Source organism: Squalius cephalus (genome assembly GCF_949319135.1).
Source record: "Squalius cephalus genome assembly, chromosome: 11".
Taxonomy (NCBI): Eukaryota; Metazoa; Chordata; class Actinopteri; order Cypriniformes; family Leuciscidae; genus Squalius; species Squalius cephalus.
The window spans coordinates 783,902-888,571 of record NC_137132.1 but is presented as its reverse complement, the minus strand read 5'-3'; the positions used below and the strand labels follow the sequence as shown (position 1 = coordinate 888,571).

General features: G+C 39.7%; 1 protein-coding gene across 1 annotated transcript; it reads left to right on the top strand.

Moving 5' to 3' along the window:
* The first annotated feature begins 17,526 nt into the window (after positions 1 to 17,526).
* LOC307167424 (NACHT, LRR and PYD domains-containing protein 3-like) lies at positions 17,527 to 86,898 on the top strand. The gene is made up of 11 exons (XM_079886523.1): positions 17,527 to 17,654; positions 24,853 to 24,949; positions 25,208 to 25,318; positions 25,839 to 25,952; positions 26,263 to 26,358; positions 28,855 to 30,579; positions 56,327 to 56,398; positions 61,662 to 61,835; positions 81,562 to 81,735; positions 84,680 to 84,853; positions 85,800 to 86,898. The coding sequence occupies exons 2-11, from the start codon at positions 24,900 to 24,902 to the stop codon at positions 85,804 to 85,806; spliced, it is 2,697 nt and encodes an 898-aa protein (XP_079742649.1). The 5' UTR covers positions 17,527 to 17,654; positions 24,853 to 24,899; the 3' UTR covers positions 85,807 to 86,898.
* The last annotated feature ends 17,772 nt before the right edge of the window (positions 86,899 to 104,670 follow it).

The following is a 104,670-nucleotide window of genomic DNA, read 5'->3' as shown; positions in this document are numbered from 1 at the left end:
AATTTGGTCACATTTCACTGACAGTGTAAACGAGGGACGCCCTCTAATTTTTCTGTCACCTTCCTCAGGGATGATTTAAGTTGTGTTCAGTTCTATATTTGAAGTTTCCAGGTCTAGTAATCTTACTGTTACCTTTCTCAGACCAAGGGAGATTATAAGTGCTGCTGCTGCTAATGTTTCAAGTTTTTCATTCAAGTAGTTTACCAGATAGATTATTATATGTAGGCTTAATATTGTAGGCTAAGCCTACCCATGTAGATTTTTATTTAAAATTTATTTTATGTTGCTTAATGTTTCACATGCAACAGGTGAGCCAGTGCACAATTATTTTTTTATGTATTTTAATTTTCTGTGCATAATTTATTTTGTTAAACTACATAAATGCCATTATCTGTACCGTATCCCAACTGTTATAATAAAACATCAATTGAGCAATATAACATGCATTTTTATTCAGTAGCCTATAAGCAATATTTTGCTTTTTATGTTAAAGACACTATTGATACAGTGAGAAATTTACATTCTCAGGAAAATAGCCGCTTATTAGTTAATCGTTAATCGATCGATAAGGTCAATCAATTAATGATTAATGAATTAATCGATTATTTACATCCCTAGTTCCTAATAAACATTTAGACCCAAAACTTGAATGCCTCAGAATGCCTTTATTAACCCACTAGAGTCGTATGGATAACTTTTATGAAGGATAGATGCGCTTTTTGGAGCTTCAAAAGCTCGGACACTATTCAATGCTATTACAAAGCTGGGAAGAGTCAGGATATTTTTAATAACTCAGATTGTGTTCGGCTGAAAGAAACTCAGCCCTCATTTCAGGTGTTGTGACGAGAAAGTTGATGGAGGTGATGTTGTAATTTTGCACCACTGCTGCCTGGTGTTTGCTGGTGCCCCACTATGGCCAACTGGACATGTGCAGAGATCCAACAACATGTCCACGGTATAGGTGTGTCCTGATGTGGAGGATTTCACCTCAAACTTCTTCTCTCCAACCTAACTCTGACATGAAGACACATTTGCAAAAAGATCTGACAATTTTATAATCATTCATATTTAAAATGATTCTTCACCTGAGAAATATCAGACGCTTTAATATTACTTTCTGTAGCAGGGAACCTTGAGCGCTGGAATGCCTCCCAATGGCCAAGAGCAACGTCTGTCACACGTGCCTCATAGTACATCTCTAGTCGGCTGATGAAAAGCTGGAATAATTGAGGGAGGTTGAATGCTTTTGTCCTTTGAAGTATTTTGTCTTTCAAAACACGCATTGCAGCCTCCACATAGTTGTTTGTTTGGTCGCCACGTGTTGGCAAGTCTCTCCTATAGCTAAGAGCCCAACTCTCACGTCGATTGTAAAGAACCCGTAGATAGGTCAGGAACTTCTTGTATCTGTAGCGAGATGAGACAAATAATCATTTCAAAACAATAAATCCCTCAAAACAGGCTTCTGGAGAGTGAACATATCAGAAGTACTAATAAAATATGTATGCTACTTCTACCAGTCTACTATTCTCTCTACCTGTTGGTCAAAGGGTTGTCCAGGGCTTGCTGGTACATCAGTTCAACTGTACTCGTCTCCCTGGCATAAAGCATGTCTTTTACTATGCTGAACAGTGTCTGCCTGTCCTTCATCTCAATGTTGTGTTCTTTGTTCCACAACCACCTCCACACAGCTTGCAGAAGATGAACTATGCAGAGCAGCCGTGTGGCTTCAGGAAAGACCTGGGATAGAGCTCCCGTTTCTGCGTTTGAGTCTTCTGTAAGAAACACACAAGGCCTGCCTCACCTCGCCCTCCAAAGGCATCCTTCGTCAATAAGGTCTTCAGCAGCTTCAGTCCCTCACTAACTGTCCTCTCATCCTCTGACTGGGTTATCACTCTCCCAAGAGGAAGACCACCAGCACAAGTGTGTGTGAGAAGCAGAAACACCCTGCAGTTCTCCCGGTCCATGTTACCAGATGAATCAAGAAAACACATTTCTCCACTATTGGAAAGGCTGTGTGTTGGTTTCATTAATGGTGAACAAATGGCTACTAGTGGTGTTAGCTGAGGCATATTCATATGTGTTTTTCAGAAGTGCCAGAGCTGATGTAGGGCTGAGCCCAATCTCAAACAACTGAGTAAGGGTTTCAGTCGCCTTGACCCCCACATCTCTGTGCCTCAGTGCCTCCGCAACAAAGATGTAGCGAACATTATGCATTTTAAAACAAAGATGCACTAGTGTTAACGTAGGTATTCCCCAGTCTGCTCGGGAACCGATGCTCTCGAGCCAAATATGGTTCTTTCAGTGAGTATATGGCTCGACGGCAGGAGAAAATAAACCATTTTAAAACTTTTTTTTTTCAATAATCAAAGGAAGTGTGTCGATTCAATTAAAAAGTCACATATTACATATTGTAAAATATTACATAATTCATTGATGCCTGTTTGTCATACAATTCACTGACCAATAATCATCTGGCACAACACGTTCAAATTTCATTGGACAATGTGAAGTGAAGCGGTAATTTTCGATTTATGAAGCGATCTAAATCTGCTTCGTTGAAACAATGGATGTTAATTGTCTATAAAGCACTGCACAAAACCAGCACCAAAAGTAGCATTAATGGTAAGTAGTATTCAAGTCACTTGAATTTATTTAGTCTATGTATATTGATACACCATTTACCATTTGATCAAACTATTATAGTTGGTTAAATGAAGGCCAGCTAGCCTATTATGTGAAGTGTAGGCTGACAACAACACGCGAAATGGTGACGTGAAAGGACTTTATTATTTTAACATTTTTGATAATTATGCAGCAATAGTATGTACAGTACCGGTCAAAAAATTTGACACATTATTTGTGTTTTTTTAATTTGATCATAAAATTAAAAAGAAAAAAAAAAACAATTTAAAATAATGGTTTTCTATTTTAATATAATTTAAATTATAAATTTAATGCTGTGATCAAAACGTCTCGGTTACGTATGGTAACCCTCGTTCCCTGAGTCCAGGGAACGGAGACGCCTCGTCGGGGGAGTTCCCCTGATGAATTGGGATCCCTTTCGTCAGCAGGGAACTCCGACGCCTCGTCGGGGGAGTTCCCCTGACGAATTGGGATCACGCTAGGGAGACCAATTGCCTTCGAGTGAATTAAAACGAGCCAATGAACATTGGCATGCAAAGTTTGCATTCCGCGGCCCGCCTACCAGTGCGGGTATAAGGCGGAATCAAGCGCATACACAAACGCTTTTCGCTGAGGAGCCGAACGGTGTCCAGTCCTCCGCGAAGGTACAGCAGCATGGCGACGGGACGAGGCGTCTCCGTTCCCTGGACTCAGGGAACGAGGGTTACCATACGTAACCGAGACGTTCCCTTTCGTCAGCAGGGAACTCCGACGCCTCGTCGGGGGAGTTCCCCTGACGAATTGGGATCCCTACCAAAACGCCATGGTGCTGGCCCCTTCCAGCGCCCAGCTAAGCTACAGCCCTGCAGCAGTTTCCAGAAATTTTGCGGGAGCTAGCTAGGGAATCACACTGCTGTTCCGCAAGACCCAATCAGTGGATATTGGATAACACTGGGAAAGCGTGCCCGACCTCAAGGATATAATAGGGGAGGGAACGCTGCGGAAGCTGAGGCAGCCTAGAGGAAGGCCCTCAAATACACACATGTACTAACCACGTAGGGTAGTGAAACATATGGCAGTCCTTGAAGGTAGTCCCAGTCCAGAGGAGTGAGGAGCGTACTCAACAGGGACGACAGAATGAGTCTGTCAAGGGGAAGACACGGCTGAACTGCACGTGGCAATCATGGGTCGCCGCAGGGACCACTGGAAAGGCACCCAGTCTACTAACAACTCCTTACTGAAGGTAGCAGACCTGGTGCCAGGCGGTCCGCAACGCCTGACACCGGAGGGGGTGATGGAGGAACTCACGAGGTTAGCCGTTTGTTGGGTAACCAACGGAGCGAAAGACGCACGTATCCGCTCACGGAATGGCGTCGCAAGCCGACACACCTATTCCCTCTAATTACTGGCCATAGCAAGTACTCGGGAGGAAACAGGTTCCACACGTAGGCTATAAAACCTAGCGAACGTGTTCGGTGTCGCCCAGCCCGCAGCTCTACAATGTCTGTTAGCGAGGTGCCTTGTGCCAGAGCCCAGGAAGCGGCAACACTCCTAGTGGAGTGAGCCCGCAACCTGGGTGGGCAGGGCTCACCCTGGGACTCATAAGCCCTGGTGATAGCATCCACTAGCCAGTGGGCTAACCTCTGCTTGGAGACAGCCTTCCCCTTCTGCTGGCCTCCGTAACAAACAAAGAGCTGATCTGAGGTCCTACAGCTTTGCGTTCTGTCTATATAAACCCGGAGGGCCCGGACGGGACAGAGAAAAGCTAGGGCTGGGTCTGCCTCCTCCTGGGGCAGCGCTTGCAGGTTCACTACCTGGTCCGCGAAGGGAGTGGTAGGAACCTTGGGCACATATCCGAGCCGGGGTCTCAATGTAACATGAGAAAGGCCAGGCCCGAACTCTAGGCACGATACGTCGACCGAAAAAGCCTGCAGATCCCCTACCCTCTTGAAGGAAGCCAATGCTAACAGGAGCGCTGTCTTAATGGACAGGATATTAAGCTCAACTGTCGTCAAAGGCTCAAAAGGAGGACTTTGGAGCGCTCTAGCACTAAAGTTAAGTCCCAAGAGGGTACAGGGTGCAAATCGCGAGGTGGATTTAGCCTCCTAGCACCCTTGAGGAATCTGATGACCAGGTCGTGCTTCCCCACGGACTTACCGCCAACTACATCGTGATGTGCAGCTATTGCGGCAACATACACTTTGAGAGTGGAGGGAGACAGCCTTCGCTCCAACCCCTCTTGTAGGAAGGAGAGCACGACTCTGACCGGGCAAGTTCGTGGGTTCTCCCCGTGGGAAGAACACCAGCCGACGAACAGGTTCCACTTCAGAGCATAGAGGCGCCTCGTAGAGGGGGCTCTAGCTGAAGAGATGGTATCTACCACTGCCTGTGGCAGGCCATCTAGAACCTCCGCGTCCCGTCCAGGGACCAGACATGGAGTTTCCAGAGGTCTGGACGCGGGTGCCATAGAGTGCCCCGTCTCTGAGAAAGAAGGTCGTTCCTCAGAGGAATCGGCCAAGGAGGGGCTGTCGCGAGGAGCATGAGTTCTGGGAACCAAGTCCGGGTTGGCCAATACGGGGCTACCAAAAGGACCTGCTCCTCGTCCTTCCTGACCTTGCACAGTGTCTGTGCAAGAAGGCTCACTGGGGGGAACGCATATTTGCATAAGTCCCGGGGCCAGCTGTGTGCCAGGGCATCTGTGCCGAGAGTTCCTTCGGTCAGGGAGTAATACCACTGGCAATGGGTCGTGTCCGGAGAGGCAAACAGGTCTACCTGTGCGGCTCCGAAGATTCGCCAAATCAGCTGGACCACCTGGGGATGGAGTCGCCATTCTCCCGGAAGGGGAGGCTGACGTGAAAGCTCGTCGGCCACACAATTGAATTCCCCTGGGACATGAACGGCATGAAGCGACCTCAGATGCTTCTGACTCCATAGGAGGAGGTGGGAGGCGAGTCGCGACATACGACGGGAGCGCAGACCACCTTGTCGGTTGATGTACGCAACGGTCGCAGTGCTGTCCGTACGGACCAGTACGTTCTTGTGTCTGAGAAACCCCTTGAGGCGACACAAGGCCAAGCGTACTGCTTGCAACTCTAGGCAGTTGATGTGCCAATGCAGCTGGGGCCCCGTCCACAGACCCGAGACTACATGCCCTTTGTACATGGCCCCCCAACCCTTGGCAGAAGCATCTGTGAATACCACAGCATGCCTGGAAACCTGGACTAGGGGCACACCGGCCCGTAGAAACACAGGATCCGACCAAGGGGTGAAGGTTTGGCGACAGTGCGGGGTGACTTTGACCCGGAACGTGCCGCTCTGCCACGCCCACCTCGGGACTCGATCGTGAAGCCAGTGCTGGAGCGGTCTCATATGCAACAGACCGAGCGGCATTACTGCGGCTGCGGCTGCCATATGCCCCAGGAGCCTCTGAAATTGTTTCAGTGGAACCGCTGACTTGCCCCGAAAAGACTTGAGGCAGTTGAGCACTGACTGGACGCGTTCCTCCGTGAGGCGCGCAGTCTGGGCGACCGAGTCCAGCTCCATACCGAGATAAGAGATCCTCTGCACAGGGGAGAGTTTGCTCTTGTCCCAGTTGACCTGAAGCCCCAACTGACTGAGGTGCCGAAGCACCATGTCCCTGTGATCGCACAACACATCTCGCGAGTGTGCCAGAATGAGCCAGTCGTCGAGGTAGTTGAGAATGCGAACGCCTTGTTCTCTCATGGGAACAATGGCCGCCTCCGCGACTTTCGTGAAGACACGGGGCGACAGGGCCAGCCCGAAGGGTAGGACCTTGTACTGATATGCTCGACCCTCGAAAGCAAACCGAAGAAATGGTCTGTGTCGGGGAAGAATCGAGACATGAAAGTACGCGTCCTTCAGGTCGATCGCTGCAAACCAATCCTGGGGACGGATGCACTCGAAAATGCGTTTCTGCGTGAGCATCTTGAACGGGAGCTTGTGCAGGGCCCGATTCAATACTCGCAGGTCCAGGATTGGCCGTAACCCACCGCCTTTCTTGGGTACAATGAAGTAAGGGCTGTAAAACTGAATGTGCAGGGGTAGTGAGAGAGGAAAAACTTCTGCAGATTTAGGCATGTTTGGCTTGCCATATTGGCACCAAAATACTTCCATACTGCCAAACTTTTTCACACACATCTAGGCACTTTAGACCCAGGAAGTGTGGCTGTCAAGTCTGAACCTTCAGCATGAGAACACACCATTACAGTAGGAACTCAGCATCATTTTCAGAGTATAACAGCCCTCTCTCCGATGTAGCAATCGACATCTGTCCTCCCCTGGGGCCCCGAATGAAATGCTTGGTCCCTCATGATAAGGACCAAAAACCCATTCAAAGCCTCGACGGCACACAGCACGCTGAGCGGCTCAAGCCTTTACGAGAAAGGGGAGGCGAACAACGTGCCGACGTGGTCATGCACTCATGAGAGAACATGAACCACCCATGAACGCCGTCTCAACACACTGATTAGGCATGTGAAACAGCGATCATGGCCGTCAACCAGGCATGCAAGACAGTGAACGTGGCCATCGCTGGCACACGGCACGCTGAGCGTTCAAGCCCTCAGGCAAGACGAACAACGTGCCGACGTGGTCATGCTCTCATGTAGAGAGCACAAACCACCCACGAACACAGTCTCAGCATGTTTGTGACGCGCTAGAGGAGTGGGAAGCTCGTGAGGGTCTTTCACCTGGCGAGACATTCCGCACTGTAACCCTCAGATCACCAATGTTATTTGCCAAATTAGCCCTCTCCTGGTGCACCAGAAGAGAACTAGATCGGGAAACAAGCAAAGGGACTCACCTCATAGAGGTACGCGAGTCTTGATCTTGACCACGCATCTTGAGTGCCGAATGATGCCGAGCGTGCCTGAATTTAAGTCACAAAAAATAGTGATATGATCTGAACAATATATATTTTCAAGGTGGTTCTTGTGAATGCAGTTTGCATGAATTATTGATGTTATAATATTAAGTATATTATTGAGAATTGTTTTATGTAAAGAGATATGATAAAGATCATATTTCAATTTGCACACAGCTTTTTTATTATATATTTTAAGTCATAAAAGTAAAATGACAATACGGAAAAGACGTGTGCAATTAAGCACTGGTGAAAACAGAAAATAAATATGCTGTCTATCCATAGGTGAAAATATAAAATAAATATATGTCAATCCAGAGGTGAAAATATAAAATAAATATATGTCTATCCAGAGGTGAAAATATAAAATAAATATACTGTCCATCCAGAGGTGAGAACTAAATATGCTGTCTATCCAGAGGTGAAAATATAAAATAAATATATGTCAATCCAGAGGTGAAAATAGGAAATAAAATTGCTGTCCATCCAGCGGTGAAACCGGAAATTAGCGGCGAAACGGAAATGACGGAGAAAATGGAAATGACGTAGGCTGTCTATCCACTGGTGTCCAGCCAGTGGTGTCTAGCCGGAGGTGAGTCTGCGGGGCTGCAGCTGGATGCTATTGAAAACGCTCGGTTTTTATGGGCGTGTTGCATTGAAGACTTGGAAGTAAACGCCCACTGCTGTGAGTGGTTAACAGTTGGACTCTTCTGTGACTGATTAGACACGTACACATAATTATTAGATATCAAACGATCTGTAACAATGCAATACTAGCCTATCAGATTATTATTATTTTTTAAATAAAAATTTTACTCACATAAGTGTGTTGCACCATTCCTGTCAGATCCAATATAGAAGGCACAGCACCGTTTTTTAATCTTAATCGGTCTGCAAATCCAGTCTCGACCTGTGTCTTGTTTACAAAACAATCCTCAGTGAAATGAAGCGAACAAACGGACAATGTTTTACCCACATCAGCTGGAACGTCATTAAAAATAAAGTTTAACCATGCATTCCTATTGGAATCCAGAGGAAGCTTATGCAGCGACTGTCTTATTCCACAACCAGGCACTACACAATATTTTGTAAACGGCATGTTTTATTGCTCGATAGCTAGATCCGGTTTGTCATCACGAGGTAGGCCTATCATCCTTCTGCAGTTTGTGCCAATCCACTCAATCTGAACGGCACACACACACATGGACACAGTATGAATGACCACGGGACTTCACTTCCACAGCAAAATGGACATGCGGTTGACATATCACACAAGGACAATGATAGCACCACTCCGCCACAACAACCTCTGCTCACGGACACAATCTCAGCTGAGCTCTGCCCACAGAGAAACACATCAGAACTGCTTGAAGATTCAACACCCAAGGACGACTTCCTGGAAAACAGCCAGGGAAGCCAGGACAGCATATCACAACCTCATATAACACCAGAGCAACAACACCTTTCACCAGACACGCTATCCCTCTCTCCAGCATCGCCACTACTGTGTTTCTCACAGAAAATGGAAGAACTGGTGCATGCTGGAACCAGACTATCCCACTCTTTTGCAAGCCCCCAGATACCAACCAAAAAACGACAGGCACCATTACCACCCGCACCAAAGCCTGCGGGCCCAGCTCGCCCTCCCCCTCCTGTGAGAGCTCTTCGGCCTCTACCACAACGCCAGGGCCCACACCCTCCTCCATCTGCTCGAGGTGAACCAAAAACAACTGATACCAGCTCTCAGTGATGTGTTTTGGGTCCCCGCTCTGATAACAGTAACTTTCTCAAATGTTTACAGAACAAGCGGGAACCCAGTGTGCCTGTATCTTTCTCTATTGCTGTTCTATTACAAGATAGAAAATCTAAGGCCTTAAATAGCCGTGCAGCAAACCTAACTAATCTGGTGCCTATTACACGTCAAAGTAAGATTGATGTGGGGACAAAAAGTAAGACTGTTAAGTTAGCACTTTTAAACATTCGTTCACTTAAAAATAAATCACTTCTAGTCAACGATTTAATAACCACAAACAACCTGGATTTTATGCTTCTAAATGAAACCTGGCTAGAAGACAGCTACAGTGCAACAATCCTCAATGAAGCAGCCCCCCCTAACTTTACTTTTATGAGTGTCTGCAGAGCTGTTAAGAGAGGTGGGGGTCTAGCTGCTCTTTTTAAAGATATCTATCAATGTAAGCAAATATCATTTGGGAATTACCCTTCTTTCGAATATCTGGGTATTGTGTTGAAAGGTGCTCCACGCATTTTACTTATCATTATTTACAGGCCTCCAAAATACTCTCCAGCCTTTGCTGAGGACTTTACAGAACTGTTATCAACAATTACCTCAGAGTTTGACTGTTTTGCCATTGCAGGAGATTGTAACATTCACATAGATAATGCAGAAAACAATATGGTAAAAGAAATCAAAACTGTTTTAAAAACTTTTGATCTGACTCAGCATGTACATGGACCCACACACAATCGTGGACACACTCTAGATTTACTTATCAGTAAGGGTCTAAACATTTCATCGATTGTTATTAAGGATGTAGCACTGTCTGATCATTTCTGTATTTTCTTTGATATATTGATCTCTCCTGCCACTGAAGCTAGATCTGTGTCTGTCAAGAAGAGATGCTTAAATGAGAACACTAGTGTACTATTTATGAAGGCTATATCCTTAACACCAAGCATATCTGCAGACTCTGTTGATTTTCTCCTTGATTCTTTTAACTCAAAAGTTAAAAGTGTAATTGATGATATTGCTCCTGTTAAAGTCAGGAAGAAGAGTGGCAGACAAAAAGCACCTTGGAGAAACTCAACAGCAGTGCAAAATATGAAAAGACAATGCAGAAAAGCAGAGCGCATGTGGCGGAAGACAAAACTTGTAGTCCATTATAACATCTACAAAGACAGCCTTCATGCTTTCAATATGGAACTAGGCAAAGCTAGACAGACTTTCTTCTCAAATATTATAAACAGCAATTTAAACAACACACGCACTCTTTTTGCTACTGTAGAGAGACTGACAAACCCTCCAAGCCAGATTCCCAGTGAAATGCTCTCAGAGAACAAGTGCAGTGAGTTTGCTTCTTTCTTCTCTGAGAAAATCAATAATATCAGAAAGGTGATCAGCACATCCTTGAGTTGCACTGAGGTCAGACCAGGGTTATTATAGTTTTGCATTTTTCATTAGTTTTTCTTTTTATTTCGTTTTGACTTTTTGTTTTCAAATTCAGTTTAGTTTTAATTAGTTTTTAAAGTGGGTTTGCTAGTTTAGTTTAGTTTTTATTTTTTGAAAATGCTTAGTTTTAGTTTAGTTTTTATTAGTTTTAGTGTTAGTTTTAGTCTTTTTTTGTAATTTGGGTTATTTGTCAGGGGCAAGATTCAAAAAGGTCGGAAAAAGTATTGTGTAATAATAACTCAACAAAAACATCATACAATTTTAGAAAAAAATTCACACCCCATTGAAATTCTTTTAGCTCTTACAAAATCCACACGCCATACCAAAAATCTACACATCTTCTATACAGAATTCACACCCTATACAAATACCACAGCTGTACAATTTTCACACCCTATACTAAATTGACCCTATACAGCCAATAGCCTAGTCATCTGGATTGAAGCAGCAAACATTCAGTGTAAAAGTAAAAAAGTGACATAACATTATTTAATATTTGAATCACAGCTTATAGTGTTTTGACATCGACAACCACAACCAAAAAGTGCATTTTACCTCAAACTTGTGACTAGTTAACTTTCTAAAGAAGGCGCAATCGCTTCTCGGGTCGACATTAACACACTGACAAAATTATATTCAGAATTTAAAATATTTTTATACCACTTTTTAATGTGTGATTGTGTAAAGGTGTTCACGAGATAGACATACCAACCTTTCGCGAACTTGCTTTCAACGTCGAACGAACACTCGTTCTCATGGAGACGCGGTGTGCACGGAGGGGAGGGGCTGTGTGTGTGTGTGTGTGTGTGTGTGTGTGTGTGTGTGTGTGTGCGGATGTGAGAGACGCATGGGGAAAGGAAATGCAGCTGAATGAATAAGTTGCGTGTTTTAAATAGCGTTAAAAAATGAAAGACCTTGACAAAGACGAAAACTAAGGACATTTACTCTATAATTTTATTTTATTTTAGTTAGTTTTGCCAAACACACATTACAGTTTTAGTTAGTTATCGTTTTTTTGCAATGCCTCGTTTTTATTTTTATTTCAGTTAACGACAATGTTTTCGTTTTTTCGTTCGTTTTCGTTAACGATTATAACCTTGGGTCAGACAGATCAAACCACCCGAGAAAGTAGTTACTATGTCTGATTTCAAAGAAATTGATGGCAAAATTTTGGAAGAAACTGTACAGCACCTTAAAACATCAACATGCGCTCTTGACACACTCCCCACATCATTTTTCAAAAGTGTGTTAAACAGTTTAGAAGCAGATCTCCTAGAAGTGGTAAATGTCTCACTTCGCTCTGGGAGTTTTCCATACTCCCTGAAAACTGCAGTTGTCAAGCCCCTCCTGAAAAAGAGCAATCTGGATAAGACCATATTAAGCAACTATAGACCGATCTCAAATCTTCCTTTCATAGGCAAGATCATTGAAAAAGTTGTCTTCAATCAGCTGAACAAATTCTTGAGCTTGAATGGATCCTTTGACAATTTTCAATCTGGTTTCCGACCGCACCACAGCACAGAGACAGCGCTCATAAAGATAATAAACGATATTCGCTTAAATACTGATTCAGGCAAATTATCAGTGCTGGTACTGCTTGACCTTAGTGCTGCATTTGACACTGTCGATCATAACATACTTCTTGACAGGCTGGAAAACTGGGTGGGGCTTACTGGGATAGTCCTAAAATGGTTCAGGTCATACTTAGATGGGAGAGGTTATTATGTGAGTATAGGTGACCATAAGTCTGAGTGGACATCCATGACATGCGGAGTCCCTCAAGGCTCAATTCTTGCGCCACTCCTGTTCAACCTGTATATGCTCCCAATGAGCCAAATAATGAGAAAGAACCAAATTGCTTACCACAGCTATGCAGACGACACACAGCTCTACTTAGCCCTATCGCCTAACGATTACAGCCCCATTGACTCCCTGTGCCAATGCATCGATGAAGTCAACAGTTGGATGTGTCAAAACTTTCTTCAGTTAAACAAAGACAAAACTGAAGTCATTGCGTTTGGAAACAAAGATGAAGTTCTCAAGGTGAACGCATACCTTCACTCTAGGGGTCAAACAACTAAACATCAAGTCAGGAATCTCGGTGTGTCCCTAGAGTCAGACCTTAGTTTCAGTAGTCATGTCAAAGCAATAACTAAATCAGCATACTATCATCTGAAAAATATTGCAAGAATTAGATGCTCTGTTTCCAGACAAGACTTAGAGAAACTTGTGCATGCTTTCATCACCAGCAGGGTGGATTATTGTAATGGACTCCTCACTGGCCTTCCCAAAAAGACCATAAGACAGTTGCAGCTCATACAGAACGCTGCCGCCAGGATTCTGAGCAGAACCAGAAAATATGAACACATCACACCAGTCCTCAGGTCTTTACACTGGCTCCCAGTTAAATTTAGGATTGATTTTAAAGTATTATTACTGGTATATAAATCATTCAATGGCCTAGGACCTCAATACATTGCAGATATGCTCACTGAATATAAACCCAACAGATCACTCAGATCACTAGGATCATATCAGCTAGAAATACCAAGGGTTCACTCTAAGCATGGCGAGTCCGCTTTTAGCTATTATGCCAGCCGCAGCTGGAACCAGCTTCCAGAGGAGATCAGATGTGCTCCTACAGTACTCACATTCAAATCCAGACTCAAAACACTTCTGTTTAGCTATGCATTTACTGAATGAGCACTGTGCCGCTGTTCGTCCGACTGTTTGTACTGTATTTTATTTTATTTTTCTAAACTGTTTTAATTATTCTTATTTCTTTTATTATTTTAATTTCTTCTATGTAAAGCACTTTGAATTGCCATTGTGTATGAAATGTGCTATATAAATAAACTTGCCTTGCCTATGTTATTCAGCTATGCGTGTAATGCGCGAATCGGTGGGCGGGCTAAACCGTCCGTGTTGAAGTAGGCGTTGATCTTCTTCTGCGGGGGTGGTGTTTTATCCTCTTTGTCGTCATAAATCCCCACTTTGAAAAACGAGGCGTTTGCTGAGCCTGGTGTCAATAAAAGCTTTTATTGGACTAACAAGGACGTTTTCAGTTCTGAAACTTAGCCTACAGGATATTATAATAATATGATGACGTCTTATATCCGGTTCAAAAGCGCAAGGAAAATTTTATTTCTCAGTTCATCACCCCTTTAAATGGTAATGTATATTGGTACACAAGATTTCAATTTTAAATAAATGCTGTTCTTTTTTTTTAACTGTTTAAACTCAGAATCCTGAGAAAGTATCAAAGGTCATAAGTATATTAAAATAGAGAACCATTATTTTAAATTGTAGTAATATTTCACAATTTTACAGTTTTTTTTCTGTATTTTTGATCAAATAAATGCAACCTTGATTAGCATATATGCCCCTTTTTTACATTTGAGCCCCTGAGGAACTCTCTGCACGTCCCTGATGATAAACGTCCTAAACGTCGTACAGTGAGAGCGGTTCACAGACGCCGTTGTCACAGTGTTTTAATCAAAGATAGCCTGTGATCATTTACTGACAGTGTCATGATCCCTGATGAGACGTGCACGCAGGTGGAGGAGACGTGTTGAAAAAGCAGACATTTTTTATTTCTATCATATTTTTCACATACTGGGTGTATTTAATATCTTAAACACACAAATACTGACAATTTGTATGTATGATTTATGTATGTATTTACTTATTTATTTAATGAGTGTGGCTCATAAACTGTGGTCTGGCTCATGGGGGGGGCGGCGCCCTAGCGCCCTCTATTGGCCAGCCGCCCCTGGATCTCACAGTGTGTTGCTGCTACGACATACATCATTTATCTATTGAATGTTTAAATGATATTCTATAATATTCTATTACACCAAGTACACAAAATAATGATGTTTGAAAATATCATAATATGATTGGTGTAAAACAGCATGATAGGGCAGTTTAAGACACTAGAGCTTGTGTTCATTCAGTTGTTCACAAGTGTCTGATCGTCTGTCAGTTCCAGTGAAGGAGCAGCAGTCTCGACTCTCTCAGCTGATCTCAGATCAGATTCTTTGTTAGGAGTTTTGGGCTCTGTCACACACACATTCTCTCTCTCTCACACAGACACACACACTCGCACAAACACACATTAACTCTCTTCAGCTGATCTCAGGTTAGATCAATTCTGTGTTAGGAGCTTTGGGTTCATGACCCACAAACAGGCCCCGTCCACTCTGACCACACCACACACACACACTCACTCACTCACTCACTCACTCATTCTCACACACACTCTCAGTTCACTGACCCACAAACAGGCCCCGGGTACTCTGACCCCACCTCTCTCACACACACACACACACACACACACACACACACACACACACACACATGTCTGGTTCACTATCTTTGTGGGGACTCTCCACAGACGTAATGGTTTTTATACCGTACAAACTGTACATTCTATCCCCTTACACTGCCCCTGCCCCTAAACCTGCCCATCACACACACACACACACACACACACACACACACACACACACACTGCCCCTGCCCCTAAACCTGCCCATCACAGGAAACATTCTGCATTTTTACTTTCTCAAAACAACTCATCCTGTGTGATTTATAAGCCTTTTGAAAAGTGGGGACCGCTGGCTGGTCCCCACAATGTAGGTGATCTCAGGTTTTACTATTCTTATGGGGACATTTGGTCCCCACAATGTAATATAAACAAGGGCACTCATATACACAATCTCTCTCTCTCTCTCACACACACACACACACACACACACACACACACACACACACACACACACACACACACACACACACACACACACACACACACAGTCTCTCTCTCTCTCTCTCTCTCTCTCTCTCACACACACACATATTTAGAATTAAATATGAAAGCGCTATATAAATAAAGTTCAGAATTAACTACTGTACAATAAAATAAAGAATATAACATTTGACAGATATATGAGCTCTTCAACTCCTCGTTCAGCTCTGAAATCAGCATGAAAATGAATATAAATGTGTAAATGTGATGTATGTGGTCCCGCACATAAAGCACAGCTGCCATCGAATAACAACATGCCTGATGTTCAGTCAGCATATGTGTGAGTGTGTGGTGTGTGGAGCACAAGCACTGAGAGAACACACTCCTGATAGACGTCTGAAGCACAGATGAAGGTCTGTGATGTCCAGCTGCTGTTTCCCTCCGTCAGAACTGATTGTGCCGTTCACACTGTCCCAGGGTTTAGTGTGGCATCAGTAGCAGCTGAGAGTTCAGTGCAGGTGTGATGGAGAGATGCTCTTCTCATCTGTGTTCTGCTTCATCAATCCTCACATACAAACAGAAAGAGACCAGCACATCATTCATGTCTGGAGACCTTCTTCATGTTTAACAGCAACTCTTTCAGAATGTGTGATTCTTCAAACTCTGAGGCTTTACCTGCACGACTGCACTGAAGAAACGCGTGTTGCCCAGATTACTGAGAGCCCTGACAGACACGACACCAGCGCTTCATGTGGAGCTGATTTCAGGCTTTTGGGATGTTGTCCTGTTTTTATGTCTTTCTTTCAACCTTTCCACTTCTCTTTCGCTTTGTCCACCGTCTCTTCAGGATTCTCCATGATTCTCTCTTTCTTCCTCGCTTCTTATTCTCTGATAGTTATCATTGCAATATGTTACAAGACAATGCTTTTATTTTCAAACATTAGGTCATAGATCCTAAATAATGTGCCTTAATATTGTTATGATAAAGTCACTAACAAAAACCTTTAAATTCAGACACTCTCAGACTCTCCCGACTGTCATCTGAAGTTTATAGAGTGTACGGTATAATATAAAGCGACAATAATGTCTAATAACTACATTTTGGTTCATTATTTAACAAAAGAGGCATTTTAAAAATAATATTAATAAGCTACTAATATTACTTAAATCAAGTTAATGATTAAATAATTCTATTAATTCATTAATTCACAGAATTATTACTATTGTGAATTATGTTTAGTTGATGAAGGAACACAGCACACACTAGATCATCATTCAGTTTTCAAAGCGAATCAACAGAGACCAAATCTGGACACTGTTAAAGGGATCCACCGTGTTCAAGGAGGCAGGCGTTCATTTCACAAGGACTTAAACCAACAGGACAGAGAGGCTAGGGGAATACTGTGGCCACGCACTAAACAAGTGCGAGCTGGAGGGAAAGTGGCGTACTTTCATGATCCCTTTATTTTCATTGAAGGGAAGCAAAGATTTGCGATGATGATGAAGACTTGGAAAATGGGGAATGTGTTTTTTGAGAGGCTTTTTTTTTGTAAGTGTTGCACTTTTCTTCTTCTGGTCTCATTGTCGACTGTTTAGTGACACTCTCGGCCGTTCACTGGGAGTTCCAGTGGTGTATGTTCTCATTGAAATCTCGTCTATCTTTTTTTTTCGTTAAATGCAAGGGGACTAAAGGACAAAGTAAAATGCAAAGGGATATTTTTGTTTTGCAAGTGGCAGAATTCATATTTTGTTTTTCTACAAGAGACTCGCTCTACTGAAGAAGATGCTGCTTTCTGGAAGATGCATTCAGGAGAGACAATTGTGTTCAGTCATGGCTCTAATCGATCAGCAGGTGTCGCCATAAGCCTTAACAATTGCCCTGGGAAGGTTGTGACTCTTCAGTCTCATGTTCAGGGTCATTGGCTTGTTGCTGTGGTTAATATTGAAGGTAATTTTCTTATTTTACTTCATGTTTATGGTTATAATAATAGTAGCCTACAAATAATTCCGCAGGATTCATGTGATTTTCAGGGACTGATGCTGTTCTGTGGTTTATTTTCTCTCTCCAGTCAGAGGAGATCATGTGCCGAATCCAGAAAAACCTGTTAGACTACACACTCTTTTCTGAACACAAAGTTCAGTTCAACTGAAGGGGTTTTTCAGGCTGTGCCGTGAAGGAGAACACATATTAACGGAGAACAAACGTCAAGACAGTAAGTAGCCTACTTTAATTAAATATTTCAGTGCATATTTGCTTTCAAGGTGAAGTGAATGAGTGAAATTAAATATGAATTGGCTTATAAATTATTACATTATATTTAACATAGACTTAACATCATTCTCTGTGAGTGTCTATCATTTGTTAACTGCCTGTTTAATGTTGGGATTTTGAGAAAACGAAATATCCGTGATAAAATATGAATAAAAAATAATAATGGACATAAATTTAGTAATACGGATATTATAAATCCATTTAGTGGATCTAAACAAAACTGAAGAATAAACAAAAGAACAAAACTATATGGTAAAAAGATGATCACAAAAAAAAAACTTTAGCTTGCAAGGTTCTCTCAATAGAAAGTTCTTTCAAAGTTATCAGGTCTTTAATAATGTTAGCATTAGCATTACAAAGCATTAGTAGCCTACACAAACAGCTTCTGACCTTTGAATCTGTGGAGAAAGTGAGAAACGAGATTCGTTTATCTTCGGAACACAAATTAAGATGTTTTTAAAGGTATTAAACTACTTTTGGCGCTCTAGAGGTTAATAAACAAACTGCTGCGTCTTGCGGAAGAACATTGTAGCCGGATCTACTTCTCTCTGTTTATGTCTATGGCGAGTCACGCAGGTACTGTGCTACTCCGCAGCGGTTTAAAATAGTCTGAATATAAACACGTATTATAGGCGTACCGTAGTGATTCAAGAAAAGACAAAAACATCGGTTGGAAGATGGATTCATGGTTTACTCGCTCATTGTATATATTTTATGAATTTTTAACAAATAAAGTTACATGTTAGGTAAGTTTACCTCCATTGACAATCTACGCAACTATAGTGAAAGTAAGTTAGAGTTCACTGTCGACATTTTAAGCAGGTAAAATACCAAAACGATACAGAAAAACAGAGCATCAAAGTGTTTAATAGAAACGTTTACGCAGGAATTTTCCATGTTCATGAAGTTAAAGCTGGAGGATTTGAGATCCTGTATCTTGTAAAAGTTTGATCAAGGTGAGTGTTCATGTGTGACTTCCTCATATTAATATGAATCTCTGGAGGACATTTTAAGTGATTGTTTTGAATGAAATCTTTAATAAAGGGTTTCTTTCACTTCAATGTTTCTTTTGTGTTTCATGATGTCTAATTCTTCAGGAGTTTAACAGCATGTAATGAGCTTGAGTTAAAGGAGACATATCATGCTTTTAAATCGTTCCTTTTTACATATAAATCATACATTTGTGGTCTATATAAAGCGGAACTGCAATGCTTGGGTCCTCATTATTATAGCTCCACAGGCCCCTTTTCTACCCCTTTTCTGATGTGCGTCTGAGAGCAACTCGTTTTGGTGCGGTCTCTTTAAATACAATTGAGACACTTCATGCCCCGCCCCCTCTCCAGGTTGTAGAGGTGACACTCGGTTCAACTCCACCCCGTTCAGCCATTTTTGTAGTTTGATAGCAGAGATAGATTATCTAGCGGCACAGAAACTTTTTATTCACACGTTATTAACAAAATGTCAACAACGGAAGACTTGTCCAGCCAGCCTTACATGTTCGAGCCAGAGTCGGAGCCGGAGCGAGATGAAAATGAAGAAGACGAACCTGCAGAACAACGTCTTCATATGGATGTATCGCAATGGTGTGTTACTGTATTTACACATGAAACTTTGGTCTTCCGACCTTTTACCACCGTGTCGATTTATTTGGATTAATATGTGCGAGGGAGAGAAAGCAAGACAGCGTCTAGTTTGGAGATGGTGAAGTCTTGTTTACACTTTCGCCTGGCTCTGAAGAGAGAGAGTGAGCGCGCGACCGGGTCTCTCTCTCTGCTCGTTCTTTCAGTTAAACATACGCTCTGTCACAAGTGCGGCAGTTCATCTACATTAGACGGTGTAATGAAGCGTGTGGGTTCCACCATCAAACAGCGTATATTTTGTGCTGTTTTATGCGTTTGTGACAAGTTTTTTTTCCCCTCAGTGCAAAACTTACATTTTACAGTTATATTCTCCATCTGTAAATGTTAGAAAGTCGTGCAAATGTATCTATCCATTTTGCTGCTAATCTTCATATTGAACGAGCGCTGCTGCGCGCATGCGCGCCAAATAGGAGCACAATATTTCTGACTAAAATATAAATTTTGCTTGGAAAATTAATATGCGATATTTTATAACACCAGAAATATCTTCTAATTATAATAATTTATCTTTAGGATGTTGGATAAGTTGCAGTGAAGTTCTAGCTCATTACACTCATATATTTTATACTTCTAATAAAAAAAAATTGAACAGAAGTAGCCTAATTCAGGGAAGATTTTTTTAAAGAAACTAAATATATAAAGATACAAAATATAGTTTTGGGTATAGGACTTATGCTACTTAATAAATATGATGTATACTTATTTAGAATGCTGAGAATTACAGCTTTTAATGCAATATTTTTTTGGAGAAAGCAAGAATCCCCAGTTGTAAATGAGTGGTTAGATTTAGTTTCTAAAGAACACTATAGAGAGGATAACATGAAATTAAGAGCAAATGTATACATTTTGAAAAGATATGTGCAACTCTAAAATCAAAGAATATTACATAAAATAAAGAAATATATATTAGCCTACATTAACTACATTTTTATATAACCCTCCCTTTTATTTCTAGTTATTTGTTATTTTATTTATGTACTTATTTAATATTGAATATTTGATATTTAAATAATATTACTTGAATAACTATTAGGAATTATGTGTCATTATAAGAGTTTGATATAAATATGTGAATGCTACATTTTTATTAATATTTATTTATTGTTTTTAGTCTTTTTCCCCTTAAATCATATGTATGTGTTGGTGGGTATTATCACAAAAGAAAAAAGTAGAGGGAAAAATAAGGAATATTTATTGGGGGAAAATATGATGTCTTTAAAGGAACTGTCCATTTGTATAATTGTGTTAAATGTGTTTGAATTGAAGACATAATAAAGTACATAATATATGCTAAAATATTTGTTAGTTGGACATTAGATGTCCCTTATTTAGAATTTTAAACCTACAAGTGTATTTTTATGATAGCAATAACTGTAAAGGGAGTATTGTAATGGGGTAAATCAAATGTAGGTTAATATACTGTCAATTACTAAGATCAGATTCATCTTACCAGTTAAAATTTATACTGTGCTTTTGTAATTATTTATTTTTAATTTTGTGATTTTAACTTCTGCTTTAAAAAGCTTTTTTTTTTTTAGATTGTGTTATAGTGTTCTTCTAATAATCATAAACATGTACTACAGCTGCCAAACAAAACCAGAGAGAAATGTATTCATAAATCTTTAAAACAATCTAATTAAATCTTGGGCACAAAACATTCAGCCATAAAAAAAGAAAACCTGTAGTATATATATTGTATTTATCTATCTATATCTATATCTATAAATACAGTGTATATATATATATATATATATATATATATATATATATATATATATATATATATATATATATTAGGGTGCATCAAATTTGAATGGGAAATTTTAATTTCAAAAAATCAATTTGGCTGGCATTGCATTTTGTTCCAATTAACAGAAAAATGACTTTTGCAAAGTTTTGAGGAATTCCATTGAGATTTAGGGGTGCCACCTAACACATGAACTTTGGCGAAATTTCGAAAAATGTGCAATTTTTAGTCTAATTGCCAAAAGGTTGACCTGGAAATGTTGAGTACAGTGAACTTTTATACAGTAACATGTTCTATAGGGTTATCAAAGTAAAAGTTGTTTGTTTGAACCCTTTGGGCAACTTGGGCATTTCTCAGAATTCAACTTTCAAGATTCTCCATTCATTTGTCCTATAGACAAAATGAATGGAGGTCAATGGGACATGTTCACGTGGCCTTACCCTGTTAATTTACTGTAACAATTGCAATGCTACTCTCAATACACATGAGACATCTACAGTGGGGAGAACAAGTATTTGATACACTTCAGATTTATCAGGTTTTCCCACTTACAAAGCATGTAGAAGTCTGTAATTTTGATCATAGGTACTCTTCAACTGTGAGTGACAGAATCTAAAACAAAAATCCAGAAAATCACATTGTATGATTTTTAAGTCATTAATTTGCATTTTATTGCATGACATAAGTATTTGATACATCAGAAAAGCAGAATTTTTGGTACAGAAACCTTTGTTTGCAATTACAGAGATCATAAGTTTCCTGTAGTTCTTGACCAGGTTTGCACACACTGCTGCAGGGATTTTGGCCCACTCCTCCATACAGACCTTAAGTGATAAAAATTACAATAATAAAGTCCAATAATGGTATGAGAGAGTGTCAGTGGTAATATCATTGTGTTCTTGTCGGTCAGTGTTAGAGGATCTGTGTAACAGCTGAGGCTTAGCCTGACAGTTAGCCTGCCCTGGACCAGGCTAGTTTCCCAGCATGAGTTGCCAGGGTAACTGAGTTTGAACTATTTTAAGTTTGCTTTATGAAACAAAATCCACCGACAATAAGTCTGAGTAACCAAAATAAGCCTGGCTTGTATTCTAATCTTGTTTTATGGAACAACCCTCTGCTCGGGAGCAGGCTTATTTCATGTTAACAGGATTAGACTGCGGATTCATAAGCGGAGCTGATACGGCAAGTCCAGCGCAGTGCGATAGTGTACTTTCTGAGATATATATTTTTTTCTCGTGACTCGTGAGATTGTCGTTTACATTATTAATTTGTTGGAAACGCACATTATTTTCGACTTGTCGGAGTCGGGCTTTAACTACAGCACAAACCGTTTGCATTGCCCTAAGATGCGAGTGGCTCTTTCCTTTACACTATTGGAGATGTGGAGAACTTGATGGAAAGTGCTGTCTGTCGTGTCATTCGGAGTTTACCTGGCGCTTTTAGGTTTAAAAAACAGATTTAGGTTTTTTTTTTTTGTGGCATTTCCAAGCCACTTAAGACCCAATGTTGTAAAGCAGTTTTTTTTAAAGCAGTTTTTTTTTTTTTTAGGCTATCATAATTTTTTATGAAGATCATGCAATCATGACCATGCCGATTACAGCATATGTCACTCAGGCTTCACTAACGTGATTGGTACCATAGACTATAGGCTACCATAGACTGCCATCAAGGCCTCAATGAAGGGGATAATGTGAACAGAAAGGGGGTTCACAATGTAAATGTGCAGCCCAGTTACTATTGTGATTCGTAATATTCCAGCTTAGTAATATTATATCAAATAAAAAAAGGCAGTTGATTAAAATCTTCCATTTCACAAATGTGAAAGCAAAATGGCCAGGATCTGTGCATGACTTAAGAATTTTCAGAGATTCACATTTATGCACATTATTTGAAAGTGGTAAGGAAAGTTCCACAATTAAATATCAAGCTCACTGTATTACATACACTTATGCTGATCCTAACAGAACTGCATTTTTTCATAGGTGATTATGACATGTTCCTGCAGACAGGTGTTTTATGACCCCATTCCCTGACCCAAACCAGTTACAATGCAGCTCTAGCCAGGACAAGGGCACACAATGAAATGAACTTTGGCTAACTAAAGGGAAGATTTCAGTGTCTGAAAAGTCTGAGGGTTGCACACCTGACAGGGCCTGTGACATTGTTGCATGTGCCATATTACACAACATACAAAACACTTTTCATTAAATGTTTAATAAAAGACACATATGCTTAGTTCCTTGAGTTTTATTTCAATTGTTGAGCCAGTGGTCAAAAGCCAGTGGTCAAGTGCCTGCAACAAGAGATATTAGACACATGCCTCATGCAACAAATAAAAAGGAAAAGTTGGCTATCCACTGCCCAGCTGTAGGCCTATGTCTCCTCTGTCTGTGCAGACTCTTCTGTAGGCCTTTCTGTAGATGTGGAATCCTGCAACTTATATTGCAGCCATAAAGCATACAAGTATAAATGAAGTAAAGTTCTTTATGCACTTGCAAGTAGGCTAGTTCCTCCATATGACAGTTATCTGAGAGGGTTTATTCACTGTCCAGTGCAATGGAAACAAATGGACATTACAAAGTCTTATACTTTCTTTCCTTCGGAAAGTTAGAAAATGTCCACTTACTGCACATATTTCAGCCACCACTTTCTTGGGAACAGATACAAGTGTTGGTGTATTATGTAAAAGTGCACAAAAGAGGAAAACATAATGTCATTACAATGAACTACACTGGGGGAAAATGTGATCAATAACTCATGGCAAAATATTTTTACATTAACATAAGTTTATCAGTTTTCACTTTCACAAGTCAAAGCAATTCATCATTACTCAAGATTTAACAGTTGAAATGACTATACGGCCTTAATTTAATGCAGAAAAAAATTATTTTACAGTGTAGGCTACTAAGATATTTTCTTTTTTCTCAGCCTTTTTCTTGGTTGCTTTTATAATCAGACAACCATTTATTTAACAGTGCCTTTTATAAAAGAGACTATAATATAACTAAAAATTACCATTATGTAGAATATTTTTGTACTTCACTTTTATTTGTTCCCATGTTCTAGTGTGGTGACTCTGACATTACAAAGAACAACGTAATTGTGCAATTATTAAAATACAAAAATATAGACTATTAAGTGATAAAAACATCTAACATGGCCACTTAAACTGATTTAAATTGTCTGCTACTTTTTGCCAGCCCTCTCTCCTGGCTTTTGCAGACTTTGAGGTGTTCCCTGGCGTTTTTATTAAACATTAAAATTCCGAATAAACTTCGACTATATTAGTTCTTGCTCTGCTGAGGAGAAAAACTGAGCGCGCTCTTTGGCCACGCTGAGCAGCCAATAGCAGCGTTGCTGATCAATGTTTCTACTATCGATACATATCCCCTTTTAACCAGCGCATGAACGCGCAATTATCTCAGATAACTCAATCCAGAGATACTAATCATATCCGGCAAGTGTGTTCGAAGAACCTAATTAGCCAGATCATGATTAGCACGATGATATCATCTTGGATGTGTAATTTGATCTTGGATGTTTTAAGCAACGTACGAAGAGCGGTCCCCAGATCTCAGAGCCTAGGCTGCCTACAGAGATGCGTTTTTTTGACGGCCTGCTTATGGGGCGGGCAGCTAGGGGATCGTTAGGAAAGATTAGATGAATGTGAACATTTATGTTTGGGCCTGAAATCGCTGATACAATCTTTAATTTAATCATATAATTTAGTGTGTGTATGTTTCTTCATTCAGAGTCAGTGGAAGAGATCAAACTCATCAGATTCTCCTGTATCTTCATCATGGCTGATTCACAAGGATCCAGAGATGGAGATTTTCCTCCAGGATGCAGGTACTTTCAACAAACACTGTTAAATAATGTGTAACATCACAACCCCCCCCCCCCCCCCCCCCCACACACACACACACACACACACACACAGATCAAATAAACATTTACAGATTTTTTTTTGTTGCCTGTTTTTGTTTTAAAACTAACATGAATTTATTTTTAATGAACTATGAATGTTTATATTAATATGGTTCCACACATAAAGAATGATATCACAGTAATTTAAGGATTAAACTGAATCTGTTCTGCATGTTCCAGTTCAGTCCAGAAGAGCTCAAACCCAGAGTCCAGCTGTGTGTCTGTGAAGAGTAACCGCTCTATGGAATCGCCAATAGAATTGAAGAGTGGAGACAAACAGCCTAATCTCAGGTATATCATTTCTATGTTGTGCTTATAGTATTTGATATTTTATGAAATTATTATTAATATACAGCAACCATTATTTTATATGAAAAAGTTAATAATTGTATTTTACTGACAAAATATTTTAGTTTGTCTTGTATACTTTTTTGATTAGATCAGATAACATTTTAATCTGTCATATGGTCATGTTAAGATGTGCCTCGCCTATGGGGCATGTTGTCACATTTCACTTCCATTCTTTCAGGGGAAATAAAGAAAAAAAGTATACACTGAATTAATGAAATGAAACCACATAATTGTACTGGACGTGTATGAAATTATTGGATTAAATTATTAATAAATTAATTTAAACAAACTGAAAAAATGAAAAAGTGTTAGGTTGTGCCCCACTCTCCTCTATCATTTCTATAAAAGTTATAGTTAAAGTCCCCGTGAACAGTCCCTGTTGTTTACTAAGACAGAAGATTACAGTAAAAGTGCACAACATTTATAAGTCTGTCTGCTTTTTACTTGGTTTTGAAACCAGTTCAGTCCAGCAGAAGAGATCAAACCCAGAGTCCAGCTGTGTGTCTATGAAGAGTAACTGCTCTATGGAGAAACCAATACATTCTAAGAGTGGAAACACACAGTCTGATCTCAGGTATATCATTTCTATTAAAGTTATACTTATAATATTTGATTTATTATTAAAAATATATATATAATTTTTTTAATGAAATTATTATTAATATACAGCAGTTTAATGATCTGGATTTGAATAGAATAATTTTAAGTTCAAATCCAGTAAGTTTCAGTCTATTAATGATTATTATTATGCTGTTGTGTAAAGCTCTATTGTATTGTTAATACATTCACACACTGTAAAAGTTGTTGGTCTGTTACTCAGTTAATGACACAATTACATCAATATCAGTGTGTCTGATTCTTTACCCTCTTCTTTCTGATTTAAGGTCAAATCTTCAATCCAGACCAGTTAAAAACAAAACTGTGTACAAGCCTGTGATTCAACCACAAGACTTTAATGAAAGCATGTGTCCTGGTTTCAGGTAAAATGCAGGGGCCTCATTTATAAAACTGTGCGTAGGAACCTTACTAAAAGTGTACGTGCGCCCGAAAGCCAAAAATGGCGTACGCAAAAAAATATTCAGACTTATAAAACCGTGCGTACGCCAGAACCTGCGCAGAATTCACTTTATAAATCCCAGTCAGCGGAAGATTGTGCGCACATGCGTCTCCACCCGAAATAACCATATATGGAGCTTACAACGCCTAGTTTTACTATGCAGATCCTCATCTACATATCATTTGCATATGATTATTCATCCACGTGATAACTTAAACGTTATCACGGGGATGAATAATCATATGCAAATGATATAAACGGTACAAGAAACATTACATTAATACAAATCAAGTAGTTGTCTATCCTTGCCTTGTTTTTGAATAGCCTACATAAATCAAATAGTGTAAAATACATTTCAGAGAAAGTTTTTCTCAATCTTTTCCACTTGCCGAATTGTATTTTTAATTGATTTATATTTTTAATGGAAACAGATAGGCCTTGGGCATTATTTGCACGAAACTATTTTCTCAGACAATCTGGTATTATCATGATAAGCAATTATCTCTGTGGTTAAAACATTAAAGCACGCCACAGGAAAAGTGTTCAAAAACAATCGCATCCACAACAAATATTTCTAATGATTGAATTTAAAAAAATGTTGTAACTTCAGTAATGATTTCATGTTAAGTGTTTAACTCCATTAATTTGAATGGCATATTTAAAGGTAGGGTAGGTAATCCTGTTCAGAAACATTTTTTTTTATACTGGGTGAAATGTTCCTTCCATTCTGATAGTAGTCAATACATTATGTGTTCAGAAAAAGGAATGAAAAAAATCAGACCTCTGTAGCAGCTGTAGGACAGTAAAAACTCTGACCAATCACTGCCATTCGGTGCGAATGTAAAGAACCAATCAGATGCCTTCATGTCTCGTGCCCGAGCACCACTGCGTGCACAGCCCTGCGTGCACTCATCACATGTCACCGTTCCCGGAAATATTCAGCTCACTACACCGAGTAAGCAGGAGTTTGCGGCACAATGGCTGAGAAAATGCAGCAAAAAGTACCAATAGCAGCTTTGCTACTTTGCTAAACTACTTCCTCGGACCCTGCCCGCACTCTTGAACGACCTCCTCTGCTTCGCCCTCGACCCCGGAGTGGACCTGTCCTCGAACCGACGATGCGGTACTTGTCACCGGTATAACCGGTGTAACGTTAGTCCTCATCAGAGTCAACAATGTTTTCATCATGGAAACTCTTACATGCAAAACACCGTATATGTTATGACTCTTACACGAAATTCACCTTCATCACAGTTTAACTGATGGTAATGGAAAAACGTGTATCAATGCAACCTAGCTTTGCCTTATAAATATAGCTCGTTACCTATAGCCTAAATATAGCTTGTTACCGAATCAAACAAAATATATTTTAAACTTTACCAGTATCGATATGCTAGCTTGATAGTGAGTACTAAAAGCCATCATATTTGTTTATATTCATAGTGATAAAGTTAGGTATTTTATTACATGTGATTCTGACATGATGTCACTGCATGCACTGCGCTCCTTCCTCTCCGCTCGTCTCAGGTAAATAATAAATGCGTCTTCAGCTGAGCCTGAGCGTTTGGCGTCGCGCGTTCATGTGTTTTGGGGGCGTGGCTTTGGAAGGAGCCCAGAAGGGAGGGGGTGGAGTGAATGGAAATAATGAGCTGTGTTTACAACAGTCGTGAGAGGTCTACAGACACTCGATTTTTATACTTTCTTTTTCAGAGTACTTACATTTTAATTATGTATTGGTATATAAAGACAGTTTAAACAAATTTGGAATGTTTTTTTTTTTAGAAAAATCCTACCTACCCTAGCTTTAATATAAATGTTTATATCAGAAGTATTTTATTTATTTAAACTGTTATTTGCGTCAGTTTCACTAAATGGCTCAACACGCTCGCTGCCGCGGACATTTAAGAAGGAATGGATATTTGCTTCAAGTGACAGGCTTGGTGATTGAAATTGTATTTGTATAATCTTTCTGTATATGTTTAATTTTCTTTAGATTTTCTGTATAAAAGTGACCAAAAATACATTTAACTCCAGCTCACCATCGGTGTCGCCAAAGTGCTCCATCTCCAAAACGTTCGTACGCATGGGTCAGAGTTTGCGTGCAGGTGCGCAAATTTTCCCGTCAAGTTTTTCTTTATAAATCCCACCTTTTGCGCAGGAACTGGCGTACGCATGTTTTCAGCCCCGTTTTGTGCGTACGCAAGCTTTATAAATGAGGCCCCTGGTTTTTTTCTTGTTGTTGTTGTTGTTTAATTTTAGGTGCTGCAATTCACATCACACATCACTCAAACACATGATTAATGATTGAAACATTTCAGAAACCTAATGATGCTCTGTGTCCCATAATACAGCACGTGTTTTAATTTATGGTTACTTATTTCTCTAACTTGTGTAATAATGTGGTATTTTAATCTTACAGCCATGACTCTAAACCTGCTGAAGTCCTCAACACATTGAGATCAAATCTGAGACAGAAGTTTGAGTGTTTGAATGAGGGAATATCAAAGCAGGGAAACCCAACACTCCTGAATGAGATCTACACAGAGCTCTACATCACAGAGAGTGAAAGTGGAGAGATCAATAATGAGCATGAGGTGAGACAGATTGAGACACAGTCCAGGAGAGCAGAAACAGAGGACACACCGATCAAATGCAGTGACATCTTTAGACCTTTACCTGGACAAGACAAACCCATCAGAACTGTGCTGACAAAGGGAGTCGCTGGCATTGGGAAAACAGTCTCTGTGCAGAAGCTCATCCTGGACTGGGCTGAAGGGAAAGAGAATCAGGACGTCCAGCTCATATTTCCACTCGCTTTCAGAGAGCTCAACTTGATGAAGGACAAAACACTCAGTCTTTCAGATCTTCTTCATCGCTTTTTCCCTGAAACCAAAGAAATGGACATATCCAGTGATGAGTATAAAGTGTTGTTCATCTTTGATGGTCTGGATGAGTGTCGTCTGTCTCTTGATTTTCAGAGCGATGTGAGGTTGTGTGATGTGACTGAATCAGCCTCAGTGGACGAGCTGCTGACGAACCTTATTGTGGGGAATCTGCTTCCCTCTGCTCTCATCTGGATCACCTCCAGACCAGCAGCAGCGGATCTCGTCCCCTCTGAGTGTGTCCATCGAGTGACAGAGGTACGAGGCTTCAGTGACACACAGAAGGAGGAATACTTCAGGAAGAGAATCAGTGATCGGCGTCTGGCCCACAGGATCATCTCACACCTGAAGTCTTCAAGGAGCCTCTATATTATGTGCCACATCCCAGTGTTCTGCTGGATCTCAGCCACTGTTCTAGAGAAGATGTTGAGTGAAGCAGAGAGAGGAGAGATTCCCAAGACGCTCACTCAAATGTACACACACTTCCTGCTCATTCAGACCAACATCAAACATGAGAAGGACTATGAGAAGAAAGTGAAAGATGAAGACATGATTGTCAAACTGGGGAAACTGGCTTATCGGCAGCTTGTGAAAGGCAACCTGATCTTCTATGAGGAAGACCTGAGTGAGTGTGGCATTGATGAGACAGAAGCATCAGTTTACTCAGGATTGTGCACTCAGATCTTCAGAGAGGAGTTGGGCTTGTATCAGGGGAAAGTCTTCTGCTTTGTTCATCTGAGCATTCAGGAACATCTAGCAGCTCTATATGTGCATCTCTCCTTTATCAACAATAACATCAATGTGTTTGACCAGATTACCAAACCAACTAATGGAGACACAGTTTCCCTATCTGATCTCCATCAGAGAGCTGTGGATGAGGCTTTAGACAGTAAAAATGGGCATCTGGACCTTTTCCTTCGTTTCCTTCTGGGTTTGTCAGTGAAGTCTAATCAGAGTCTCTTACAAGAACTGAAGACACCGACAGCAAACAGCTCTCACAACACTGAGAAAACAGTTGACTATATTAAAGAAAAGATCAGTGAGAATCCCTCTCCAGAGAAATACATCAATCTGTTTCACTGTCTGAATGAACTGGGTGATCTTTCTCTAGTGAACGAAGCTCAACCTCATATGAGCAGAGGATTACGTGATGTGAAACTCTCCTCGTCTCAGTGGTCAGCTTTAGTGTTTGTGTTGTTGTCCTCAAAGGATACACTGCAGGAGTTTCACCTGAACAGATTAATTGGATGCGGAAATGATCGGTAAGTAACACTGAGTGCAATCATTACAGTCTAAAACATTATGAACAAAGAGAAACTCAGAGATCAGAGGTGTTTAAATCACAGGACACAGATTGATTTCTGGGATGTTGTACATAATTTGCGGGTGTTTCTCAAACTGTGGCTGTGTCCTAGTAAGGCTGAATATCTCGACTGTCACGTCATCAAGCGCCTCAGAAGGCCGTCTCAGTTTCATTTCATTTTGTGTCTTTAATTCAGCTCATTTTGAAGGATGCATGAAGTGTATCCTTCACGTTCTTCAATCTCCCACAATCCCCTTTGCACACATTCCAATTCATGTAAAGGAACTGATGGAAATGGAGTCGGCACTGAGTTTATCTGAGTTCATTATGAAATGTAAGACACAAATAATGTATTCGGAGATGAAGGCATACATGTTGTCTTTTGTTTCTGTGTAAATGAATCACTGAACACTAAACTGACAATAATGTAAGACACTGGGAGACACAGACGGCTGTCATTCACTGTATTGCATTAATAAAAAAGCCAGTTCATTTAAAGATATTTAATAGAAAATATTTTTCCAAAATTAAGTTTTAATAGTAATAACAAGTGGACGTCTGCGGATCCTCCTGATGATGAAAATTACGTCACGCTGACGGCCAATGTAATCTTGATAAAACAGTTAATGACCTTGATGGCGTTCCTGGTGGCGTTTAGCTCTTCACAGTGGCGTAGCGGACGGGCACGCAGGGCATATTCATATTCATATATTTTCAAAGCGCATCACCACATAACTGATGCGCTGTGAGGATAAAAGATTAGATTATATGATGAAGACGAGCAGCTCACCCTCGAGGACAAATGTGAGTCTGTAAAGGGATGTAAAAATGATGGTGCGCTCGCAGAAGCACTTCGTGCAAGGTGGAATTTATTTTCAGTCAGAGAGGTTCATCCACAGTGTAGAATATATACAAGTACCCACATTAATGACAAAACAAAACAAATCCAAAGTACCAAAGAAACAACAAAAGGGAAAAATAAACCAGAAAAATACTCAATATATATATATATATATATATATATATATATATATTAGTGGTGGGCCGTTATCGGCGTTAACGCGCTGCGTTAACGCGAGACTCTTATCGCGCGATAAAAAAAATATCGCCGTTAATCTATTCTCCAAGTTGGGTTGGGAGCGTTGGGAGCTGGCTCAAGCTACACAAGCTATGATGACGCAATCTACCCGCGGCCGCGAGGTACACCCGGCTGCAACGCATCATATTCGTCGTCATCTTAAGTAAACACGGCTGAAAGTGAAAGCTGGTGAAAAAGATCGGTGCAACCCTTATTTGGACTTGGTTCGGATTTAAGCCGTCCGACGTAGACTGTGTGGGGTAACAGTTCGGTAAGTTAACACACGACTAATCCGTTCTACCACCTCAAATTCAAAACGAAACATATCACTGAATACCAGCGCGCGCGTATTATTCCCAATATATCTTAGTGAGTGGTGTAGCACATAATCTCTTTTTATTAAAAGCGCCCAATTTTAAGAATCGTTGTTGTGTTTCTTTTTAACTGAAAAGACATCAGTTAGACAATATTCTAATTTTAAATTTGGGGTTTCATAAGCTCCAAGCCATAATAAACATTAGACCTACTTAAGTCTCTGCAGCTAGTGTACTTAAATTTTATTTATCTGCAAAATTATGTTGTATACTTACAGTTTTGCACAATATATGTTCTCAAAACTACATACACCCTTTCAAAAAAAAAAAAAAAAAAAAAAAAAAAAAAAACCTTTTAGTAGTTGTTTAGCAGGGTCTGTGTAACCTGTTCTGAAATGGTTTTATTTTAATATCGTTATCGCAAGAGGCTGCAATGTATATCACAATATGGATTTTAGGCCATATCGCCCATCCCTAATTGATAGCCTATAGTAGTTGATAATAACATAGGCCTACCTAATGTTGCCTACGTACGGTAACAGTACAGTAGTAACCTTTTACAGTCTATGAGTAGAACAGCTTTCTCAAGCAGTTTGTGATGCATTTTGGAAACAGGAGATGAGCCCCTGGTCTAATGCGCCACCTGGCTTGAGAAACCCGTTCTCAAAGACTTACTTTTATAGTCATTATTTGGGTAGCACACATATTCTGAATGCCTTCGGCAGAATTCAAATGAGCCATTTTAATCTAGATTAATCTAGATTAATTTCAAAATTAATCTAGATTAATCTAGATTAAAAAAATTAATCTATGCCCACCTCTAATATATATATATATATATAGGCTATGTACAAAAAAATCAGATGAGCCCAGAATTGGAAACCTCCCATAGAAAACCATTATAAGAACGCTTAATGTGGCTTAATGCATTAGAATATCCCTTATTATGTCGAAATAACGAGTTACGTCGAAATAACGACGACTTATGTCAAAATAACAAGATATTATGTTGAAATAACGACTTAATATCTCAAAATAACAAGATAAGTTTTCTTTTTTTCTTCTTCACCATGCGGTTCAGGGCTTCCATACAGCCTGTATATAATTGCTTCCAGAAATTATTTTTGGAGGTGCTATCGGTGTGCTTTGGTCTTTCTTGGGGGTGCTGAAGCTCCTGCTAGCTCCTCCCTAGCGCCGTCCATGTTCCTAACTAAATAAATATATAAATAGGCAAATTAAATGTGCGAGGAGTTAAATAATTAAATAAAACTAATTTTTGAGGAAACAAAATATGTTAAAGGAAATGCTATTGTAACCCAGGTGGGTTTTTTGCCTTGTTTTCCGCCTTGTTTTCCCTTCTCGCGGCTCCACACGGTGTTCATGCTGTCGCGAGAGTTCTTGATAGTATCGTCAGATTTGACACAGAGTTTGCGTCACTTTCCTTTTAAATATGGCCACGCACTATTGTTTGGTGTGTGTGTGGGAGCCGGTGTGTTTGAGCTGCTGCAGGTAGGCGTTTAGCCCTATAAACCTATCATTTAATTATTTAAACTGCTGGGTTGATTGTTATGCCTGCCAACCGTTTTAGATGCCTCTACCATTGTTGAGACTGTGCTGTTTGAGTGACTTAATGATATGGGAACTGGTGAGTGTCATTGTTTGTATCATATGGCTCTAATGTTAGTGCTCTAGTGTATTGTATATGGACCTGTTAGCCGGTGCTGGCGCTGACTGTACTTGTTCATTGTACTGAATCAGACTATATATTTTTTGTGCCCATTTGTATTGAGTTTATATGAATAATACACTAATAATTAATTAGATTAAATCAAGATTGATGTTGAATGATTATGAAGTGGTCAACCACTATTTGATCCTGAGATGTATTTGGAACTATTTATTACTGATAAATTTGTCTATTTATAAGAGTACTCTTGTTGATTGTTAAATGATTTATATTGCTATATGCAGTAACTGAATCATGTGCATGATGAAATATGATGAAATTGTGACTATGATAATATGATGACATTATGGTATTATGATTATGGTGATATAGTTGTGGTGATTGGAACCCGTTGCTTGGTCCTGTTTTGTACAGGCCAGGTTCTGTGTATGGATGGCGAGCCACTAGGCCCGAAACTGAAGCTTTGGAGTGCACGGATCTGCCGGTGTGGTAGGAAGCGCTGCAGCTGCTCCTTTCATACACCTTCACACACCTTCACACACACCCTGACCTCATGGACTGTTTTTCTCATGATTGATATTTTTTTCTTCAAACTCATTGGACTCTGTTTTTTGTGGGTTGTCAAGTCAAGTCAAGTCATCTTCATTTATACAGCGCTTTTAACAATGTAGATTGTTTCAAAGCAGCTTTACAGAGATTAGCGTATCATTTAAGGTAACAGAGATTGTTTTGGCTTTATAGCGGTTCTTTAATAAAGTTATTTTCCAGCTAAAGTTAGTTTTGATTGATTCGCTTCCGTCGCAACGATCATTTGTTATTAAATTAGGGGCCGCTAAGACGACACCATTCTCTCTACACAGACTTTAAACGCGAACCTGTGAGAAACGCTGATGGCATTCACATGCGCATTTAGAATTGGTTCTATAGTTATGTGCGTTTGAATATATGTACGCAGGTTTGGAATTCCCTACAAGCCAAGCCTAAACAAAGTACTTGTCTTTCCTTATAAATTTTGATAAAGAATTTTATTTTATTTTGTCACTTCGGGGTAGGAACGCGAAACGAATTTTCCCGACAACGCCTTATCTGTAGAGTGGTAAAGGGATCCTCCATAGGGAGAGACTAGTTGGCACTTCAGCACTGCGTTGTCATCGGGTCCAGGCGAAAGTCCTTCATCAGATCTGGATACGGCCTGGATCCGGCAGGCTGCGGGAAAACCTCGGGATAAACACAGACACTAAAATTAGCGTAGATGCCATTCTTCTCATGATGTAACGAGTACATCAGGATTTATGGGAAGTGTTCCCGGTTCTGGCTGACCTAATCTATGCAGCCTAACATTGAATTATAGAAGTCTATGATGTATTATGTGAATGCTAGGTCAAAGAGATGTGTCTTTAATCTGACTTTGAACTGACAGAGTGTGTCTGCTTCCCGGACAATGTTAGGAAGACTGTTCCAAACTTTTGGTGCTAAATAGGAGAAGGATCTACCGCCAGCAGTCGATTTTGATATTCTAGGTATTATTAACTGGCCGGAATTTTGAGATCGCAATAGACGTGAAGGACTATAATGCGTTAACAGCTCGCTCAAGTACTGCAGAGCTAAACCATTTAGTGCTTTCTAAGTAATCAGCAATATTTTAAAATTTATGCGATGTTTAATAGGCAGCCAATGCAGTGTTGACAGAACCGGGCTAATATGGTCATACTTCCTGGTTCTGGTAAGAACTCGAGCTGCTGCGTTTTGGACCAGCTGTAGTTTGTTTATTAAGCGTGCAGGGCAACCACCCAGTAGAGCATTACAATAATCTAGCCTTGAGGTCATGAACGCATGAACTAATTGTTCCGCATTTGTCAATGAGAGCATATGGCGTAATTTAGATATATTTTTAAGATGGAAAAATGCAGTTGATATATTTATCAACTGATGTGATACTGTAGTAGACGGTTGCATAGTTATAATTTTGTCCCTGATATTATCAATCTTATAAGTGAAGAAGTTCATAAAATCATTACTGCTGTGTTGCTTGGAAACTTCGCTGCCGTTTCAAATAAAAACCTAGGATTATGTTTATTTTCTTCTAATAGGGTTGAAAAATAAGCAGATCTAGCAGCTTTTAAAGCCTCTCTGTAAGTAATCGAGCTCTCTTTCCACGAAATGCAAAATACCTCTAGTTTTGTTTTCTTCCAGTTGTGTTCCATTTTTCTGGCTGCTCTCTTAAGGGCCCGAGTGTGCACGTTGTACCACGGCGTTGGACTATTTTCTTTAATCTTCTTTAAGCGCAACGGAGCAACTGTGTCTAAAGTGCTGGAAAAGAGAGAGTTAAAAGTTTCTGTTGCAATATCAAGTTCTTCTAAGCTATCTGGGATGCTGAGATGATGAAACTGATCAGGAAGATTATTAATAAAGAAATCTTTAGTGGCAGAAGTGATAGGTCTAACATATTTGAAACACGGAGTCGGCTTTGCAGCCTTTGCTAAATGAAGTTTACATGAGACTAGATAATGATCTGAGATGTCATCGCTCTGCTGCAGAATTTCAACGGCATCAACATTTATTCCATGTGATAATATTAGATCTAGAGTATGATTACGACGATGAGTAGGTCCTGACACGTGTTGTCTAACTCCAATTGAGTTTACAATGTCTTTAAATGCCAATCCCAATGCATCTTTTTCCAACAATTAGTACTTTATCTGCAGTCAATATTAATTCTGATAGAAAGTCCGCAAATTCTTTGATAAAGTCTGTATGGTGCCCTGGTGACCTGTATACAGTAGCCAGCATACACCTCAAGCGTGATTTATCGTTTATACTATATATTTTTACATTAAGCACCAATGCTTCAAAAGAATTATATTTAAAACTTGATTTCTTAGTGGTTTTGAAAATATTACTATAAATTACAGCAACACCACCCCCTTTGTGTTTCAGACGAGGTTCATGTTTTTAACAGTGATCTTGCGGGGTGGACTCATTTAAAGTAATGTAATCGTTTGGTTTTAGCCAGGTTTCTGTCAAACACAGCACATCTAGGTTATTATCTGAAATCATATCATTAACAACGATTGCTTTTGAAGTAAGCGATCAAATATTCAGCAACCCAAGCTTTAGCATTTGCTCATCTGTATTATAGCTGTTTTTTATTTGTTGAACATCAATTAAATTTTTAACCTTAGATGGGTTTAAATGTTTTTTGGATTTCCAAGTTCGGGGAATAGACACAGTCTCTATATGATGATAGCTAGGTGAAAGAGGCTCTATGTGATAGGATTTATCTGACCTTGGTGACGCGAGGCCGCTAGCAGACGGTCGGTTTAGCCAGTCTGTCTGCTTCCTGACCTGAGCCCCAGATTGTCATGTGTGAGCTCTAAGACTATGTGCCATATTACTAGAGAGAAGAGCAGCACCGTCCCAGGAGGGATGAATCTCTTTTCAACAGGTCAGGTTTGCCCCAAAAACTTTTCCAATTGTCTATGAATTCTATATTATTTTGCGGACACCACTTAGACAGCCAACCGTTAAGCGAACACAATCTACTATCTCATCACTCCTGCGAACAGGAAAGGGGCCAGAGCAAATTACGGTGCTTGACATCGTACTTGCGAGTTCACACACCTCTTTAATATTAATTTTGGTGATCTCCGACTGGCGGAGTCGAACATCATTAGTGCCGACATGAATAATGATCTTAGAGAATTTACGATTAGCATTAGCCAGCACTTTTAAATTTGCTTTGATGTCAGGCGCTCTGGCTCCCGGCAAACATGTGACTATGGTGGCTGGTGTCTCTATTTTTACGTTCCGTGTAATAGAATCGCCAATAACTAGGGCACAATCATTCTCAGTGGGTGTTTCACTGAGCGGGGCAAATCGATTTGTTATGGTAATCGGAACGGAAGAGTGTTTTTTTTATTATCCGCGACTAGAGCGATCCCTCACTGTCACCCATTTGCCTGGCTGCATAGGCTCTACTTCAGCCAGAACCGACTCATGTAAAGAGTTCACTATGCTAGGCGCATCCAAAGCAGTATTTAAATCTCTAGCACTCTTACTATCCTCAATTAAAGTTTGGATGCGTGTCTCTAGTTCTGAAATCTTCTCCGTCAACCTAACTGTCTCCTTGCATCTATCACATATAAATCCTATATTGCCAGCAGAGAAGTCTATGCTAAACATGTGACATGAAGTGCAGGTGACAATAACAGGACAAGACATTACTCACCGTGTTTGTTGACTGATTCTTACTCACCTGAGCTTTTTATGAACTCAAAGGAGCGGGCGCACGAGAGAAAAATAAAAAAATAAAAATAGCTGAGCGCACGGGTGGCGCATTAACAGGCTAGCGAATTACTAGCGTTTTGTGCTAGTAGTAACGGAAGCTAGCGATGTCAGGTTAATCTGAGATGTTGGGTAAGCTGTATTTTAGTAGTATAATCAACTAGAAATTGTAGTAAATGATGGTTCAAAACAAAGAAATACGAGGCTTAAATGGAGCTTACAGCACAGAAGCAAACACACCCACAGCAGGCAGCGAGGCAGACAGGAGCAATCGATCCAATCGTATCAACTCTGAACTTGTGTGACACTGAACATCAGTCGGTTGTGTGTCGTGAATTGTTGCGGCTTCAAGCAAAGATTATTGAGTGAATTCTGAAACTGTTGTATATGCTCATTAACAACTTTGAACTGAATTCTACCTATGTGCACGTGTAAATATTGTAAATGCTTGTCTTCTCTTTGTAATACAATTCACAACTTAGCACTGCAACCTTGAGTCTGTGTCTCATTAAACTCCGCCTTTTCCTCCTTGAGCTGAACCGAGTTTTTCTGATACTGGTCCACTATTTTTACCTACTATTGCAACAATTGCTACACTTTTACCTACTATTGCAACAACAAAATGCTACACTATACTGAAAGTTGACCTCATAATGTGATTATGCAAAGGAGTTCTGAAAAGAAGTAGCTTGGCTTTTTTTTAGAGGTGGGCATAGATTAATTTTTTTAATCTAGATTAATCTAGATTAATTTTGAAATTAATCTAGATTAATCTAGATTAAAATGGCTCATTTGAATTCTGCCGAAGGCATTCAGAATATGTGTGCTACCCAAATAATGACTATAAAAGTAAGTCTTCGAGAACGGTTTTCTCAAGCCATGTGGCGCATTAGACCAGGGGCTCATCTCCTGTTTCCAAAATGCATCACAAACTGCTTGAGAAAGCTGTTCTACTCATAGACTGTAAAGGTTACTACTGTACTGTTACCGTCCGTAGGCAACATTAGGTAGGCCTATGTTATTATCAACTACTATAGGCTATCAATTAGGGATGGGCGATATGGCCTAAAATCCATATTGTGATATACATTGCAGCCTCTTGCGATAACGATTATAATAAAACCATTTCAGAACAGGTTACACAGACCCTGCTAAACAACTGCTGATTTTTTTTTTTTTTTTTAAAGGGTGTATGTAGTTTTGAGAACATATATTGTGCAAAACTGTAAGTATACAACATAATTTTGCAGATAAATAAAATGTAAGTACACTAGCTGCAGAGACTTAAGTAGGTTTATGGCTTGTAATGTTTATTATGGCTTGGAGCTTATGAAACCCCAAATTTAAAATTAGAATATTGTCTAAATGATGTCTTTTCAGTTAAAAAGAAACACAACAACGATTCTTAAAATCGGGCGCAGACAGATTATGTGCTACACCACTAAGATATATTGGGAATAAAACGCGCGCGCTGGTATTCAGTGATATGTTTCGTTTTGAATTTGAGGTAGTAGAACGGATTAGTCACGTTTTAACGTACCGAACTGTTACCTCACACACTCTGTCTATATAGTTTGCTGCTGCTCGTTGCACCGTGCTTTCACTTTCAGCCGTGTTTACTTAAGATGACGACGAATATGCGTTGCAGCCGGGTACTCCTCGCGGCCGCGGGTAGATTGCGTCATCATAGCTTGTGTAGTATTAGCCAGCTCCCAACGCAACTTGGAGAATAGATTAACGGCGATATTTTTTTTATCGCGCGATAAGAGTCTCGCGTTAACGCAGCACGTTAACGCCGATAACGGCCCACCACTACTTTTTTTACTCTGCTTACAACAAACTTTTTATTTTTGAAATAAAGAATGTACTGTTTTTGATTTGGGACTCTAAAGGAGATGGACGAAAGATTAAAACTTCAAAGTCTATGTGTCCAGTTTCATCTCCATAAATGTAAAGTCACTGAATGATTCTAAGGCCAATTTTAGGCTTTTCTGTGTTGATTTAAAGTTATTCTATGACTCTCTTTGGTAATCAGCTAATAAGAAAGCCGCTAAAACTGCTGTTGTTAAAAAAAGATTATGGTTTCATTATTAAAGTTACCTCCTGATTTCCTGAAGATGACAAAAAATATTTTTTCGTTGTTTCATGTTATTCATTTCTATTTATTTTTAATCATGTATTGTATGTTTAATTTCTATTGCTTTAAATGTTTTAAGAATTATCTCTTACTGTATCTTGTTTGAAAATGTAGCCTACTTTATTGCCTTGCTCTACCTCCAGTTCCTTATCCTATTTTTTTGTGTGTGATACATGTGTCCCCTGTGATATTTGTTCAATTTAATAATAATATTAATAATAATAATAAATTAATTGGCAGACGCAGACGTCACGTTCATTGAGAGGAGTGCATGTTGCAAAGGCATATAAAAGAGCTGATCGGAATGCCATACCGTGCTGCGTTCCAGTCCAAAATTGTCATGCCCTTCACTCGCTAACTTCCCTCCATCTCGTTCACTCGGATGTACGTCATTGCTTACGTTGCACGAGTGGCCACTACTGGCGGAAACTGCAATGGGCTGAATTGGAACGTCCTAAGCCCTTGATCACTTGGAATCAGCTGTGAAGTTGATTTATTATTTAAAAAAAATTTCCTTTAAGAATTTGTTTAAAGGGATAGTTCACCCAAAAATGAAAATTCTGTCATCATTTACTCACCCTCAAGTTGTTCCAAACCTATATGACTTTCTTTCTTCTCCTGAACACAAAAGAAGATATTTTAAAGAAGGTTGGTAATTAAACAGTTGCTGGTCCCCATTGACTTCCATAGTATTTTTTTTCCCTACTATGGAATTCAATGGGGTCCATCAGTCGTTTGGTTACCGACTTTCTTCAAAATATCTTCTTTTGTGTTCAGGAGAAGAAAGAAAGTCATACAGGTTTGGAACAACTTGAGGGTGAGTAAATGATGACAGAATTTTCATTTTTGGGTGAACTACCCCTTTAATGCAGCATCCAAATGTTTATATGTGTGTTTGGGTTGTTTTAAATAAATAAAAAAATTATAATTAATATATCAAAGAGTTGTCTGTTGTGGTGGTGATTAGACGAGATCTGTGGTGACATCACAATCGTACTGCATTATGGGACATATAGGTGCCTGAAGTGTACATTTGAAGTAGACTCGCTCCCTCTGTCAAAATCGAGGGAATGAGGGTCTGTCCATATAAACTTCCCTTGTCCACTTCACGAAGTGGAACGCACCTCAAAATGGCGGCAGGGATTCCCCCGAGGTGAAGTGCTTAGGGAAGTTCACAAGTGCGTGTCTAAAAGTGGATTGGAACGCAGCACAGGTTGCGATGCACCGGCGCGACTCGGCCGTGACGTCATCAGCGGCTGCCGCTCGATTTGACCGGCGCAACCATATATATACATAATAAAGGCTAGATGTCTCGTCTGCGCTGCTGGCCAATGGAGGTCGACGTCTGCACCTGGGGGCCATCTTGCCACAGTCAGCTCGCTTAGTCGTAACATTGTGTTTTAATGGTGCATGTACTTTTTAAATAACCATAACTTGCTCAATTTTCTACCGATTTTCAAACGGTTTGGTTTGTTATAAATGTCACAGATGTAGTTATGACACTGCATACTTATGAATAATTATAACCATGGACTTCCATATGAAAATAACATTGAACAGAACAGATAGTTGCAATGAATATACAGTGGGGAGAACAAGTATTTGATACACTGCCGATTTTGCAGGTTTTCCTACTTACAAAGCATGTAGAGGTCTGTAATTTTTATCATAGGTACACTTCAACTGTGAGAGACGGAATCTAAAAAATTGTATTGTATCACAAAATTGTATCACATTGTATGATTTTTAAATAATTAATTTGCAGTTTATTGCATGACATAAGTATTTGATCACCTACCAACCAGTAAGAATTCCGGCTCTCACAGACCTGTTAGTTTTTCTTTAAGAAGCCCTCCTGTTCTCCACTCATTACCTGCATTAACTGCACCTGTTTGAACTCGTTACCTGTATAAAAGACACCTGTCCACACACTCAATCAAACAGACTCCAACCTCTCCACAATGGCCAAGACTAGAGAGCTTGTAGACCTGCACAAGGCTGGGATGGGCTACAGGACAATAAGCAAGCAGCTTGGTGAGAAGGCAACAACTGTTGGCGCAATTATTAGAAAATGGAAGAAGTTCAAGATGACGGTCAATCTCCCTCGGTCTGAGGCACCATGCAAGATCTCACCTGGTGGGGCATCAATGATCATGAGGAAGGTGAGGGATCAGCCCAGAACTACACAGCAGGACCTGGTCAATGACCTGAAGAGGGATGGGAACACAGTCTTAAAGAATACCATTAGTAACACACTACGCCATCATGGATTAAAATCCTGCAGCGCATGCAAGGTCCCCCTGCTCAAGCCAGTGCATGTCCAGGCCCGTCTGAAGTTTGCCAATGACCATCTGGATGATCCAGAGGAGGAATGGGAGAAGGTCATGTGGTCTGATTAGACAAAAATAGAGCTTTTTGGTCTAAACTCCACTTGCCGTGTTTGGAGGAAGAAGAAGGATGAGTACAACCCCAAGAACACCATCCCAACCGTGAAGCATGGAGGTGGAAACATCATTCTTTGGGGATGCTTTTCTGCAAAGGGGACAGGACGACTGCACTGTATTGAGGGGAGGATAGATGGGGCCATGTATCGCGAGATCTTGGCCAACAACCTCCTTCCCTCAGTAAGAGCATTGAAGATGGGTCGTGGCTGGGTCTTCTAGAATGACAACGACCCGAAACACACAGCCAGGGCAACTAAGGAGTGGCTCCGTAAGAAGCATCTCACCTGAACCCAATAGAAAATCTTTGGAGGGAGCTGAAAGTCCGTATTGCCCAGCGACAGCCCCGAAACCTGAAGGATCTGGAGAAGGTCTGTATGGAGGAGTGGGCCAAAATCCCCGCTGCATTGTGTGCAAACCTGGTCAAAAACTACAAGAAACGTATGATCTCTGTAATTGCAAACAAAGGTTTCTGTACCAAATATTACGTTCTGCTTTTCTGATGTATCAAATACTTATGTCATGCAATAAAATGCTAATTAATTACTTAAAAATCATACAATGTGACTTTCTGGATTTTTGTTTTAGATTCCGTCACTCACAGTTGAAGAGTACCTATGATAAAAATGACAGACTTCTACATGCTTTGTAAGTGGGAAAACCTGCAAAATCGTCAGTGTATCAAATACTTGTTCTCCCCACTGTACACACGCACAAGGTATTTATGTTATTTATCGGTAGCCTCATAGCATAATTGTCATTTTTTAATTAATTATTTCTTAGGCAATTATGCTATGAGGCTAACGTTATGTTAAATCAATATATAGGCTACTAAAACTCAGTGTACAGAATGACAACATTATATATATATATATAATATATATATATATATTTATATATTAGTGGTCGACCGATATTGGTTTTTTGATGGCCGATGCCGATATCTTAGAGAGCAGGGTGGCCGATGGCCGATATAAAGCCAATATTATATATATATATATATATATATATATATTAGTGGTGGGCCGTTATCGGCGTTAACGCGCTGCGTTAACGCGAGACTCTTATCGCGCGATAAAAAAAAATATCGCCGTTAATCTATTCCCCAAGTTGGGTTGGGAGATGATGACGCAATCTACCCGCGGCCGCGAGGTAAACCCGGCTGCAACGCATATTCGTCGTCATCTTAAGTAAACACGGCTGAAAGTGAAAGCTGCAACATCCATTATTTGGACTTGGTTCGGATTTAAGCCGTCCGACAAACAGCAGCAAACTATAGACAGAATGTGTGGGGTAACGGTTCGGTAAGTTAACACACGACTAATCCGTTCTACCACCTCAAATTCAAAACGAAACATGATATCACTGAATACCAGCGCGCGCGTATTATTCTCATTCCAATATATCTTAGTGGTGTAACGTTAACACATAATCTCTGTCTATGCCCGATTTTAAGAATCGTTGTTGTGTTTCTTTTTAACTGAAAAGACATCAGTTAGACAATATTATCACTTTAAATTTGGGGTTTCATAAGCTCAAAGCTATAATAAACATTAGACCTACTTAAGTCTCTGCAGCTAGTGTACTTAAATTTGATTTATCTGCAAAATTATGTTGTATACTTATAGTTTTGCACAATATATGTTATCAAAACTACATATACCCTTTAAAAAAAATACATTTAGCAGTTGTTTAGCAGGGTCTGTGTAACCTGTTCTGAAATGGTTTTATTATAATATACTGTATATCGTTATCGCAAGAGGCTGCAATGTATATCACAATATAGATTTTAGGCCATATCGCCCATCCCTAATTGATAGCCTATAGTAGTTGATAATAACATAGGCCTACCTAATGTTGCCTACGGACGGTAACAGTACAGTAGTAACCTTTTACAGTCTATGAGTAGAACAGCTTTCTCAAGCAGTTTGTGATGCATTTTGGAAACAGGAGATGAGCCCCTGGGCTAATGCGCCACCTGGCTTGAGAAACCAGTTCACAAAGACTTACTTTTATAGTCATTATTTGGGTAGCACACATATTCTGAATGCCTTCGGCAGAATTCAAATGAGCCATTTTAATCTAGATTAATCTAGATTAATTTCAAAATTAATCTAGATTAATCTAGATTAAAAAAATTAATCTATGCCCACCTCTAATATATATATATATTTGCCCTTAGAAAGTGGTTTGCTATTTTTCTGAATATAAGGTGGCGGTCTGCCCCTTCCCAGTGACCAGCATTTTTCCTCTGTATGGCCTATTTTCTGACAGGAACTGCAAAACCTGCTTTCTTTACCATAGGGATGTTTGCTATGTTCTCCTGGAGTTTGAGGGTTTTTACAACTCTCTAATGCTTGAACACCATGCTTTCTGGAACATGACTCTGCGCTATTACGGTGTTGCATCACCTTAAGAACTGAAATAGGCACACTTTCTTGGGCAGTTGAACATGCATTTTCTGAACTAAACGTTTCAGATTCATTAGAGCAAGTCACCTCCTCTAAGAAGTGAACATGCTTTTTAGTCCCATCAGTGTTAAGTGCGATGGATAACTTTTTAGCATTTAGCTTAGCCTTGAGATCTGCAATGGTCTCTTTGTGATTTTTACACTTTTCAGTCAGGGCTAACTGCTCAGCTAGTAATTTATCTAGCTGTGTTTGAAGATCTTGAATCTTTGCCTCAGACTTTTGTGCCTCTGCATTTTTAGATTGCACTTCTTCACATTTAGCATCTATACTTGAAGATAGATGCTAACTCACGTAACCGTGTAAAACTTATGAAGTTTAAAGCCTCAATTATTTCACCATGTTTTGTATTCTTTTGATGTTTGCCAATTGTGTCCCACCATTGGAGCATTTCCTCATCTGGGGCCGTATTCACAAAGCATTTGATCTTACCACTAGGAGTACTCCTAAATCGCACTAAAATATTTTAGCTAGGAGTTTTCTCTTAAAAGTTATTCACAACGCCTTTCAGACCTACTCTTAGTAAAGAAAAATGACAACTCCTAAACTAAGAGTGAGTCTTCGTTGCTATGGATGACGTCATTACTCATGCACGAGCTTGACTGAAGTGACCACCTTGATTGGCTGATGATTGTAACGCGGGAATGATTCCAAACACCTCCCCTACGATGATGAGTGACAGGTGACAGGTCTGAGAATGCGTGCGCTACACAAGTAGTGCGAAGGACGGAAGATGATGAATAACTCATAAATAGCCTAAATGAATAAAGAGTAAGGCAAAACAAATAGCCTAGTAGCCTAATGAAACATATAGATTGCTGCAATATCTTTGCAAAATTATTGAATTAATCTGTCACTATATGCCTCTGCCTACGTTTGCAAAGAGAAGAAAATTTTAATTTGATTCACAATGAAACGTTACAATTAGTTTACATGCAATGAGTACTTTTGGTTGTTGTTGGTGGCGTTATTGCATCCCTAGTTATGCCTACAATGCAAAAATTTTCCCTCGCGATTGGAAGCTCCTGTAGCCGCCGCATAAGCATTCAAAACATCGCAACGTGAAATGCCACAAAAAACGGTTTGTGAATAGGTCTTAGTGAGTTAGGAGTCCTCTCGACTTCTTTTAAGCTGTCCCAGGCTTAGGTGCTACTTTCAGGGCTAAAATGCTTCGTGAATTACTCTTAGTCAAAAAAAATTAGGAGTCCTAAAGTTACGAGTGACACGCCCATTATTTTTAGGAGTTGCTCATAAATTCGCCAGCTAGGAGCTACTTTTAGCCTTAAAATTCTTTGTGAATACGGCCCCTGGACATTTAATCCCAATGTACTCTTTCTTGAGTTTACACAAGGTAGACTCAACTTTTTTGCTCCATAAAGCAAACAATACATCACTATTATCAGAAATTTTCCCTTCCATCCCTGAGGAGATCTGAACATTCACAATATTCACAAATTATACAGTAATGGGACTATTAAAGCTATTCAAAACTTTCTAAATTCTGTTTCATTCAATTCATGCAAATGGAGACTTTTCTTATCATACCATTAAACAATGAAAACAGACTTACCCATTCCATGGTCAGAAGGTCAGCTTTAATCCATTCACAAAATCAACTTTGAAAAAATGTCCTCATTCTGATGACCGATCAAAGTAAATTTTAGAAAACTCACTGCAAGGGATCCTGTGTTTCGGCACCATCTGTAAGGGTGGATTCCTGCAGTGGTTCAAGCTGCAAGACTGCCGGATGACTAAAGAAACGTTATTAGCAAGATGGTAGAAAACGTCTCGGTTACGTATGGTAACCCTCGTTCCCTGAGTCCAGGGAACGGAGACGCCTCGTCGGGGGAGTTCCCCTGACGAATTGGGATCACGCTAGGGAGACCAATTGCCTTCGAGTGAATTAAAACGAGCCAATGAACATTGGCATGCAAGATTTGCATTCCGCGGCCCGCCTACCAGTGCGGGTATAAGGCGGAATCAAGCACATGCACAAACGCTTTTCGCTGAGGAGCCGAACGGTGTCCAGTCCTCCGCGAAGGTACAGCAGCATGGCGACGGGACGAGGCGTCTCCGTTCCCTGGACTCAGGGAACGAGGGTTACCATACGTAACCGAGACGTTCCCTTTCGTCAGCAGGGAACTCCGACGCCTCGTCGGGGGAGTTCCCCTGACGAATTGGGATCCCTACCAAAACGCCATGGTGCTGGCCCCTTCCAGCGCCCAGCTAAGCTACAGCCCTGCAGCAGTTTCCAGAAATTTTGCGGGAGCTAGCTAGGGAATCACACTGCTGTTCCGCAAGACCCAATCAGTGGATATTGGATAACACTGGGAAAGCGTGCCCGACCCCAAGGATATAATAGGGGGAGGGAACGCTGCGGAAGCTGAGGCAGCCTAGAGGAAGGCCCTCAAATACACACATGTACTAACCACGTAGGGTAGTGAAACATATGGCAGTCCTTGAAGGTAGTCCCAGTCCAGAGGAGTGAGGAGCGTACTCAACAGGGACGACAGAATGAGTCTGTCAAGGGGAAGACACGGCTGAACTGCACGTGGCAATCATGGGTCACTGCAGGGACCACTGGAAAAACACCCAGTCTACTAGCAACTCCTTACTGAAGGTAGCAGACCTGGTGCCGGGCGGTCCGCAACGCCTGGCACCGGAGGGGGTGATGGAGGAACTCACGAGGTTAGCCGTTTGTTGGGTAACCAACGGAGCAAAAAGACGCACGTATCCGCTCACGGAATGGCGTCGCAAGCCGACACACCTATTCCCTCTAATTACTGGCCGTAGCAAGTACTCGGGAGGAAACAGATTCCACACGTAGGCTATAAAACCTAGCGAACGTGTTCGGCGTCGCCCAGCCCGCAGCTCTACAAATGTCTGTTAGCGAGGCGCCTTGTGCCAGAGCCCAAGAAGCGGCAACACTCCTAGTGGAGTGAGCCCGCAACCTGGGTGGGCAGGGCTCACCCTGGGACTCATAAGCCCTGGTGATAGCATCCACTAGCCAGTGGGCTAACCTCTGCTTGGAGACCGCCTTCCCCTTCTGCTGGCCTCCATAACAAACAAGAGCTGATCTGAGGTCCTAAAGCTTTGCGTTCTGTCTATATAAACCCGGAGGGCCCGGACGGGACAGAGAAAAGCTAGGGCTGGGTCTGCCTCCTCCAGGGGCAGCGCTTGCAGGTTCACTACCTGGTCCGCGAAGGGAGTGGTAGGAACCTTGGGCACATATCCGAGCCGGGGTCTCAACACAACGTGAGAAAGGCCAGGCCCGAACTCTAGGCACGATACGTCGACCGAAAATGCCTGCAGATCCCCTACCCTCTTGAAGGAAGCCAATGCTAACAGGAGCGCTGTCTTAATGGACAGGATATTAAGCTCGACTGACAGCAAAGGCTCAAAAGGAGGACTTTGAAGTGCCTTAAGCACCAGAGTTAAGTCCCAAGAGGGTACAGGGTGCAAGTTGCGAGGTGGATTTAGCCTCCTAGCACCCTTGAGGAATCTGATGACCAGGTCGTGCTTCCCCACGGACTTACCTTCAACTACATCGTGATGTGCGGCTATTGCGGCAACATACACTTTAAGGGTGGAGGGAGACAGCCTTCGCTCCAACCCTTGTTGTAGGAAGGAGAGCACGACTCTGATCGGGCAAGTTCGAGGGTTCTCCCCGTGGGAAGAACACCAGCCGACGAACAGGTTCCACTTCAGAGCATAGAGGCGCCTCGTAGAGGGGGCTCTAGCTGAAGAGATGGTATCTACCACTGCCTGTGGCAGGCCATCTAGAACCTCCGCGTCCCATCCAGGGACCAGACATGGAGTTTCCAGAGGTCTGGACGCGGGTGCCATAGAGTGCCCCGTCTCTGAGAGAGAAGGTCTTTCCTCAGAGGAACCGGCCAGGGAGGGGCTGTCGCAAGGAGCATGAGTTCTGGGAACCAAGTCCGGGTTGGCCAATACGGGGCCACCAAAAGGACCTGCTCCTCGTCCTCCCTGACCTTGCACAGTGTCTGTGCAAGAAGGCTCACTGGGGGGAACGCATATTTGCGTAAGTCCCGGGGCCAGCTGTGTGCCAGGGCATCCGTGCCGAGAGTTCCCTCGGTCAGGGAGTAATACCACTGGCAATGGGTCGTGTCCGGAGAGGCAAACAGGTCTACCTGTGCGGCTCCGAAGATTCGCCAAATCAGCTGGACCGCCTGGGGATGGAGTCGCCACTCTCCCGGAAGGGGAGGCTGACGTGAAAGCTCGTCGGCCACATAATTGAACTCCCCTGGGATATGAATGGCACGAAGCGACCTCAGATGCTTCTGACTCCATAGGAGGAGGTGGGAGGCGAGTCGCGACATACGACGGGAGCGCAGACCACCTTGTCGGTTGATGTACGCAACGGTCGCAGTGCTGTCCGTACGGACCAGTACATGCTTGTGCCTGAGAAACCCCTTGAGGCGACACAAGGCCAAGCGTACTGCTTGCAACTCTAGGCAATTGATGTGCCAATGCAGCTGGGGCCCCGTCCACAGACCCGAGACTGCATGCCCTTTGTACGTGGCCCCCCAACCCTTGGCAGAAGCATCTGTGAACACCACAGCATGCCCGGAAACCTGGACTAGGGGCACACCGGCCCGTAGAAACGCAGGATCCGACCAAGGGGAGAAGGTTTGGCGACAGTGCGGGGTGACTTTGATCCGGAACGTGCCGCTCTGCCACGCCCACCTCGGGACTCGGTCGTGAAGCCAGTGCTGGAGCGGTCTCATATGCAACAAGCCGAGCGGCGTTACTGCGGCTGCGGCTGCCATATGCCCCAGGAGCCTCTGAAACTGTTTCAGTGGGACCGCTGTCCTGGCTCGAAAGGACTTGAGACAGGTGAGCACTGACTGGACGCGCTCCTCTGTGAGGCGCGCAGTCTGAGCGACTGAGTCCAGTTCCATACCGAGATAAGAGATCCTCTGCACGGGGCAGAGTTTGCTCTTCTCCCAGTTGACCTGAAGCCCCAACTGACTGAGGTGACGGAGCACCATGTCCCTGTGATCGCACAACACATCTCGCGAGTGTGCCAGAATGAGCCAGTCGTCGAGATAGTTGAGAAAGCGAACGCCTTGTTCTCTCATGGGAACAATGGCCGCCTCCGCGACTTTCGTGAAGACACGGGCGACAGGGCCAGCCCGAAGGGTAGGACCTTGTACTGATATGCTCGACCCTCGAAAGCAAACCGAAGAAATGGTCTGTGTCGAGGAAGAATCGAGACATGAAAGTACGCGTCCTTCAGGTCGATCGCTGCAAACCAATCCTGGGGACGGATGCACTCGAAAATGCGTTTCTGTGTGAGCATCTTGAACGGGAGCTTGTGCAGGGCCCGATTCAATACTCGTAGATCCAGGATTGGTCGTAACCCACCGCCTTTCTTGGGTACAATGAAGTAAGGGCTGTAAAACCCTGACCTCATATCGGCTGGAGGGACCGGCTCGATCGCGTCCTTCGCCAGCAGGACGTCGATCTCTTTCCGCAAGACCGGAGCATCCACTAGACGCACACGGGTGAAGTGGATGCCCCTGAACTTGGGAGGCCGGCGTGCAAACTGAATTGCATAGCCGAGCCGGATGGTGCGGATGAGCCAGCGCGACGGACTCGGGAGCTCTAACCAGGCTCCGAGACACCGCCGCAACGAGCCCACCCGCACGACCGGCGTACCCGCGGAGGGGCAGCGAGGTGGAAGGCAGGGACACGGCTCCGGTGGCATTGTAGCGGCCGAGAGCGGGGTCTGGGTGTGTACTTGGACAACACCTACCTGCTTCCACCGGGGGACAGACGGCAGAGAAGACCCGAGAGTGTTCTGCTGCGGGCTGTCGCCTGGCGAGGGAAGGGGAGGAGACGAGGAGCGAGGCCCAAGGGCAGCTGCTGGTCTCCGTGCCTTCCCGCCCAGCGGCAGACAGGAGTGACGTGACCGAGGTGGCGCCACTGCTATCTGAGAGCTGGGGAGAGGGGACTGAGAGTGACGAGACCCGAGGGTGGCGCACACTGACGTCCCACTCTCAAGCGGGAGAGACTGCATGTTCGGCAGTCCCAACCGTGAATGACCCAGAGGAGGAAGAAACTGCTCTTTTAATGAGGTTTTGGGTACCACCGACCAGCTGGTCGGCGGCGGAACAGAAACAAGAAAAATTCAACAAAGCATTCTCCACCCGGCCCTCCTCCGGGGGAAGGAGTGGTGATGACACACACTCCCGAAGAGCAGTTTTCGTCACACTCTCTAGGTCGCTCCTCTCAGGGTCATTTCCCTTCCTTTTGCTGGGGGGGAAACGAACCCCGAGCGGGCTGGTTTTAAGGCGCTTCTGGACCACAGTGTGGACATCGTCTGACCGAAGGCCAGCGCTGTGACTAATCACGGTCAGTCATAAAGCGCAGCTCTACTCCGAGTCAGAACTACCCACGTGCACTGAATGTGCAGGGGTAGTGAGAGAAGAAAAACTTTTGCAGATTTAGGCATGTTTGGCTTGCCATATTGGCGCCAAAATGCTTCCATACTGCCAAAATTTTTCACACCCATCCAGGCACTTTAGAACAGCCCAGGAAAGTGTGGCTGTCAAGTCTGAATCTTCAGCATGAGAACACACCACTATAGTAGGAACTCAGCATCATTTTCAGAGTATAACAGCCCTCTTTCCGATGTAGCGATCGACATCTGCCCTCTCCTGGGGCCCCGAATGAAATGCTTGGTCCCTCATGAGAAAGACCAGAATCCCACCCGAAAGCCTCGACGGCACACGGCACGCTGAGCGGCTCAAGCCTTTACGAGAAAGGGGAGACGAACAACGTGCCGACGTGGTCATGCACTCATGAGAGAACATGAACCACCCACGAACGCAGTCTCAACACACTGATTAGGCATGTGAAACCGTGATCGTGGCCGTCAACCAGGCATGCAAGACAGTGAACTTGGCCATCGTCTCGATGACACACGGCACGCTGGCGCTCAAGCCTTCAGGCAAGGCGAACAACGTGCCGACGTGGTCATGCTCTCATAAGAAAGCATAAACCACCCACGAACACAGTCTCAGCATGTTTGCGATGCGCTAGAGGAGTGGGAAGCTCGTGAGGGTCTTTCACCTGGCGAGACGTTCCGCACTGTAACCCCCAGATCACCAATGCTATTAGCCAAGTAGTCCTCTTTTTTGAAAAGGAACTAGATGGGGAATAAGCAAAGGGACTCAACCTCGTAGAGGTACACGAGTCTCGATCGCGCATCTAGAGCGCCGAATGACGCGCGCTGGGTTGCCGTGACAACCCGCGCTGTCAACCGGCGCTCGACGGCACACGGCACGCTGAGCGGCTCGAGCCTTTTAAAAAAGGGGAGACGAACAACGTGCCGACGTGGTCATGCACTCCTGAGAGAACATGAACCACCCACGAACGTAGTCTCACACACTGATTAGGCATGTGAAACAATGAACGTGGCCGTCAAATGAGGACAGGAAACGATCACATCCAGAAACACACGAGTGAAACGTCATCCTGAAAAGGACGCGATCTTCACTCGTGTTGCTCTTTCAGGAAGAAATTACTCTCTTTATTGTGCTGAAGCACACAGGGACCCAACGCGGCGACACAACGGGGAAACTGCAAGCCCGCTGTGCGCACTCAACCGTTTACCAGCTGTAAAAACAGCTTTTGAATTAACAGCATGTAGACGCAGCCGGCAGACAGGAAATCGCGCGGTCGCTGAAACGCCGTCTCACCAACACAGAGAGGTCCATTCCCGAAACAGCAGACTCGTAGAGCGTAAGATAAATACAATCTTAAAGCTCATTCACTCAGAGAGGACACAACCGGTCGGCTCCGAAGCAGAAAGCGTTTGTGCATGTGCTTGATTCCGCCTTATACCCGCACTGGTAGGCGGGCCGCGGAATGCAAATCTTGCATGCCAATGTTCATTGGCTCGTTTTAATTCACTCGAAGGCAATTGGTCTCCCTAGCGTGATCCCAATTCGTCAGGGGAACTCCCCCGACGAGGCGTCGGAGTTCCCTGCTGACGAAAGGGAACTGCACATTTCTTGTCTATTCCACCCACTGCCACTTATACCAACGACGGAAATAAGCGCAGTTACAATAGCTTAATATTTGTGGGAGAGCGTTGCTATAGAGAGGGATGATATTGTATTGCAATATGTAGCACTTCAAAGTCAATACCAATTCAAAACTAGTTAGCACATAAGTTGTAATTGAAAAGGTTTAATGACAAAATATGGTTATGGTTACACTTAAAATAGTTACAAAATAGATGTATGAGATGATGATAACTTATATTATTAATTGTACCCAGCATATATGAAAAATGTTACCAGAGAGAGAGAGAGAGAGAGAGTAAGAGGAAAGAGAAGGTAAAGAGAGAGCCCCAAGAAAGGGACCCAGAGAAGAAGAGAGCCAGAGCATCAAAAGAGACAGAGCAACAGTTTCAATCTTCTTTTATCCTTTCCTTAACCATGTGACTAAAACCCAAATGTGAGACATTCAAACTGACCAATCAGATAATTACACTTCCCCCACTGTACTAAAGGTGTGACTGTCGCGTTCACTACGTCACGGGTGTTCAACAGCAATGTAACGCAGGTTAATAAGTGGGAGGTTCACTTACCTGATTAAAGCACGGGCCAGTCAAGAGTTGAAACGTAGACCAGTAAAAAAAAACGGTGTGTTAGAATCCAGTATGAATGAGCACGAGCTATAAGCGGGAGCGAGTACTAGTTTTGGCATGTTGTTTCGTCAGGAGAGATGCGCCAACGGTAAGCTGCTGTTTCTATCCATTGAGCTGCGGTTTGTCTGTAAACAGTATATGTGCAAACTTGCGCTACCGCTGTGCTGCCGATTGTCTGTGCGCAATTGTAATGCTTGATAACTGTTACTTTGGTCACGCTGATAAAACCTTGTTTGCGGTCTGATGTTTATCATTGTCGGCTCGATAGTATCTGTGTATATTCCAGCGAATGTTTGAAATTGGAGCGTTTCACTATCACACGAGTTACTTCCTGGTTGCGGTGCTTGATGGGTAATGTAGTTAATCGCTTTACACTGGATGTAATGTAATGTAATGGATTGCTATGCTCAGCGTTGCTATTTAAAACTACACTCACTGGTTTTCACTTTAGGCCAACATACTGAGAACACTTTTGTGGTTTTGGGCTATTGGTTTAATGTGTAACATTGACATTCATGTACATTTGGTGTGTGTGAAATTGTTGCATTTCTGTGTTTAGATGCATGTGCTTTTAGTCATTCAGTTTAAACACTAAGTATATTATAATATTTATAATACTAAATACTGACTATATTTGGAATTTATATTTTTATTTATATTTGTGTATTATTCGGATTTTATGGTATATTATGTATGTGGCTATCAATATTGTTGTTTACACCATAGCTTTTCTATTTCTACAGGTTTATAACCTGGTATTTGTGGACTAATCAACTGTATGTGAAAAAATTAATCAGAGTAAATAAAAAACCACAACGAGTCATAACAACGTGTCCTCTCCTGACGCCCCGTTCGGTGGGGAGATTCTTATAGAACCGAACAGTGACAATTCATCGACCCCCAAAGTACAAACATATTGGCCTACAGGCCTAGATCACTATCAGAAACCTCTGTGCCTTTAGGAACTCCAAATGGTCATTGTGGTAGAAAGAGGGGGTGGAAACAGTCAAGCAAATATCTTTGTTCATTTAAAATATCTTGGATTATTTTCAATCATACACCTGACAAGATGGCCGCCGGTGATGACGTTAGAGACTCCGCCGTATGACATCTAGCCTTTATTATGTATATCTATAGGCGCAACTTTTCGCTGGAAGACTGACTCCGCCCACACAGACACACAACACGAAATGACGATACAGTGTAGTGTAAGTGTATGAAATGACCGGGAAACGGATATGGAAGGGGGATCACGAGGAAAAGAAAGCAGCGACTGAAAAGAGCTCTTGTCAGAGATATTCTTGTTATAACGTCACATTAAAATGTGATTATTTTCTTGTTTTCCTTTGCATTCCGCTGTTAAAGTATAAAAAAGGACAACATATACTGCTCATTTGTGGTCTGTTCTCCCTAATTTAATTTACGATATATTCCATTAATAATTCACTGGAATGCACAAAGAATCTCTTGTTATTCTCCTCAAATCCTCACGTCTCTTTCCAGGTTTGTTTTCACAGGTAAATGCAATTCATATTCTGTCAAAATGACGGAAATCACTTTGAAATAGTATCACGTAATGCTGAAGTTAATTAACATTTTGGATTGATGCAGCATAAGTTACATAATACAGATATATATTACTAAAGGGATATTTAACCCATCTGTTATTGCCGTGGAAAGACTTGCGCTTTTGGGGTTATTTGGTCTGTTGTAATACCTTGCTGATGCTTTTACACTTTTAAATTTCCTTTTAATGTTTGATGTTTGAAGGGCGAGTAGATTGTCATCTCATTGTGACACTTTTTTAATGTATTGCATTCATAGCCTTTTCACTGATTGTTTACAACTTAACGGAAGTTACACCCATAATTCCTTCAAAGCGCCATGGGGCATAGGAATAAGGTGGAGACTGTCTATGGGTTTGTCCGGCGCAACTTTCCGCTGGAAGACTGACTCCGCCCACACAGACACACAACACAGAGAAGAAACGATGAGACAGTGCAGTGTAAGTGTAGGAAATGACCAGGAAATGGATATGGAAGGGAGAGTGGAGAAATGGGTGAATGTCCATGTGCTATCAGCATCTCGTGTGCACCAGCTCCTATGATAGCGGCAGTGTGAGGGAGGAACGAGACGTGTGTGTGTGTTTTTTTTGTGTGTGTTTGTTTGTGTGTGTGTGTGTGTGTGTGTGTGTGTGTTTGTTTGTTTGTTTGTGTGTGTGTGCTGCAGCTAATGTGACTTTATCACAATCAACTTACTTCTCATTTCAAAAACAACTTGTTTAACACAAAATACTTCTTGATTCACGAAAATATACACATTTGACAGGACAAAAACAAATCTGATGTGTCAAAATAATGTTGTAGTGTAAATATAGAGTCAGACCTTAACAAGCGACATTGACAAGATAAAGAAAAAACAAATCTGTGTTGGCTGAATAAGAGGCTTCTACAGTTATAGATACTAAAACAACTTTCACATGTCCTTTATATAGCAGTGTTTAATTAAAATAATATTTGAGGGTATTTAGGAAGGTATAATGTATTATTTACTTATGAATTATTATTATTGTTAGCATTAATAATTAACTTATTTATTTTTTGTTTTCAAATAGTGTCAAACAAAACACTGGAGATGAAGTTCTTCAGAAGCTGATGCCTGTGGTTACAGCAACTAGATCAGCTGGGTAAGTAACACTGAGAACAAGCATCACTGTTAAAACATTATAACATTTCTTACTTAAACATTACAAATTAATGGTTTAACAAAAAAGTGTCACACTTCAGCTTTTAAACCCTCCACCTATCTGACCTGATTTGTGATCTACTTAAAGGAGAACTCCAGTCAATTTTAACATTGAGCTCATTTTTTTGTAAATTTGGAGTGCTGTCAGTACAGAGAACAACGACAAAAATCGGTGTTGCCTACACCATGTTATCCTCTTTTTAAAATTTGCACCCTGTTGCCTTAAATGGGGCAAGTTTTAAACCTGCTTTTAGCCTCTTAACATCCTTGATTTTGAACATTCTGTTCAGACAAACAGGGACATTTAAAGGGGAACTTGGCAACTATTTCAACTTAATAAGACTTCAAATCATTTGGATGGTAAAATAACCTGTTCTGGTGAGAATAATGACTTTCCCCGCTCCCCCCAGCGTTCCCAGGCGCTAAACCAACCTTGCAACATGGGGACTAGCATCCCGGTAAGTTGGAAATAGGAAGTCTTGTGAGAAGCGAGAACGAGCGAGATACATGAACTGCTTTATGGCAATTCGACATAAACATAAATTCGACACACGTCCCCCTCAATACCGGTTAGCCACGCCGGCTAGCTATAAGAACAAGCGACGATGGATCATTGTCTGCACGATGATAAGCTAAACTTGGCAATCACAGTTCCATTGGGGGTAGGTTAGGCTATAACTAAGATAAGAATAAGCGGTAATGTTTTCTAGCTTCATCCGCCCACCCCCTGTTACGGCTTATGGTTGATAACACAATACAAAATGTACATGTCAATGTTCTATGATAGTGTGTATGATGTCTTACCCACCTCGGTAGACATAGCTCCACACAATTAAGCTGGCCGGCTCCGATAATAACAGATGCACATGAGCAGCGGTAGAAAGGGGGAGGAGGGGCCTCAAGTGAGTTTTTTTTTTTTACGACAGTGTTGTGAAATATACGGCCCACAGCTGTAGGGGGAGCTCGTTGAGAAAACATGCGACAACAAAAGTGAAAATCAGCGAAGAAATGGCTAGAGTTGCCAAGTTCCCCTTTAACCCTCTGAGGTCGGCAAACGCGCACGCGCGTTTTGCTGGATTTTTTTCACATAGCAGCAACATAAACTTAAAAATATCCGTCATTTATGGTCATATAAATAAAATAAATACATGATTATAAACTATAGAGGGTCTTCTTTTTTTTGTGTACACTCACATTAACATCAAAACCTTGTTTTTATTTTTAAATAAATAAAATAAACAGGGTGCGCTTTCAGCTCACTCTGTCTCCGCAAAAATCTTTCTGAAACAAGTCTGGAAAATGAACTGAAACTCAGCTAATACTTATCACACAACCATGAAACATGCGTCTAAAGAAAGCTTTAAATTTCTACTTTTAAATAAAACAATTCACATTCAAAACAAATATTCTCTTGCAATGTAATCTGTATGAAACTAAAGAGAAGTACAGTTTCTCCCGTCTCATCTAATTAACTGTAATGAGTTCACACCCACTCGCAGAGCGCGCTATTCATAAGATAATGTGCTGAGGTGATCTATGCAAAATAAGGTAAACGCCCCCTGAAATGCCCTAAAACCAGCAAGTTTCATTCATTCACTTTCCTGCGCCGTTGGAAGATGACAGCGGGACTCTTGACGACGAATGTTTGTATTTTGAAGAGCGACTTGATCCAGCCGTGGATAATATTTCGGATGAGTAAGTCTTTTTAAATTTACTTGCATAAGTTGACAAGCTATTTTATATAAACGTAGGCTACATATTTTACTGGTTGGACCATTTCCATACTTGTCATTCAGAGTAATTTATATTTAAATGGTCTAGGCTATGCTGTATAAAGTAGGAGAGAGGCTTCATGCAGTCTGTTTTCTTTCGTTTTTAATAGTTTTGTTTAAAATAACACATTTCGAGCTTTCTATTTCTCTGGTATTTTAGGCAAAGCTTATGAGTTTGGGTTCATTTATGAGACGAGCTCCAGTTCACATGCCGACACGGAGCTCTATTGCCTGCTATTTTTAATTCTTATGTATTAAATACAGGCAATTTGTTGATGAAACAACGATTAAAATTAAGATACAATTAATACAAAATTCACTTTAAAGAAAGGCTTTATACAAAAAATAAACTTAATGAAATGGTCAAAATCTTGTCTGCCCACTCCATTTGTCTCGCGATTGCGCATGATCTTAGATCATGGCCTGTATGAAAGTTAGAATTTTGAAATTAATTTAGAAAATATTATGTATGTTTAGATTATATTTTGACTAGTGTTTATGCTGCCTCATTATCATCAACGAAGAGTGCTTGCAAATATCTATTGCAAATGTGTGTATGTGCTGATCTGCTGAAATGTGTAAACATGCCCAGCTGATGAATTGCAAATGTGTTAATGTTTGCATTGTGCTATCTCAGTAATGGCCCATTGACACGCAATATATGCCTACAGCACGTGTCTACAATTATTTGCATCTGTTATTCATATAGACTAATGGTAATATAGCCTACTTTGAAATATTTATGTTATAATAGTTTTCTAACTTAAAAAAAAAAAAGGAATAGCTGCATCACCTTCATCTGCAACTCGGAGGGCGCGCAGCAACACAGTCGAACATCAGAACGAGTAAGTACACATTTACCCATGTTCGTTCAATTTTTTTTTTTACAATAATGAGCCTGTATGACTTTATTTTTGGAGGTTGGTTGATAATGTTACATATTTTTTCTTTGTGTTATCTTATCAGCATGCTAATGTCCATCAGTTGTGCATGTGCTGGAATAGTACTCTAAAATATATGATAATAATAGTTTTCAACTTTTTTTGAAAGGAATGAGGTTCTGCAACTCGCACTAAGAGGGCACGCATCAACATAGACAGAAATCAGAAAGAGTAAGTACATATTTACCCACTATTTTACAGATGTTAGACCTGATGTTGTTTTATCAACATGCTGACTGTCCATCAGTTATGCATGTGTACTTAGTACTTTGTTCAACCTTAATTAATATTAATATTATTATTTTTATAGGAATGAAATCACCCTCAGCCTCACCTGCAATTCGCACTGGGAGGGAACGCGACAGGTGTCGTTCAGTTTTGAGAACAACTGAAAAGTAAGTACACTTATTCCCTTTCTTTCAGATATTAGTATAATTCTGTTTACATATTCTGGTTTTACATAGTCCATACAAACATTATGTGTCTGTATGGCTTTGCATCTGGCCAATGTTACTTTTAATGATTGAAATGCAGTTGTTATATTTTGTGTAATAAACATGCTCACAGTTGTTTGTTTGTTTTACAGCTATAAAGGTGATGGTGATCATCAGACACTGTTGCAAAGAGGGCCAAGACAAACATTCAGACAAGCAACAAGCAGTCTACTCTGTCATGGAAAACAGAGACTGACAATGATATGGTTGATATGACATTGATATGACTTTTCTGTGTACACAGGAAAGAACAACTTTCCCACAGGCCATGGACTGTCACATGATGCTGTAACATCTCTTTTGGACTGTAAAGTTTTAGGCTCTGGGTACCATGTGTACAAGGACAATTTCTACACAAGCCCAAAGCTCCTCAAAGACCTGTTTGCAATGAAGTTTGGTGCATGTGGGACTTACAGGGACAACAGGAAGGATTGCCCACGTGATGCAACTAATTCAACGGGGCATAGGCATTTACTGTGAGATACCTGCAAATTTAGAACATTTAGTTCCTCCACATAGAGGAATTACAATAAAACAGATTGAAAAACAAAACCTTTGAATCTCTTCTTCTTTGTTCAGGCACTTGATGGCCCATTAGCCACTGAGGGAGTGTATGTCACACCCCTGGTCTGAATCTCATTAATATTGATGGGCCATTACCCCTCCCATGCATAAACCTCTTCTGACAAAAAAACTGTTTTACAAGGTTTAAATCAATGTATTGTTTTATGAGAACGATTAGGCAGGATGATTTTCACACCATTTTGAAGCCAGAACTCAAAGCGACAGCATACATTAGTCAAAAGTCTTGTGGACACATATTTACTATATGTTTTGTGGTCTTATTTCAGCAACTTTCATTTTTATTTTTTCAAATAACCACGCATAAACATTATTCTCTTAAAAACACAAAGATTTACAAGCATGTTGATCAGATATGATGGTAGCTCTGTTTGTGCTTTATAGAGTGAATTTACACCTTTGCCATTAACATGTTTATAAATAACTGAAAACAAAACAAATGTCAGAGCATGTCAGAACACCTCCAGGGCCCAGAAAACCCCTCAGACTCCAGAGGGTTAAGCAGGATGTGTATTGTAACTGTCAAAACATTTGGTAACTAAACAGAACATTTCTGTAAGTTGTACTGTATCTTTCAACACACCTATTGTTAGTTTGTGATTATTTACTATTGACTAGTAAAGAGAGATGTTCGGTTCATGACCACGATCTGTCACGTCACAGCACCAAAACGCTATTGTTTGAATGTCATAATAAAATTGACAGAATCTGAGAGCTGATGATTTGTTTCCTATCATAGGTATCCTGCTCTGTCTAGTCTGTCAGTGTCAGTGTCCTCTTTGTTTCGCAATTTTTCTCTGCGTGAGAGCGTGTGAAAAGTGTTGATTGTGCGAGTCTCACGCTGAATGAATGAGAGTTGGCCGCCCTGCTCTGTCTGCTGTGTCGGTTATCTTATAGACAAAATATCGCCATATAACAGAGGTAGAATTGTTTCTGGCCACCAGTTCAGTGTCCGTGTGCTCGGCATCATCCTCACCGGTTCTCCGCGCTGCACACCGGAGAGAGTCACGACGTGATCATACGCGCCACTGCCTAAACTGAAACTGACTGGTCTTCTTTTTATTAGCGGTGTAGAAAATGTGCAAACAGCTCTCAGAGAGAATGGGTTGTTATGTCCACACATTTATTTATTTCATAAAATCGCAGCATTTTGCGTCATATAATCGCATAGGCTTGACATCGCGATTGCGATATGATTAGTCGTGCAGCACTAATGTATTACATTTTATCAGTTTTATATAATCTTTCTCCCTTACATAGAGACATAATCTCTTAGAATAACAGTTAAACTTACTGATATATTGAATTAATTGTTTAAAAAAAGAGATATTTCACAAATTATAAACACAATTAAGAAAAACAAAGATTTCTGTTTTGATCTGAGAGAGTGAAGAGTGTGTCATTGTTCTCTACAGGTTGAGTGATTGTGGTGTCACAGATGAAGGTTGTGCTGCTCTGGCTTCAGCTCTGAGATCAAACCCCTCACACCTGAGAGAACTGGATCTGTCTGTGAATAAACTAGGTGACTCAGGAGTGAAGCTGCTCTCTTCTGTACTGGAGAATCCTCACTGTAAACTGGAGATACTGTGGTAAGATCATATGTGACTCTCACATGAAACTGTCACTGTAAATTCATAAAGTATAATCAAAATGGAATAAAATGCAGGGAAATATCTATTATTACATTAATTACAAGCAAAGCTATTGAAATATTGATCTGTAAATGATTGAACACATGAGCTGCTCCTCATTAAGGTGATACTGTAGTTGTCACAATGAGAGTCGAAGATCCAATTGCAAGCAAACACGATTTTACTTAGAAATGCTCTACGAAGCCATCATATGTTTTTTGGAATGCAGTTGGCTTATATTAAAAATATGAAAATCAATGACAAAAGCTGCTTTCAATTTCAAATACTCACGTGCGCTTTGCGAAGAGTGCTTGAGCATGCGGCTGTGGGCGACTCCGTCTACGTTGTTAAATGTTTGCATCTCAAAATGCTTTTATGACGTGAAATGAATGAGACACAGTCAGTTATATCTTAAGTTATTAAACAGACAGTACAAACCACATTTTATAATTTCAAAAGAGATGAAAAAGTTCAGACAGCCTACTCTTAAATACTGAAAGCACTCTTTGTTTATGCCTTGTAATGTTTTTTTCCCCTCTTTGTTATTTGTTTTGAAGCTATATTAGTTAAAATTATTAACATGTAATTGTATTAATTCATTTTTTTTATTATTAACATGTAATTGTATTAATTCATTTTTTTAATGTGTAATTATTTTTAAAAGTAGGTCTACTTATAATTACATAGGTAATCAAATATTTTAAGTTTTATTAATAAGATTAATGAATTAATAAGAAAAAAGGCTGAATAAGGCTCATGAGGTGCCTAAAGATTCCCATCCCTATTTTACAATGATTTATTGCTTGTTTTTGTTGAATAATAGAAAAGATAAAGAGCTTTAAAAATGATTGCATATTAAACCGCAATATTGGTAAAACTAAATCGCAATTAGATTATTTTCCAAAATCGTTCAGCCCTATACTGCAGTACTGATAGTCACACTGAAAAGCACACTTTGACATCATGATATACATTTAACACCCTTTACTTTAAACACTCAATCTCAGCACAGTCAGGATTAACACAGTCCATTCATTTTAATTTTAGGAGAAAACTGGATACTGTAGAGATTTTTCTCCAGGTTTAAAATCTACATTATGTCAATGTCACAGATTATGGAGAAACACTATAGTACATCGATGACACGTCAGTGTCTGTATTATTAATGAGACTGCGTGTTCTTATCCTATGATAAGACATTTTTCTTATTCATGACAGCACATGGTGTTTTTCTAAGACAGACGCTTCAAGCTGTAAAATCACGCAGTAGTTTAGAGATGCGTTCATGGGTCGCAAGTGTGTGTGTCCATGGTGCAAGAGTTGAGGGTGTTGCAGGCTTCCCCCGTGATGCTGTCAGGGCGAGACTTGCTGCGGGCGTTTGGTTGGCCAGAAACTACCGACACAATCAAACTGTGTGTGTGTGTGACAAGCATTTTTATGAGGAGAGCTACGAGAATTTCTATCTTCTCTGTCACTATCCATCTTTATTGTCAGTGTCCTGAAGGTATTTAGATTTGTGATCTACGCAACCGGTTTTTATGACATTTGCATGAGAAATTATGATAAAATATATTTATGGTGAATGTATATAAACATTTATACTGTTTGGAAACTGGGAAAATACAGATTGTGTTCAATGATTTCGTAGGAATCGTTTGGCATCTTATTTAGTTTTATTTAAATAAATAAACCTGTTTCTCGCCTTGAATATATATCCATAGAAGCTGGCATGGCATGCAAGAAAAGAGAGATATTATTATTAGTATTATAGCCAAAATATTATTACTATAAACTAAGCTACATTTAAAAAAAATTAAAACAAAATAACATTATTAATCTGAATTTTTTCTAATCAAACCAGTTTTGGAACGTTAGTAATACAGAAGAAACACAGGAACAGAAACGTTAAAATAGTTGACTGATTCTGCTTGGAGTGAACTGGTGGATTCTTTTTTTTTTTTTTTTTTGTAATGCCTAAAAAATATATATAATAGATTGTACTTTTAAGTAGACATGTGCCGGTATTCGGTAATGCGATAAATCGCGGTAATGAATATGTACAATATTGTTATCGCGGGCACTTCAAAATACTGTGAAAAACAATAGATCAGAATTTATATTTATAGAAGGCGCATTAGCTTATTTTCCATCAACCGCTTAAACAAACACTGCATACACTCACCTAAAGGATTATTAGGAACACCTGTTCAATTTCTCATTAATGCAATTATCTAATCAACCAATCACATGGCAGTTGCTTCAATGCATTTAGGGGTCTGGTCCTGGTCAAGACAATCTCCTGAACTCCAAACTGAATGTCAGAATGGGAAAGAAAGGTGATTTAAGCAATTTTGAGCGTGGCATGGTTGTTGGTGCCAGACGGGCCGGTCTGAGTATTTCACAATCTGCTCAGTTACTGGAATTTTCACGCACAACCATTTCTAGGGTTTACAAAGAATGGTGTGAAAAGGGAAAAACATCCAGTATGCGGCAGTCCTGTGGGCGAAAATGCCTTGTTGATGCTAGAGGTCAGAGGAGAATGGGCCGACTGATTCAAGCTGATAGAAGAGCAACTTTGACTGAAATAACCACTCGTTACAACCGAGGTATGCAGCAAAGCATTTGTGAAGCCACAACACGCACAACCTTGAGGCGGATGGGCTACAACAGCAGAAGACCCCACCGGGTACCACTCATCTCCACTACAAATAGGAAAAAGAGGCTACAATTTGCACAAGCTCACCAAAATTGGACAGTTGAAGACTGGAAAAATGTTGCCTGGTCTGATGAGTCTCGATTTCTGTTGAGACATTCAGATGGTAGAGTCAGAATTTGGCGTAAACAGAATGAGAACATGGATCCATCATGCCTTGTTACCACTGTGCAGGCTGGTGGTGTAATGGTGTGGGGGATGTTTTCTTGGCACACTTTAGGCCCCTTAGTGCCAATTGGGCATCGTTTAAATGCCATGGCCTACCTGAGCATTTTTTCTGACCATGTCCATCCCTTTATGACCACCATGTACCCATCCTCTGATGGCTACTTCCAGCAGGATAATGCACCATGTCACAAAGCTCGAATCATTACAAATTGGTTTCTTGAACATGACAGTGAGTTCACTGTACTAAAATGGCCCCCACAGTCACCAGATCTCAACCCAATAGAGCATCTTTGGGATGTGGTGGAACGGGAGCTTCGTGCCCTGGATGTGCATCCCACAAATCTCCATCAACTGCAAGATGCTATCCTATCAATATGGGCCAACATTTCTAAAGAATGCTTTCAGCACCTTGTTGAATCAATGCCACGTAGAATTAAGGCAGTTCTGAAGGCGAAAGGGGGTTCGTTTTTTGCGCACAAAAAGTATTCTCGTCGCTTGATAAACTTAAGATTGAGCCACTGTAGCAGGCTTGTGCAAAATTCAGAATTTCAGAATTGGCCTCCATTCAATTCATGAAATGGAATTTGAATTGAATTTACTCTGCCCCACAGGACATTGAGTTGAATTGGAATTGGAATGACAGGAAGTGGAATTAAATTTATGGCAATTCAAAGAAATTCCACAGTCACACAACAGAAAGAATGTGTTGAGTCTCGCATGCATTCAGTGTTAGGAAGGTTACTTTGGAAATGTTATTGCTTACTGTTATTAGTTACCCATTATAAATGTGGTTTGGATTACTTTATTTGGATTACTTTATCAATGCAAAGCAATTTCATTTTAAGTTGATTAGTAACTAATTGAATTAAACATTTTACCTCAGTAATACAACTAAATACAATTACATTAATTTTGTAATTTAATAACAGAAATTTCATTTCACGTAACTATTTACTCCTCAACCCTGCATACATTTTGTTCTAAAATAGATATTGATCAAATTCTTGAAATAAATTACCCCCTCAATGTTGTTTAATTAGTTTTGTTCCAATGTAATTTTCATTTCAAAGTAATCACACAAACACAAAGTTGTTGTAAATGCAGTTATCATTTATTCCAATGCAAAAAATTACTGAGCAACACTGTTGCATCTAATTCTCAATAGCTCCTCAAATGTTTTTTCATTGAGTCTGCACCGTTCTGGTCTGAATATCTTTCCTGCAACACTAAAGATTCTCTCAACAGGTGCAGAGTGAAGTTGTAAGGGACTTCTGAAACTTAAAAAGTCCAGTGTTGCCCATTAAATTGTGCTTTCAAACAAATGTCCACCTCAAATTGTTTAGCAACCATTTTAAATACTTGGTTAAAGTAAAGCATTCTGGGAAATGGAGTCATGTTCCATCATGTTCCACAAAATTACAATTACAATAAATCAAACTTAATTATTTGTTCTGTGACTATAGCTTTTAACATTCATTGCTGGGGCAAAACATATCCTTTTAATGTAATCTGTACAAGTAGTTCAAACTAATATCATTTATATTGCAATCATATCTGACATATACTGTAAAGCTTCATTGTTAAACACTTCACTTAAAATATGTATATCAATTTCTTTGAATTTTTATTGAATTGCAATTCTGCTTCCTTTAATTCAAATTCGAATTGTAATTCTAGATCCTGTTTTTGACATCAATTCAAATTCAATTCAAATTCAAGAATTGAATTGGAATTAAGGAGTCATTCTCAATTAAATTCTGAATTGTGCAAAAGCCTGCACTGTAGTCACTTGGACTATATTAACGATGTCTTTAATACCTTTTCTGGGCCAGCAAATTCCAATCCCTTAGAAGCCTATGGAGGAGTGATACAGCTCTCAGATTTAATAAAAAATATCTTAATTTGTGTTCCAAAGATGAACGAAGGTCTTACAGGGTTGGAACAACATGAGGGTGAGTAATTACTGACAGAATTTTCATTTTTGGGTGAACTATACCTTTAACACATCGTTGCATATTATTGGCTTCAGTACACGCTATAACTGAGAAAGAAACAGGACTGCCCCCTACTGGTAATGTACGTCATGTGCCAGATATATATATATATATATATATATATATATATATATATATATATATATATATATATGTATATTAGGGCTGTCAAACGATTAATCGCGATTAATCGCATCCAAAATAAAAGATTGTTTTTACATAATACATGTGTGTGTACGGTGTATAATTATTTTCTATATATAAATACACACACATGCATGTATATATTTAAGAAATATTTGCATGTATATACTGTGTATATATATTTATATTATATAGAATTTATATTACATATAAATATTTTATATATAAATAACACATTTTCTTAAATATATATATGCATGTGTGTGTATTTATATATAGAAAATAATTATACTCCGTACACAGACTTAAATTATGTAAACACAAACTTTTATTTTGGATGCAATTAATCGCGATTAATCGTTTGACAGCCCTAATATATATATATATATTAGAGGTGGGCATAGATTAATTTTTTTAATCTAGATTAATCTAGATTAATTTTGAAATTAATCTAGATTAATCTAGATTAAAATGGCTCATTTGAATTCTGCCGAAGGCATTCAGAATATGTGTGCTACCCAAATAATGACTATAAAAGTAAGTCTTTGAGAACGGGTTTCTCAAGCCAGGTGGCGCATTAGACCAGGGGCTCATCTCCCGTTTCCAAAATGCATCACAAACTGCTTGAGAAAGCTGTTCTACTCACAGACTGTAAAAGGTTACTACTGTACTGTTACCGTCCGTAGGCAACATTAGGTAGGCCTATGTTATTATCAACTACTATAGGCAATCAATTAGGGATGGGCGATATGGCCTAAAATCCATATTGTGATATACATTGCAGCCTCTTGCGATAACGATATTATAATAAAACCATTTCAGAACAGGTTACACAGACCCTGCTAAACAACTGCTAAATGTTTTTGTTTTTTTGAAAGGGTGTATGTAGTTTTGAGAACATATATTGTGCAAAACTGTAAGTATACAACATAATTTTGCAGATAAATAAAATTTAAGTACACTAGCTGCAGAGACTTAAGTAGGTCTAATGTTTATTATGGCTTGGAGCTTATGAAACCCCAAATTTAAAATTAGAATATTGTCTAACTGATGTCTTTTCAGTTAAAAAGAAACACAACAACGATTCTTAAAATCGGGCGCTTTTAATAAAAAGAGATTATGTGCTACACCACTCACTAAGATATATTGGGAATAATACGCGCGCGCTGGTATTCAGTGATATGTTTCGTTTTGAATTTGAGGTGGTAGAACGGATTAGTCGTGTGTTAACTTACCGAACTGTTACACCACACAGTCTACGTCGGACGGCTTAAATCCGAACCAAGTCCAAATAATGGATGTTCCACCGATCTTTTACACCAGCTTTCACTTTCAGCCGTGTTTACTTAAGATGACGACGAATATGATGCGTTGCAGCCGGGTGTTCCTCGCGGCCGCGGGTAGATTGCGTCATCATAGCTTGTGTACTGTAGCTTGAGCCAGCTCCCAACCCAATTTGGAGAATAGATTAACGGCGATATTTTTTTTATCGCGCGATAAGAGTCTCGCGTTAACGCAGCGCGTTAACGCCGATAACGGCCCACCACTAATATATATATATATATATATATATATATATTATTATTTTTTTGTCATTTCACTTCAGAACACATTGATTCATCAACTTGCGTCGTGTGAATTATAATTGTTCACCTTGTGTGGGTTTTTACAATATCCTTTTTTTGCCAAGCAGGGGTGTAGAGCTCGAGCTCATCACACATCTTTTCCAAATTGTCTGTTTTTCACACCATGGTTAATAGATTTTGAGAACAATAATTGTGATCAGATGTAGTACAACATATAACACATAAATGTCTGATATCAATATCTTTAGCATAATTTTCACTTATGTACTTTGTAATATATTAAAGTGTAATTAAACCCTAAAACAAAATTTTCAGTTAATGATTTGTAAGACTGGGGCTTTATTAGTGCTGTTCATTGATTCGAGTACATTTTTTGACATTTGAGTATAAAGTTTTTTAATTCTACAATTTATGGCGTAAAAAGTCTGAGTGCTGCCCTCTTCAGGTGAATTTTCCTATTGGAAGTTGTGGTGCCCTGTGACATAAGAGGGCACCAGCTCACCACGCCCTTGGTACGAGCTCACCACGCCCTTGGCATTATCTAATTCAAAACGAAAACAAATATTCTCTGTTTATGTAATGTGTATGAAAAGATAGAGATGTAAGTCGTTCTCTTGGCAACTCATTATATGTAAACATGCCTAGAGAGCGTGCGCTATTGAAACGTGGGTCTCAGGTTCACGTTATTAATAAAAAGTTATTAATAATAACTCATAATTATCAATTATGATTAGTTATTAATATTTGGGTCAGTTAATTGGATTAACTTGAGGTAGCTAAATTAATATTACAATCAATTAATCAGTTCCAACGAACTCTTTTGATTATTCATTTATTCTAAGATAAGCATATCTTTCATGGCCACCGAAAAATAATAATTTCTTAGCATGTACAGCGCTTAGAGCATGTAACAAGATCAAGATTGTAAAAGGGACTTTGTTGCAAGCAGAAAATCAGAACCAAATACATGTTGTGCACAAGTTTTATTAACTAAATCACAAACATAAATAAACTAAAGAAACATACATACATTCATAAATACATACATACATGCATAGGTAAAATGGTGAGTGATATGGAACTGGAAGCAGGAAATGGAACTATGGAAAAGATCTATTTAACTATGAAAAGAACAATCAGCTTATCATTTTCAGAGTACCTCATTAAATTGATACTTGCATGGTCTGTGCAGTGGACAATTCTTAAAGTGGTTGAAATTTGAGTTTGTTGATGGGTCCGTGAGTGTCAAATGTCACTGTACAATTTGCAATCATTTTCTTCTCTGCTGGATGGAGAAGATAGGATGAACTTGCATGGTGGTTTCGACGCTGTTGTGGTTGAGAGAGTCCTCTCTCTCCTGAGTAAGCACATGGCGGTTGTGAGTCGAAGCCTGCAGCCCGGGGGCCTGCTGAGGCCACGCTGGACAGCACGGCATCCCGAACGTATCGAGAAGGCCAAGAGTTGATCATTGCCCATTCAGTGATGGTAAGGTTGCAGTTTTCTGGATTGAAGAAAATAGCAGTCTGACTCCCTTTGGGAGTGTGAAAGGATGGCAGGCGGTTCTAAAATTCTAATTTTACTAATGCAGCTTCCTGCTTCTTTTTGAGCACACATTTATCTATTTATATACTTTTTTACACACATATTCATCTACTTTAAAAGTTTTATTTTCTATGCTGACTAGGAACTTTGTAGCAGAGGCTTGCATTGTGGTCATGCGGTGTGCCTTCTGGTTTGTTTGCAGTTCAGAGTCAATGGGGTCTTAGGCACCCTTTCTGATGAGGCCTCGTGTGTTAAAGGGCTTCTGCGTCAGGTCACACATCGTTGAGTGGGCATTGCGTGGGGCGGCCAGAAATGGTGACTAACTGGTTTTGGAGGAAAAGGTTCTTGGAGCTGGTGTCTTCCTCTGTCACAGGTTTGTTGCAAGCTCCAAGGTAAGCTCGTTCGGAGTCTGTGGTAGTAGCACAGGCACTTTTAGGTCTGTTTGGTGTCTGGGGCAGTGCCCAGTCTGCATTCAGACTCTTAAGTCTGAGAATCCTGTTATGGTGGCTTGTTCCAGCTGCTGGTAGTGCCATAGCCAAAGCCAGAACGCGGTGCCACTCTGGGCTGGATGTGATCCAGAACAGATGGAGTCTGTCTTGGTGTGACACACCGGTCGAAGACTGCAGGTGAAAATCAATGTTTCGTACATTGGCAGGGACGTTGTGGTTTCCTGCAAGTTCTGATGTAAAGGCAGGGATGTTTCTGACCATTCGCTTGAGATCTTTGAGTATCACTTCATGTGCCGTTTCAGGGTTTGTCTGAATTAAACCTTTTCCTCTGTGGCTGCAGAGGCTCTCAGGACACTGGCGGGTGAATGTTAAGCCGAGGGTTTGGCTCCTCCCCCCCTTTGTGCAGGGCTGGGGAAGCTTACGCAGCTGATGTGAAGTTTAGCAGGGTACATCTTTCTTGTGGGGTCCATTTGCAGGTGGTTGGACTGTTTCAGTTCTGTTCAGGGCCCCCTTGAGTTTGTCTATAATGTTACAGCATTGCTGAGTCAGTGTTTGGACTTATGGCTTTAGCGTGCGTCTCTCTTTGAGTTCAACCAGTTCTTTAAGTTCTTTGATTGAAACAGTTCTTTACCCGTCTGTTGGCAGGTGCTCAGCAGCTGTCAGCTGCCTGAAGACTGGTGATCTCTTTCAGTTGCTCTACTCTGTTAGGGTCTTTCCATCTGTCCTGTGCCTGCTGACGCTGAGCAGGGTTCGTTCTCTGTGGAATTATGTGGCTGACAGCGTTAGTTAATTTACCTCCTGTTTGAGGCCTGCGGGAGCGTGGCCAAGGAGGAGATGATGCTGGTCAGCTCTTGGTGGCTCAGGCTGGTTGTCAGACGTCCGCTTTCATTGTCGTCTAACAGTTCCTTCCTCTGCCGTGGTAGGTCGTTGCCTGCTTCAGGCTGAAGGATGTCCAGGACACTGCTCTGCCGGGTCTCCAGGTGGTCCTGGTGGGGGGCAGGGCTGGATGTCTGAGGCCTACTAGCACACTTGTGGGAACACGAGAGAGAAATGGCAAAGGCACATGCAAGTTTCTACAGAGGTGGTAAGCTATCTGTCTGGGAGAACGGCTATGTGGGCCATGTAAGGTGTGAATAGCTGATGTGGTGCAGCTAAAATTTAGTGTTGGTGAGCACACACAACAAAAAGGTTTTGAGTATCTTTGTTGACGTGCTTTAAGCAGTGTCGACTGATGACTGGGTTTTACATGTCATAAAACTATTACTCAAAATACTGATGGTTCTTTTCACATGTTATACTACGAGAGTAACAAATAGAGCAAAACCAAAATAAAACAATTAGATGAAATCAGAAAGGAAAGGGAAAAAAAGAGTGTTTTACCTATTTAAGTTTAGCTAGGTGACATAGGTAAACAGGTGTCACTTATGGGTTATGCGGCTGTTAGACTAAGCTAGCAGGGACACATCAAACATCAAGGTCAAAAGAAGAAGAAACAACGGGAAGTGTTTCCAGTTCTGTCTGGGGCCTACTGTGCGTTTACATTAACCGTGCTTCATGTACTTAGCTTGGTGCTAAAGAGTGAGGAGGGGTAAAGCACAGACAGGAATTAGGATAATAATAACCTTGGTAGCTCGTTACGGAAACAACAGTTGCTAGAACTACTGTAATCCTATAGAGAGAGGAAAGATGTTGATAGTAAATATCTAAGATAAGGTAGAAGTAAAGGTAGAATGCCCTTATCGCTCCAAAAACTAAAAGGAAAGGGAAACAATTGATTTAATTAAATTTCAAATTTAGTTAAACTTTATTTAGCTGAATATGAAAATTCAGGCTGAAACAAAGTAAATAAATAAATCAAAATAAAATCAAAATAAAGAGTAAACAGGGAGTGTCCTCATAGCTTTGGTAACTAAAAGGGCAATTGAATAAGCAAATTGATTTAATTAAATACCAAATTTAATTAAATTCAACTTAACTAAATATGAATATTCAGGCTCAACAGGTGTAAATACACAAAATAAAATAGGGGTAGACTTAAGTCGAAATAAAAGAAACACAAATAAAAACCAAGGTATCTGGGTTTCAACTAAAAAGTGAAACCAAAAGGGAGGGGGTCGAGAGAGAGAGAGAGAGACGGAGTGGTTTAAACCACCTATGAGATATGCTTGGTGAAGCTCTGAAACCAGTGTGAATCATTTGTCTCAAATCAGTGATTCTGAGCATGTATCAGACTGTTAAAGTCACGGGATTTCAGTAAACAGGGCTTCATTGCGCGTCATAGCTGTTTCAAAATTATTTAAAATTTCAACGGTTCGTTAACCAGTGTGTATTTGATTTCTATGTGATCTTGTATCACTTTTATAGATTCTTACACATTTAATGACACATTTGATAAAGGGAAGAGGCAAATTTAATAGTCTCTTATTGGTCTGATTGACCAAGCTTTCATAAAACGAGCCCTACAGTTTACCATGATATCGTGCTTTGAAAGACACCTCATATTAAAAGGGTATTAGATGGTTTGGGATTGCCATTACTTGATTACACCTTTGATCAAACCTTTGCGATTGGTTTGTGAAAGGTGTTTCATTGAGTTGAGTTTTCTATACATTTACACTGTTCTGACCAGCAGGGGTCACTAACGAGGGCTTCAAAACAAAGAATCATTTGTGACGCAATTGACTCCTTTGATTCAAAGCCTCGAGGAGCTTTGCTCTCGTTACTCGTATTCAAATCACTATCCCTTTGTTTCAAGGGCCAAGGCCCAAAGTCTATAGTCTTTGGTTTAAAGGTTACACTTTACGCTCACACGTGTTTAAGTTTTAGCCGGCGCTAAAAGCTATCAGTCGAGGTAAAGGGCTTTAACTTGTATGCGTGTAGGGTTGCTAGGGAGCAAGCTTTTGGCCACACATAATCACTTGTTTACACAAGGGTCTGTGAGGTTTGTGCTGTCATCAGATTATCAGAAGTGCATGCTCGCACTTCCCGGTGTCATGTGTTGCTAAGAGACCAATGCCAATCAACAACACAAATCAAACGGAGCAGCGATTGGGTTGTGCTGAAAGTTTGCATTGAGAACTCCAGTTTAAGCACATGAAGTTGCATGCAAGTGATGCAACTCTTTCACAAATCAAAACAGCACAGTCCCTTTACAGACAATGGCAAATTACTAGTTAGCTAGGCTAACATTTATACCACTAATTCAACGTGATTGTTTCATATGAGCGGTTCAGTGGTTTAATATGAATACAATGACGTAACGAATAATAAGGCCTTAATCGGTGACTGAGGAGCATCGCTCAATCACCTTCAAAAATGCTGAAAATGGGGATTTATTCGCCCTAAAATCAGATTAATTTGTTCTGGTACCATTTATACGCGCGGCTAATCTTACGCTCGATTTAGAACTGAAATTAGGATTTCTTCGCTAAAATCAGGAGTTTCTTATCGTACGATTTAAACATGCATTATAGCACTGAGAAACTTTCTGCCATTCGTAGGAAGGCATATTCAAGCTATAGTTTTGCTGATTTTATCAGAAACTTGTACGTGCATGTATACACTGTTAATAAAAACTTATGGGACAACATATGATTGATTACTGTCTGCTTGCATACAATGTTTAATACAATGCCTAAGATTCTCCACCATATATGTAACAAATTAACTCAAAGGGGAAATATTAATAATAACTCATAATTATCAATTATGATTAGTTATTAATATTTGGGTCAGTTAATTGGATTAACTAGAGGTAGCTAAATTAATATTACAATCAATTAATCAGTTCCAACAAACTCTTTTGATTATTCATTTATTCTAAGAAAAGCATATATTTCATGGCCACTGAAAAATAATTATTTCTTAGCATGTACAGCGCTTAGAGCATGTAACAAGATCAAGATCGTAAAAGGGACTTTGTTGCAAGCAGAGAATCAGAACCAAATACATGTTGTGCACAAGTTTTATTAACTAAATCACAAACATAACTAAACTAAACAAACATACATACATTCATACATACATACATACATGCATAGGTAAAATGGTGAGTGATATGGAACCGGAAGCAGGAAATGGAACTATGGAAAAGATCTATTTAACTATGAAAAGAACCATCAGCTTATCATTTTCAGAGCACCTCATTAAATTGATACTTGCATGGTCTGTGCAGTAGACCAGTCTTGAAGTGGTTGAAAATTGAGTTTGTTGATGGGTCCGTGAGTGTCAAATGTCACTGTACAAGTTGCAATCGTTTTCTTCTCTGCTGGATAGAGAAGATAGGATGAACTTGCATGGTGGTTTCGACGCTGTTGTGGTTGAGAGAGTCCTCTCTCTCCTGAGTAAGCACATGGCGGTTGTGAGTCGAAGCCTGCAGCCCGGGGGCCTGCTGAGGCCACGCTGGACAGCACGGCATCCCGAATGTATAGAGAAGGCCAAGAGTTGATCGTTGCCCATTCAGTGATGGTAAGGTTGCAGTTTTCTGGATTGAAGAAAATAGCAGTCTGACTCCCTTTGGGAGTGTGAAAGGATGGCAGGCGGTGCTCACGGCCTGCTGGGGCCCTTGGGCAGTATCACAGTATCAACTTGAAGGAGTAGCAGTTGAGGCCAGCAGAGAAGAGAGGGAAGGGCTAGCGAAGAGGCCTTTTAAAGCTTAACCCTCTGGGGTCTGAGCTGTTTTCTGGGCCCTGGAGGTGTTCTGACATGCTCTGACATTTGTGGTTATTTCTGTTACTTGTGACATTTTCATGGCTAAAGTCTAATTACACTGTATTCAGCACAAACTCTGCTACAATAATATATCAGCAGCATGTATGTAAAAGTTTGTAGTTTTGAGATAATGACATTTATGCGTGGTTTGTGAAAATACAAAAATAAATTCTCACTGAAATAAGGTCATGAAACCCCTACTGATTATTTCTTCACAAGACTTTTGAAAATTGTATGACGTAGCCTAGAATATTTGCTCTAAAACTATGTGAGAATCACCCTGACTGCTCATTCAGATAAGACAATATATTGATTTAAAAAATTTACGACGTGTTTTGTGTTAGAAAGCAATATGCGAAGGGGCGGATCATCTCATTAATATGAAAGCTTTCCACACCTGAGAAAGACAAAGAACCTCCCTAATGGCCCTATTAGGAGCTTATCAGGGCCCATCATTCTGACCACCCTTGCACAAAGAATGAGGAGATTTAAAAAAGAATGGCTTTTAAAATTGTTTGGATTTATTTACAACACAACATAATCCAAAGATACACAACAAAAAAGCACTTATTGAAGAAAGAGACCTTTGTGCCATTCCTAAAAACATTGTACATACCTTTCATTTTCTAAGGTGTTTGATTTTCACTTTACCATGTTCATGTACAGAGACATGTACTGTGAATGTTGAAGTCAGCAGGACTCAGTGGCATCTGGGCCCTGAAAAAAAAAACAAAAAAAAAACAACATACTGATATCAAGAGAAACTGCACGATTTTGGGAATACATTTTAGATTTTTCTTGTTAAAATTGCTTTTTAAAATTCACAGAATACACACACTCACACAAATGTTTCCAACAATATATTATATAATGAACACCAGTTTTGTTGTGCCTTGTAGGTATAGGCTATGCGCAGTGCTGCATAAAATAATAACAACATAGCAGCCTATATATATTTTCAAAAAGATTTCAGTAACAACTAAGCTAGAGAAAAATATATTGATTATCATGTTACTTCAAATGTTTCCATTCGTTATGATGATATGAAATGAGATAATAGTAAAAACATGAAGCCATTTGGAGCGTTTTGCTTTTCCAAAATATGATACATTCAAACGCGATCGCGATCAAAAATATGATACATTCAAACGCGATCGCGCTCAAATATAAAACATTATGGTTAGGCCTACCATATTCATATCTACGTTTGAGCAGATATCCACAAACACAGTAACCGTAAACACGGGTCTAAATATTATAATATTCACCATATATATAGCAACAGTTCAACTGCAACGTGACATTTATGCAACAATAGCAAACTAATATGTAAGAATTTCTTACCTTATCTTTCTTGTCTTCAAATATCGTTCTTCTTCTTCTGATGTAAATCCAATGTAAGCTCAGGCACGTCAAACTCGACGAAAAGTGAAGTGAAGTGTTTTGTTGTTGAGGTAATGAGGGCGATCGCGTTCCATGTGGAGATTTGCATGTGAATATCTTTTGCGCGAGTGGGCGTGGTAAATTAAAAAATAATTAGGAAGCGTTTGAGAAGCTGGACATCTTGTTGGTTTTATACAAATTACTTAAACAGAGAATATTTGTTTTCGTTTTGAATCCGATCATTTAAAAGTACACACTTAAATGTTTATGAAGGTATATGGCTCATAAATGTGTGACAAGTATTCGCTGAGTTTTGTTTCAGTTTATAGACGTGCTCAAGAAAAAAAAGTTCACCGCGACGGAGAGGCAGAACGCACACCCTGTTTATTTTCTTTATTTTACAAAAGCACAATGTTTTGATTTGATTGGAAGTGGACACATACAAAAGTAGAAATACCACAGATTCTTTTTTTATATTTCTTTTTTCTGTATGACCATAAATGACGGAGAAATTTAAGTTTATAGTGCTACAATGTGGAGAAAATGCAGCAAAACGCGCCGGCGCGTTTGTCGACCTCAGAGGGTTAACAAAGGCCACACCTTGCAAGGCTGGCTCAACCAATAAGAAAGGGAAAATTTCTGAGCGGGAGTTTCCTCTGTGGGGAGGATTTATGAGTCTTTGTTCTAAGCATGCTCATTTGCAATGGCACGCTGGATTGGTGTCTGATGACGAAACTAAGAAAGATTCTTGTAATACTAATATGTTGCACAGCTATCGGCATATCATGTACACAATCATTTCGATCTTCAAAGTACCAATTTATAGAGACCAAACATGGTATGTGTGAGGTTACGTTGACTGTTGGTTCTATAATAAAGTACATAGTATCAAAGAGATAATAGTATCAACAGATAATAGTATTAAAGGGATAGTTCACCCAAAAATGAAAATTCTGTCATCATTTACTCTCCCTCAAGTTGTTCCAAGCCTGTATGATTTCCTTTCTTCTGCTAAACACAAAAGAAGATATTTTAAAGAAGGTTGGTAATTAAACAGTTGCTGGTCCCCATTGACATCCATAGTATTTTTTTTCCTACTATGGAAGTCAATGGGGTCCATCAGTCATTTGGTTACCGACTTTCTTCAAAATATCTTCTTTTGTGTTCAGCAGAAGAAAGAAAGTCATACAGCTTTGGAAAAACTTGAGGGAGAGTAAATGATGACAGAATTTTCATTTTTGGGTGAACTATCCCTTTAAAAGACACAACACAAGACAGTAAATCATTCACAAAATGTGCTGGAATGCATGTTAATTTCATGTTAATCAGTTCATTGATAAATTAATGCAGGAAAGTCTGTTCTGATGCAGGAGCCTTGTTCACATTGTTAAGAGTCATAAAACCAACTTATCTGATCGTGGTCATGGTAACTAAGACTTTCTTGTCCTGTTTGGGGGGATGGGGCCACAGATACCAGAGTGAGTTTTAAAATCATTTGTTAACCTATAACAAATACTTGTGTCTGACTTGTCTCAGTTGTTACATACCCTTTAAAGAAACTAACCTCATATTGTCACAGCTGCGAGTGCGCTTGTACGCCAGCAGAGGACACTCTTACCGCTCACTCTACACACATCATGGACTCAGTTTCCCACAATGCTTTGTCTGTCTGTGTAATCATGTGCAGCTGTTTCCCATCACCTCATGATCCCTCAGTCTCTCTGCCTATTTACCCAGGTCTGTTGTTTGTCTCATCGCAAAGTCTTGTCTAGAGTTCCACGGTATTACTGAGCGTTTTCCTTGTTTTCTGCTATTCCTGGTTTTGATATCTGCCTGTGTCCTGGGGTGTATTCCAGAAAGCAAGCTTATCTTACCGTCAAACATACCCTGAACTCTTGGTTGATTAAACCAAACCTTGCTTACTCGAGGTATGCTGGTTCCAGAAACGCGTTCGGGAGTAAGTTCATCCGACTCAGAGTAGGTTCATGGTTAACACACCAGACCTTCTCACAGAGCGACGGATCCACGAGTCACCATGGAAACAGACACTGAGAAAAAGCTTGCCATACTTCTTTCTTCTTTTGTTAAATGCTGATTTACATGCATATCGCCACCTATTTTTTGGCTGTGCAATTATTTTAAAATCTTTTCTTTTAATAATCTTTAATCACTGTGAATAAGAACTATATTGTTTGTTTGATGCTAATTATAAGATAAAAAGAAAGATTAATTAATCTAAATACACTCTGTGGTTGCAAAGATAACATGGCTCTATAAGTTTATTTTTTGTTTAGTCATTTTGATTTTGTCGAAGGTTTAACCCTCTGAGGTCTGAGCTGTTTTCTGGGCCCTGGAGGAGTTCTGACATGCTCTGACATTTCTGGTTATTTCTTTTACTTGTGACATTTTCATGGCTAAAGTCTAATTACACTGTATTCAGCACAAACTCTGCTACAATAATATATCAACAGCATGTATGTAAAAGTTTGTAGTTTTGAGATAATGACATTTATGCGTGGTTTGTGAAAATACAAAAAAAAATTCTCACTGAAATAAGGCCATGAAACCCCTACTGATTATTTCTTCACAAGACTTTTGAAAATTGTATGACATAGCCTAGAATATTTGCTCTAAAACTATGTGAAAATCACCCTGACTGCTCATTCAGAGAAGACAATATATTGATTTAAAATTTTTACGACGTGTTTTGTGTGAATAAGCCTTATGCGAGAGCTCATTAATATGTAAGCTTTTCTCACCTGAGAAAGACAAAGAACCTCCCCTAACGGCCCTATTAGGAGCTATCAGGCCCCTGTCATTCTGAGCAACCTTGCACAATACTGTAAATGAGGAGATTTAAAAAAGAATGGCTTTTAGATTGTTTGGATTTATTTACACAACATAATCCAAATAGACACAACAAATGGCAAAAAAGCACTTATTGAAAGACAGAGACCTTTGTGCCATTCCTAAAAACATTGTACATACCTTTCATTTCGTGTTTGATTTTCACTTTACCATGTTCATGTTCCAGAGACTCATGTGAATGTTGAAGTCGGCAGGACTCAGTGGCATCTGGGCCCTGAAAAAAAAGTGAACATACTGATATCAAGAGAAAAGCCTGCACGATTTTGGAAATAAATATTAGATTTTTCTGGTTAAAATTGCTTTTTAAAATTCACAAAATACACACACACACACACACACACACACAAATGTTTCCAACAATATAATGAACACCAGGTTTGTTGTGCCTTGTAGGCATAGGCTATGCGCAGTGCTGGGTAAAATAATAATAACAATAGATAGCAGTATAAATCTTCCAAAATATTTCAGTAACAACCAAGCTAGAGAAAAATATATTGATTATCATGTTACTTCAAATGTTTCCATTCGTTATGATGATATGAAATGAGATAATAGTAAAAACATGAAGCCGTTTGGTGTGTTTTGCTTTTCAAATTTTCAAATGATACATTCAAACGCGATCGCGCTGCAAAATCTGATACATTCAAACGCGATCGCGCTCAAATATAAAACATTATGGTTACCATACATATCTACGTTTGACCAGATATCCACAAACACAGTAGGCCTAACAGTAAACACGGGTCTAAATATTATAATATTCCCCATATATCTAGCAACAGTTCAACTGCAATGTGACATTTATGCAACAATAACAAACATGTAAGAATTTCTTACCTTAAATCTTTCTTGTCTTCAAATCGCGTTCTTCTTCTTCTGAGGTAGCCTAAATCCAATGTAAGCTCAGGCGCGTCTTTCAAACTCGACGAAAAGTGAAGTGAAGTGTTTTGGTGTTTTGTTGTTGAGGTAACGAGCGCGTTCGCGTTCCATGTGGAGATTTGCATGTGAATATCTTTTGCGCGAGTGGGCGTGGCCAAATTAACTGTAATGAGCACGCGTTTGAGAAGCTGGACATCTTGTTGGTTTTATACAAATTACTTAAACAGAAAATATTTGTTTTCGTTTTGAACCCGATCATTTAAAAGTACACACTTAAATGTTTATAAAGGTGTATGGCTCATAAATGTGTGACAAGTATTCGCTGAGTTTTGTTTCAGTTTATAGACGTGCTCAAGAAAAAAAAGTTCACCGCGACGAAGAGGCAGAACGCACACCCTGTTTATTTTCTTTATTTTACAAAAGCACAATGTTTTGATTTGATTGTAAGTGGACACATACAAAAGTAGAAATATCACAGATTCTTTTTTTATATTTCTTTTTTCTGTATGACCATAAATGACGGAGAAATTTAAGTTTATAGTGCTACAATGTGGAGAAAATCCAGCAAAACGCGCCCGCGCGTTTGCCGACCTCAGAGGGTTAATAGACAGAAGAGTTTGAAGAAGATCGTGTGGGTGTTTGAATGGAGATCACAGTATTTTAAAGATGAATCGGGCAGCTCTACTGTCTTATCTCTCTCTCAGCATATGAGTAGCATGAGGGCTTTTCAGTGCATTCAGTCTCACATCGCTTCCACGCGTCCACTTGAAATGGATATTACGACACTCATTGATAACGACACATTTCATCCTCTGTTGGAACAAGAGTGGCTAACTCCTGTCAACCTCATCTATAAGCAAGGACAAAAATAAAGCAATTTAATTTGAATCAATATTGATTCTGGAATAAAAAATCATTTTAAAATCGTAAACAAAAAAATTTCGATAGTTTGGTGAATCGATTTTTTTCTCCCAGCCCCAACACACACACATGTTCCTTAAAATGTTTACAAATACACACACACACACACACACACACACACACACGTAAGGTTTCCATGTTAATGGGGACTTCCATAGAAATAATGATTTTTATACTGCACAAACTGCATATTCAATCGCCTAATCCTAACTGATGTATTTTAACAACATGAACTAATGAGTATTTGTATACATTTCATATTGACATTATTATGTTGTCATGTTTATCTTTGGATATAGGCTTAATGTGTATCATTGTTCTCTACAGGTTGCAGTATTGTGGGGTCACAGATGAAGGTTGTGCTGCTCTCTTTTCAGCGCTGAGATCAAACCCCTCACACCTGAGAGAACTGGATCTGTCTAAGAATAATCTAGGAGACTCAGGAGTGAAGCTGTTCTCTGCTGGACTGGAGAATCCTCACTGTAAACTGGAGATACTGTGGTAAGATCATCACTACCATAAAGACTCGGAGTGAATAAGGATTAATATATACAGTTGATAGTTCATATAATATATCCTTTGGCATAAGCCCCATCTGGAGGTGAGGAATATTACAAAACAAATGTCAAATTCCCTCAGTATTGAATGATCTTATTCACTATTTTCTCAATTGCAATGACAAATTAATTGAATATGGTTGTGTTGTAGGCACTCAAACGGTTCAGTATATAGTCAAACTCCTTTTCATGTTGAAATAAAGAGATTTCTGCTTCACCCCACTCCACCACTGTTCGCACTATGTGCCAATATGTAGTTCATGCAGAGATATTTGTATAGACCTATATATTATTTATATGACAGACCTATATGTTTGGATGTTTTGTTAATGGTATGTATTCCTGCAAAATAAAAGGCTGATAACTTGCACTTTGTGAATAAGAAGATTGAGTGAATGTAGGTAATAGTTCTGGTGGATGAAGGGCCCCTCAAGAGGAAAAGCCCAGCGGCCCCTTATAGTCTTAATGCAGCCCTGATTATCCCCCAAAAGACAGTAAAACTAACAGTTAAATAAACCGGACAAACTACAAACCAGACAACAGATGCAGGATACAGTGAAGAGGGATTTTAAAGCACAAATGTTTGGTGTAAATCAACTTGTAATGCTTGTGCAAACAGACCCTTGTAAAAGCGTGAACATTTCCTCAAAATGTGTGTGTGCCGCTGAAAAGAGGGAAGTGGTGTGTGTTTCACCTGAACCAGGACTGTCACCATATCAGATTTATCACTACATGATTACTGTTTATAGCATTATCTCTTTTAATGTGATAAAAACACTAAATCATAATTTTGACTGTATTGTTATGTAATTTACGGTGGTGTAAGGTGCTGGAAAAAGCTTTAGAATGGACCTTGAAAGTGCTTGAAAAGTGCTTGAATTTGACCTGGGAAAAGGTGTACGAACCCTGACGATTTTCATGGCCAAAATAACACACAATAACAATATATCACCATATCTATGGAAATCTTTATAATAATAATAATAATATAATAATGCTATAAGTCAAATTCATTTTTACTTTGTTTATTTTGTGTTATTTTTGAAAAAGAAGAATCACTTCATCATATACAAAAGGAACAATAGGTGGTTTGCAGTCACGTGATTGTGATGACGCGCGACATTCAAATGGAGGGCAGGAAGTGAAGAGCGGAATGGACGAGATGGAGGAAAGTCTGTACTGTACTACTTTAGACGCTATTACAAGAGAAAGATATAGACAAAAAATCTAAACATATGTTGGATGTGATCCTTGCGTTATGAAGAGGAGTGATTTTTCAACTGAATTGAAAGATTTGCCTGTCATTGAGGCTGTCATTCTTTCTTTTTTGTCCTGTGGATTAATCCGTAACGTTAACCCTAACAACCATTCAACGCTGCGGCGCTTCTCGACATTACTTTTACGGCTGTTTACTTTACGTTATTAGGTTAACCACTCTCAAAGGTCCGCCGAAACACCACTAAACCACTGAAGGCTGCACCCTCAAAACACTTTGTAGGTAGCTTTGCTAACGTTACGCGTTTGTCTTCAGTTACAGGGGGTAACTTACAAACTCAAAGAAAAGAAGAAACAATTACTTTGACTTTACAAAGTTCGGAAACTGGCACACAAACATAGCCTCATAAGTTGTATTAACTCACCTTTGACGAAGTGATCACTGTACTCACGGGCATTTTCCGATTCAGCTCCTCCCGACCGCAGACGTAGGTTTGCAAGCCATTTTTCTGGCGTTTTTTTTCTGTCAATTTCTTGCATTTTTCCCCCTTATGAACAACAACTTTTGGTACACGATAAAAACTCCTCATGGTTTCTCGGTTTGATCGATTTGAGCAACCATAAACGACGCAAAACATAAGCATTTTGAGTTTGTTATAGTGCTTCCTAAATGTAGCAAATCACTTCCTGCCCTCCATATCTGCATTTCACGCCCTGGCAACGAAGTAACGTGACGTCATATGCAAACAACCTATTACACTTGTGACCAGTGACCAGTTTGAAATAATGGTAACACTTTATCACAAGTATACAGTAACACAGCGCTTATAAATCATTTGCAAACTCTTAGTTTATATGTTTTAATGAATAGTATTTAATAGCATATAAGCTGAAGTTAATAAATTAAGAGACTATATACAAATAGTGAGTTCTTCATTCATTTTCACTGTAATTAACAAAGTGTTATTATTTAATTAGCTCTTATGTAAAGAGTTAGATAATGCTTTGTTAACGCATTAACCATAAATAGTTATCACTTTAGATTAGGTCACAGAAAATCAGAAAATGTCATTAAGTACATAAAATATGTATACACACACACACACTTACACTCTCTCACACACACACACACACACACACACACACACACACACACACACACACACACACACACATACACACTAACACTAGACTATGGGGAAAAGTTAAATCATACACTTATACAGACTGTACATGATGTATAAGATGAGTCATATTTACAAAAAACAATACATCACATCTTTCTGAGTTTTATTTCAGAAGCATCATACAGTTCTACATTCTCTTGAATAAATAATTCAATAACAAATACATTTTTTAAGTCACTTGTCACCACCTAGTGGCGAAATATTGTAATCGATAAATGTGTTATTTTAAGCACCAAGTTTTTATCAAAAGCTGATTTACTGAACACAGATTTGAATGTTGCGATATGATTTTGTCAAAAATTTTATAAACAAAGAAATTGGAAGATATATCGCTGTATACAAACTGTATATTCAATCCCCTAATCCTAACTGATGTATTTTAACAACATGAACTAATGAGTATTTGTATACATTTCATATTGACATTATTATGTTGTCATGTTTATCTTTGGATATAGGCTTAATGTGTATCATTGTTCTCTACAGGTTGCAGTATTGTGGTGTCACAGATGAAGGTTGTGCTGCTCTGGCTTCAGCTCTGAGATCAAACCCCTCACACCTGAGAGAACTGAATATGTCTGGGAATAAACTAGGAGACTCAGGAGTGAAACTGCTGAAGGATCTGGAGGATGATCCACATTATAAACTGGAGAAACTATGGTAAGAATAGTTCTTAACGATTTTCAAATGGCTGTTTTACTCACTAGAAATAAAAGGAAACTGTACCAGGTTCAGTAACAACACGTGTGTGTGTGTGTGTGTGTGTGTGTGTGTGTGTGTGTGTGTGTGTGTGTGTGTGTGTGTGTGTGTGTGTGTGTGTGTGTGTGTGAATATTTTGTTTAAGATTTTTAAATTGAGCTTCATTTTTGCAGGTCTCTGAACTTTAAACTGTGTTTAATATGAGTTTAATTCTGCTCATAGTTTTGTGACTGATTGGGAAAATAATATTAATATTGTATTTTATATTTTATGGAAGTAAAATAATGCCAAATGTTTTTGAAACAAAAAAAAGCCTGTTGAATTGCACTACTTGAAAAAAATAGGCATTGCATTAACCCTGCTTGCATTTTAATGCATTGTATTTTTTAGGGCTTGCATTTTTATGGGCTGAAATTCAGCTTGGTTGAATATTTAAGCTGTGAATATTTCAATTCAAAACATTTCAAACACATTTTCATTATTACAAATTAAATAATCCATATTCACCTTTCATATTTCACTTACAAAATATTCAAACTGTTTAAAAATATAACATGTTTACAGCTACTAATGCAATGCCAAGTTCCAAATTCAACAGGCTTTTTTGTTTCAAAAACATTTGGCATTATTTTACTTCCATAAGTTTTCAGCTTTTCCCCTTTAACTGTCTCTATGTGTGTGATAATCTGAGATTTGGGTTGTTTGTTATTAACTGATATTAAATTTGTAGTGAGTGTAATGATCATTTCTGCTGGTTCTTTGAGTGACTTTGAGCATCAGATAGAAGCTATATTATCATGTTTGAGAATGAATTAATATACATTATCTAGTTAGTTTTCTTATGAAAAGATATGACAGATGTAATATCTCATACTGCATATGTGACTGTTTGTGTGTTTTATTTTAGGTATTAGATAACAGTCTGATCTTCTGATGATCATCTGATGGTGAATAAGGATCCACTACAGAGAATCAACAGAATCAACAGAAACTGAAGATACAGTGACTTCACTGTTATAAATTAAGACTTCATTTAGATTTCAACGATCCTCTGACAGACCTGATGAGGCAGCAGTGAAACACCTTTAATTTCACAGCAAATTACAATCTACAATTACAGATGGCAGACAGCATATGTGGCGTTGTGTGGGTGAGCGGTTTGCTGATTTCAACGTTGTGGATCGAGTGGCCCATGGTGGTGGTGGGGTTATGGTATGGGCAGGCGTATGTTACGGACAACGAACACAGGTGCATTTTATTGATGGCATTTTGAATGCACAGAGAGACCGTGACGAGATCCTGAGGCCCATTGTTGTGCCATTCATCCACGACCATCACCTCATGTTGCAGCATGATAATGCACGGCCCCATGTTGCAACGATCTGTACACAATTCCTGAAAGCTGAAAACATTCCAGTTCTTGCATGGCCAGCATACTCACTGGACATGTCACCCATTGAGCATGTTTGGGATGCTCTGGATCGGCGTATACGACAGCGTGTTCCAGGTCCTGCCAATATTCAAATACTCTGTTGGTGTAGCAGTCAAAATAATCAAAACACATGTCATTCATGTGATCTTTATTCAGTGCTGTAAAAATAAATATTTCAAACATTTTAAAGTCATTCTGAGCACCAGCGTATAAAAACACACACTTACACGCACACTCTCACACACACTGTAGCTTTAACAAATCACTGCTCAATTCAAATAACATCCATTATACATTTAAAACAAAATTCTGTAATATTCATTTACCTGGTCACATCTCACCTTCACCATCACGAAAAAACACACAAAATTATAATTATAAAAGTCAAAGGTGACACGTTACAATAAGGTCTCATTAGTTAATGTATTAACAAACAAGCAATATTTTTTATTTAACATTTGCATTTAGTAACCATTGTTTATGTTAATCAAAATGTTCATGTTTGTTCATAGAGCTTTAATGTTAATAGATACAACTGTTGATCCTAGAAATGTTAATAAATACAGTGAAAGTGTTGTTTGCTTCATGTTAACTAATGAAACCTCATTGTAAAGTGTTATCAGGCCACATTACACCAAACAAAAACTGGTTCTTGGAATGTCGAGAATATTAATTTTAAACATGAAAAACATGTAAACATTCAGTCCTGCAGGAATTCTGGGTAATATCTGAGGTAGAAGAAGCTGTGGTTCATTAGAAACATTTCCAACACTATGGAGCTTATAATATGACAAAATGATTTGAATTTGCTTATAATATGACAAAATGATTTGAATTTGAATTGTGTAAATTTGAATTATTTGCGAGTGTAATCTAACAAAATTGAATTTTAGGTGGTAGTTTAAATAGTTCTGAATTAGTTTTTTTTTTAAACGAATATTGAACATTTGAAATTTAACAAATTGAAATGTTTTTATGGCTGAATTTTATAGACGTATTTTCAAACAGCTAGTTTTTTGGTTCTGAATTCTTATACTGCAAATATTCAGTTTAAAAAAATACAGATTCAAGTTTTCAAGATGAAGAAATTCGGAACTTCAAATTCAGTTTTCTAAAATTCAATCTCAAAAATTCAAACTCAAAAATTCAGATCTTACAGAAAGTAGGTCACAGGTCATCCACAGGGAAGAGTAAAGGATCTCAGATAAGTCGAACAGAGCATTTTGGCTGCACTGCAGTAGTTATCTGCCACAAACGCGGTGGTGGTTCAAGAGAATCCGTGTATCTTTCGTTCAGTCGTTTTTTTATTTAATATTAAGAGTAGAAAAATGAGAAATCAGCTTGAGTATTAGATTTCTAATATTCTAGTAATAATAGTCCGCTGCAGCAGTTGCATGGAGCTTACAAAACTTAACGCGTGTATTGCAACTATAGGCTACATTTCATTTTCTCATCAAACAACTAGACTAACGAATGGCTCGGTACAACAGAAGAGCCTAGAAAGGGCTTTTTCTCTGTGTAGACCAGTGGTTCCCAAACCTGTCCTGGAGGACCACCAACACTGCACGTTTTCTTTTTCTCCCTAGTCAAACACACCTGATTCAACTCTTCAGCTCATTATCACATGGGTTAATGAGCTGATGAGTTGAATCAGGTGTGTTTGACTAGGGAGAAAAAGAAAATGTGCAGTGTTGGTGGTCCTCCAGGACAGGTTTGGGAACCACTGGTGTAGACCAGCAGTTGGTCTGAATTTGCTATAACCTATAGCCTATTTTCCGGACTGTATAGGCTAAGTCACGTTTTATCATGAAACACGCTGTGATTTATTCCAAAGTGACTCAGGCATATATAATGCATTCAACGTTAAATAATCTAAATGTTGACTTTCAAAAGTAGGCGCGCCAAGAAGGCTATTCGCTGTATTTTGGTTCATTTTTGGTGAGCGCCAGAAAGATCTAAAGAGACCGAGACGCGCTAAAGCAGCGCATCATGTTGTTTTATTTATTTTTCAATGGCATGATATTTTGTAGTCATTTTGAATGTACACAAATAAAAAGATACATTTTACTGTTTCGAATGATGTCATATTATCTGTATGACTATAAATAACAGAGTATTAAGTTATTTCCCAGCAATGGAACAAATACAAGTGATGGCGCAGGCGCATCGCGCTCTCACACAACATAGTCTCAGTTCTGGCGTTGCTTCATATCGCAGACTGCTCATTATCAAAATGAAACACAGTCAACCAAACATATAAAAAGTTATTCTGCCTAATTTAATTGGTCTGTTGTACAATATAAAGGGCAAGCTGTGCCGCACAGTCCTACTTGTTATTCCAAACATTTCCCTTGCTGTGAAGACGCTGATTTAGCCTATATGTGTATTTTGGGACTCGACTGAAGTATGTGCCATGGACCCGAGTGTTCCGCTAAACCCGCTGGAGTCAGGAGTTAGCGCAGCGAGGTCTGCAGCGAGCGCATGTCCTTCAGCAGACTCAGACTCTCTCTGATCCACTCGCCGGGTCTCACTCGCACCGACACCGATCCTCCACCGGGACTCTGTTTACCACTGCGCTTCCTCAACCTCTCCATCTGACACACACACACACACACACACACACACACACACACCATCATCTCAACATCAAACTTACAACATTTAAGATCTTAAAATAAAAGAACAGTTAAATGTGATAATGTCTTTCAGAAATACAGTGGGACTCTTATTTTGAAATGTCTTCCAGCATTGAACAATAGAAACACCATAAAAAAATAAATATTGAAATCACGAGACAGTAAAATGCATTTTGACTTTTTGACTAAAACATGCAGCGCTGTTATTTATTTCAGGTTAACCCCCTGAGGTCGGCTATCGCGCCGGCGCGATAGGCTCGTTTTTTTCCGTATGAGTGCAAAAAAATAATAAAATAAAAATATTAATTTTTATCTTATATGCTTGTGTTATACATCAATCTATCCTGTTAAGTGTGTACTATTTTTGTGTACACTCACAATAAAAACAAAGTGTTGTGCTTTTCGCCAAATAAAGAAAAATAAACACAAAGCGAGTTCTGCCTTCTCTCTCTCCGTGTAGTCCAGTCTGAAACGCGTCCGAAAATGAATCATAACTCAGCGAATACTTCTCACACAGGCACGTGAGATATGTCTTTATGAAGCTTGAAATCTCCTCTTTTAAATGAAGTAATTTATATAAAAAACAAATGTTTTCAACTCACGTAATCCGTTTGAAAGCAAGGAGAGGTACCGTTTTTCCTTCTGCCTCATTAACTCTATAATGTGCTGAGGCCGCTCCGCCCCCGGCGCGATTCACATGTAAATAGTTAGGTGATCTAGTATGCATCGCATACGCCCCTCGATCAATGCCATAAAAAGTTTCTTCATCAGACTTAGTGATAGTTCATCGCGTTTTGAGTATGACACGCTTCTCCAGTAATAAAGATGCCCTTCAGATGATTCTGGACAGCGAGGAAGATTGTACTCAGACGACGAACGGCAGCATTTTGAAGAGCGAATTCCGCCGAGAACACAATTTCGGAGTAAGTTTTACTTAAAAGTCTTTTGTCTTTTATTTTTCGTGTTCGCATGTATGAGGAAAAAACAATATTAGGCTACGTGACAGTTCTCCATTATGGACGTGAGCGCTCTAAAAAAAGCACTAAAAGACTTTCAAACTTTCACAGAGACCTCAAAACAGAAAGTACAAATCCTTTCTTTAAAACGAATTTCGTTTTGTATCAATTGTATCTTACTTTTAATAATTTTTTCATTAACAAATGTGAGCCGATCCAAACAAACCTGTGAAACGCCCACATCAGCTGGATAACACACACCGCGAGTTCACTTTCAGACTTATGTACTTTACGATGCTGTGAGGAATAATACTATCTTGATAATAATCCTGCAAAAATTTACCTCAGAAGTTCTGGAAGTATCATTTCGAGGAGCAAACGGATACCGCTGAGGAATTAGGTCAGGTCTGTTTGCTTTGTTCTAATCTGAATGAATGAACGCACAGATGCGTGCTGTTGTGGAGCTACTACAGCTGGCAAAAATACTGTTTTAATATGAATCGCGAATACAAAGAAAGATTACACTGGAAATATTGTTACAATTTTAAACGTTGTTGTAATTGTATAACCTTATACAATATAAAAATTGTATATATATATATATATATGGATAGATGTAAACAAAATCTTAAAAGGTCATTATAAGCCTTCTCTTTAAATAATTTTATTAAGCTTTATTAGTGACACATTTGGGAAGAGAATATATTCCAAATCTGAAAATACAGTATGAGAACAATTAACTGCACAATTACTAGAAATGTTTACCTTGGATATTGTACAATTTGCAAGCAAAATTTGTGGAAAAAACAACAAACCAGTTATATATTGTCCTTGCATTCTTGTGGCTCAGTCACACACCTGAATGAAAGGCTCATTACGTATGCAGCCTCATTATGCGGGCCCCATTGACTCTGCAGGTGTGAATCACGCCCATCCGCATATGGCCTTTCCAAACAAAAAGTGTTTTACAAGATTTAAATCAATGTATTGTGTTATGTAAATGATTAGGCAGGATGATTTTCACATAATTTTGAAGAAAAAATTCTAGGCAACGAAATCCATTCGTCAAAAGTCTTATTTACATATATTTAGAATGTGTTTTATGGCCTTATTTCAGAAACTTTAGTTTTTTGTTTTTTAAAAAACCATGCATAAACATTATTCTCTCAAAAATACAAACATGTACATGCAAGTTGTTCACATATTATGGTAGCCCTGTTTGTGCTAAATAGAGTGAATTTACACCTTTGCCATTAATATGTTTATAAGCAACTGAAAAAAGCACAAATGTCAGGGCATGTCAGAACATCTCAAGGACCCCAAAAACCCCTCAGACCCCAGAGGGTTAACCCCCTGAGGTCGGCAAACGTGCGGGCGCGTTTTGCTCGATTTTTTTCACATAGCAGCAAAATAAACTTAAAATACTTCGTCATTTATGGTCATACAGACTTAAGAGATATGAAAACATAAACTGTTAAATTTCTACTTTTTTATGTGTCCACTTACAGGCGAAAAAAAACATTGTGTTTTTGTAAAATAAAGAAAATAAACAGGGTGTGCTTTCTGCCTGTCCGTCTTGGTGAACTTTTGTTTTGGAGCACGTCTCTAAACTTAAACAAAACTCAGCGAATACTATTCACCCAGGCATGAGCAATATATCTTTATAATCATTCAAGTGTGTACTTTTAAATTATCTAATTCAAAACTAAATAAAATATTCTCTGTTTATGTAATCTGTATGAAAAGAGAGAGATGTCAGTCGTTCTCATCTCAGCTCATTATTTTTAATGTGATCCCGCCCACGGACAGCGCGCGCTATTCAAATGCAAATGACTGAGGCAATCCATGCAAACTGTGAACGCCCCCATATCAGCTCGAGAAAACACATCAAGTTTAATCAGATCATTGTACTTGTTTACACCGTCTCGTGGCGCTGTGAGGAATAATACTATCATAATAATAATAATGGAAAATGTACCTCAGAAGTGCTGGTATTTCGAGGAGCAACGGATCCTGAGCAATGGAATACTGTAGTAAGTTTTTTTCATTCTCAAGTGAATCGCGTTTCTGTGTGTGAATGAATGAACCGCTTTTAGCAAACTATAGCCTATTGCTATACTGAAATGAGTAAAAAACGACTGAAATATGTTGAAATAAAATGTATTTGTATAAGCAACGTATTAAACTGCAAATTAACATTTATATTCCCTATAATAAAAACGAAATACCTATGTTACAGACATATGAAACATTTCGTTGACTAGTTTTGGATAGATTATAAATTTTTACTGTAAAATATCTGCCACCTCAAATAAGCTTTTGTTTGCCAATTTTTGCTCATATGTTAAATATAGTATGTTTTGTCAAAAATAAAGTCATCAAATAATATGTTATTATAGTATTTGTTCCAATGTAGCCTAGGCTATATTCAAAGTAATGAATCCTTAACTTTGAAATATGTATGATAAAATGTATACTTTAGTTTTTACAAAGAAAGATTACACTTGAATTGTTGTTGTAATTGTAACCTTTTTAATAAATAAATATATTTACAAGGTAGATGTAAACAAACTATTAAAAGGTAAATATAAGCCTTTTCTTTAAATATTTTTTGTATTTTATAAGTGACAAATTTGGGGAGAGGATACATATTCCAAAACTGAAAATACAGTATGAGAATTAAGTGCACAATTACTCTACATGGTTTCCTTGGATATTATACAATTTTACAATTTGTGAAAAAAAAAAAAAAAATTGAGATGCTTCCAACTGTGAACCAATTTGGTAGAATATATATATATATATATATTAGGGTGCATCAAAAAACACAATTCTTGAATTTTGATATGGCTGGGTGCTAAAAATGTTCCAATATATGTAGAAACAACACATGCAAAATATTTTTCCAGTACATGATGATTTAGGGGTGCCACCGCACATCTGGTTTTGTTGGATAAAGTGCTTAACAGTGCTCAATGGTCACAATGGAGATCTGAGGTAAACAATACTGCAGCTCAAGAAAACTGAGATTATCTTTCTGTTTGAGGTGATCTTTCTGTGTTGGGTATGTATTATTACATAATTACTATCATATCTGTAATTTTGTCTTTGTATACTTATTTATCATAAGTCATTTAAGTCATATTTATAGGTATTTGGTGCTCATTACATCTAGCTAACGTTAGCTAGCAACAGTTTGCTAACCACAGTTGGCTATTTATGTTAGCTAAGCTATTAAGCTTAACATCAACAGGATTCTAGAGTGGACAATGTCATATTCAGAGTATACAGTGGGGAGAACAAGTATTTGATACACTGGCGATTTTGCAGGTTTTCCCACTTACAAAGCATGTAGAGGTCTGTAATTTTTATCATAGGTACACTTCAACTGTGAGAGACGGAATCTAAAACAAAAATTCAGAACCTGTATAAAAGACTCCAACCTCTCCACAATGGCCAAGACCAGAGAGCTGTGTAAGGACATCAGGGATAAAATTGTAGACCTGCACAAGGCTGGGATGCGAGGCTGGGCGCAATTATTAGAAAATGGAATAAGTTCTAGGTGACGGTCAATCTCCCTCGGTCTGGGGCACCATGCAAGATCTCACCTCGTGGGGCATCAATGATCATGAGGAAGGTGAGGGATCAGCCCAGAACTACACGGCAGGACCTGGTCAATGACCTGAAGAGAGCTGGGACCACAGTCTCAAAGAAAACCATTAGCAACACACTACGCCATCATGGATTAAAATCCTGCAGTGCACACAAGGTCCCCCTGCTCAAGCCAGCGCATGTCCAGGCCCACCTGAAGTTTGCCAATGACCATCTGGATGATCCAGAGGAGGAATGGGAGAAGGTCATGTGGTCTGATGAGACAGAAATACAGCTTTTTGGTCTAAACTCCACTCGCCGTGTTTGGAGGAAGAAGAAGGATGAGTACAACCCCAAGAACACAATCCCAGCCGTGAAGCATGGAGGTGGAAACATCATTCTTTGGGGATGCTTTTCTGCAAAGGGGACAGGACAACTGCACCGTATTGAGGGGAGGATGGATGGGGCCATGTATCGCAAGATCTTGACCAACTACCTCCTTCCCTCAGTAAGAGCATTGAAGATGGGCCGAAACACACAGCCAGGGCAACTAAGGAGTGGCTCCGTAGGAAGCATCTCAAGGTCCTGGAGTGGCCTAGCCAGCCTCCAGACCTGAACCCAATACAAAATGTTTGGAGGGAGCTGAAAGTCTGTATTGCCCAGCGACAGCCCCGAAACCTGAAGGATCTGGAGAAGGTCTGTATGGAGGAGTGGGACAAAATTCCTGCAGTGTGTGCAAACCTGGTCAAGAACTACAGGAAACGTATGATCTCTGTAATTGCAAACAAAGGTTTCTGTACCAAAGTTCTGCTTTTCTGATGTATCAAATACTTATGTCATGTAATATAATGCAAATTAATTACTTAAAAATCATACAATGTGATTTTCTGGATTTCTGTTTTAGATTCCTTCACTCACAGTTGAAGAGTACCTATGATAAAAATTACAGACTTCTACATGCTTTGTAAGTGGGAAAACCTGATAAATCTGAAGTGTATCAAATACTTGTTCTCCCCACTGTAGATGTCTCATGTGTATTGAGAGTAGCATTGTAATTGTTACAGTAAATTAACAGGGTAAGGCCACGTGAACATGTCCCATTGACCTCCATTCATTTTGTCTATAGGACAAATGAATGGAGAATCTTGAAAGTTGAATTCTGAGAAATGCCCAAGTTGCCCAAAGGGTTCAAACAAACAACTTTTACTTTGATAACCCTATAGAACATGTTACTGTATAAAAGTTCACTGTACTCAACATTTCCAGGTCAACCTTTTGGCAATTAGACTAAAAATTGCAAATTTTTAGAAATTTCGCCAAAGTTCATGTGTTAGGTGGCACCCCTAAATCTCAATGGAATTCCTCAAAACTTTGCAAAAGTCATTTTTATGTTAATTGGAACAAAATGCAATGCCAGCCAAATTGATATTTTGAAATTAAAATTTCCCATTCAAATTTGATGCACCCTAATATATATATATATATATATATATATATATATATATATATATATATATATTGCATTCTTTCTTGTGGCTCAGTGACACACCTGAATGAATGGCTCATTAAGTATGCGGGCCCCATTGTCTCCTCAGGTGTGAACCACTAAATATGCATGATGGTGTTGGATCGTTGACGCCCGCTCGCATATTGCCTTTCCAAACAGAAAGTGTCTTGCAAAATTTAAATCAATGTATTGTTTTATGTGAATGATTAGGCAGGATGATTTTCAGATCATTTTGAAGAAAAAACTCTAGGCGACAACATCCATTAGTCAAAAGTCTTGTGGACACATATTTAGGTAAGGTAAGGTAAGGTAAGGTAATTTATTTATAAAGCACAATTAAAAACAACGGGTAGTTGACCAATGTGCTGTACAATTTGTAAAAACATGCAAAGAGCAAATGTACAAAACATTTATACAGTGTAATACATAAATCTAACTACTCTCACAAAGCAAACAAGCTACCAGCATATCAGCAATTAGAGTTAGACAGAAAAGCCAGAGAAAAAAGATGAGTTTTTAAAAGAGAAAAGACAAAGATACCACTGTGGAGGCAGTTCTAATATGCAAAGGCAAACTATTCCAGAGTTTCGGAGCCAACACTGAAAAAGAACGATCACCCCAAAATTTACGTCTAGACCTAGGAACAATTAAGAGTTTCTGGTCAGAAGACCTAAGTGATCTTGATGGTGAGTATTTCTGCAACAAATCTGAGAGATAGGGTGGTGCCATACCATTTAGAGATTTAAAAACAAACAACAAAATCTTAAAATCAATCCTGTAACGCAGTGGTTCCCAACCCTGCTCCTGGAGGACCCCCAACACTGCACGTTTTCTTTGTCTCCCTAATCAAACACACCTGATTCAACTCTTCAGCTCATTATCACATGGGTTAATGAGCTGATAAGTTGAATCAGGTGTGTTTGATTAGGGAGACAAAGAAAACGTGCAGTGTTGGGGGTCCTCCAGGAGCAGGGCTGAGAACCACTGCTGTAACGGATTGGCAACCAATGTAATGAAAGCAAAATTGGAGTGATATGGTTCCGCTTTCAAGAACCTGTCAGCAATCTAGCTGCGGCATTTTGAACAATTTGCAAGCGTGTCAACGTCGACTGATTAATCCCTGCATACAGGGCATTACAGTAATCTAAACGTGAGGTCACAAATGCATGCATCACTCTCTCTAAATCCTCAAATGACAAAAATGGCTTGACTTTTGTCAAGGTTCTCAATTGAAAGAAGCCTGATCGAACAACAGCGTTAAATTGCTTGTCAAATTTTAGGGAGTTATCAAAAATTACCCCCAAGTTTTTCACCATGGATTTACCATAAATAGATAAAGGGCCTAAATCAACACAGGGGAACTCAGATACATTAGAGGGTGCAAACACAATAATCTCGGTTTTGCATTCATTTAGATGCAGAAAATTAACAGCCAGCCAAGATTTCAAATCATTCAAACATGCTAAAAGAGGCCCTAATGAATTATCTTCCTTTTTTACTGGCATATCCAGTATCTGTGTATCATCCGCATAACAATGGAATGATTTTGAAAGATAGCGGCAATTGGAAGCATGTATAACGAAAACAGAATGGGTCCCAAAATGGACCCTTGAGGTACCCCACATTTAAGAGGGGCAGACGAAGATGTAAATTCCCCCATGGTGACTGAAAAACTTCTGTGAGTTAGATAAGACTTACCAATTTAAAACCACACCTCGCATCCCTACCAACCTCTCCAGCCGTGCAATAAGAATATCATGGTCTATGGTATCAAATATAGTATCAATTTATTATGTTTAAAACATTAGGCCCAACTGTATCAAAAGCCTGTTTGGTTAACTTTGATGAGACGATATCAAGTGGGGAGTCTGATGGCCTCAACTGGTCTACTATTTTTGCCAAACTTGAAAGATGAAGAACCTCAAAGTGGTCAAACACCATAGGACAACATGGTGTAGCTGGGATAACACAAACAGCAGGAGGAATTTGAGACCTAATTTTTTCGATTTTTGAAACAAAAAATGTTTTAAAATTTTCACATGTATCCATCGACATATCAGGCACAATTAATTACATTAGGTGGATTTATAATAGAGTTTATAGTACTAAATAGTACTCTAGGTCTATGACAGTTTCTCTCAATAATATCGGAGAAATACTGTGCCTTCGCTGCTCTAACAGCACCTTGATATGTCTGCAAATAGTCCCTTAATATATCATAGGACACCTGGAGTTTATCCTTCTGCCATTTACGCTCTGCTCTCCTGCAGATTTGTCTGAGTGCGCGTGTAGTGTCATTTATCCAAGGCTCTACTTTAGTTTTTACACGCCTCACCTTCAAGGGTGCAACATCATCTAAAATAGTTGTACATACAGAATTAAAAGAAAAGAGCAAAGACTCAGGGTCTAAATCGGATAAAGGATGAACATCAACCACATTATAATTATTCTCAAATATCGTAGCGAACTCATTAATGACACTAGTATTTATCCTACAACATAGGCGTACACTTGGGCGAGGTTTATCAATCTGGCATGGAAAAGAAACCCCAAAAATGACTGGTTTATGGTCTGAAAAGACAGCATCACAAACATCTACATAACAAACAGAAATGCCATATGACAGAACTAAATCCAATGTGTGTCTACGCTCATGTAACCATTTACGGATTGCACAAGATTAAAAGAGTCAATGAGATTCAAAAAGTCTTTCACCAGGGGGTCCGCTGGACAACACACATGAATGTTAAAATCCCCCACAATTAAAAACGTATCAAATTTCAATAGAATTCCCCCAAAAATTCTGAAAAATCCTGAATAAAATCTTTATTAAATTTTGGTGGCCGATAAATCAGCCCACACAACACTGGCTCATCTAAATCAAGCTGAAAGGCTTGCAGTTCAAAACTTGGAAAAAATTCAGTTTCCTCAAGACAACAGTGGAAGCTGTTTTTAAAAACAGTTGCTAGACCTCCACCCCTGCCTGTAGATCGAGGAGAATTAATGAATTTACAGTCTGAGGGAACAAGGTCGGCAAAGGGACTTAAGTCACCAGTAGATAGCCACGTCTCAGTCACAAATAAAACATCCAGTAGTTTCGATGTAAAGAAATCTCTCAGGATAAACGTCTTATTGCAAAGCTATCTCGCATTAACCAGTGCCATTTTGATTAATATAGAGTCGCCGACTGTGATGCACAACACAGTGGTCGAAGGTTTCGGAGATTTACACCCCTACCTTTACGGAGATATGGCATCTTATGTATAAGTTGTTGCTTGGTGAAGATTTTCGGAACAATTGGCCGAAGCGATGCATATGCTGGCTCCAGTGAGCGCCAATAAATAAGTCGATGATCGTCCCACACGCCATTTAAGCCATGACGGTCGAAATTGGTCCTAGACTCCATCAACAGTTTTGCCTTGAGTTTGACAGAAAGCCCGCCTCGTTTCCCACGTCTTCTTCTACGCTTCTTCGGTGGAAGAGCGCAGTGGAGCCGATGCAGCGACAGTGGCACAGCGCACAGATCTGGAGGAAAATATGAACACGATCCTCCCCGTTTTTTTACCCGCCAGTATATCCACAATGATTCTGATATTAATGAGCATTTGTCGATCGTAAACCAAAATAGCGGTAACATCCTGAACCAGGAGTGAGACGAACAAAATAAAGACAAACAGAACAGGCAGTAGACGGCCAGCCACACACACCGGCGCCATCTTTCCCCCTAAAGACATTTATAATATTTAGTATGTGTTTTGTGGCCTTATTTCAGAAACTTTAGTTTTTAGTTTTTTCAATAACCATGCATAAACATTATTCTCTCAAAAATACAAACATGTACATACATGTTGCTCACCTATTATGGATAGAGTGTAATTACACCTTTGCCATTAATATGTTTATAAGCAACTGAAAAAAGCACAAATGTCAGGGCATGTCAAAACATCTCAAGGACCCCAAAAACATCTTAGACCCCAGAGGGTTAATAATCACATTCGGTCGTATTGTGATTCAGTTTTCCAAGACCTCTCGAAATTATATTTCAGACTTCAGTTATAACTAGGGTTGGGGAAAATCGAAAATTTATTCTAATTCTGGAATCGAATACTTGAGGTCAGGAATCTGATACTTGTTATAAAATTAAAATCTCGATTCCTCTTATTGATTCCTTTGTGAGCATTTCGATATGACTTTAAATCATTGAAGCTCCATCAACCGCAGCACAGTCCCCCAGCTGAGGAAACACTCTACGGTGATTCCCAAGAATGGCTTTAGGCCCTAACATGGAGAGAGTCATAAAGGACTATATCACTAAGGTAATAACCTGTGTTAATTAGGTTAATTATCTGAATGTGCTTCTCCTGAACTTTTTTAATAAAACATCATCTGTTGGCATTGAAGTTGTCATGGTGTGATCAAGTCAGATTATGTCAGTGTGTTTGGGCCGTGTGAATTAGCCTTTATTGAACTCAGAATTGTGGGATAAAAAGAGACAGCCCTAGTGTGGTCTAAATGTAGTTTTTCATTATGTTGAATATGTCATAACATTGTAATTGATCAACACAAAATACTTGAAGTTATTTTATAATCATCTAAAGTTTGCACACATGTGCCTATATTCTAGTGATGGGAAACCGAGGCTTTCTGAAGCATTTGAGGCTTTCATCAAATTGTGCTGAAAAAAGGTTCATTACTCGAAGCTTTTAACACAATGCGCATTAGTGACATCTGGTGGTCACACTTGTTTTCTCCACTATATCTAACAAATCACCACAGAGCAGAAAAGCATGTGACCAAACAAAGCTTCGGAAGTCGGTGACATACAAGTGTGGATCAATACAGTTGTGTCTAATCTCATCTAAATTAATCTCTGCCAATGAGACACAACTCGTGTCATGTGTAGCCTGGTCAACGCATTCACATATTGAGCAATAATATAACATATACAAGTATGTGATCATAATTATAGCAATTGAAAAAATATTTTGTGTTCTGTTTTAAAATAAATATAAATGATGTTATAGGCGAGTGTAGTGTTAAATCGTTTAAATAATGCCTCTTCGATAATCATTTCCCTTTTCTGCATCAGATGAGGACCAGGTGTCCCGACCTTCCGATCCTGCATGACGCTCGAAGCTTCAGACGTCATCAATCACGTGGTATTGTCATTTCCACACAAGCATCGGTACAGTGTGTGATACAATAGTGCATTGAAAACTGCGTCGGAGCATCGGAGCCGCGGCATCAACCGTCCCATCACTACTATATTCTGTTTTCTTCATCATCTGAGGAAAGTGTGAGAGACCAGAGGATCCAGAGAGCCACGAGTGTGTGCAGAAAAGTGCTCAGTGCTTTTTCCTTCTCATGGAAAAGAAAGGAGAACGAGCAGCCGCTCAAGAGGAGCTCAAGCTGCCAAAGCACAGGTTGATCACAGAATCTCCACCAGTTCAGGGTCTCGCCATGCAATGAAAGCACGAGTGCTAGAGCAGGAGAAGGCCATTGCTAAAGTTCATCAGCTGATAATAAACAAGCACTTGCTCCTCATGGCAGGACATTGATGTCCTGGAGTCTGTTTGCAAGGCTCTAACTCTAACTCCACTTGCTGACTTCACTGATGGCCTTTCTGCTGAAGAACATGTGAGTGTGTCGTTCCTGAAACCTGAACTGCAGCTCTTCAATGAGGAGTTCTTGAAACCAGAAGCTGAAGACTCAGAGCTCACCAAGACCATCAAGGCTACTGTCATCAGCTCTCTGAATGAGGAACATGACCATGCTGCCACTGATGACCTTCTGAACATACAGTAGCATCCCTTGTTGATCCTCGTTTCAAGACGCGCTCCATCAAAGATGACGAGGTTGAGGCTGTGAAACCCAGAGCCGTGGCTCAGATGCTGGATGAATGTCAGAGCACATCACAAGCTCCTCCTGAATTCCCATCATGCACTGCACTGAAGGAGGCGAAGGAGATGATGCTGCGACACCAGCCGAACTGCAGAAGAAGACACTGGCAGCTTTTTCATCAAGTCCTACACTCAGTGTGTGTCTACATCTGATCTTACTTCTCAATTCTGAAGGTGCGTTCCACTCGACAGGGTCCCTACGCAGTGTTCACTGCTCCCTACTCCCTGAACACGGTATATCAGCTGAAGTGGACTTCACTGACAATAATCGCTCGTTTGGAATAACCTGCAACGTCATCAATGAAAGGCAACGATTATGATATAACTTAAATAAATATTGTAATTTACTGTCAAATTTAAAATCATATAATAGGCCTATATATATACAAAACACAGTATGTATCTAATAAATAATAATCAAAACATTGTATTAGTCTATTAGTTTATTACATAGACTACTTTAATTGACTAAACATAAGCTGTACTGTAACTGTCATTCAATATGAAAATAATCTTTGATTTGGTTATCTATATATAAATGTGCTCTTAATATGGTCTTAATAATTATCGAGGTCTCATCTTGAGAGCTTTCTTTCCCGCGTGCCGCTACATAGCAAACATTCCTGAGGTAAATAAAGTAAAATAAAGAATATAACATTTGACAGATATATGAGCTTTTCAACTCCTCGTTCAGCTCTGAAATCAGCATGAAAATGAATATAAATGTGTAAATGTGATGTATGTGGTCCCGCACATAAAGCACAGCTGCCATCAAATAACACCATGCCTGATGTTCAGTCAGCATATGTGTGAGTGTGTGGTGTGTGGAGGAGCACAAGCACTGAGAGAACACACTCCTGATGTTCAGTCAGCATATGTGTGAGTGTGTGGTGTGTGGAGGAGCACAAGCACTGAGAGAACACACTCCTGATAGACGTCTGAAGCACAGATGAAGGTCTGTGATGTCCAGCTGCTTTTTCCCTCCGTCAGAACTGATTGTGCCGTTCACACTGTCCCAGGGTTTAGTGTGGCATCAGTAGCAGCTGAGAGTTCAGTGCAGGTGTGATGGAGAGATGCTCTTCTCATCTGTGTTCTGCTTCATCAATCCTCACATACAAACAGAAAGAGACCAGCACATCATCATGTCTGGAGACCTTCTTCACATTTAACAGCAACTATTTCAGAATGTGTGATTCTTCAAACTCTGAGGCTTTACCTGCACGACTGCACTGAAGAAACGCGTGTTGCCCAGATTACTGAGAGCCCTGACAGACATGACACCAGCGCTTCATGTGGAGCTGATTTCAGGCTTTTGGGATGTTGTCCTGTTTTTATGTCTTTCTTTCAACCTTTCCGCTTCTCTTTCGCTTTGTCCACCGTCTCTTCAGGATTCTCCATGATTCTCTCTTTCTTCCTCGCTTCTTATTCTCTGATAGTTATCATTGCAATATGTTACAAGACAATGCTTTTATTTTCAAACATTAGGTCATAGATCCTAAATAATGTGCCTTAATATTATTATGATAAAGTCACTAACAAAAACATTTCAATTCAGACACTCTCAGGGGAATCTTGTCCCGACTGTCATCTGAAGTTTATAGAGTGTACGGTATAATATAAAGGACAATAATGTCTAATAAATACATTTTTGGTTCATTAATTAACAAAAAAGGCGTTTTAACATAACATTAATAGGATACTAATATTACTTAAAACAAGTTAATGATTAAATAACGATTCTATGCATTAATTAATTCATAGAATTATTATTATTATAAATTATTTTTAATTAATGAAGGAACATCTTACCACCAACTTTTCAAAACTGTTCCAATGGTATAAATCTCTCAAATGTTGATGTTGAGAGTAAATGATGAAATGCTGAGATGAGATTTAGTGTCTTCTAGGAGTGTGTCGATACACTGATCTAACGAGACGAGACACGATATTGGGTTCACGAGAACGAGACGAGACCATATTTTAACACTATTTTTAAGAAATCTTCATTGACGAAATATATGACTGTCTTTTATTCGACTGAAAGTCACAGAATGCAAAACAATGCAGGGACATTATGTAATGTTTTAACTACTAATCATCTTGAAATGAATGTCACTTCAGTTCTACTGTCTGAGTATGAATTATCATATGCAGTAAAAGACAGAATAATATAATGCAAGCGCTGTAAAAGCTCAAACTCGACTCCGTCTGATGTCTGACAGCTTTTCACCTCCAGGAGAAATATGGTCTGGTTTTAATATGATGAGATTATGTTCTCCGGTCCGTATCCAGATCAGATGGTGGACCTGCACCCTAAAACCAGCACAACACAGCCCTGAATGCCAAAGTTCAAAAGGTCAAAGTTCAAATGTATTTGTATAGCACATTTAAACACAACCACAGTTGACCAAAGTGCTTAATGTCAGGATACACACAAATAAACACAGTAGAGAATGTCACAGGAGCAAAACTCCACTGGAAATGAAAGCTAAGGAACACAGGAGGGTCTTAAGCAACGACTTAAACATGTCATCAGTCCGAGCTGTTCTTATATGAACCGGTAGACTCTTCCAGAGATCAGGACCAGCACTGAGAAGGCTCGCTCACCTTTATGTGTTAACCTGGATCTCAGAACATGGAGGAACATCTGACTGGACGACCTCAGTGCTTTGACAGGAGAGCGCACATGTAAAAGCTCTGAGAAATAAGAAGGCGCCAACCCATTCAAAACCTTAAAAACAAGCAATAAAATCTTCAAATCAATCCTGAGACGGACAGAACCCAGTGGAGCGAGGCTAAAACTGGGATAATGTGCTCACGCTTTCAGTCCCAGTTAGGAGCCGAGCTGCTGCATTCTGGACTAACTGTAAGAGATGAAGAGCTGACTGATCCAATCACACATATAAAGAGTTACAGTCGTCTAGTCTAGACGTAATAAAAGCATGGTCAGCAGAGACCAGGACAACTAGACGAGCGCTAGAGACAAAGCGCCTGTGAAGACCTCGTGGACTCGACAGTCATCGGCACAGATCCTCAGCAAAGACCAGGAGAACCAGACAAGTCCTCCACACAGACCCAATGACCAGCTTCAGATCCTCACACCTAATGCTGGCGTGATCAATCCCAATCTTCAAGCAGAAGGAGCTCAATCAAACACTCTGAATCATATCAATCCACAATCTGACTTGGACTCATAATCACACCATGTTCCTTCGTTTGTCCAGAGGAGAACTGGTCAGGTTTCTCCTCCATTCTGTCTCCTGATGGAGTTTGGGTTCTTGCTACTGTCTCCTCCGGCTCGCTTAGTTTACGACACTTCATATTCAGCACTATTATTGATCTGACGGCACTGACACTATTGGAGGAGAACTGAACTGAGCTGGACGAGGACGTCACTGCTTTATAGCTGAACTGAACTCGTTTCATATTTGATGAACTTTACACAGTTATTGAACTGAATCAACACTGAACTGACTTCAGCTGATCAATGACACTATTGTCTTTCTAGAGCCGCTTTACAGCAGAACTGAACTCTGATCATTGATCATTATTTCCCTGTTTATCCCTGTAAAGCTGCTTTTAATCAATCTGTACTGTATAAAGCACTATATCATTCAATATGACTGGACTTTTGCACACGGAAATTATTTAGTGTTAAAGAGAGTTTGTGTGTGTTTTTCTATTGTTTATTTTGTGGTTTAAAAGTGTCATTAATAAATGTTAATATTATTGTGTTTTTGTTTATTGTTAATGCGT

What these genes read in the sequence shown, in the direction of transcription:
- LOC307167424 (XM_079886523.1), top strand. Translation starts at nt 24,900, where the DNA reads ATGGCTGATTCACAAGGATCCAGAGATGGAGATTTTCCTCCAGGATGC. An exon ending in GATTTTCCTCCAGGATGCAG is followed by an intron (nt 24,950 to 25,207) that starts GTACTTTCAACA and finishes TGCATGTTCCAG; the next exon opens with TTCAGTCCAGAAGAGCTCAA. An exon ending in AGCATGTGTCCTGGTTTCAG is followed by an intron (nt 26,359 to 28,854) that starts GTAAAATGCAGG and finishes TTAATCTTACAG; the next exon opens with CCATGACTCTAAACCTGCTG.